At 45.5% G+C, this 143,090-nt stretch overlaps 4 protein-coding genes across 4 annotated transcripts in view; 2 read left to right on the top strand and 2 right to left on the bottom strand.

Annotated features, from left to right (window-relative positions):
• The first annotated feature begins 27,310 nt into the window (after positions 1-27,310).
• Positions 27,311-80,597, top strand: CSNK2A1 (casein kinase 2 alpha 1). Its single transcript, XM_049779289.1, has 13 exons — positions 27,311-27,438; positions 52,987-53,192; positions 54,651-54,762; positions 58,194-58,295; positions 58,802-58,852; positions 63,389-63,448; positions 65,546-65,629; positions 68,009-68,119; positions 68,916-69,017; positions 72,183-72,283; positions 73,244-73,392; positions 74,564-74,650; positions 77,737-80,597. Exons 2-13 carry the CDS (start codon positions 53,092-53,094, stop codon positions 77,850-77,852), a joined length of 1,176 nt encoding a protein of 391 aa, XP_049635246.1. The 5' UTR covers positions 27,311-27,438; positions 52,987-53,091; the 3' UTR covers positions 77,853-80,597.
• Positions 80,598-92,437: 11,840 nt separating this feature from the next.
• On the top strand, positions 92,438-111,752 carry TBC1D20 (TBC1 domain family member 20). Its single transcript, XM_049779284.1, has 8 exons — positions 92,438-92,612; positions 101,579-101,764; positions 104,553-104,633; positions 108,038-108,224; positions 108,404-108,505; positions 109,642-109,783; positions 110,589-110,776; positions 111,042-111,752. The coding sequence occupies exons 1-8, from the start codon at positions 92,540-92,542 to the stop codon at positions 111,295-111,297; spliced, it is 1,215 nt and encodes a 404-aa protein (XP_049635241.1). The 5' UTR covers positions 92,438-92,539; the 3' UTR covers positions 111,298-111,752.
• A 4,146-nt stretch (positions 111,753-115,898) lies between these two features.
• RBCK1 (RANBP2-type and C3HC4-type zinc finger containing 1) lies at positions 115,899-132,061 on the bottom strand. Its single transcript, XM_049779245.1, has 12 exons — positions 131,978-132,061; positions 130,451-130,595; positions 128,332-128,425; positions 128,031-128,229; positions 125,641-125,762; positions 125,397-125,570; positions 124,485-124,645; positions 123,476-123,587; positions 119,145-119,324; positions 117,748-117,846; positions 117,119-117,262; positions 115,899-116,475 (listed from the first exon to the last, which is right to left on the bottom strand). The coding sequence occupies exons 1-12, from the start codon at positions 131,997-131,999 to the stop codon at positions 116,395-116,397; spliced, it is 1,533 nt and encodes a 510-aa protein (XP_049635202.1). The 5' UTR covers positions 132,000-132,061; the 3' UTR covers positions 115,899-116,394.
• A 3,716-nt stretch (positions 132,062-135,777) lies between these two features.
• TRIB3 (tribbles pseudokinase 3) overlaps positions 135,778-143,090 on the bottom strand; it is an 11,367-nt gene continuing 4,054 nt past the window's right edge. The window contains exons 2-4 of the mRNA XM_049779312.1: positions 139,949-140,239; positions 138,391-138,683; positions 135,778-136,431 (exon numbers count right to left, since the gene is read on the bottom strand). Of these exons, the coding sequence (XP_049635269.1) occupies positions 135,942-136,431; positions 138,391-138,683; positions 139,949-140,239 (1,074 nt within the window). The 3' untranslated portion in view covers positions 135,778-135,941. The remainder of the gene's footprint in view (positions 136,432-138,390; positions 138,684-139,948; positions 140,240-143,090) is intronic.

Below are 143,090 nucleotides of genomic sequence, written 5' to 3'. Positions count from 1 at the left end.
GAGTTGGGTGTTGGGGTTTGGACTCTAGTGAAGGGGTACAGTTCATTATACAACCAGGAAGTTCCATCTCCACTGGCTCCCTGACTGATCAGTGAATCCTGTGGAGAGACTGTTAAGTCTTCAGCTTTGTTTATTCAGTAATAATTTCCAGGGAGCCACCTCCTGCCAAGCACCTGAGAGAAGCAGCAGACAGAACAAGCCAGGCACTTTGCTGGAGCCATAGTATAGCGGGTAGGACCTGTGCCTTGCACAACCAACATGTCTTCAATCCTCAGTATCCCATATAGTCTCCAGAGTACTACCAGGATTGATTCCTGAGCACAGAGCCAGGAGTAAGCCCTGAGCACCAGAAAGTTTTCCCAGCCCACACCAAAAAAAGATCTAGCAAGATCCTCAGTCTCCTAAAGTTACGAGACCACCTCCTCCAGGAGGTATTAAAGCCAGAGGGTGGAGAAGTTAGTCACCTGGATGATTTGTTCTTTGAAAGAAGTCACTTTCTTTGCTCTTTGAAAGAAGGTAGATATCTAGTGATGGTGCTGAGTAATTTTCTTCCTGAAAAGTGGTTCATGAATCAAATAAGTTTAAACATGCCTGGTCTAGAATCTAGAAACAACCCAACTAGCCCTGAGAAAAGCTAAATTGCTATGAAAATGCAGGAGCACTGAGAAGGAAAAGAACAGAGCTGAACATAGACAAAGCCCATGCCTTAAAGAAGAGTGCTGAGAGCAGAGCAGAAGTGTCATTCAAGCTGAGACATAAAGAATAAAATGGCGGATTATCTTGAGTAAGCATCCCAGATTGAAGGGACATCCTGGGCAAAGGGAAGAATGGGCTTTAAGAAGGAGAGAAATGGGGGGGGAGCCAGAGAGATAGCATGGGGGTAGGGCATTTGCCTTGCATGCAGAAGGATGGTGGTTGGAATCCCAGCATCCCAGATAGTCCCCTGAGCCTGCCAGGAGTGATATCTGAGTGTAAAACCAGGAGTGACCCCTGAGCGCTGCCGGGTGTGACCCAAAACCCAAAAAAAAAGGAAAGAAAAAAAAGAGGAGAGAAATGATATGGCCTTTATGTGTAGACTGGTGCAAGGTGGGGTGAGGGTGGGGGGAAAGGGAACAGCTCCGTGGTAAGAAGCGTGTTTTGTCCTGGGTTTGATTCCAGCAACTGCCAGAAAAAATTAAGAATGGAAGAGGAGGAGGAAGAGAGTAATGAAAGATGGAAGGAAGAGAGGAAGGGAGACAGGAAAGGAGGAGGAAAGAAGGGAGGGCAGAAAAAAAAGGGAGGAAGATGTAGTGGAGGATGTAGGAGGGAAGTGGATGGGGGATGTGTTGAGACCTCTAGATCTGATTCTAACTGTGAAGGGAAAGAGGGAGTGTTTGAGTCACACACCTCTGCTCCCCGCCCTGTGAAATGACGGAAGCGGTTCTGGCTGTTACCCCAAGACTCCAAAGGAGCTTTCAAAGTGAAGTCCATGGAACCGGTGGTGGTTCAGTGGTAGAGAATTTGCCTTGCAGGTGGGAAGTGTGAGGCCCTGGATTCAATCTCTGACACTCAAAATAAAAGAAGAAAAAGGAAGTGAAAAGGGGGAAATGAACCCTGAACAGGTTGGAAATGCAGTTTCTTGGATCCCAGCGCAGACCTCCTCAGAATGAGACCTAGCAAATTCCTAGAATGAGACCTGTCTCAAAAAAATCCTCCGAAGGATTCTGATGACACACGTTTGGGAAGCCCCATTCTGAAAACAAGTAACCACCAGTTACAAAAATGACCCCGAGTCGTCACCTGGTGGTATTTGCTGGGAACTACAATCTGTCTGCCACTCCCACCTCCAGCGCTTTCACAACAGTGAGAATAGGAAGGAAACTGAATTCCCAGCTATCATATCTACACGTATATACAAACCCAGCCACAAGAAAAAAATGAAATCTGGCTTTGGATTTTCTTTTCTCTGATGACTCCAAGAAGGGAATAGAAGTACAAGCATTATTGTTATTCTTTGGACCACACCCAGGAGTACTCAGAGCTTTATCAAAGATCACTTCTAGAAGTGCTCAGGGAATTATATATGGTTCTGGGGATGGAACTAGGGTCAGCCTCATGCAAATCAAGTACCTTAACCCCAGTACTATCTTTCTGTCACAAAAGCTTGCTTTTTATGACATCCTAGATGGAACAAGGAATGGGATTATGCTAAGTGAAATAAACAAGAAAGAAGGGAATCAGCTCACATCTCTCATCTGTGGGGTGTTAAGAAACAAAGCAAGGGGGCCAAAGAGATAGCACAGTGGTAGGGTGTTTGCCTTGAACAGACCTGAGTTCAATTCCCCAGCCCATAAGGTCCCCCAAGCCTGCCAGGAGCAATTTCTATTTTGGGATTTTTTGGTTGGTTGGTTGGTTGGTTGGTTGGTTGGTTGGTTGGTTGGTTGATTTTGGGCCACACCCAGACTCAGGGATTACTCCTGGCTCTTTACTCAGAAATCGCTCCTGGCAGGCTCAGGGGACCATAAGGGATGCCAGGAATTGAACCTAGGTCTGTCCTGTGTCAGCCATGTGCAAGGCAAATGCCCTACCGCTGTGCTATCGCTCCAGGCCCCAGGAACGATTTCTGAGCACAGAGCCAGGAGTAACCCCTGAGCGCCACTGGGTTTGGCCCAAAACAAACAAACAAAAAAGGCAAGGAACCAGACCAAAGTAATGACAACAGGTCTGTGGACTCATACAGTAGACAGAAAGGCACCAGAGGGCACTGAGGCAAACACAGTGAAAAGGCTCAAGAAAACTGTGATGGAAGGATGTGGCTAGCATGTGGCTCTGGCTGCTGCAACCCTGATCCTGATCCTTCAAGTGTGGCTATTTGTGGCCCAAACAACCTTTTCCACCACCACCACCAAACACAAAAATATATAAATGTATATTTATATTTGGAAGCTGAAATGTGAGCCATGCTTTCATGGCATCATGAGGCTTATCAATCACATGATAAATCAGCAGCACAGTTCCATCATCTGAGAGCAGCGTGCACACAGCTGAAACTCCTAAAAGCCAGGTCTGCATGATAAAGAGCCAAAGTCCCAAGGAGCAGCACCACCAGGACCAATGGGTACTCCCCGGGGTAGGGTGGGGGGTCTTGGGCATACAACAGGAGGGGAGCAGGGATGTAAGTATCTCTGTTCCAAGTTCCCATTTCTACATGGGATTCAAATCTCACTTTGACAATGAGCATAGGCGAAAACTCGGTTCTTAATTATCTGAGTCTAGAAGCAAATTCTACTTTTCATGCAGACAATCTATGGAAAACCTTTTGTGGTTGATGTTTTTAATCTTTAACATTATTTTTTATTAGAGTAATTTTAGGTCTCTGGGGAAAAGAATTGCAGAAGTGACATCAAATGCTCCTACATTCCTTAACATGTAGTTTCTCCCACTGGACACCTGCCTCAGTATAATCTGCTTGTTGTATTTAAAGAACTAAAACTGAACATCAAATGGCCAGAGTGATAGCACAATGGGTAGAGTATTTGCCTTGCATGTGGTAGACCCAGTTTTGTTTTGAGTTTTGTTGTTGTTGTTTGTTTTTTATTTTGGGTCACACCCGGTGGTGCTCAGGAGTTACTCCTGGCTCTGTGCTCAGAACCGAGGTCCGTTCTGTGTTGGCTGCATGCAAAGCAAATGCCTTACCGCTGTGCTATCACTTCAGCCCCTGTAGACCCAATTTTGATCCTAGGGACCTCATATGGACCCCTGAGCACTTCCAAAAGTAATTCCAGAGTGCAGAGTCATGAGTAACCTCTGAGCATCACCGTGTGCGTCCCATCCTGATAAAAACCCTGAACCAAATTTGATTCATGGTGCCCACTGATGTTCACTCTGTGTTGCACCTTCTATTGGAGGCATGGTATGGTCAAAGTAGTCACAGATTCCTTGGCAGAACACAATAGTGTTCCCAGAAAACTGAGACTATCTGCAAGCACAAGTCTCATATCTGCAGTTTAGCAATATTGCCCACATACTGCATAAGTCTCCTTTGAAAGCAGGTGCTAATATTGGCTGACAGATTAATCTTAGAAACTGTGTTTAGTTTCACTGTTTTTTCTGTTCCCATACATAGCTCCTTCCCCTTGGCACAAAACCATCCTTGTCCTAACTCAGTAAATGTCTGGCTCAGGAACAATAGTTTATTCCCAAGAGAGCTGTACCCCAACCGCCAGAGTTACTGAATTTAATGTGTGCTGGGTCACATTGATCAGTGGCAATCTTCTCTGGGTTCTGACAAAAGCAACAGAAGAGCCTGTATCCAACATTACAGAATCATACATTTCTCTGCCCTAGAACTACCCTGATTTCCCTTTTTTCCCCTCCAACGTTGCTGTTCCCACTCCCCACCATCTTTGGGACCACTTGTCCTTTCATTTGCAGCAGAGTGTTTATTTGCTCAGCTTTAAAATATAGTGACTTGCCAGGAAAATGACCTCCCCTTAACAGGGAAGGTCCTGTGTTCAGGGAAGGTCCTGTGTTATGTTTACTTTAGAACTTTATCTGGGGGCCCGGAGAGATAGCACAGCGGTGTTTGCCTTGCAAGCAGCCGATCCAGGACCAAAGGTGGTTGGTTCGAATCCCGGTGTCCCATATGGTCCCCTGTGCCTGCCAGGAGCTATTTCTGAGCAGACAGCCAGGAGTAACCCCTGAGCACCACAGGGTGTGAACCACCCCCCAAAAAAAAAAGAACTTTACCTGGAACCGTGTGCAACTGGGACTACATGCAGAACCTGCCCGCCCTTCGGGGTTTGGTTGTGCTGTTCCAATTGTCAGAGCTCAAGTCTCAGCCTCAGATTCTTTTTTTTCTTTTTTGAGGGGGTGGTCACACCCGGTGACGGTGACACTCAGGGGTTACTCCTGGCTATGCACTCAGAAATCACTCCTGGCTTGGGAAATCATACGGGACCCCGGGAGATCAAACCACTGTCTGTCTTTGGTTAGCACATGCAAGGCAAATGCCCTACCACTTGTGCCACCGAACCGGTCCCCAGCCTCAGATTCTTAATCATTTCTTAATCGTTTCACCCATAACCATTCATCCTCCACCTACTTAGTTCTGTTTTCTCTGTATGGAGTCTGGATGCTTACTTATTAATTGATTCTAAATTACTTTCATTTTATTTTCTTGTATAATACACTTAGAGCATAATTTATGCTTCAAAATTTGTGTGTCCAAAGGTTATTTATGAATTTCATTTTAGAAAAGGAGCATTGCAACTTTTCTAAAGTTGTTCAAAGGAACATTGAGTCCCATGGGTTTTCATGGGCTTTCAGCCCACATTATGCAGTAGTAGTAGTTTCTGATGAAGCACTGGTCCTGCTGAAGACACTGCTAGCTTCAGCCATTTATGTGTGCCAAATATCACATCCATAAAGCTCCCACACCGTGGGTGGTCTTCTATCTCCATTTTGTAGAGGGAGAAACGAAATCACTGATTAAGACTGGAAATGGATTCAATGCCCACATCCTAACCATCAACACCCAGCCTCATGGATTTTCTAGGCCTAATAGAAAGAAGGTGTTTATGAACTAAGCATCCCAGAAACCCTCAAAAAAAGTGAGTGGATGGAGTGGGAAAGACCATTCAGTGAGTAAAATGCTTTCCTTGCACTCCTCACCCATTGCAATCCCAGCACTGAGTATAGCATTGAGCAAAACCTGAAGAGCAACTGAGCACCAGGGGTAATGGCCCAACACACACACACTCACTCACACTCACACACACACACACACACACACACACACACACACACACACACACACACACATGGAAGAGACACTTAGAAATAAACACAGAAAGAGAGATAGCATGGATGTAGGGCATTTGCCTTTCATGCAGAAGGACGGTGGTTCGAATCCAGGCATTCCATACGGTCCCCCGAGCCTGCCAGGAGCAATTTCAGAATATAGAGCCAGGAGTAACCCATGAGCACTGCCGGGTGTGATCCAAAAGCCAAAAGCCAAAAGCCAAAAAAAAAGTGAACACAGAAAGGAGCACAGAGACACTTATACAAATTCTGGTCCAGATTCTAATCTTGACTGAGTCATTCTTATTACGTAGTCCTAGTAGTCACTCATCCTCTCTGAAGTTTAGTAGATTCATCTGAACAATTGGGGCAAGATAACCAAAGTACAATGTCTTTGTGTTGTGATATGTGATAATGATGGCTCATATGGGATAGTGGCCTTTCCAGAATAAAAGGAAAAGTGACAAGACAACCCTTGAAGGACATACTCTTTTTGCCTAGTAAGGTCAAAGTACAATTTGAGACTCACATATTTCTAAGAAAGGTAGAGAGTGTCTTTCCTGACCATACTTTCCTCCAGCCCAACTGCCTATCACTGCATCAGGCAGAAATATCTAAAGACCCTTGATGATAAGAACTTGATAAGAACTGGGAGCTCTCCTTAGAAGCACAGGTCTAGGTTGCACACAGCCAGCCCCAAAACAGTTCTCAAATGGATCCACTACCCTCTATTGCCACTACATCCATTCTAGTCCAGACCATAACATCTTCCTCTCTCACATGGTCCATCCCTTCCTCCTCCTCCTCTCTCTCCCCTCCTTGATTTCTGCTAGCAACCAAGGTCTTGCACAAACATAAAATCATACTGTCACTCCCTAGCTTAAATCTTTCACAGTTCCCTCTTATTCTTTTTTTTGTTTGTTTGTTTTGTTTTGTTTTTTGGGCCACACCCGTTTGACGCTCAGGGGTTACTCCTGGCTATGTGCTCAGAAATCGCCCCTGGCTTGGGGGGACCATATGGGACGCCGGGGGATCGAACCGCGGTCCTTCCTTGGCTAGCGCTTGCAAGGCAGACACCTTACCTCCAGCGCCACCTACCCGGCCCCCAGTTCCCTCTTATTCTAAAGTCAAACTCCTTTACATGAAACACAGAGCCCTGACCATCTCTGATTCATTGGCCACAATTCCCCTTACCTCCCACAAATATGTCGAAGTCATGTTAGCCCTCTCCACATGCCCTTTTTTTTTCCTGTTCCCATTTTAGGATTTGTTTCACCTCCTTGGTCAGCCTATTCATAACCCTGGCCTTGCCTTTCTGGAATATTCTTCTGCCTTCCAATATCATTTTTCCTGCATGCATTCTGGTCTCCTTCCCCCAACCTCTCAGAGCAATAATTTGTGATGACAGATTTGTCTGATTTGATTCTCCTCTTCTCACTTGACAGAGTTCCCCCAGGCCACACACACTGACTTGTTTCTCACTGTACACCGAACATCTAGAAGCATCTGCCAAGTATGTGCTGCGAAAGCCCGCTGAGTGGCAGGCATGAATGAACAGTCACCCAAGGGAGAGGGAGGGCCAATCTCCTCCAGAAAACATAAAGCAAAGGAGAAATCTGGCTGAAAACTGGGAGGACAAGGGAAGTTCGGGCACAACCCAATTCACAAGTCAACATGTGCCACATAGCTTGCCCAGGAGACAACCAGCATCAGCCAAGCTGGTATGAGAACTATGAAGCTCAACTTCATACTCACCTACTGTGCAAATTGGAATGATCACTGGGCCGAAGAGACAGCATGGAGGTAAGGCATTTGCCTTTCATGCAGAAGGTCATCGGTTCGAATCCCGGTGTCCCATATGGTCCCCTGAGCCTGCCAGGAGCAATTTCTGAGCATGGAGCCAGAAGTAACCCCTGAGCACTGCAGGTGTGACCTAAAACACACACACACACACACACACACACACACACACACACACAAAATTGGAATGATCACTAAACCTCTCTGAACCTTGATATCCCTCCCTTCTCAATGGGAGGTGCAAAGAAGTTATTTTGCACAGAAAAACCATAATTAGGGCACTGAGATTCTTGTCAAAGTCCAGGGAAATCAGAGATTCAGTTTGACTAATATTGCTGCATCACTTTAGCATGTGATGGCTGAAAACAACTTTCTTTCCCTTGCTTTTGTTTTAGGCAAAAATTTGGGAATGGTTTGACCAATTATTTCTTTCTTGGCCCATAGTCATCAGATGGTTCTTTTAAGAGAACCAAAACATAATCTTTCTGTCCTGGAAGTTCAAAATAGTCAAATGGTGACACATATCCCCTGACCCCTTCCATTGTAACATGTAAGGGCTAAATTGCAGCTTTTGCTTTGCTTTTTTTCCTTGTACTTTTTGAATAAAGAAATGCCTTATGAGGGGTTGAAGAGATAACACAGCAGTTGGGCATTTGCCTTGCACGCTGCTGACCCAGGACTGATTGTGGTCTATTCCTGGCATCCCATATGGTCCCCTGAGCCTTCCAGGGGTGATTTATAATCACAGAGCCAGGAGTAACCCCTGAGCATTGCCAGATGTGACCCAAAGACCAAAAAAAATTATCGTAATAATATCCAGAGGCAATGGAAACAAGGACAAGGAGGATCAGAACATGATAGGAAAGTTGACACAAATAGCTGGGGAGTGCAGTTAGGGCAGAGAAGGGACCATTGTGACAAATCTAGTTGGAAATGATAACTCTGGACAAGAACTGGGTGCTGAAAGGAGATAAAGTGAAATGCATGATACTGCTTCAGTAACAATATTGCAAGCCACAGTATCTAAAAGGAAAAAAAAAGAAGAGAGAAAGAGAAGAAAATTGTCTATCACAGAGGCAGGCAGGGAAGAGGACAGGAGAAAAACTGGGGACATTGGTGGTGCTGGTGAGGGTATGATATGCTATATGACTGAAACTCAATCATGAACAACTGTATAACTGTGGAAAATAACCAACTGTATTATGAACAACCTTATAAACCACAGTGTTTAAATAAAGTAATTTTTTGTGTGTATGTGTGGTTTTTGGGTCACACCCGGCAGTGCTCAGGAGTTATTTCTGGCTCCAGGCTCAGAAATTGCTCCTGGCAGGCACAGGGGACCATATGGGGCGCCGGGATTCGAACCGATGACCTCCTGCATGAAAGGCAAATGCCTTACCTCCATGCTCTCTCTCCGGCCCCTAAATAAAGTAATTTTTAAAATAAAAAAAGAAATGTTTATCAGCTGGAGCTATAATGCATCAGGTAGGGTATTTGCCTTGCATGTTGCTGATGGGGTTCAATCCCAGCATCCCAAATGGTTCCTCAAGCCCATCAGGAGTTATCCCTCAACACAGAGTCAGAAGTAAACCCTGAGCACCACTAGATGTTACCCCCTATCCCACACCAAAAGCCTTATCTTGGTATATTGTTTACTGGGGGAAAGTAAGAAACATAAGCAGGTAGCTAAGCACAGGTAACCAGGGAGGCAGCCAAAGGTATGAGATCTGAGTGGCCCGTTCTGAAAACTAGGCAGACATGAATAGGATATAAATCATAAAGCTGAGCAGAACAAAAGGACCTAAATTCATCTATGACCAGGCGGGAAGGGGAGTGGGACCACAGAAACAATTAGTAAATTAGCAAATGTCCATACAGAACCCAAAACATATTTGCCAGAGATTCCCAGCAATGAGAACCCCCACTAAGTCCCATGTGGTTTCCCTCCTGCCTCATTGTACCTCAGTGTATTGTCATGAGGCAACTAACCGAGAAACCCCATTCTTTTACTCTCCTCCTCTTTGTCCCTATTTAAAGCTCTCTGTATCTCTGCTCAGGGCCACCATTTCAGATGATTGCCTAGTTGCTGTCTGTAATTTAACTAATTAGATCTCCAGACTTTTTGTATTGTTTTGTTTTTGTTTTGGGGCCACACCTGGTGACACTCAGGGGTTACTCCTGGCTATGCACTCAGAAATCGCTCCTGGCTTGGAGGACCATATGGTATGGGGGGTGGTGTCGAACCATGGTCCTTCCTAGGCTAGCGCGGGCAAGGCTGATGCCTTAGCGCTTGCGCCACTGCTCCGGCCCCAATCTCCAGACTTCTTTACACAAAGGTGTTTTCAGTGAGATTGGTTGAGAGAATTCTTACAAACACCATCACCTCTAGTTCAAGCAGTGAGGCAGGTCATCTCCTATATTTCCAGATTATTTTTTTCAGGATCCCAAGTCCACTGAATCTATTACCTTTCTGCTCATGTCTTCAGGTCACTCCTCACTGTCTCAAATCCATGAGGTATCATTACCATTGGGCCTGCACCCTTCCAAGATCTCCCTGCTCCTCTCTCCTAAACTCTCATCCCAACACCCTGTGGGCTGACCTGACTTGACTTACACCATAGTTAGTCACTTAAAGTCTTCCATAGTATTTCCTGACAGTAACACTACAGGTCCATTTAGTCTCCCCAAGCAATTCCTTCCTATTTTCTCCAATATCTAGCACTGTTTCCTCTTTATTAACTGAAGGCATTTGCTTTATAACCCAAGGGGTAAATTGGAGTAATCAGGAAGTATTCCACAAACTTCTACACAACTACTCAACCATTCACTACTGCCCATTTGCACGTACTCGGACTTTCTGAACAGAACCTCAGCAAAGTCATTTGTGCTTCAAGTCACGGTTAAAACTCCTTTCATGTGTAGGTTCCATTCTCCTCACTCCTTTGGGTTGCCACATGAGTCTCTCTTCTTCCTCTGAAATTATCATCATTTTTCTTTCTCTCTTCTTTCTCTCTTTCTTTCTTTCTTTCTTTCTTTCTTTCTTTCTTTCTTTCTTTCTTCCTTCCTTCCTTCCTTCCTTCCTTCCTTCCTTCCTTCCTTCCTTCCTTCCTTCCTTCCTTCCTTCCTTCCTTCCTTCCTTCCTTCCTTCCTTCCTTCCTTCCTTCCTTCCTTTCTTTCTTTCTTTCTTTCTTTCTTTCTTTCTTTCTTTCTTTCTGTTTTTGGGCTACACCCGATGACGCTCAGAGATTACTTCTGACTACGCACTCAGAAATCGTCCCTGGCTTGGGGGACCATATGGGATGCAGGGGATCGAACTGTGGTCCATCCTATGTTAGCCAAGTGCAAGGCAAATGCCCTACCACTGCACCACTGCTCTGGCCCCATCATCATTTTTCAATCTATGGATCATTCTCATCAACATAAAAACATGTTCACTGGGACTAGAGAGATAGTACATTGGGTAGGACATTTGTCTTACACATAGCTGACCTGAATTTAATTTCTAGCACCCCATGGGATCTTCTAAGCCCTGCCAAGAGTAATTCCTGAGTGAAGAGCAAGGAGTAATCCCTGAGCACCACCAGGTGTGGCATGTGCGCGCACGCGCGCGCGCACACACATACACACACACACACACACACACATGACCTGAGAGTTAATACAGGGGTTAAGTATCTTGCCTTGATTGGAGCTAACTCTGCCTTAATGCTCAGGACTACATATGGTCTCCTTAGCACAGAGCCAGGAGTAGCCTCTGAGCACCACAGGATGTGACCCCAAAACAAGACAAAACTCCTCAAAAAGTTCAGGGGGCACTAGAGCAATAGTACAGCAGAGAGCCAGAAGTAACCCCTGAGTGCCCCTGGGTGTGACCCTAAAACCAAAAAATATTTAAAATCCAATACCTGTCACACAGGTATTACCATCTTGCTTATCCCTGTCACTTTGTCTCATCACTATCCTCTCTCTCTTTCACACTCCTCTTCTCCTGAGCACCTTTACAGTAAATTAAAGAATTAAGTTCCATTATCCTGAGAAACCAGTGTATTTCCCAAGAACAAGGACAGTCTCATACTATAAAGCATAGTAATATGCTCTAACTACATATACTACCCAAATTTCACCAGTGAGACCATTAGTATACTCTTTGGCAAATGAAATCCTGCTTTTGTAGAATATTGTATAGAATGTCCTGGTGTGTTTTGTTTTCATAATCTAGAACTGTTCCTAAATCTCTGTCTTTCAGGACCAAAGTGGTGGCGCAGCAGTACAGCCTTTACCTTACACTCTGCTAACCTAGGATGGACTGTGGTTCGATCCCCCAGCGTCTGGTATGGTCCCCCAAATCAGGAGCGATTTCTGTTTTGTTTTGGGTCACACCCGGCAGTGCTCAGGGGTTACTCCTGGCTCTACACTCAGAAATCGCTCCTGGCAGACTCGGGGGGACCATATGGAATGCCGGGATTCAAACCACCGTCCTTCTGCATGCAAGGCAAATGCACTAACTCCATGCCATCTCTCCGACCCTCAGGAGCTATTTCTGAGCACATAGACAGGAGGAACCCCTGAGTATCATCAGGTGTGGCCCAAAAAGCAAAAAAAAAAAAAAAATCTTTGTTCTTTCGTAATCTGGACACTTTTGAAGAGAACAGATCAGATCAGTCATTCTGTAGGAGTATTCCTCTCTTTGGAACCACCTAAAATTTCTAAAGCTTTTCTTTTTCTTTTTTCTTTTCTTTTTTTTTTTTTTTTTTTTTGGTTTTTTGGGTCACACCTGGCGGCGCTCAGGTGTGACTCCTGGCTGTCTGCTCAGAAATAGCTCCTGGCAGGCACGGGGGACCATATGGGACACCGGGATTCGAACCAACCACCTTTGGTCCTGGGTCGGCTGCTTGCAAGGCAAACACCGCTGTACTATCTCCCGGGCCTTCTTTTTCTTTTTTAATTTTTAAAATATATATGTAATTTTGTGGTGTCAGGGATCACATGCAGTCTGCACATATACCAGGCATGCCCTTTGCCACTGAACCACAATTCTTTCTTCCCATCATGCACTTTGGCTAAATAGATCTACGAAGGGATCTTGTTTCCTCTGCGTTGTTGTGGGAAGTACATGATGCCAAAATGCTGCTGTTGGAAACACTGAGTTAATTTTTTTTTATTAAATCACCATGAGATACAGGTTAAAAAATTGTTAATGGTTGTGTTTCAGTCATATAATGTTCCAACACCCATCCCTTAATCAATGTACATTTCCGGCTACCAGTTTCCCCAGTAAGCCCCTCCCCACTACCCCAATTCATTTCTTCTCTGTCTCTCTTTTCCCCCTATTTTTCCTTATAGGAATCATGAAGGGGGATCATGAATATCACTTTCCTTTTTTTCAACATCCAATTCTTGTCCAGAATGATCATTTCCAACTATTATTATCATAATGGTTCCTTCTCTGTCCTAACTGTACTTCCAACCCATCATTTCTATTATCATTGGGAACTATTCTCATACTATGACTTTTTTTTATATATTCCCTAGATGAGCATGACCCTTCTATGCCTGTCTTTCTCCTTCTGACTTATCTTACTCAATATGATACTCTCCATGTCCAACCATGTATCAACAACTTTTTTGACTTTCTTTTCCTAACAGCTGCATAGTATTCCATTGTGTATACTATGTACCATAGTTTCTTTAACCACTCATCTGATCTCAGGCACTTGGGTTGGAAACACTACCTTTGGTCAATTAGTAGATGTGTATTTTCTGGGTTTCTCCACTGTCAAGTTATTACTTTACCTTGGCAATGACTAAGTAGCTTATGTAAGATGCTTTTAGATTATAAAAATATTCTGCTTCAGGGCAGAGTGGTAGAGGGCACAGGCCAGGGCACAGTGGGTAGAGTGTTTCTGCATTGCATACTGCTGACCTGGGTTCTATATCCGGCATCCCATATGGTTCCCTGAGCCTGCCAAAAATAATTCCTGAGCACAAAGCCAGGAGTGATCCCTGAACACTACTGATGTGATTTCAAAATCAATAGATATAGATATAGATATATGTGTGTATGTATGTATTTATATATATATTCTGCTTCAATTCAAACCTCAATCCATCATCCATTAATGATCCTTTTTCTTTTATTTGTTTAGGAGCCATACTTGTCAGTGTTCAGGGCTTATTACATTTTTGCATTCAGTTATTATGTAGTAGTGCTCAGGAACCTTATGTAGTGCCAGGAACTGAACCCAGGTCAGCAAGACAAGCTCCTTTTTTCAATTAACTATTTCTCTTCATTAATTCTTTCCTAAAGTGGTTACTATGTGGATGTCAAATAATTATTTTCTAATTCTTATTTTTCTTTTTTTTTTTTTCTTTTTTTTTTTTTTTTGGTTTTTGGGCCACACCCGGCGGTGCTCGAGGGTTACTCCTGGCTGTCTGCTCAGAAATCGCTCCTGGCAGGCACGGGGGACCATATGGGACACTGGGATTCGAACCAACCACCTTTGGTTCTGGATCGGCTGCTTGCAAGGCAAACACCGCTGTGCTATCTCTCCGGGACCTAATTCTTATTTTTCTATATTTATTAGTTGATATTCTACCTTAGACAAAAGATATCAAGGGCCAGAGAGATAATACAGTGAGTAGGGCACTTGCCTTGAATGTGGCCAACCCAGGTTCGATCCCCAGCACCCTATATTACTCCCTGAAACTGGCCAAGAATGAACTCTGAACCCCTGCGCACTTCTCGGTGTGGCCTCTCTAAAAATATATTTAAATATATATGAGCATATGCACATGTATATAATTACATATATACTTACTGTAGTCTTACAATAAATTTTACCAATTTTATATATATTTTTTGGTATTACTTAATCTCAAGCTAGGTTTCATGCCCCATCAGTCTGCCTAAATGTTCTTGCTTCCAGGTAAAAATGTCCTTCACTTTGCTAAATCACTTCTCTGTTCTCATATCCCTTAATATCTCAGCAATATTTGCCACAGATCATCAATTTTCCTCTTCAAAATGTTTTTCTTACTTGGTTCACAGGATACACTGCACACATTGTTCCTTCTCAGGCATCTTCATTGGTTGCTTTTTTTTCTTACTGTCCAATTCATCAGGCTTATCCCTTGACCTTCTTCTCTTATCTGTCTCTGCTCCCCAGCTTGGAGATAGCACCCAAGGTCTTGGCTTCAAAGCTTATTTCTAGGGGCTGGAGTGGGTAGGGAACTTGCCTTGCTCACAGCCAACCAGGTTTTATCCTCAGCATCCTATATGGTCCTCTGAGTCCACCAGGAATAATGTTTTTAAGTGCAGAGCCAGGGAATAATGTTTTTAAGTGCAGAGCCAGGAGTAACTCCTAAGCACTGCCAGGTGTGGCCCAAAATAAAAACAAAACAAACAAACAAAAGAAACCTCATTTCTACATTGATGGCTTTCTATTTTTGCTTTTCTGTTCTTTGTTTTTTGGGGGGAGGTTGTTTGTTTTTGTTTGGGGGCACTTAGAAGTTACTCCTGGATCTGCACTCAGAAATTACTCCTGGCAGGCTTGGGGGACCATATGGTAAGCAAAGCAAATGCCCTACCCACTGTGCTATAGCTCCAGACCCAATGGTGACTTTCTTATTAGTCTGTTGGGGCTGCCAACACAAGACACTGGATGACTTAAAGAAAGAGCTTATTTTTATTTCTCACAGTTCTGGAAGCTGGAAGTCCAGCTAAGGGTGCCAACAAAGTTGGTTCCTGGTGAAAACTTTCTTCTCGGCTGTCTGTCTTCTCCCCATGTCCTCACATGGCCTTTCCATTTTGCATTGGTGGAAAGAGTATTTTCTTATATCCTTCCCCCTCTTACAACCCAAACCATGTAGAATTAAAACAGCTCCCACACCCTTCTTAAAACCACATTGAAAAAAATTTGTTTGTGCTTTTGGGTCAGACCCAGTGATTTTCATGGGTTACTCACTACACTCGGGAACTATTTCTGGCCATGCTTGAGGGGAAATATGGGGTTCCAGGAAGCAAACCTAGGTTGGCCACAGGCAAGGCAAGTATCACTCTGTCCCCAACATTGAATCTTTTTTAAATTACCATGATTTATACAGATATAAAGTTGCTCATTGTTGAGTTTCAATCATATACAAACATGGAATCCTAATTACCTCCTTAAAGGCCATTCTCCAAATGCATTCACATAGGAAAATAAGGCTGAAACATCTAAATTTTTAGGACCCTAATTCAGTTCATAACAACTCCATAGAATGACTGGACTTTCTCCCAGGCTCATATTCATACCGGTAGCTTCAAGAGAGGCAGCTCAATTTGAAAGTGTAATAGGGGCCACAAGTGAAATAAATTCAGTCAGAAACTACTAATTCCTCCCTGCTTTCTCTCATCCCAAATTCTCCTCTAATGGCTTTTTTTCAGTTTCATTAATGGCAATTCATTCTTTCACCCCTCTGGTACAAAACTTTGGGATCATCTTCAATGCCTTCCTTTCTCAAATGCCCTATATCATCCTTTACTTTCAAAAAAACAAAAAAAAACAAAAAAAAAACAAAAAAAAACCACCATAGTCTAACTTTGTTTGTAACTATTACCATCTTCCATCTAACTTGTGGCAGTGGCCTCTTTTTAGTCAATCTCCTTGCTTCTGTTTCTTATCTCCGTTCTAATGCTTCTACCCTTAGTAGCTGAAAAGATCCTGTAAAAAAAAAAAAAATTGGAGCTAGAGAGATAGTACAATTGGTTGGGTGCTTGCTTTGCATGTGGTTCACCAGAGTTTGAACCCCAGCAACCCATAAGGTCCACCAAGCACCACCAAGATTAATTTAAGTGCAGAGTCAGAAGGAAGCCTTGAGCATTGCCAGATTTGACTCAAAAGACAAAAAAAATTTTTAATTAAAAAAAAAGAAAGTGGGGCCCGGAGAGATAGCACAGCGGCATTTGCCTTGCAAGCAGCCGATCCAGGACCAAAGGTGGTTGGTTCGAATCCCGGTGTCCCATATGGTCCCCCGTGCCTGCCAGGAGCGATTTCTGAGCAGACAGCCAGGAGTAACCCTCGAGCACCGCCGGGTGTGGCCCAAAAACCAAAAAAAAAAAAAAAAAAAAAAGTGGGGCCGGAGAGATAACATGGAAGTAAGGCATTTGCCTTTCATGCAGAAGGTCGATGGTTTGAATCCTGGCATCCCACATGGTCCTCTGAGCCTGCCAGGAGCGATTTCTGTGCATAGAGCCAGGAGTAACCCCTGAGCAAGGCCGGGTGTGACACAAAAACAAAAACAAAAAACCCAACAACAACAACAACAACCAGAAATTCAGTTGCCATATTCACATAGAACCAGCTCCATAGACTCAGTCTTTTCTTGAAAGAGATATAAACCAAGCCATGAAAAATGATAGGTATACTGTCCAACCAGCAGAATGCTGGCAATCTCGGGAGAAGAGGGCAGGCCCAACCCTTTTCCTGCAAAAGTTACAGCTGCTGCATCCACCATTCAGAATCACCACTTTGCCTATGGCCCTTCCTCATCACCCCTCTATGATTCTCTTCAGAGACACCAATCTGACCAAACTTCAGGTACACCAGTATCTGGGCTGATATCACCAGGGCTTTTTTTTTTTTTTTTTTTTTTTTAGAATGAGTGCAGGCACCTTCCCCCCAGAATTCTTCTTTGGGAGGCCTGTCAGCTGAGAACATGCCCCACAAAAGCTGCAGTATTAGTAATAGTGTTTTGAATGTCTGGACAATTTTATTTGTTTGATGCTGTCATACCTATAGGCACACACCAATATAACAGAATGGACAACTAACAGCAAGAGCTTACTAAATCTTCTGCTATTGTATTAATGACTTCGTTGGAAGTATAATAATTTTCACAAATTTGTTTGTACTTCCTTTATCTTTCTTTCCATATATATTTTGGTTTTTCGGCCACACCCATTTGATGCTCAGGGGTTACTCCTGACTAAGCGCTCAGAAATTGCCCCTGGCTTGGGGGGACCATATGGGACACTGGGGGATCGAACCGTGGCCCTTCCTTGGCTAGCGCTTGCAAGGCAGACACCTTACCTCTAGCGCCACCTCACCGGCCCCACTTTTTTCTTACATTTTTAAATTTTCTTTTGTCTTCCTTTTTCTTTGAAATGCTATGCGCTCAGAAATGGCTCCTGGCTTGGGGGACCATATGGGACTCCGGAAGATCAAACTGCGATCCTGAATCAGCTGAGTGCAATGCAAACGCCCTACCACTGAGCCATTGTTCTGGTCCCGTGATGCATTTTCTTTATAAAGTTTTAAAAAGGAAAAAAAAAAGTGAAGCTGGTCCTGTTCTCCTTCTGGCCCCAAATCTCTAATGTTTCCTACCTCACTCAGTGCAGGTATTTAAAATGGCCCATGAAAATAAATGGCTGATCCCCTGGGGGATCTCTGTGACATCATCTTCCTCCTGTTTATGCAGCCATCTACAGCTGTTTCTCAAGATCATGATGCATGAGTCTACTTTACAGTCTGCTCACCCTATACCCTCTGGGACAATCTTCTCCCATATACTGTTGTGGCACTCTGCATCATCATCTCCTTTAGATGTGCACTTAAGAATAAAATTTGTTTGCCTTGCAAGCAGCCAATCCAGGACCAAAGGTGGTTGGTTCAAATCCCGGTATCCCATATGGTCCCCTGTGCCTGCCAGGAGCTATTTCTGAGCAGACAGCCAGGAATAACCCCTGAGCACCGCCGGGTGTGGCCCAAAAACCAAAAAAAAAAAACAAAAAACAAAAAAGAATAAAATTTGTGATGGGGCTGGAGTGGTGGCGCAAAGGGTAAGGCATCTGCCTTGCCTGCGCTAGCCTAGGATGGACTGCGGTTTTATCCCCAGCATCCCATATGGTTCCCCAAGCCAGAAGTGATTTTTGAGGTGCATAGCCAGAAGTAACCCTTGAGTGTCACCTGGTGTGCCCCCCCTAAAAAAAGAATAAAATTTGTGGGGCCAGAGTGATGCACTGGGAATTTACTTTGCATGCAGCCAACCCAGGACTGACCTGGGTTCGATCCCCAGCATCCTATATATCGTCCCCTGAGCCTGCCACTAGTAATTCCTGAGCCAGAAGTAACCAGTGAGCGCCACCAGGTATGACCCAAAACCAAATAAATAAATAAATATAATTTGTTAGGGCTGGAGTAAGGTTCATAACTTCCTATACAGAACCTGCCTTGCAGACCCAAATTTGATCCCTGGCATCCTATATGGGTCCCTGAGCCCACCAAGAATTATCCCTGAGTGCAGAGCCAGGAGTAGCCTCTGAACACTGTCTGATGTAACCAATAAATAAAAAATAAACTTTATGGGTAAGGTGCTTGCCTTGCATGCTGCCAATCAGGGTTCATTTTCCAGCACCCCATAAGGTTCCTTGAACCTCTCCAGGAGGTAATTAGCATGTATAGAGTCTGAAGTAAGCCCTGAGTACCACTGGGTGTTGTCTCCAAAAAATAACCTACATAGGGGCAGAATGAATAGGGATTAAGGCATTTGCCAGTGCCATATCTGGTCTGCAGAGCACTGCCAGAACACAGAACCAGGAATAATTCTTTAGCACTGTCAAATGTGGCCCAGCACCTCCCATCCCTTGGATTGGGGAGATAATTCCAAGGGTAAGAATGCATGCTTTTCAGGCAGGAGACCAGGTTTGATCTCTAACACATTGTCCCCCACAGAAGACACCTAGAGTAACCCCCAATACAGCTAGTGTGAGCTCAAAGCAAGGAAATAAAAATATCACCTTCCCAGTAAGTTTCATCATCACCTGACATAGCATGAGGTCCATGAAACTATGTCTACTAGGGCCACTGTGGAATCCTGGAGAATAATAGCTCTCTCTGACTATATCCTTGCTATGTGCTTGCATATTTTCAAGAACTTTTCTACAGTCATTCATTTAATTCTGACAAGAACAGTATCAATTAGCTATAATATCAGTGCTGCATAATAAGAAATAATCGCCCGAATCAGTGACTTATAGCAGTAAGTGTTAATTTCTCCTCCCTCACCTGCACTTATTTGTGTTTTGCCTCTAGGAAGATACAGGTCTTCTCTGAGTGTGGTTCCAGGTTAGGTCTACAACCTGCTTGATGATAAGAATTCAGATAAAAGCTATTGCTTCCTTAAATTCTCTTCCTCTTTTATGTGAAAGATACAGTTGAAAACCAAACAGGAGTCAGAGAGAAAACCAATAGGAGTCAGAGAGAAAGCTCGATGTGTTGAGTGAATGTCTTGTGGCAGGCCCTAGTTCAAGTCCCAGTAACATGGTCCTCTGAGTACCACCCAGAGTGATTCCTGAGTAGAGTCAGGATATCCCCCAAACCTCCACATGTGTTCCCCCAAAATTAAAAACAAACCATCAAGGGCTGAAGTGGTAACACAGTGGTAGGGTGTTTGCCTTGCATGCGGCTGACCCAGGACAAACCTGGATTTGATCTTCAGCATCCCATATGCTCCCCTGAGCCTGCCAGGAGCATTTCTGAGTGTACAGACAGGGGTAATTCCTGACCATCACTGGGTGTGACTGAAAATCCAAAACCAAACAAACAAAAAAAACCCAACCATTAACTCTAAACTGCCAATAAAAAAGTAGGGGGGTGGGTTCATTTTCCATGCTAGGAATCAAATCCAGGGCCTTTCATATGTGAGAGATTTACTCTGTTGCTAAGACAGATTCCCTAGCCCCCTAAATATTATTGAGAGGGGGATTTAGGGGAATCATACATGGTGGTATTGAGGGGATATTCCTGGATCAGGAGTAATCTCTGGCAGTGTTCAGGAACTCTGAAATGGTAGGAATGGAATGACCTCCTGTACACTCTCTGTCTCTCCTCCCCAGATATTCTTATTCCCAACTAGACTCTTTTGTGGTTTTATTTTGGGGACACATCCAATGGTGCTCGGTAGTTACTCCTGACTCTGTCAGACTCACAGAAGACTCCTGGTGGACTTGGTGTATAACATGGGGTAGGTAGCAGTAATAGAACTCAGGTAAGCCCCCAAGCAAGGTAAGTGCCCTCTATTCTGTATTAGCCCTCTGGCCCCTCAACTAGACTTTTTTTTTTATAGCTACTTCAATTGACACAATTTCAAAAAGATATAATGGCAGTGTCATCCTTATGCTGGAGACTGAAATTCTGAGAAGAGTGACAGTTGAAAACATGAGATCTGGAGGCTAGAGTGATAGTACAGCAGTAGGGTGTTTGCCTTGCTGTGCAATCAAATGGGTTTCAGATCCCCAGCATCCCATATAGTCTCCTGATTCCACTAGGAGTAATTTCTCAGTGCAGAGTCAGGAATAACTCCTGAGTACTATTGCGTGTGGCCCCCCCAAAAATCAAAAACCATAAAAGGAAAAGGAAATATGAGATCTCTCTTGAGGCATTGGTTGAGAGTTGCACATTAGAGAGAGAGAGAGAGAGAGAGAGAGAGAGAGAGAGAGAGAGAGAGAGAGAGAGAGAGAGAGTTGCACATTATGAGTTTTGTTTCTATTCTCTTGACCAAAGCAATCAAATGGCCAAGGCTTATCCGTAGAGTAGGAAGTAGCAACCACTCTTGACTGGGGGATAATATGATAGTCACTCATAGTAATTTCATTTTACACAAGATTTGTCTTATTGTTTCCTTCTTTCTTTCATTTCTTCTTTCTTTCCTTTTTCTTTCTTTTCTTTCTTTCTTTCTTTCTTTCTTTCTTTCTTTCTTTCTTTCTTTCTTTCTTTCTTTCTTTCTTTCTTCTTTCTTTCTTCTTTCTTTCTTCTTTCTTTCTTTCTTTCTTTCTTTTCTTTCTTTCTTCCTTCCTTCCTTCCTACCTTCCTTTCTTCTTTCTCTTTCCTTTTCTTCCTTCCTTCCTTCCTTTCTCTTTCTTTCTGTCTTTTTCTTTCTTTCTTCTTCCTTCCTTCCTTCCTTCTTTCTTTCTTTCTTTCTTTCTTTCTTTTCTTTCCTTCCTTCCTTCCTTTTTTCTTTCTTTCTTTCTTTCTTTCTTTCTTTCTTTCTTTCTTTCTTTCTTTCTTTCTTTCTGTCCTCTTTTTCTCCTTCCCTTCTCCCTTCTTTATTTTTTTTAGCAGATATAGAAAATAGAAATCAGATAATTAAAATATTTTCTCTATTATACTGCTAACAAATAACAAAACTGAAATCTAACCAAGTTGGAGTGAAATTTATACATACCAGAGCTGAGGAAATTGTTCAAAAAAATAGGGCATTTGCCTTGCATGGCAGTGGAAAGGATCCACTCTCAGCATTCCAAATGGTTCCCCAGCGCTACCTGGAGTGAACCCTGAACAAAGGACAAAGGCCAGGACAAAGCCTGAATCAGGAGTAATCCCTGAGCATCCCTGGGTGTGACCCAAATACCAAAAGGGGCGGGGATGGGAGTAGATGCCTCCTACACCTAGCTAAGGGAGTTGAACCAAAAGGGGCGGGGATGGGAGCAGATGCCTCCTACACCTAGCTAAGGGAGTTGAACTTTCCTTGAAAGCAATGCAACTCCATTAAAAACTCTAGCAAGAAAGGAACTTGGTAGCTAATGAAATCGCCTCAAGTGGCAGCGTACAGGATATGTAGGTGAGAGAGAGAGAGAAAAACATCTTCAAAAGATTGGGCTGGGATAGTCTCATAGGGAGGAAGGTTAATTCAAAAAAAATAAGAAAATAGTAAAAGAGAGATAAAAATCAAATAGAAAAAGACAGGAAAAAAAAAAGGAAATGCTCTATTCTGGAACTGTGAATCAGGGTGTATAATTTCTCATGCTTTTGGGGGGGGCTTGTTTTGGGGGACCACATCTGGTGATACCTAGTGGTACTCAGCAGTTACTCCTGGCTCTTCATTCAGGAATTATTCCTAGCAGGCTTGTAGGACCATATGGGGTGCTGGAAATTGAACCTGGATTGGCTACATGCAAGGTAAATCACCTTACCCTCTGTACTATTGTTTTGGCCCCACTTTTACTTTACTTTAAGGGTATTTTTCTCTCTTCAATTTTATATTTTCTCAATAACATTATGAACTTTTATTTATTTATTTATTTATTTATTTATTTATTTTTGGTTTTTGGGCCACACCCGGTGGTGCCCAGGGCTTACTCCTGGCTGTCTGCTCAGAAATAGCTCCTGGCAGGCACGGGGGACCATATGGGACACAGGGATTCGAACCAACCACCTTAGGTCCTGGATCGGCTGCTTGCAAGGCAAACACTGCTGTGCTATATCTCCAGGCCATGAACTTTTTTTTTAAAGACAGGAAAGAGACAAGTTGAAGGACAATTCAAAACATCTTTTTTATGGAGTGTTAAAATTAAAATTCATTTAAAAAACAAAAAAAATTAAAATTGGTTTAAAAATTGAAACAAAAAAGCTGCACAATGTAGAAATATTAAGTAATAGCACCATCCCATTCCTTTCTACAGAGATATGCTTAGTAGGTTGTAGATCCTTCCTGATCTATATCTTATGTTGTATCACTTAACAGTGAGTCAGAATGAGTTTTCCATATCAGGATATTATAATGTTCTCTCCAAACAACCTCCCTGCTTATTCTTACAGTCCCAGATGGAACCCTGCTCCTCACATGTGCAATATAAGCTCTCTACCATTGAGCCACATGCCTCACCCTTCATTCTTCATGACTTGGCCACTCATTATATGACTTTACATTGTTGTTTAAGGTCTCTAAGACTTAGTGTCTCTGAATAGGGAATAATATTAGAAATGCCACTTTTTATTGAGAGCCACACACAGTGGTGCTCAGTGGCTACTTAATCCTGGCTCTGCACTCAGAAATTATTCCTAAAGTTCTTGGGGACCATAAAGGATGTTAGGGATCAAGCCAGAGTCACTGTTCACAAAGCAAGTGCCCACTGTTCTATAGTTTCTGCCCTAAGTGGCACATTTAATGTAGTTTCTAACCCACACTAAGCACCGAAAAAGATGAGCTCTCTTTGTTGATAATAATTCCATGTTTAGCTGGACCATAATGTATTTATTTCATTTCTCACATATGGTGACTTAAGTTTATGGTGTGTTTACAAATATGTCAAAAAAAAATTCAGCTGCCCCCTGCTCCATGACTCTGGACTGAGTATCACTCTGATATATCCACCATCAAAAGACAGAATCTGTTTCTACTTGACTTGAAAGTCAGTTGGCTACTTAACTAAGTTTGATCAATAAAATACAGCAAAAGTGATGCTTTAGGGGCCAGAGAGATAGCGTGGAGGTATATCATTTGCCTTGCATGCAGAAGGACGGTGGTTCAAATCCCGGCATCCCATACCGTCCCTCGAGCCTGCTTGGAGCGATTTCTAGCATAGAGCCAGGAGTAAGCCCTGAGCACTGCCCGGTGTGACCCAAAAACAAACAAACAAACAAACAAACAAACAAAAGTGATGCTTTAGTTAGTATTTCTGCCTCAAGAAATTGTGCTTCTTTAGCTTTTCCCCCTCTAAGAGACCTTAGGTGAGGAAGCCTAATTGACTGAAGAAGCTACATAGAAAAATTTTTTTTAAAAAATCAGTCAAACCGGGCCTGGAGAGATAGCACAGCGGTGCTTGCCTTGCAAGCAGCCAATCCAGGACCAAAGGTGGTTGGTTCGAATCCCGGTGTCCCATATGGTCCCCCGTGCCTGCCAGGAGCTATTTCTGAGCAGACAGCCAGGAGTAACCCCTGAGCACTGCTGGGTGTGGCCCCAAAACAAAACAAAACAAAACAAACAAAAAAAAATCAGTCAAACCAAAAGTCCAGTCAAGGGCAAGGCACGTGAATGAGGCCACCTAGGGCCTGCCAGATAGCCAACTTGCTAACTGAATGCAAATGTAGGGGAAAGCTCAGCAGGAAAGGAGCCTGGACCATAGAAAAGAGCAATCGCAGTAGAGACAGCTTCAAAGTGTCAATCTACATATAAATAAATGTTGATTTTAGCCTCTTTGTTAAGAAGCAACTGAAAACTGACACATTTGGTGGTTTGGGGGCTGTGTTCAGATTTTGTGTTCACAGACTTCGTGTTCATCGGACTTTTGGCTGTGTTCAGGCTTTACTCCTGGCTCTGCACTCAAGGATCAGTCCCAGGGGTGCAGGGGGTCAAACTCAGGTCTGCCATACCCTTGGTACTCAAGTATCCAACCCTCAGTCTTAACTCTCCGGCCCTACATTTTGATTTTTGGGCAGTCTTACTGTGTCTTAGGCTACAAAGAATGCTAGCTCCATTTCTGGCATGAGACCTTGATTCTCTCCTGTAACTTTTTTCAATAGACAATGGGTTGAATTGGACAGATTTCATCCCAATCTGTCCAATGAGACAGACATGTTTTAACTCACCAGGACAGGCACAGGACAAGGAAGGTCAGCCTTTAACAATGTTTGTTGTAATTGTTGTTGTTTAATGGCATATATTGGAGCAGGTTCAAAATTATACCTTTAAGCACAGTATCTGTTTCATAGCAAGTGATTCATAGCTGTGAACTGAATAAATATGAATAAAGGAGGGAACTGATAAGAAGGCAAAGAGGTTTTTTCCTTTTATTTTTTGGGCCACACTTAGCAGTGCCCAAGTAACACTCAGGTAAAGTGGAACTCAGGGGACCATATGCAGTGTTGAGCACTGAACTTAGGTCGGCTGTATGTTATATATCCTTACCCACGTTACTATTGCTTCAGCCCCAAGAAGACAAAATTCAATGGCTGATGACTAGATTTTTCCTAGATGAAAACTTCACAGGAAAATTCACATCTTTTTGTCTATTTTTAAATTTTATTTACCACACCTACTTTATACTCAGTGGTCACTCCTGGCAATGATCAGGGGGGACATATGGAGTGCTGGGGATTGAACCTTAGTCAGTTGCATGCAAGGTCCTGCCCACAGTACTAACTCCTGGACAAGATCTCTCTATTTTATTACTATTTTTAAATTTTATTGAATCACTCAGATCCAGCCAGATCTTCCTCACCTTCTCAGACAACAGGTGGAGTATTGTACCTTTTCTCTGAATTCCCAACAAGCTGGGCTCGAATGTCAAAATCCCATCTATGAGGCTTAGAGAAAGATCATAGCCACCTGAGGCCACTGTTGTCTGTAGCCACTTCTTCCCTGTCCCCCACCCTCACCCTGTCCATTCCCCCAGAGATGTGTCTTTGCCAGCAGAGGTGCTAGTCAACTGACAAAGTGTGAATGGAAGGTTGTAGAGGGCTGTGGAGGTCAAAGCAACTCCAGAATGATGGCAGAGACCAAAATAATTCAGCTTCCTCACTCTTGTTCCCACCCTCACACTTCTGGTCCCCAAGGTGTGGTTGACACCTGGGTCTCTCTCAGTAACACTTGAGCACACCAGTTTCGTTCAGTCTGCAGGGGCGGAGGTGATGGTCAGACCCTGTTCTGTCCTCTGGCTATGACAGGCCAGACCAGCAAGGAACAACAAGACAGAAGGCCTACAATGGCAGGGGGGTGAGGGCAAGGTACAGGAAGATTCTCAGAAGTCAACAACCCTTAGCCTCTTGTTCATCTGGGACAAAGAGAAGTGGGACAGACAGTTCCTGGAGGTGACAATAGCAAGTAACCTCCAGGCAAAGGTAATGTGGCTCAGTTCCAGGAATAAGCTAGCTGTTTACATGGCTAAGAGTATCAGGAATTTGTTTTGTTTTTCTTAGTTTGGGGGCTACAGCCAAAGGTGCTCGGGGGTTATTCCTGGCTTTGCACTCAGAAAAACTCCGAGTGGGAGTTTTTGGGGCCTGTAGAACCTGGGTGGGCAGCGTGCAAAGCAGCAAGCACCCTACCCTGCTGTACTATCTCTTTGCCCCAGTAATAAAAGAAATTAGAGTGGGTGGAGGGTCAGAATAGAAGAGGGTAGGCCGGTGGGAATCTGTCCAAACAGAATTGGAACCCTAATGACAGGAGCAGAACTAGTGCTATTTTGGCTGTGCCAGGGAGAAGCTCAAGATAATTTTAAATCAAGAAAATGCCCAGATCAGCGGAGCCAGGTAGAAAGTTGCCCCACAATTTCTCTGGAGAGTTCAGACGATGAAGCGTGGAAGAAACCTGAAAAGGAGAAATAAAAAATACTTTATCCTGGGATCTAGCACCAGGACTGCTGTCAGTCAGCCTGCAGCAGGACTTTCAATTTCTAGAGAATTGTAGCAGTTGGATCTCAACTATGTCACCTCAACTTCTACTCTAAACCACTTCCCCGCCTCAATTTCCAGTCTCTATACCCGAACTCAAAGTTTCAGCAGCAGCAAAAAAAAAAGTGCCCCTAGAACCCCTTTAACCCTGGCTGGATTAATCCCAGTAAAGACTTCAACTCCCGAGATGCCTCGCTCTGCTGCTCTGAAGGTCGCGCATGCGCCCTTCCAAGAAGAACAAGGCCGCTTCGGGGCTGCTGGGACTCGCCAGCTTGGAGGGAGGAGGGAGGGGAAACGTAAGAACCGCCATCTTGGTTTGGATCAAACCATTCGGCTACTTGGAAGCCCGTGTTCTCGCTTTGATCAGTTCAATGCAGAAAGTGCGTCAAAAAGAGTTTAATTATTTAACCGTCTCCTTATCATACTCTCTGTGGAGAACGACGTTTCTCTTACTTCAAAGACTGAGCTTCCACAATACACACCCCCCGAGTTAGATAGTACAGCCCAACATGGCCGCCACCCGAGGGGCGGGGGCCAACTGAATCGCCCCGCCCCTTCCGGCCGGGCAAGCACTTCCGCTTCCGGCAGCGGCGGCCGCAGCCTCGCTCTGGTTCCTGCGGAGCCGTGTGTCTCCTCGGCCGCCGCCGCGCCGCCATATTGTCTGTGTGAGGAGACGGGAGAGCGGCCCGCGCCGCCGCCGCCGCCGCCAAAGGTAGCGTCGGCGTCGCCCGGCGGGGTGCTCGGGTGGGGGCACGGCGGCCGGGCGGGGTGCGGCTGCGCCCGCGCGCTTCCAGCCGAGCCCTCGAGCGCCCGTCGCCCTCCCGCCCCCCGTCTTCTCCACACACGTCGCGGGGTCCCCCCGCAGCCCGCCCAGTGCGCGGGGCCGCGGAGCCTCCGTCCAGGGCGCGGGGGGGGGGAGGCTTTGGGGTGCGGGCGGGGGACTGGGCAGCTTGGAGCGAAGAGGGGTTCGCCGTGGGGGAGGGGAGCGGGGTTGGGGGGACCCCGGGAGGGGGTGGGGAGTGTTGGCGAGCGGGGCCACCCCTGTTGCTGCTGCTGCTTCTTCCCCCCCTTTGGGCGAGGCCCAGGCCCCCCGCTAGCGGGCTGGGGTGCGGGGCCAGGCCAGAGGCGAAGTTGGGGGGCCCCCCAGGCCCGAGCTGCGGGGGGACCCGCGGGGCCGAGTGTGCCCGAACTGGTAAGGGGTGACCTTTGGGAGGGGAGAGGAAGGAGGACTCGGGGAGTGATTTTTCCTGGACAAGGCCAAGGGGTGGGGGTGGGGGGAGCCCCGAGTCTCGGGGTGGGAAGTTGCTGCTTGGAGGCGATGGGGGGGGGGAGATCCAGGGAACAACTGGGGAGACCTGGACCCGTTGCCCCACTTCCCCCACTCTTGCTCGCGCCCCAAAGTCTAGGGGCGCGGTTTTGGTAAATTTTGGGGGTGGTGATCCAAGTCTGTCTAGGTGGGAAGTTGCTGCTTGGAGGCGATGCGGGGGGGATCCAGGGGACAACTGGGGAAACCTGGGCCGGTTGCTCTCCTTCCCCCACTCTTGCTCGCGCCCCTAAGTCTAGGGGCGAGGTTTTGGTGTTTTTTTTTTTTCCTTTGGGGTGGTGACAGTGGTGGTGGTTCAAGTCTCAAGGTGGGGACTTGCTGCCCCAAGTCTCAGGATGGGAAGTTGCTGCTTGGAGGCGATGGGTGGTGGGGGGAATCCTGGGAGACAACTGGGGAGACCTGGGCCGGTTGCCCCTGTTCCCCCACTCTTGCTCGCCCCTAAGCTTAGGGGCGCGGTTTTGGTAACTTTTTGGGGGGGCGGGGGTCCAAGTCTCAAGGTGGGAAGTTGCTGTTTGGAGGAGACCTGGGCCGGTTGCCCCCTTCTCCCACCTTCGAGTCTAGGGGCGTGCACAGGCTGGACGCAGCAAGCCTGGGGGGTCGCGAGCGTTGAGGCCCGCGTTCCATGTTCCATCCTCCATCCCCGGGATCCTGGGCCAAGGGCGCGATGGCCCTGGAGTGGTGGGTGTCGCCACCCTTGCAGCGTTCTGCAAAGGGGGCAGAGGGCCAGGACACCCCCCCCCCCAAGTTTATGACCAAATGTAAAGAGCCTTTGTGACGGATATTTGGCCGGGCCCCAGGCCTGGACAGCTGGTAAAGCTTATTTGGGGGGTGGGAGTGGGTTGTCCCTCCCTTCCAGGTAAAAGTTGTAGGCAAGGGTTTGAGGCATCAGGACGAGGTCTCAGCCATTTTTTGGTCATCTGTAGTAATGTCGGTCTAGGGTGTTGGGGTGAGGGGCACTTGGAAAACTAGGGGCTATGCGCATTTCCCTTGAGGTTTCTTTTTCCTAGAGTTTGCTTCTTTCTAGTCGTTGTACTTACTACCTGGGTAGTGTGACTTTGAAATTCTTGACTTTGGTTTGCTGTTGAGGTAGAGCTCGCTGGAGTAGGTAGTAGGCCTTGGAAGAAGAAAGATTTGCTTAGATTCACCTGACCAAGGAAGCGCCAAGTCGGGTCACCTTCAGGCACTTTTGCTGCAAGTCGAACTTGTTTGATTTTCTCACGCTTGCATTCCAGGTGAGCAGCAGTAGGCCACAGTGTAATGGGCCAACTGCGCTACTGTCTGGGAACAAAGCTAACAGCAGCATTGAACCGTGTAACTTTTTGTTTGTTTGTTTGTTTATTTATTTATTTTGCTTTTTTGGGCCACACTCGTTGATGCTCAGGGGTTATTCCTGGCTATGCACTCAGAAATCGCTCCTGGTTTGGGGGAACTAACTATATGGTCCCTGGGGAATTGAACCGTGGTCCGTCCTGGGTCAGTGTGTGCAAGGCAAACACCCAACCGAATGTGCCACTGCTCCAGCCCCACCGTGTAACTTTTGTTGTGCCAGTGCTTACCACCCTTTCCAGGGTGAGTCTGTGCATTGGTTTAGTATGCAGAGATATATCGCACCCTCTTGAAAAGGCAGGTTCTCAGTAGGAAAGGGGTTTTAAGATTTAGAAAGGATTTGGGTTTCTAGTAGGCAGAATGATTCCCATCAAGATGTCTGTGCACTAATCCAGAATCTAAAATGGTAAAAAGGACTTGGCAGATGTAACTAGGGTTAAGAATCTTAAAATAGGAAGATTATTCTGGATTGTGTGGGTAGCCCCAATGAAATCACATGAGACCTTAAGAGAAAGAACTTTCTCCAGCTTAATAGACATGAGGTAGAAGAGGAAGTCAGAAATAAGTATCACTTGGAGCCACTGCTAGGGGCTAGGGGAGGGCCAATAAAAAGATGAGAAAACATTCTGGTAGCCCCTGGGTTGCAAACACTAGGCATACTTGACAGCCTGCAAGGAAATGGCATTCTTACCACAAGAAACCAAATTTGGCCAATTTAAATTAAACTGAGCTTTAAATGGAATCTCTCTCTCTCTCTCTCTCTCTCTCTCTCTCTCTCTCTCTCTCTCTCTCTCTCTCTCTCTCTCTCTCTCTCTCCCCTCTCCCTCACTCTCCTCCCCCTCTCTCTTCCTCCTTCCCTTTCTCTCCCTCTCCCCCCTCTCTCTTTCTCATCTCCCTCCCTCTACCTCTCTCCCTCTCCCTCCATCTCCCTCTCTTTCCCTCTCCCTCCTCTTTTGGTTTTTGAACCACACCCACTGACACTCTGAGGTTATTCCTGGTTCTGCTCAGAAATTGCCCCTGGCAGGCTGGGTGCATAGGGGATGCCAGGGATTGAACCCGAGTTCAATCCTTCCGGGTCCCTCTTCTGGTCAGCCACACTGCAAGGCAAACACCCTACTACTGTGCTGCTGCTCTGGCCCATTAGGTGGATTCTTAGGCTGAATTTCTAGCAAGAAATATATTTTGGTCTTTGGTCTGATGAGATCTAAGCAAAAGACCTGAACAAACCCACTCAATCTCCACCCCACAGAAATAAAGAATATGTTTTAATCCACTATTGTGCTGTAATATATTATGGCAGTGGTAGTGTAGATTTTGATACCATGAATCTCTAAAACAGTTACCTGGAAATAGGGGTGGTGGCCAGATGAATGAGCATGAAAGTAAAGGTTTCAACAAAAGTATGGGTGTTGATGACTACTGGTGAGGCTCAGGTGGAAGTGAGGAATGCAGTGGGAGGAAGGAAAGTGGATCTCACGTACTGGCAAAAAGCTTAAGAGTTGTATGCTGTGATTAAGTGGGAAAGAGCTTAGTTGTTGAACTTGGATATTTTGATGAATATTTCCAGGCAGAGTGTGAAGGTGCAGTTTTTTATTGTGGATGTGTCTTGACAGTTAACCACTGTGAAATTGTGTAAAACTGCATAGACAGTACCAATTGAAAAATAGGAATTTGAAGGGGCCTTTAGAATCACCTAAATTCTACTGTCCCAAAGAAGGCTGGTAGAACTGCCAGAGGTTTTTGGGGGTGGAGCCAAGAGGAGTGGAACTGAAAACCAAAGATTTTGTTGCTGGCTTGGAGAACTGCTTTGGACAGTTTTAAAACTGTCTATCTTTTTTCTTAAATACATTTCCCTGTGAAGTGGAATGCTGTTAACACTTGCACTTTTCCAGTTCCACCTGTGTAGGTTAGAAGCTGATGACTGGTATTATTTTGTTTCTTAGGAGTTATACTTAGTGTGCCATACTTAGAGCTGCATCCTTGCCCAATTTAGATGATGAGATTTGGGGCTTTGTTCTTTTTGCTTGGGTGCTCTAGGGACCAAGTGGTCCTAAGATTGAACCCAGGGTCCAAAGAAATACACTGTGATAGAGCATTTGCCTAGCACGTGGCCGACCTGTCCACGACATCCCAAATGGTCCCCTGAACCTGCCAGGAGTGATTTTTTCTCTTTTTTTTTTTTTTTTGACCGCACCAGACTTTCAGGGCTTACTCCCCGCTCTGCGCTCAGAAGTTACTCCTGGCAGACTTGGGAGACCACATGGGATGCCAGAAATTGAACCCGGGTTGGAGAGATAGCACTGCAGCGTTTGCCTTGCAAGCAGCCGACCCAGGACCAAAGGTGGTTGGTTCGAATCCCGGTGTCCCATATGATTCCCCTGTCCCTGCCAGGAGCTATTTCTTTTTTTTTTTTTTTTAGTTTTTGGGCCACACCCGGTAACGCTCAGGGGTTACTCCTGGCTATGTGCTCAGAAGTTGCTCCTGGCTTGGGGGACCATATGGGACACCGGGGGATCGAACCTCGGTTCGTCCAAGGCTAGCGCAGGCAAGGCAGGCACCTTACCTTTAGCGCCACCGCCCGGCCCCTCAGGAGCTATTTCTGAGCAGACAGCCAGGAGTAACCCCTGAGCACCGCCGGGTGTGGCCCAAAAACCATAAATAAATAAATAAATAAATAAATAAATAAATAAATAAATAAATAAATAAAAAAAAAGAAATTGAACCCGGGTCAGCCAAGTGCAAGGCAAATACCCTACGAGCTGCTAAGAGTGATTTCTGAGTGTAGAGACAGGAGTAACATCCAGGGTTTGCTGTGTGTGATCCAAAAACAAACAAAAATCACAAAATATTGAGCCCACATTAGCAAAGTACCATATTTTCTGGCGTATAAGACGACCCCCTAATTTTGCAGTTAAAACATAGGTTTAGGCCTATATTCACTGTATCAGACAGAACGTTCCTGTGCTGCAACCGTATGTACCACAGTGAGCCAATCACAACAAGCAAAGGTTCAAAGGTTCTACTGGAATAGACTTCCTCTCTGACTCTGGCCAATCTGAGCAGGCTTTTGACAGTGTAGATTCCGGTCCAGAACATTGTCTAATTTGCATGCATCAAAAGCCTGCTTGGATTGGCTGAGTTAGAGAGGCGGTCCGAGCAGCCTTGCAGTGATTGGTCCCTTATCATAGGCACCTTTTCTGGCAATTCCCTGGTGGCAATTTCCCCCACTACATGAACCAAACAACACCCCATCCTCGGACCCTAGCACTGAACCACCAACACGGTTAGCTGGGTTTTTGCCAAAAGTGGCCCCCAGATCTCTTGAGTACTGTTTGGGAGCCCCCAAGAAAGAGATTTGGAAACTCTGCGGCTTGGTTTTTTTGTTTGTTTGTTTGTTTGTTTGTTTCGTTTAGCGGCATATTGAAACATTTTTAGGGATATACTCGGCATATAAGACAACCCCCCGATTTTCGGTTGACTTTTTTTTGTTTCAAAAGTGGCCCAAAAGGGCCAGAGAGATAGCATGGAGGTAAGGCATTTACCTTTCATGCAGAAGGTCATCAGTTCAAATCCCGGTGTCCCATATGGTCCCCCGTGCCTGCCAGGAGCGATTTCTGAGCACAGAGCCAGGAAAAACCCCTGAGCACTGCCGGGTGTGACCCAAAAACCACAAAAAAAAAAAAAAAAAAAAAAGTTGTCTTATACGCCGGAAAATAGGGTATATACTCTCCAGTCCTTTTTGCGCCATTTTCCCAGCCTCTTAAAACTTGGGGAGCCAATGTTTGTTAGCCTCTATATCCAAGAGCCCTTGAGGAGACAAAACACAGGGACCAAACACATGTTAAGTATGTGCTTAACCATTTGAACTGTCTCTGGCACTGAGATTTGGGATTTGTTGTTTTGGGGCCATACCCAGAGGTGCTTTGGGATCACTCCTTGGTGGGGGTTGGGGAACCACATGGTATGCCAGGGATCAAGTCTGTGTCACCTGCTTGCAAAGCAAGTTTCCTATCCACTGTACTATCTCTCTGGACCCAGATTTGGGGCTTTGGATGCAATTTAGCTGAGATTTTGAACTTTGATACTGTGATGGGAAAAAACCTTAAGATTGTGTGATGTGTATCTGTGTGTAGATAGGTAAGTGGATGTATCTTGCATTTAGGGAAATAGAAATCTGTAGAGGCCAGCAGATAGACTCTAGCAATTAGATGGCACTCCCCAAGGTGCCTGTATCCTTGGATTCTGAATGTTAGCATTATGCAACAAAGGGAACTTTATATTTCAGTTTAAGTATCCTAAGAGAGTAAGGATATCCTGGATTTGTTGAATGGATCCAATTGCATAAGCCTTAAAAACAAAGAATTTTCTCTACTTCCCTTGTAAAGGTGGAACTAAAGAAATAATGAATGAGAGGGAGTCAAACTGCCTTCATTGGAGGAGGATACATCAAAATAAAAAAAAAAAGAATGCTGACTGACAGCTGTGACCTATGAAATGGGGTCCTCAGTTCTATAAGATTGACTCCTGCACCTACAAGTATCTAGATGTAGTTTATAGGCTGAATGAGCTTAAAAGTAGATTATAACCAAATCTTCAGTAGAGAATATAAAAACCTTGATTTGGGGCTTTGCCTACCTAAAAACGATCAGCCCAACTTATCTGACTTCCAGCCTATAAAAACTTTGAGATAAATTCTCATTTCCAGGGGCTGAAGCAAGAGCACAGTGGTAGGGTATTTAGCTTGCATGTGGCTGCCCAGGACGGACTTGGGTTCAAACCCTGCATCCCATATGGTCCCCCAAGCCAGGAGCAATTTCTGCGCGCATAGCCAGCAATAACCCCTGAGCATCACTGTGTGTGGCCCAAAACAAAAATCTCATTTCCTGGTCATTGATTGTAGCAATAGTAGGAAATAAATTGAAGGGGTCCAAAGTGATAGTACAGTGGGTAGAGTGCTTGCCTTGCACATGGCTTACCTGAATTCAATCCCTAGTATCCTGTGTAGTTCCCCAAACCCACCAGGAGTAAGCTTTGACCACAACTGGGTGCTCCCCACCCCCCCCCCCCAAAAAAAAGACAAAACTAATAGAAGGGCTTGTTGATTTTGTGTTTTAAGTCTTCTGAGGTTTTGGGAATTGAATGCACCCGTACGGTCCCCTGAGCCCACTAGGTGTAAACCCTGAGCTCTACTGGGTGTGGCAAAAAAATCAAATTGGAACTGGAACCTTAGCACAGCGGGTAGGGCAGGGGTCTCAAACTCGCGGCCCTCGGGCCATTTGCGGCCCTCTGTACAACATTTTGTGGCCCGCAGCCGGCCTTCAAATATCGCGGTATCCCATTTGGCCCCCTCAAGCCTGAGTAATTTCTGAGTGCAGAGCCAGGAGTAATCCCTGACAGCACTCCTGGGTGTGGCCCCCCAAAATATTAATTACTTTTAATCACTTATTTTTACTTAAATAAATTGTATCATAGTCAACCATAATACATTTGTTTCCAGATAAGTGAAAGCAAAGTTATTTAACAAAGAATAGAAAGAAAAAAATGAAAAAGAAAGAAAATCTAAAAATACAGTAGAAAGCACATTTGTGAAAATTATTGCATCTCCAATGAAGTCATTAATACAGTGACAGAAGATTTAGTAAGCTCTTGTTAGTTGTCCATTCTGTTAAATTGGTGTGTTCCTATAGGGATAACAGCATCAAACAGGTATGTATTTTCCTATAGGAATAACAGCATCAAACAAATGAAGTTGTCCAGAAATTCGAAGTACCATATTTTTCGGCATATAAGATGACATTTTAACCTATGAAAAACATTTTTTGTTGCGGGGGGGGGGGGGCACACCCAGTGACGCTCAGGGGTTACTCCTGGCTATGCGCTCAGAAATCACTCCTGGCTTAGGAGACCATATGGGATGCGGGGGTGGTGGTGGTGGTGGTGGATCAAATCGTAGACTGTCCTGAAGAGAATCATAGAGGGCTGGGGGTTGGTGAGGCAGGGCCATAGGCAAAGTAGTGATTCTGGGTGATAGATGCAGCAGACATGTCTTTGTTGGCACAGGGAATTGGAGTTGGCCTGTCCTCTCTTCCTGAGATTGCCAGTTTTCTGCTGTGTGGCCAATGTACCCATAAATTTTTATGGCTTTGTCTGCATCTCTTTCTAGAAAAGGTCTATGGAGCTGGCCCAGTGCTAAAATCTATTTATTGTTTAATTGAATCATCAGTTACAAAGCAGTTCATTATTGTCAGTCATACAATGTTCTAACACTTATCCCTTCACTTGTGCGTATTTCCCACTGTCAGTATCCTCAGCATTTTTTTTTTAGGTGCTGGGAATTAAATCCTATGTTCCATGCATGCAAAGCAAATACTCTACCATTTATCTCTATTCCTAGCCCCAGGCTCATTTAAAGACCAAAAAAAAAAAAAAAGAATCTTGGGTGATTATTTTATAGAAAACAAAAAGTTATAGGAGCATACTGCAAAATAATTCAGTCCTGGAAGACTACGGAGTAATGATCCCTTGGTGTTTAAAATATTCGCTTGTGATTTGTAAAGACTGAATAGATTGATAGCCAGAGAAGATAGTACCCGGGGTAAGGCATTGACTTGCATGTAGCCCTTTAGGGTTTGATCTCTGACCACCACCATGTCCTCCAGTACCACCAGGAGTGAAGTCTGAGTGCAATGCCAGAAGTAATCCCTAGGCACAACTGGTTGTGGCTTAAAATAGCAACAAAAAGTACTTGAAGTACTAGTAAAATGTGGATTCCAAAACTTCTAGGCCATTTTGGTTGGATTTCTATAAATTCATGGTATTTAAACGTTTATAATAAACATCTTTTTTTTTTTTTTTTTTTTTTGGTTTTTGGGCCACACCCGGCATTGCTCAGGGGTGACTCCTGGCTATCCGCTCAGAAATAGCTCCTGGCAGGCACAGGGGACCATATGGGACACCGGGATTTGAACCAACCACCTTTGGTCCTGGATCGGCTGCTTGCGAGGCAAACGCCGCTGTGCTATCTCTCCGGGCCCTATAATAAACATCTTAAACTCTATGGTTTTATTCTTTTTTTTGTTGTTGTTTTGTTTTTAGGCCACACCCGTTTGATGCTCAGGGGTTACTCCTTGCTATGCGCTCAGAAATCGCTCCTGGCTTGGTGGGGAGCATATGGGACACCGGGGAATCTAACCACGGTCTGTCCTACGCTAGGGCTTGCAAGGCAGACACCTTACCTTTAGAACCACCTTCCCGGCCCCTGGTTTTATTAATATTAGAATAAAACAATGCCATTATATTTGACAGCTTTCTTAAAAATTTTTTAAACATATAAAAGACTTTATATTAAATGTCTTTATTTTATACATCGTAGTTACAGAGTTGTTCATAATAGCTTTTTCAGCATTTAATATTCCAACCTCAGTCATACCACCATTATAACAAACCCTCCACCTTTATCATTTTCCCAAACCCCCAGAAGCCTGCCCCACGGCAAGTATGAATAATTTACTTAATATTGCTTGGTACAGCTAAATAGTAATGGAATTGTTGGGGCCGGGGATTCATTAAAAGAAAACTTTGAAAAGTAGTAAAATTATAACTTTGAGTGTCTGTAGTGCTGGGCTGTTGGCCTGGCCCCAGACCATTCCTGGAGATGTAGAGGACTTTTTTTTAACAGATAAAAACGGGTGATATTTTTTTTTTTTGAATAATAGCCACCATATACAGTGGTACATTCTTTTACACTTCTCTCCACTCCAGCTCAAGTTGTGTAAGGTCTTTTCTCTTAAAAGGTATGTTTGGGAATAGTAAATACAGAATAGATCTCAAACTTAAAGGCTTTTTTTGTTCTTAATATCCTATTGATATAAAGTCTCAATTTTAAACGATGTACTTTAGTGAGGGAAACTTCGAAAATGAGAGAAATGAGTTTGATTTAGAGTTGGTTACCTGGGTATAAATTGATGAAAGTGGATAGTCTTTTAATTTAGAGTAAATGAAATTGAACTGCTGGAAGTCCTAACCTGAGGGGCCAGGAGATGGCTTCATAGCTAAAGTGCCTGCCTTGGTAACCAAGCTGGGGGTTGTAGATTCAATCCCCAGTGCTTCCCTGAGTACTGAGCATGATCCCCATTCAGCCCCAACAAATGATTGCTTAGTTTGGCAGCTGAAGGTTGAGATCCCCAGTGAGGACTACAAGTCTTTATGCCAGGGGTGGCGAACAAGTTTGACACAAAGAGCCAAAATTTTAAACTGTGAGAGTCAGACCAGGCAGTGACTTGCCAAAACAGACAAACACTCACACAAAAGCATCTAATTTTAACAATAATCTATTAAACACATATTGCATTTTGCCATTTGGAGTGAGGGTCAAAATCCTGCAGTGATGGTGAGGGTGTGCTGCGTCCTCCACACTAAGAACTAACGGCAAGATGTGACCCAACACGTGACACACGGGTGTCCCGTTCTACCCCCCCACCTCACCCCTGCCCTTGTAGTTGTTTCCCAGGGATGGGAAACAGTCTGGGGGCAGGACTATGCGCTCGCTGAGATCTCTCCTCAGAGGTCCTTCCTCAGAAGCAGCAGAACAAAATCCAGACTTGGCAAAGAGCAGCATTCATTTTGGCCAGGAGCCACATGTGGCTTGAGAGCCGCATGTTCGCCACCCCTGCTTTATGTCTATGCACGAGCACTCCAAAGAGTGTAATCCCTGGCGAGCATCATGGTTGAATGTTTGAATACAGCCAAATGTCTGAAGGCCACAACTAAGCAGAAGTTAAGTGACTAGACTATCCCAGCCTAATGCTATCCTTGGAGTTAGGAGACTTGGAGCTTTTGAATATATTCCTATGCAACATGACCTTGCCTTTTCTAAATTTTACTATGTATAGATTCTGTTAATCAGCTCCTAGTATTAGGAGTTAATTGAGGTAATACTTGTAACAGCATAGCACAGTACATTGAATTGTCAAAATGTCAGCTCTGAGGGGCCTGAGAGATAGCATGGAGGTAAGGTGTTTGTTTGCCTTTCATGCAGAAGGCTGGTGGTTTGAATCCTGGCATCCCATAGGGTCTCCCGAGCCTGCCAGGAGCGATTTCTGAGCATAGAGCCAGGAGTAACCCCTGAGCGCTGCCCGGTGCGACCAAAAAAAAAATGTCAGCAGTGGAAACATTTATTTAAAGTAACTTTTGACTGCATATAGCAACTTTCTCTAAATGTTTATAGCACAATGTGTACAAGTCATGCTGAGAACAGATGGAATTTGGCGTTAGGATAAACATTTTAAGGTAGTTATAATGCTTATGATACTTGATTTAAAGTGAGAAATTATTTGATCCGTGATGTCAGTCACTGTTTATTGAATGACCTGGGCCAAATGTGTTTCACAAAGTATTAGTGTATTCATCTACTTAAATTTCTTTGAACTAAAATATATATATTGGTTTTTGGGCCACACCCGGCAGTGCTCAGGGGTGACTCCTGGCTGTCTGCTCAGAAATAGCTCTTGGCAGGCACGGGGGACCATATGGGACACCGGGATTCGAACCAACCACCTTTGGTCCTGGATTGGCTGCTTGCAGGGCAAACGCCACAGTGCTATCTCTCCGGGCCCGAACTAGAATATATTTTTAAAAAATAGTGTATCACTTATTTCTTACGGAAATGGGTTATAATGGCATGAAATCTAGGCCATCTAGTTTTTCAAAGATATCTTACATTAGATAGAAAATTAATCTTACATTATAGAAAATTTTTTTCCCAAAAAAATATTGGCATGTTCCCTGGGTAGATATTATTAGCATACCTAATCTGGCCAGGTGTCCTTTATTTTTACTTTTTAAGGTTAAGGTGAAATAATTTACAGTACTATGCTAGAAATGGCATTTCACTGATTGGTACACATTTGGGTTTTTCAGCTTTAGACTTAAACTTAGCAACAGTTGCTATAGTGAGCAAACTTTTTTAAGTGATTGTGTGTTCTTGCTTAAAAAATACTGTTATCTGAGGGTGTCAGTGGTAAAAACCAGGATAAAATGAGAACAATTTAGGTGTCACTTTTGTTTGTTTTATTTTTGTGGGCCACACCCGTTTGATGCTCAGGGATTACTCCTGGCTATGAGCTCAGAAATCGCTCCGGGCTTGGGGGTGGGGGGACCATATGGGAAGCCGGGGATCAAACCACCATCAATCCCAGGCTAGTGCTTGCAAGGCAGATACATACCTTACCTCTAGCGCTACCGCTCCAGCCCCAGGTGTTACTTTTTAAGAAATATTTTAGGGATCACTTTCTACAAGATGAAAAAATTCTCTCGCTCTTTTTTTTTTTTTTTTTTTTTGGTTTTTCAGGCCACACCCGTTTGATGCTCGGGGGGTTACTTCTGGCTAAGCGCTCAGAAATTGCCCCTGGCTTGGGGTGGGGAGGATATGGGACGCTGGGGGATCGAATCGAACCTCGGTCCGGATCTTTCCTTTGCTAGCGCTTGCAAGGCAGACACCTCACCTTGCGCCACCTCGCCGGCCCCGAAAAAATTCTCTTGATTTTGTATCTTGAACTTGGTTTCTCTGAAAGATACATAAAATTTTTGGTGGGCAGAGATGGGTTAAGAAATTCTCATTGGGGGGCTGAAGAGATAGCATGGAAGTAAGGCGTTTTCCTTTCATGCAGAAGGTCATCAGTTAGAATCAGGCTTCCCATATGGTTCCCAGTGCCTGCCAAGAGCAATTTCTGAGCATGGAGCCAGGAGTTTCCCCTGAGCACTGTCGGGTGTGACCCAAAAACCACAAAAAAAAAAAAAATTCTCATTGGGAGGGAGGGAGGGGTTGCCGGTGATTGAACCCTTCCACTGCTTAGGGGGTGGGCTGTGGGCACACCCTGTGGTGTTTGGAGACTAGACAGTGCTAGATTGTTGGGCATCACTCTTCATCCCTCATTAAAGCATGTACACTGGCCTTTTCACCTCTCTCCAACCTGAAATTTTCATTGTTAATGAAATCCTTTACTTGAGATTACAAGAAGGGGGAGGTGACAGACCATATGGTTAGAAATAATTCATCTTTAAAGTGAAACAGACTGAGTTTGGGGAAGGTTACTCAATATAGGTATGACTACTATTCAGCAATTATAAACAAAAACATTTAGCATGCACTTCAGTGTTCTTAAAAAATAACTAAGAGGGGCCGGGAAGGTGGCGCTAGAGGTAAGGTGTCTGCCTTACAAGCGCTAGCCAAGGAACGGACCGCGGTTCGATCCCCCGGTGTCCCATATGGTCCCCCCAAGCCAGGGGCGATTTCTGAGCACATAGCCAGGAGTAACCCCTGAGCGTCAAACGGGTGTGGCCCAAAAACCAAAAAAAAAAAAATAACTAAGAACAGAATAGTGGTTGCTGAATAGTAGTCTATTATAAGGATGGACCTCATTTTGTTTATCCATATTTACATACTTTTGGTGATTAACAGGTGTTAATTAGTCAGAGACAGTACAGGGTTACGGCACTTGTTTTGCATGCAGCTGACCCTGGTTCAGTTGCATATGATCTCTTTTTGTTTTTGGATCGCACACAGTAGGGCTCAGGGGTTACTCCTGGCTCTGCTCAGAAATCACTCCTGGCTCTGCTCAGAAATCACTCCTGGCAGGCTCGGGACCATAGGAGATGCCAGGGATTGATCCCTTAGTTGGTCCGCATGCAAGGCAAATGTCCTACCATGGTATTTGTCCAAAGTGGCCACTTTTTTTTTTTTTGGTTTTTGGGCCACACCCAGCGGTGGTCAGGGGTTACTCCTGGCTGTCTGCTCAGAAATAGCTCCTGGCAGGCATGGGGGACCATATGGGACACCGGGATTCGAACCAACCACCTTTGGTCCTGGATCGGCTGCTTGCAAGGCAAACGCCGCTGTGCTATCTCTCTGGGCCCCAAAGTGGCCACTTCTAATGGTCGCTGTCCTGATCTCCCTTCCCCACCCCTCGTGATAAGTTTCTTACTAATTCTACAGATCTCCAGAACTTTGTTTCCCTTTTTTGTCAGCATTAGATAGTCTCCTACTTTGTTTCTTTATATATCTCATATGAGAGGTCATTTTATTTCTGTCCTCCCTCTGACTCATTTTACTCAGCATGGTATTCCTGAGATCCATCCTTGTAGGAGCAAATTTCATAACTTCATCTTTTCTTATGGCCAAATAGTAATTTGGAGTGTGTGTGTACCATAGCTTGCCCTTTTTTTTTGGGGGGGTGGCTTTTGGGTCACACTCAGCAATGTTCAGGGTTTACGACTGGCTCTGCACTCAGATGTTGGTCCTGGCAGGTGCGGGGGACCATATGGGATGCCGGGAACAAACCAGGGTCCATCCCAGGTTGACCGAGTGCAAGTAATGCAAACGTCCTACCACTGTTTGTTTTTTTGTTTTGGAACCACAACCTTCAATGCTTAGGGCTTAGTCCTTGTTCTGTGCTCAGGGATCATACCATATTGCGGTACCAGGAATGGAACCCAGGTTGACCACTTGCAAGGCAAGTGCCTTACTTGCTATTACTATCTTCTCTTGTCCTTCCTTAATTTTTAAAGCTGCTTATTCCTGCAGGTTCTTTTGAAATTTTAATTTCCATTCTGTAACCATTGACCACCTCAGGTTTTCGTTTTAGTTTAGCCTGCTTAGACTAAAAGACTCGTTAGGTCGTTTTGTATTCTGTCAGTTTTTACAATTGTTCCTAAATACTAATTGTCTTTGATTACAAGTAGATACTGTGTTTGAGGTTTTTGTTTTGTTTTTGTTGGGGGCCATACCCTGTGATGCTCTGGTTTACTCTTTGCACTCAGCAATCACTCTGGGTGGTGCAATGATAAGCCACAGTGAATGCTGGGAAATTGACCCAGCTGATCATATGCAAGGCAAACATCCTAACTGCTGTACTATCCTCTGTTCCCTTGAAAAAATATTTATAGAACTAATTTGATGTATAGAGCAAGATGCTTTTCTTAGAGAACTCACTTGGGTATTTCTGCAGGGTAATGTCTCAAGAGATGAACAAAAAAAAATTTTGTGTGTGTGTGTGTGTGCGCGCGCGCGCATGCCTTTCCTGGAAATTACCCTATTTTAGTGAACAAGAAGCACTCAGCCTCCTAGAGTGGGGGACTTTATCACCCACTTTAGAAAAAAAAAAACTTGACTTAAAAATACTTCAGATCTAAATATTTCCTCCATAGGGCCTCCACTCTTTCTTGCATCCTGGCTACCCCATATCTTCCACTAAGCTTCACCAGGAGGGATCTCTGATTTCAGAGCCAGAAGTAAACTCTGAAAACCAGTGGTATAACCCAAACAAAAACAAAAATCCTAAATCTGGAAACTAAATGGGAAGTACTCCTACACCTGTAAAGTCTTCTTGAATGTATTAAGGTCAATTCACATAAACATCAGTCTTTTCTAGGAGAGGTCCTTTAGCTTAAGCTTAGAGCCAGGAGCAAGTTTGAGCACCACCTGGCTTGACCCCAAAACAACTCTGTAAGCCTCTGAAGCCTTATCTTAGCCTTTTATGGAGAAGATCTCCTAGTAAGTACACTTATGAGTGCCAGTTATTTTGGTATTTTCGTGAACATAATTTTTAATTTTCAGCTATCAAAGATCCTTTCGATTTCTTTGTTTTGTCTATTCACTTTTTGTTGTAAGTCTAAGGGATATGCGAGAGGGCTGGGGAAACTGCTGATTAAGGCCCTGAATTTTATGCCCAGTTCTGTATCATCTCCCCTCCTCCTACCCTCAGTAACAGCTCCTCTGGCTAATTATTGCAAGGTGTGGCTCTTGGGGTCTGAGAACCCATAGGGAGCCCCAATATATTTTTTAAAATATGGGTTTAATCTATCCATTCCCTTTAGTTCTCACTCTTCTATTTAGTTCTGACCTAAATAGCTTAGACCATCATTACTGAAAGCAGGAAAACTGCCAACATCCTGATTTCTAGGTCTGGGGAAATAGTTCAAAGCTGGAACATGTATCTGGTGTCAATTCCAGGCACCATATGACCTTCCTAGCACCTTAGAGTATAGCTTTAGTAGATTCCAGCAATATTGTGGAAGGCCTAGAAAAATAAAAAATTTCGTTTCTTAATTTGAAAACTAAGGAGTTCTAAACACTTGAAGGGATCATTCATCTACATCCATTCTCTTGCTGCCCCTTATTGGCATATGCTTTTGTGACATATATTAGAACAGATTTATTTTGTTCTCGGGCTATACCAAGTATGGTTCAGAGGGTGTCTCTCCTCCCCTCCTTCCTGTCTTTCCTCTCTCCTCTCACTCCTGCTGGTGTTTGGGGGCCATGTTGTATCATGGATTGAATTCAGGCCTCCTGCATTCAAAATATAACCTCAGCCCATTGAATTAACTCTCCAGCCAGTAGAGCTACTTTGTATGATGAGAAAAGATAAAATAATAAGCTCTGAATTAGAATGGTTGTGAATTTATTTTTGAAGGGTTACTGAGGTGTGATGGCTGCTTTTAGACCTTTAAGGGGTAGTAATGGGGCTGGAGTGGTATTACAGCGGTAGGGCATTTGCCTTGCACGCTGCCAACCCGGAACTGACCTGGGTTCAATCTCCGGCATCCCATATGGTCCCCTGAGCGTGTGGCCCAAAAACAAACAAACAAACAAACAAAAAATCAAAGTGTGGTCACAAAGGCTGGAGGATAGTGCAGTAAGTTGGGCACTTGTCCTACATGTGGCTAACTTGGGTTCAATCCCTAGCATCCCATATGGCTGCCTAAGCTGCCAGAAGTGAACCCTGAGCACAGAGGAGTACCACCAGTTTCCTTACCTGCTATATTCTTTCTCAAGCCCCTATCCGAAATAAGCCTTAGTTTAGAAACCTTTTGTTTTATTCTCCCATTAATGAAAGGACAACCATTTGAAATTGTTTGGTGTACTTATAGTAAAGTGAAGCACCTCCTAAGTTACTATAAAACATCCTCTCAGTGAAGAAAGAAGTTCACTATTTCATAATAAAGCCCCAGCTGGTACACAAAGCTGCAGAATCAGTCAAATAACTGAGATTCTCTGGAGTTTTATTAGTGACTAGTTTGCTGTGCTCTTTACGGAGATTTATAAAGCCTCATATTCATGGAAAGATTGGGTAAGAAAAGTAATTGGGATTTTTAAATAGGAACTAGGAAATATTTCCCAATGAGCAAGTGATTCTGAGGAAAAGTTTGGTTTCACTTGGTAATGTCATTTCCACACCTTGCTGAATTTTTTATATTTTAAAGAAAAATAAAAATTTGGGTGCCTGAGCAATAATACAATGGATGGGACGTTTGCCTTGCATGCACTGATCCTTGTTTGATCCCTGGGACCCTACCACGAATGATCTTGAGTGTAGAGCTAGGAGTAACACCTAAGCACTGTTGTGGGTGGTCCAAAAACAAAAAAAATTAGAACCATTACCTCATAAAATTTTTGCTTGCTTATTTTTTGTTTGTTTTGGGGCTACTCCTGGCAGAGTCAAGGGTTACTCCTGGCTCTACATTAAGGAATCACTCCTGGCAGGCTCAGAGGATCATATAGGATGACTGGCTCAAATCCTGTTGGTTGGTTGTTTGGTTGGTTTTTTAAAACAAATTCCCTACCCCCTGTGCTACTATTGCACCAAGCCCCATTACCATATATACTCTAGTATAAGCCAGACCCCCCCCCCCCCATTTTACCTTAAAAACTAGGAAAACACAGCTAGCCATAGGACCCCTGGGCTGACCACTTAGTCCAGGGGAACAAGATTCCCCCACACCAGGCGGGTCTTCAGGGCCACGCCTGGTTAATCGGGCCCTGGGGGGAGGGGGTGAGAAATCCTTCCTAGGCATCCAAAAACCACAGAGGCTCGGCTGGGACCAGAACACTCCACATGCCAGGATTTCGTGGGCTTTTGACTGGTATGATGGGGGCTCTGGGCAGGACAGCTAGCCATAGGACCCTGGGCTGACCACTTTGTCCAGGAGAGCATGATTCCCCCCACACCAGGCGGGTCTTCAGGGCCACGCCTGGTTAATCGGGCCTTGGGGGGAGGGGGTGAGAAATTCCTCCCTAGGCATCCAAAAACTGCAGAGCCTTGGCTGGGCCCAGAACACTCCGAATGCCAGGATTTCTTGGTGTGTTTGCCTGGTATGTTGGGGGCTCTGGGCAGGACAGCTAGCCATAGGACCCCTGGGCTGACCACTTAGTCCAGGGGAACAAGATTCCCCCACACCAGGCGGGTCTTCAGGGCCACGCCTGGTTAATCGGGCCCTGGGGGGAGGGGGTGAGAAATCCTTCCTAGGCATCCAAAAACCACAGAGGCTCGGCTGGGACCAGAACACTCCACATGCCAGGATTTCGTGGGCTTTTGACTGGTATGATGGGGGCTCTGGGCAGGACAGCTAGCCATAGGACCCTGGGCTGACCACTTTGTCCAGGAGAGCATGATTCCCCCTACACCAGGCGGGTCTTCAGGGCCACGCCTGGTTAATCGGGCCTTGGGGGGAGGGGGTGAGAAATTCCTCCCTAGGCATCCAAAAACTACAGAACCGCGCGGGGGCTTACGCCCCCGCGCGTACTTCATGTATTTCATGTATTCAGAATATCCCTTATTCTTATGTTATGTTTTCCGTACACAGAATGTTTATTTTGTATTCTCCCCTTTCCCACACCCCTACAAAGCTCTTTTTCACTCCTTAACTCTCTAACCCCTTCTCAAACATCACTAATCTAGTTTTCTCTTTTTAACTTCAGTAGTGTAGAATCGTAATCACAGTCCAAAGCTGTGCATTGTGTATGACAACCCCAAACTGTTTCAAGATACATAAAATGGACACGTATTTCTTTAGAATATTTTGTGTTTTTTCTCTGACAGCTATAATTCTTACTAAATGTTGTCTTATATAGTGATGATTCTAACCACTTTTTATGTTCTCTTTTTGAGCTGTTTAACAAGGAATTTTGGTGGAAGAGTCCCCCAGTTTAATGCTTATGATTGAATCATGTCAATGGAATCATTGTAATTGTTCTTATGGCCCCCATACGCGCCAATAACACCATGTGGCATTGCTTCTTATTTGCATAGGCACATTAAAATGGGAAAATAGTATAAATACAAATAAGATCCTATCTAATAGAGATTAGAACACACAAACCTTGTAGTGCAAAGGGACCTTACACCCTGAACATTGACATAACGACCTGGCACAGACGTCAGAAGAAAGGGCATATTCCATTCTCCCCTGAACCAGGAAAGCCATCCACGAAACATCCAGGCTGGTCTATAACATCACTTGGAAGCAATCCTCTACCATGGAAGACCTACACTGCTCAGACTTCGACCTGCTCAAAAGAGACTTCCCTTAACACTGAGAAGACTTAACAACAACAACGACCGGCTTACAGGACAGGGCTCCCTGCATTGCCCTTTGATTGTGAGGTGAAAGGAGAGGATGCTCCACGTCCTGACTTCAATGTAAGATATGCAGATTCCAGGATCTTTAATACAGAAACATGATACCAACAACAGAGACTGTGTGAAAAATAAAAGTGTGTTGGCACTACAGACAATGTATTGGATTGGACGATCTAGCTTGCTTGGAGCCTAGACTTGGTCTTGTGCCAGGAAACTTCAGGGGTCTGGTCTCTTTGTACTTAGGCCAAGGTTATTTCTTTCCATGTTCCTCATATTTTGGTGAGCCTATGCAAACAACAATTGCCACTCTAACACCATTCTTACTGTGCTCCTTTAACTCTAATCCTTAAAAAGAACTCACTTAAAATTTGAGGTTAACTTAAGCTAATATGCATGTATATGGAAATGTAAGAAAATACTATGCCTGTAATGTTTAAGGAGTTACGTAAGTTTTATGGCTTTAGATTGCCTTGTGTACTGTTAAGAAATATTATAATGTATTACAATCTGGGGACTTGAGGGACAAAGTAATTGTACATGGATTCTGTGTTATTTATCTTAATGTTCTTTGGCTGAAATTTCAAAGTTAATATATCAGCAAGGGGACTTCTGAGAATTATGTTATGGGTGATTGTCCTTCCACTGTAACTTTACCTTGTCCTCTTACTTTGCACCCTTGTTCTCATAATTAAAAATAAAAATTTAAAAAAAAAAAAAAAAAAAAAAAAAAAAAAAAAAAAAAACTAGGAAAACTTAGTGACTCAAGTATAAGCCGAGGTGGAAAATACAGCAGCCACTGGTAAATTTCAAAAGTAAAAATATATACCCAAAAGAATTACAATACTTGAGGAATCAGTAGGTTAGATGTTTTTCGATTTTTATTGCTAAAGCAAAACTGTAAACTAACAACAATAACTTTAAATAAAGTGCAGAAAACTAGCTTAACAGATAATCAAGCTAAATCACAAAGGTTAAAATTCTTCAAAACTGGATTCCCCATCATCATCATGTATGTCCAAATAAAGCTTCAGCTGTATCTGATGTGAGGCTATCAGCATAGGCATTGTCACCATCACTGAGTTTACAGATATCATCACTGTTGTTGGTCTCATACAAAGTGCAGAATATTGTGGGTTAAATAGTTCAGTGGCATCCAGTTCAATTCAGCTGCCTACCTCTTCAGTTGAGACTTGTGGACTGAGCTGAAGCACCGCCCCCTCCAGCAGCCAGCAGAGGCAACTGGAGACTATGACTATGTATGTATGACCTGAGAATATGCTGTACTTGGTGGAGCTAGTGTAGTAATGATCTACCTGTTCTGACATTTTTAAACCTTTCAGTAAGATAATCTCATTTGATTATTTTTTAATCTGAAGTGCCATTAAATATATTTTAATTAAAATTTTAGAAAAATTTTTAAAAAATACTATGTGATCAGGGGACATAGCGATAGCACATCAGTAGTACATTTGCCTTGCATATGGCTGACCCAGGATGGACTTCATTTCGATCCCCAGTATTCCAAATGTTTCCCCAAGCCAGGAGAGTCTGTCTGTCTGTCTGTCTGTCTGTCTCTCTCCCTCCTCCCTCCCCTTCCCTCCCACTCTCTCCATTCCCCCTCCCCTCTCTCTCTCCCCCTCCCTGCTGCTGGCTGTGGGATCGAACCCCAGTCAGTCCTATGACTCAGGGACCATATGGGACGCCAGGGGATAGAACCATGGTTAGTCCTAGGTCAGCTGTATGCAAGGCAAACACCCAACCCCTGAGTCACCAGGTGTGACCCCAAAACCAAAAATTAAAAAAATGATTAATTCATAAAAATAAATTATAAAATTAGTAAATAAATTTGTAATTTTTTAAAAAATACTGTCATTAATTTATAAGAAGCCCACTTGGAGGTCTTTTAGCTACAGTAAGGATTTGAACTCCACTGCTTTTCACTCTTGCATTTAAATTGTTGTTATTAAATTGTGTTAATTTTGCCAACTTCGTTTTTTGCCCATGGGTCACACTTGGCAGTGTTCAGAGGTCATTTCTGGCTCTGCTCAAGAAGCATCCCTCGGGCCAGAGAGATAGCGTGGAGGTGAGGCGTTTGCCTTTCATGCAGAAGGTCATTGGTTCAAATCCCAGCATCCCATAGTGTCCCCCAGCCTGCAAGGAGCGGTTTCTGAGCATGCAGCCAGGAGTAACTCCCGAGGGCTGCCGAGTGTGACCCAACAAAAAACAAAAACAAAAAAATGGAAGTAGTAGTATCCCTGGCATACTCACTATTTTTGTTTTATTTTGGTTTAGTTTGGGGGTCAAACCCAGGTCAACCATATGCAAGGCAAACACCTTAATTGCTGTACTGTCTTTCTGTCCCCTATTTACCAAAATTGTTTTGTTTTTGGGGGGTGGGTGTCACATCCAGAAATATTTAGGAATCATTCCTAGCGGGCTCTGGGAACCATATGAAGTTCCAGGGATGGAACTTGATCAGGCACTTGCTCCAGCCTGTGATTTACTAAGGGGAAGGGTTTGGAGATTCACAGATGAAAATAACCCATAAAATAAAATGCCCATAAAAGAATGTAAAAACTGAAGGGAAAGACACTGTTTTAGCCAGGGAAGATGTAAATAATTTAGAGAGATTTTTAAGGCTTTCTTAATTTTTGCCCACTTTGACCAGAAAGTTTGAGCTGAACAGAAGCAAGGCTTTTATGAATGGAAAAATTATGATTCTGTGGCTCTCTCATGTATTTTAGGATCACTTAAATGTATGTCACACTTATGGAATACAATACCTTCAGTACCAAATTTCCCTTTTTCTATGAAAGCTTTTAGCAGGGGTCTCAAACTCACGGCCTGCGGGCCATTTGGGGCCCTCCGTACAACATTTTGTGGCCCTGCCCTAGAGGAATCTTTTTGTTTTGTTTTGTTTTGTTTTAGTTGTTTGGGTCACACCCCCCAATGTTCAAGGTTTACTACTGACTTTGCACTCAAGGATCACCCCGACTTTTCCTCCTGCGGCCCCCAAGTAAATTGAGTTTGAGACCCCTGTTTTAAGGCAAGAAAGCTGGTGTGGTAAATTAACCATCACTTAAAGACTGTATTGGAAAGAGAAGTACTTTGTAGTATGTCTCTTGCAGCTCTCTTAAGTAACCATAGTTTATTTTATACTTTATATTTATTAACTCAGAATACTCACCAGATATGTGAGGTGAGTGCAGTACCCCTGTTTTGTAGTCTGGTTGGATGTCAGCTTTGTGTCTTTTACTATTTTAACTTTTCTTCAGTTTCCCCATCTGTAAACTGGGAATAGTAAATTGGAATTATGGCAGTGTTTATTTCTTTTTGTGATGATGATTAAGTAGAATAATCCATATAAGAGGAGATAGAAAATGTGCATATCTGGCACATATTATTTGAGATGTCTATAGTTTATGACAACAGGTAGTGCATAATAAGTACATGCCTATTTTGCATGCAGCCCACCTGGATTTTCTGTGTCTCAAAGCAAAAGTCTGAATGCATCCAAATTGGTCATTTTATGTAACCCTTACTATGGTTTTAAGAAATGTATTTCAAAGTAAGATGAATATCGTATATGCATGAAACTTGGGCTCAATCTCCACCTCCACAAATAGACGTGTTTCAACAACAAAAAAGTACAAAAGCCATTAACCTTTTGCCCAGATTTTTGCTTATTGTAGGTCTGAGATTTTTGTTTATTTTTAGGTTTGGCATTTTTTTTTGCCCGTGAGTATGCTTTGTGTCTGTGCATGTTCACATATGCATGGGCACTTGGAGTGGGACCCAGGTCCTTTACATACAACACATGCAGTTGACCACTGAGCACATCTCTGTCCCCATTGTAGAACATTATCCTATTGCTTTATTGTGTGTGTGCTTGTATCTACTAATCTGCCATCTAAATTTCAGTTTTGTCAATTGATCGATATTTTATTTTTTTTGGTTTTTGGGCCACACCTGGCGGTGCTCAGGGGTTACTCCTGCCTGTCTGCTCAGAAATAGCTCCTGGCAGGCACGGGGGACCATATGGGACACCAGGATTCGAACCAACCACCTTAGTTCCTGGATCGGCTTCTTGCAAGGCAAACGCCGCTGTGCTATCTCTCCGGGCCCAATTGATTGATATTTATATTTATCTTATAGCACGTCCTTCCTCCAGCACAGTTTAGGATAGGACATTTAGTTGTAATATGTTTAACCTCTATATGTCCTTTATAATATTGACATTTTTTGAGAGCTCAAGGTATGTTCTATTAAAAGAACATTTTTTTGAAATAGAGATTTCCTGGTTTTCTGTTTATCCAGTGTTTTCTTTTAATGAGGTGAAGGTAGCGTGCATGTGTTGCATCCTCAATTTATGGCTTCTGGACACAGTGCATTTTTTGCTCTATAAGACACACCTGACCATAAGATAAGATGCACATAGATTTTAGACGAGGAAAACAAGGGAAAAAATATTCTAAAGCAAATGGTGCAACGCAAGACACAATTAGGAGACAATGGCTTTAAGCCACTTTGAGACAGCCTTCGAGGCCAAAGTATATTTATAATATGCCGGTCCACAGCTGGTTAAAACACATTTATTTAACTTTTTTTTAAACCAGGAAATTAAAAAATTTTTAAATACTTTTTTTTGTTATATATATTAATAAAGTTGCAGTGACGATCAAATGAAAGTTCTTTATGTGATGGTGTAAGTGTGTTAACCTAATTGCTTGTCCCTATGTGGTATGTTTGTGCAATCAAGGGGCATAACACTGCAGGTGTCAAGTGGTTAGTAGATGCTCTCCTCCCCTGCACTCAGGCTTTAGCTCCGGGCGGCATTCGCTCCATAAGTTGTATAGGCATTTTCCTCCCATCTTGTGGGCAGGGGGAGTATGTGTTCGTCTTAAGGTATGAAAAATACAGTAAAAGCTAAATGAAAGAAATTAAGAAATTCCATGAGAATTTCAGAGAATGGAGATAACTGCATGAGATATAAAGGCTTCTAAGAGTTTGCCTGTTTTTGCTCAGAATTTGTATTACTAATTCAGCTAAGATAAATATTATTGCCAAGATAAATATTACTGCCTTTTTTAAATTTATGAAGCTTTGCTCCTATATTAATGACATTACTTTTTTTTTTTTTTTTGGTTTTTGGTTTTTGGGTCACACCCAGCGGTGCTCAGGGGTTACTCCTGGCTGTCTGCTCAGAAATAGCTCCTGGCAGGGACGGGGGATCATATGGGACACCGGGATTCGAACCAACCACCTTTGGTCCTGGATCGGCTGCTTGCAAGGCAAATGCCGCTGTGCTATCTCTCCGGGCCCGACATTACATTTTTGTTTGGTGTTTGGGCCATACCCAGCTACGCTCAGTGATTACTCCTGGCTCTGCACTCAGAAATCTCTCCTGACAGTCTCGGGGAACCCTATGGGATACCAGGGATTGAACCCCGGTGCATCCCAGGAAGTCCGTGTGCAAGGGAAACGCCCTACCACTGTGCTATCGCTCTGGCCTCTAAACATGTTTTTCTAAATGGTCACAAATGGCGTTTTATTCTTTTTTGAGTCACACCCTGTGATGCTCAAGGAGTACTCCTGGGTATACACTCAGGAATTACTCCTCCTGCTTATGGGATGCCAGGGATTAATCTCCACTTGCTATCTCTTAATCTATTTACTACCACTTCAGCCCCTAAATGGTAATCAAGGGTTTTGATTTTTACATAACATTACCCAAATGATTTTGGATTTTTATGAAATGACATTGGACTTTGTTATACAATAATGTCTTTATTTCCTTTTTTATTTTATCCAAGTTTAGTCAAGCTGACCATTTGTACTAAGATTTGCCACCATTCTAAAACTTTTCAGCACTTCTGAGTTTGGAGAGAGACTGATAGAAAAGTGTTGCTCTTGCTTGCCAATCATCTTTCACAAAAGGATAATTTGATGGGTTTGTCTCAAGTGCCCAAACTTTTCATGATGAAGCAACAAACTACTGTGCCAAATAACATTTAAAGCCAGTATCAGTTTGCTTTTTTTTCCCCTTTTATGGGAAACACCTATGTGGTTGACACTATTGATAGATTTCATTAACAAGAGATTGAGAGGTAGAGTTAAGGCCATTATTATGACTTTTTGTTTCTTCTCACATACTTTAAAAAATAATTCCTGGCCTTTCTGAATTTTGTTTTTATAGTTTGAAGAAAACACCTGAAACAAAGTCTAACCCAGCTGCCTCTCAACACGGTGACTGCCAGATCTCCAAACATCAAGTTTAGCTTTGTCCGCCAACCTGTCTGATATGTCGGGACCCGTGCCAAGCAGGGCCAGAGTTTACACAGATGTTAATACACACAGACCTCGAGAATACTGGGATTACGAGTCTCATGTGGTGGAATGGGGGTAATTGTTTCTGATTGTTTCACTATGCTTGCTTCACCCAAAGGGCAATGACAATTATGGGTTTGTTGAGTAATCTTTTCAGAAACCTTCCAGACTGCAATGCATGTAAATATAACGCATACAATACTTATAAAGCATTACTAGTTGGCATATTAGCATTTTTATTGGGTTTACAGTGTCTTTTCTCTGGTTATATATACTTAATTTACAAAATTGGTGAAAAGTTATCAGCTTTGCAGTTAGGTGAGAATTGATAACTTGAGAGACTTAAATCACTAAATTCTTACATAAATTTGGGGGGGTTATTTGGGCCATTTACTACTGACTCTGCTCAGAAATCGCTCCTGGCAGGCTCGGGGGACCATATGGGATGATGGGAATCGAACCCAAGTCCATCCTGGGTCAGCCGAATACAAGGCAAATACCTTACTGCTGTGCTATCTCCCCAGCCCCCTACATAAAGTTTTTGAGGTCAAGAGAATAGAAGAGAGTAATATTGTCCCCTGATACTGAAGGATGAAATAGTTTTTCAGAAAGTTGGTCTCTTTATGATGAGAAGAAAATTAAACCCTTAAAAATGGGAATTTAGCCCATATTCTTATCCTAGGCAAACAGTTTGCCTGTTGGCTCCCTAATTCTCTGCTGTCTTATTTGGATCTTTAAATTTTTTTTCCTCAGTGGTAATAAATTGATCACAAATCATATTCTTTTTTTTTTTTTTTTGGGCCACACCCTGTGATGCTCAGGGGTTACTTCTGGCTATGCGCTCAGAAGTTGCTCCTGGCTTCTTGGGGGACCATATGGGACGCCCGGGGATCGAACTGCGGTCCGTCCTAGGCTAGTGCAGGCAAGGCAGGCACCTTACCTCCAGCGCCACCGCCCGGCCCCCAACAAATCATATTCTTAAGATAAAAGCATTTGGGGCCGGAGAGATAGCATGGAGGTAAGGCGTTTGCCTTTCATGCAGGAGGTCATTAGTTCGAATCCCGGTGCCCCATATGGTCCCCGTGTCTGCCAGGAGCAATTTCTGAGCCTGGAGCCAGGAATAACCCCTGAGCACTGCTGGGTGTGACCCAAAAACCACACAAAAAAAAAAAAGATAAAAGCATTTGATAATCAAATCTGGGGCCAGAGAGATAACATAGCGGGGTAGGGAGTTTACGTCACACATTGCTGACCTGGGTTTGATCCCCTGCAGATTGTCTTTGCACGTGACTCACCCCAGGTTTGTTGCCTGACACCCTGTGTGGTCCCTTGAACCCAGCGAGGAGTAATCACTGAGTACACAGCCCAAGAGTAAGACCTGAGTGTCACCCAAAAACAAAACAAAAAATTTCTGTGAAACTAATATGGAAATTAGAATTCCTCTTTTATTCCTATTGATAGTAAAGTTTGGTAAACTGAACTAAAGTACTTAATAAACTCAAGTTTTTAAGTCATTGTAACTTTTGTTGACAGAAATCAAGATGACTACCAGCTGGTCCGAAAGTTAGGCCGGGGTAAATACAGTGAAGTATTTGAAGCCATCAACATTACAAATAATGAAAAAGTTGTTGTTAAAATTCTCAAGGTAAGAGATATTTTATTTAAAGTAATACTTGAAGGATATTTGAAGTGCTTTGTTTTACTATATCCTCTGAAAGTGAAGATATTATTTTTATATTTGACAGATAAGGAAACTGAAACGAGAAATCAAATGACTCGACATAGCTAAATAGTGGCAGAAGAAGAGAGTAAATATTCAGTCTCCTTTCTTGTTCTTGCCTAATATTGATTTCTGTTATTTAGTTATTCCATGCTTTTATTTTTCTTTTTTTTTGGGGGGAGCAAAATTTAATAGAAGACACTGTCTAATTTTTAGGAAAGAGCATACACAGCAGCTGCCCTGAGCTCAGCAAGCTTCTCCTGGCCTTGCCAGAATGGTTGCAACCCTGGGGCCAGAGTGATAATAGCACAGCAGGTAGAGTGTTCCTCTTGCATCTAGCCAACCAGGGACCAAACCGGATTTGATCTCCAGCATTCTGAGCCTGCCAGGAGCAATTTCTGAGTGCAGAGCCAGGAGTAACCTCTGAGCGCCGTGGGGTGTGGCCCAAACCCCACCCTCCCCACAACAAAATAACCGAAGAGCTGCCACCAGAGCCAAACACTAAGATGCTGTGGTCACGAGCCCGCGATTCCTTTCACATGCCATCATCATGGGTGGCAGGAGGGACAGTGCTGTCTTCCCAACCCTCCTGGCCTTGAGAGGGGCCAGGGGGTGCCCAGACCCCCAGCTCACTTTTAAGTTCACAGAACTGGTTCCAAATCCCGGAGAGGTTCAGACAAACTAGCAACAAGAGCTGGGTTCATCACAGCCCTATTTTCAAAGAATTGTTAATCTCTACATATGAGAATCAATCGTGGCCCAGAGAAATTGCTTTTGCATGCAGGAATCTGGCTGTTAATCTTTAGCACCATGTGTCCTCCTGAGCAACTCAGGGAGCAACCTTTGAGTATCACTGGGTATGGCAAAAAAAAAAAAAAAAAAAAAAACCAAAAATATAAACAAGCAAAAATACTCAGAGGAGTTACAAACAAACCTTGTTGAGGATGTCAGAATAAGTGTCATATAAATTGCCTTGATTAAAGAACGAGTAATAACTTGCCACAATGTTCTGACTTTCTCTGATTCTTGACTTACTTTGTTTGTTTGAATTTGGTTTTGGGACCACACCTGTTTGCTCCTGCTCCAGGTAGGAAATGCTTGAGGGACTACAGGAATGCTGGGGATCGAACCCAGGTCAGCCACATGCAAGGCAAATGCCCTACTCACTACTATCTCTCCAGTCCCATCCTCTAATTCTTCACTGCAAGTCCAGTAGTGCTTGATACAGTTTTACAAAGAGAAACCAGAAAATGTATGTAGAGTTTAATTTACTTTTTCTTGACATTTATTATAAAATATTAAAAAAAATATGTGATTTTTAGTTTAGGGATCATACCCAGCAGTCAGTGCTCAGGTCCTATTCCTGGTTTTGTGCTCCTGAGTGACCCTTTGTGATCTCTTCCTTGGTTTTAGATAGTCATGGGTGTGCTGGGAGTTTAACCTCAGTGGGTCAGCTGAGTGCAAGGCAAGCATTCTACTTACTGTACTTGCTGTACTTTACTTGCTGTTCCAATTAAAAAAAGTTTTATAAGACAAACAGTGTTTTGTTTTGGGGGGACCACACTTGGTGATGCAGTTACTCCTGGTTCTCTGTTTAGGGATTATTCCTGGTGGTGCTCAGCGAGCCATATAGGGTGTCAGGATCATTCGGGTACAAGGCAAGTTAGTGCTTTACCTGCTATACTGTGGCTTCATTTGTGTGGAGGTTCACTGCTCCCCAGTAAATATTTTTGGTTGATTTCTTTTGGGAGAGGGATCCACACCCAACAGTGCTCAAGGATTTACTGTTGGCTGTGCTTATTGGTGGTGCTCAGGGAATTCCAGGAATCAAACCCAGGTCACATGTTCAAGGCAAGTACTACTCGATGTACTATCTGACTTTTTAGTAAATATTTAAGGTCAAAACTATTTAAGACCTTTTTATTAGAAGGAATACTGTAGATGAAGATAGAGTTAGAAAGTTGTCTTTTTATAATGAAGAGATTAAATTACAGGAATAATCCTCTTTTCATTCTGTTCTTAAACTGTTATATTTTTATTTTAATCATTGTACCTTATAATTTTCTTTTTCTTTTTTCTTTCTTTTTTTTTGTTTTTTGTTTTATTGTTGTTTTTGGTTTTTGGGTCACATCCGGCAGTGCTCAGAGGTTACTCCTGAGCTCAGAAATCGCTCCTGGCAAGCATGGGGGACCATATGAGATGCTGGGATTCAAACCACCGTCCTTATGCATGAAAGGCAAACACCCTACCACCATGCTATCTCTCAGGCCCCTGTACCTTATAATTTTACAGTGATGTCAGTGGTAGGGTTTCTTGGATACCACATTCCAATATACATCCCCCACTAGGGTGTCCTTTCCTTCTACCATTATCCCAAGAATCCCTCTGCGTTTAGTCATAATAAAAGATTTGGAGAAATTGCTGTTTTCATTGCCCAAAGGTATACATGGAGTGGTAGTGAGATGATGTGGGCTGCCTCCCAAGACCCACCTTGAATCCATTGAGTTATGCTATGTAGAGAGGGAGAGAGAACCAGTTTGCTTCTCTTTGCTGTTGGTACTCATTTCCTTATCTCTTGTGGGGGAGAGTTGGGTCATACCTGGTAGTTCTCAGGGGTTACTCCTGGCTCTGCTCAGAAATTGCTCCTGGCAGGCTTGGGGTACCACATGGGATGCCAGGAATTGAACCAGGGTTCCATCCAGGGTTGGACATGTGCAAGGCAAACGCCCTACAGCTGTGCTATATCACTCCAGCCCCACATTTCCTATTTTTTTAGGGTATTTTATGAATTTAGAATAAGAAATGGTGGGACCGGAGAGATACATGGAGATAGTGTGTTTGCCTTGCGTGGAAGGACAGTGGTTCGAATCCTGGCATCCCATATGATCCCCTGAGTCTGCCAGGAGTAACCCCTGAGCGCTGCTGGGTGTGACCCAGAAACCAAAAATAAATAAATAAATAAATAAATAAGAAATGGTAAGAGCCCATGTTTCATTTAAATGGTGAAAGGATTTTACAAGATAAGCCTCATGTTCTGTCTAGTTTTTAAAAATTAATTGAGTATTGGAGTTAGAGCTAATTATACAACTTTAGTATATATGCTGCTGAAGCGAGCACTAGAGCTAATTATACAGAAGTTTTTCCCCCCCTTTGGAATGGTGTTTTTATTATTGTTATTTTTTCAATTCAGTATTTTCTAAGAACCTGCACAGTGCCTGGAGCTAGGAGAGGGGGTTCAGAAAGGACTCTTAACGTATTTCCTTCCTTCAAGGAGCTCATAAGTAAGACATGTATTACATTCCTTGTTAGAGTACTCTGAAATAGTTTGGTTTACTACTGTATATTTTCTCTTTCAGCCAGTGAAAAAGAAGAAAATCAAGCGTGAGATAAAGATCTTGGAAAATTTGCGAGGTGGCCCCAACATCATTACATTGGCAGACATTGTAAAAGACCCTGTGGTGAGTATAGTAGATGCTAGCAAGGCCCACCAGGGCTGAGCTTTGACTCGAGCACAACTACCCTCTCTATTTCTTCCTCCACTGTCAAGTCCTGCTCTGAAAGTGCTTTATCAGTTTGACTTTGAACTAGATTGGGTCTTTCTTTCAAAGAGACCTCCACCCACAGACTATTTCTTATTCTTCTAGGCTAAGAGACTGATAGCACTGGAAACTGAAATGTGTTAATCCATTTTGCAAACTCAGGTCCGATGCCGATGGGCGATGGGCGCATTGTCGGGCTGCCTAGAGCCTGGTGAGACTTCAGCTCCATGTCTTCTGTTTGAAATCCATCCCCCCAAAATGACCTAAGTGTGGTGATGACTAGCGTGGGGAGGGCTTGTAGCAATAGAGGGCTTCCTACTACTGAGGCAAGGACTGCCCCATGCACCATATCACATCTATACACATTGTGCCCACAAGGCTACAAGGTCTATTGCTAATGTGTGTTTTCTTTTTCTTTTCCCTAGTCACGAACCCCTGCCTTGGTTTTTGAACACGTAAACAACACAGACTTCAAGGTATGTCTGTCTGTCACTAATCATTTCAAGCTATTTGAAGCCTTAACTTAGTTTCTATAGAAACAGTGACCACTGTCACACCTAGTTATTTAGCCCTTTTGTTGAATGCTCTTTTTAATAAGGAGTACACTTCTCACCGTATTTAACATTCATTTGATTTTCTGCTGAAGTCATACCTAATAAAAGTAGCAGTATACATGTTGAGTTAGGATCTGGCTTCAGGACATTTTGCTTTTATAAGACAGCTGGGGCCGGAGCGAGCGATAGCACAGAAGGTAGGGTATTTGCCTTGCACACAGCCAACTAGGGTTTGATCCTCGTTATCCCATATGGTCCACCGACCTACCAGGAGTAATTTCTGAACACAGAGCTAAGAGCGCCTAACACCTGAGTGCCGCCGGGTGTTACCCCAATCTCGCCTCAAAAAAAAAAAAGAAAAGAAAAGAAAAGCAATGACAACAGCTATATTCTGTTTGTGAAAACTAAGATACCTTAGTATTCCTCAGGAAATCTGATCCCTAGATTTTAAAGGAGGTGAATTGGAAAGGATAATATAAAATGTAATAGTCTTCACAACTGATATCTCTGACATCCTGCCCATAGAGTGGTCTACTTCATACAATTCTCAGGCCTAGTACAACAGAAGAATATGAGCACTATTGAGTTACACATTGCAAAGGTATTTGACTTGCCTTTGTATTTGTCCAATACTAGAAAGGTATCAATAAATAGGTGAATTCTTTTGCTGGAAGAACTATTTTAAAGGGGTCAGGAGAAATAGTATAGTGGGTAGAGTGCTTTCCTGCACATGACTGATCCAAGTTTGATTCCTGTCACCCTAAACACCACCAGAAATAATTCCTGGGTACAGAGCTCAGAGTAATCCCTGATGTCACTAGAAGTGTGCCTCTAGTCCTCTCCCTCCAAAAAGTACTTTAAATTCATAGCTTTTTTGTTTGTTTTTTTGTTTGTTTGTTTGTTTGTTTTGGGGCCACACCCAGCGGTGCTCAGGGGTTGCTCCTGGCAGGCACGGGGGACCATATGGGACCCCGGGATTCGAACCAACCATCTTAGGTCCTGGATCGGCTGCTTGCAAGGCAAACGCACTGTGCTATCTCTCTAGCCCCAATTCATAACTAACTTTTAAGGCCAGAGCAATACTAGAGCAGATAAGGCACTATCTTTGCATGTAGCCAAACAGGTTTGATCCCAGCATCACATGTGTTCTCCTGAGCCCTTCCTGGAATGAGCTTAGTGTCAGTTCTGAGTACCTGGGTGCAATCCCAAAATAGAAATAGTACTGCAGGTAGGGCACTTACTTTGCACATGGCCTACCTGGGTTTGATCCCTAGCATTCCATATGGTCCCCTGAGCACTATTGGGTGTGACCCAAGACAAAAAAATAACTGGTGACTTTGAAAGGACATTGATAACCACTTAATGCTATGATCTTGTTGATGGACATGCTTCTTTTCAAATCACCAGCATCTCTTTGGAAAGGGTACATAAAGGTTATTCAGTGTTTTCTTTCTTTTTTTTTTTTTTTTTTTTTTTTTGGTTTTTGGGCCACACCCGTTTGACGCTCAGGGGTTACTCCTGGCTATGTGCTCAGAAATCGCCCCTGGCTTGGGGGGACCATATGGGACGCCGGGGGATCGAACCGCGGTCCGTTCCTTGGCTAGCGCTTGTAAGGCAGACACCTTAGCTCTAGCGCCACCTTCCCGGCCCCCAGTGTTTTCTTTCTAATTAGAATAAATATTAAAATTGACTATACTGGGGCTAGAGCACTAAGTAGTACAACAGCGAGTATAAAGTGCTTTCTTTGCATGTGGCTACCTGAGTTCAATCCCAAGCATCCCATATTGTATGGTCCCACAACCACTGTCAAGAGTAATTCCTGAGTCAGGAGTATCACTTAAGCACTGCCTGGTGTGGCTCAATAACAACAACAAAATGTGACTATACCCATGATGGCGAAACTGGCACGCAAAGGCCTTGCAGCTGGCATGCGAGAAGGTTCGAAATTAAGATATGCAGCACGTGCCGCTTCGTTTTTAGATACTAAAATCTTGTCTTTAAGATTTAATTGACGTGCTGGCACTTTTGAGGAAATTCTTTGGTTTTGTGCGGCAGTTTGGGCACTCGGGCTCAAAAAGTTAGCTATCGCTGCTCTATACCAAGAAAAACTGATTTGGGAGTCATAATACAATCATTTGTTGACTATCACAGTGACTAAATTGTGATTTTGATTTCCACTCATAAATGGGCTCTTTATAATTTCATTATTTATTTACTTTTGTTTTGGGGGCCACACCCAGCAGTGCTCAGAGGTTATTCTAGCTCTCTACATTCAGAAATCACTCCTGGCAGGCTCAAGGGACTATATGGGATGCCAGGAATTGAGGTCTGTCCAGGTTGGCTACGTGTAAGGCAAACGCCCTACCACTATACTATCGCTCTGGCCTCTCATAAACGGACTATGCAAAAGCACCTTTTAAGGGGCTGGAGCGATAGATAGCACAGTGAAAGGGTATGTGCCTTGCCAGCGGCCAGCCCAGAATGGACCCACATTCAATCCCTGGCATCCCATATTGTGGCCCAAAAAAATAAGCACCTTTTATAGTACGGAAATACAAGTGGTGGCTTAGGAGAATGTTGTCAAAGGACTGCTTAAAGGCAGGAATCGTTTTATGGGCTTCTAAACATTTACTTGGGAGTCAGCCTCAGACTGCAGGAAACAGCTACAAAGTGCAGAGAAAAAATGTCTGGGCTCCAGAATCCTCAGAAATATGAAAGAAATATAAACATTTTTAGTCAAAACTGCTGACTATAGTAGCCTTATGAAGAGAGCATCAGATAAATAAACTTGGGAACTTCATATAATTTAATATTGGAATACTATTTATAGGGTAATTCTGTCTGAGCTTTTTATTTGTTGGTTTGCTTCTAAATCAAGGACTAAATTCTTTCTAAGCTTAGACATGAGAGAATTGTTTAAGAACAGCTAAATGTTAAGATGAACTTCTTGTTGTTGGGGTCCTGGCTATGCACTCAGAAATAGTTCCTAGCTTGGGAACCATATGGGATGCCGGGTATCGAACCCAGGTCCGTCCTGGGTTGGCCACATACAAGGCAAACGCCCTACCACTGTGTTATCTTTCCGGCCCTAAAATGAACTTTTTTTTTTCTTTTTTTGGTTTTTGGGCCACACCCGGTGGTGCTCAGGGGTTACTCCTGGCTGTCTGCTCAGAAATAGCTCCTGGCAGGCACGGGGGATCATATGGGACACCGGGATTCGAACCAACCACCTTTGGTCCTGGACCAGCTGCTTGCAAGGCAAACGCCGCTGTGCTATCTCTCCGGGCCCCTAAAATGAACTTTTGAAGGAAAAATATGCTAAAAATTCAAGTCATTATGAACCAAAAAAATTTATAGATTTGTTTTGTTTTTGGTTTTTGTGCCACACCTGGTAAGCTCAGCGGTTACTCCTGGCTATGCGCTCAGAAATCTCTCCTGGCTTGGGGGACTATAAGAGACACCGGGAGATCAAATTGCAATCCATCCTAGATCAGCCGTGTGCAAGGCAAACGTCCTACTGCTACACCACCGCTCCAGCCCCAAGTTTATAAATTTGACAACAACCCATTTGCCTTTTTTCTGGTGATCAGCAAAACCTGCAACGTAAGCCAAAGATGATTTAGTTCCCTACCGGAAACTGCTAAAAATGCTATTATAAAGTCTGGAGGTATTTGAAGAACAAAAGGAAGGGTGGGGCTGCTGGAGAAATAGTACAGCTTGCTTGAATTTTTTTTTTTTTTTTTTTGGTTTTTGGGCCACACCCTGTGACGCTCAGGGGTTACTCCTGGCTATGCGCTCAGAAGTTGCTCCTGGCTTCTTGGGGGACCATATGGGACGCCGGGGGATCGAACCACAGTTCATCCTAGGCTAGGGCAGGCAAGGCAGGCACCTTACCTCCAGCGACACCGCCCGGCCCCACTTGCTTGAAATTTAAACGCAGTGAACATGGGGCCTAAGTGCTGTTGCAATCGGCAGGGCGTTTGCCTTCTATGCAACTGACCCAGTTCAATCCCCAGCATCTTATAATCTCTCTCTCTATAGTTATCACCTCAGCACAAAGCTGGGAATAAACTGAGCATGGGATCGGAGAGATAGATGGAGATAGGGCGTTTGCCTTGCATGCAGAAGGACGGTGGTTTGAATCCCGGCATTCCATATAGTCCCTCTAGCCCACCAGGAGCAATTTCTGAGCATAGAGCCAGGAGAAACCCCTGAGTACTGCTGGGTGTGACCCAAAAACAAAACAAAATAAAAAAACTGAACACCACTGTGAGGAAAGCAATCAATGAATGAATCAGTAAAATGGATGTTATGTTGGAAAAATAGAGACCAATGAAGAGACACATCTTGGAACAAGGGAAAATGAGCCAGGTCTTAATTTGAATTGCTATCAGTGAGGATGAGAAATTGCCTTTTATCAGTATTTTATGGCTTAAATGTTATATATTTCTTTAACAGCAATTGTACCAGACATTAACAGACTACGATATTCGATTTTATATGTATGAGATTCTGAAGGTAAGAGAAGAAAGCTCTAGCTTGATCTTCCCTCTATTAAAATCGCTTTATTGGCTGTCAAAAGGCCAGTGTGTTAAAAGAAGGGGCCTCCTTATATTAAGTTTTTTAAGTCAAGTCAGTAGCATCAGAATCCTTGTGCTATTTATTGTACATGTTTCTTTAGACATTATAAAAACTTTAAAAAATTAACTCATGTGCTGGCTTCTGATAAACCTTTTCATTTAAAATTAAACAAATAAAACTGTCAAAATAGCTCAGCCCTCAAACAGGCTGATAAGTATTTAAGTCTGCTTAAACATTGCTGATTTAGCTAGAACTTAGATTTCTAAAGTGGGATTATAAAATATTTTGCTTCTCGTCATAAGATCCGTTTTATAGATTAGAATATTGCTTAGAGTTGGCTAAAGGTTGGAAAGCCTGCCTTTGAACCTTAGAAATACCCTAGAGACTGCTAACATAACGGAAATATTTGACGTTTACTTTGGCTCGTGTTGTCTTGTGGCCAGTATGTAATCACTATGGGACTATGCTAACCCTGCAAACCTTAAAGACCTAGATTGCTTCTCAGCAAGAACAAGTACCTGGCCAGTGACATAAATTCATTTAAAGTATAGGATTAATTAGTAGGCCCAAAGGTTATGACACAGTTCACTGTAGCGTGATAATGCAAATAGGTTTCAAATTGAATTTGATACTATAAATCACAAGTTAGCAAACTTTTATAGGGTCAAACATAAAATGCTTTCACCTTCTGGGCCATAGTATCTTACTTAATCTGTTAAGAAACAGAGACAACCCTTGTGGACTCAGCACACAAATATTATTTGCAGAAAATAATCAGCAAGCCATATTCAGGCACATCTTTTTATATAGAATCTTCTGCAGAAAATAATAGGAATAAAACTAAGGAGACATAGCTCACTAGGCTGTCGCACGAAACCCCAAGTGTGACACCCGACACTGCATGTTTCCGCCTTCAGTACTACTGGGCATTGCCTTTGTGACCCAACATTACTAAGAGCAATGGTTTATACCTAAGATAAGCAATAGATGCCTAAGAGTGGCTGTTTGGTCCCCAACAATAATTCAGGGATAGAGTGATAGTACAGCACAGCAGGTAGGGTGCTTGCCTTGCACACAGCCTACCCAAGTTTAATCCCAAGCATCCCATATAGATTCCTCGAGACCGCCAGGAGTAATTCCTGAGCACTGCCAAGTGTGTGTGTGTGTGTGGGGGGGGTGTCAATGGTGTAGGTGATTTTTTTTTTTTTTTTTGAGGGACCTATTGGAACAGGTTTAAGTTTTGGATAAGAAGGAGATATCAGGGGCCAGAGAGATAGCATGGAGGTAAGGTAAGGCATTTGCCTTACATGGAGAAGGATGATGGTTCGAATCCCAGCGTCCCATATGGTCCCCTGTGCCTGCCAGGGACGATTTCTGAGATTAGAGCCAGGAGTAACCCCTGAGCGCTGCTGTTGTGACCCCACCCCCCAAAATAAAACAAAAACAGGGCTGGAGAGATAGCACAGCGGTGTTTGCCTTGCAAGCAGCCAATCCAGGACCTAAGGTAGTTGGTTCGAATCCCAGCATCCCATATGGTCCCCCATGCCTGCCAGGGCCGATTTCTGAGCGTAGAGCCAGGAGGAACCCCTGAGCACTGCCGGGTGTGACCCAAAAACCAAAACAGACAAAAAGATATCAGAAGTGATGCATGTTGTGTTTTCTAACAGAAAAGATGTTGAAGCATTGTAAGGAAGAACAGAACTTTTTTGTTGTTGCTTTGGTTTTTTTGTGTCACACCCGGCGTTACTCCTGCTCAGAAATGGCTCCTGGCAGGCACAGGGGACCATACCGGACGCCGGGATTCAAAGCAACCACTTTAGGTCCTGGGTTGGCTCTCTGGCCCCAGAACAGAACTTTTTTAACTGGTATCTTGAATAAGTCTCTGAAGAATAATTGTGTGAATCATTGTACTAACCCTGACTCAAAACAGTGTTATGAGGTAGAAAAAAATGCTAGGGAGTAAAAGAATAGAGCTGTACTGTAAAAATAACTTGTTGAAGTTAACTCCTTATTTCTTACCTCATTTTACCATAGGCCTTGGATTATTGTCACAGCATGGGAATTATGCACAGAGATGTGAAACCCCATAATGTAATGATTGATCATGAACACAGAAAGGTAAAAGCTATACCGCATATCTCATTTCAACATGGATTTAAACCAGGCTCTTCAGCACTACCTAGAAATGAATATTTCACAATCCTTAACGCACATTAGGCACTTGGCAAATACATGGTGAATGAATTAGTTAACAGATCACCTTGTTAAGGGTGAGAATGTTAAAGAGATAGTACAGCAGGTAGTTCACTTGCTTTATATGCACCCAAATTGGGTTCATTTTTGTATTTTCCCTGATCCCTCCTATAGAGCCAGGGGTGAGTCTTGAGCACCCTTGAGTGTAACCCAAAAGCAGAAAATAACAAACTATCCTATTTTTAAGTCATTTATTCATATTCCTAAGAATTCTAGCAAAAATGCTATAATGAGGGGCCGGAGGGATATAGTACAGTAAGCAGGTAAATCATGTGTGCTCCCATAATTTTGTCACGGGTGGCCAAGGAAACAAACATTGCTATGAAGAAGCAAAAGGATTTGTCTTTACCAGGGAACCTGACTTTTAGATTGATTTATTTAGTAATTAGTTTCTCAAGAAACTCTTCTTATTTGGGGCCACACCTGGTGGTGCCCAGGGGTTACTCCTGTGTAATCAGAAATTACTCATGGCAGGCTCATGGACCACATAGAATGTCGAGGATTGAATCTGGGTCTAGGCAAATGCCCTGCCTACAATACAGCCCTATGACTTTTAAACTTTTATTTATTAACGCAAAAGCTACAGTAATAGTTAGCTGGTATGCTGTGAAATTACCATGAATATCTACAGTTATGTGGGTAAAAAATTCAGAAAATGCTCCTACTTAATAGCATATGAAATGAGGTCCCTGAGCAGTAATTGGAGCAGTAAGCTTTTAGGGGAGTTCTGCTGACCACATACATAACATTTCAGTTTTCCAACCCCACTGTAGTAAAAATGGTGGTTACTTATTACATAATTTGGGGGCATGGCGATTATACATTCAACTTTTTTTTTTTCTTTATACTGCCAGTGATTGAACCCAAAGCTTCCCATGCCATTTCCACCACTGGGTCATATCCTTGGTCTTGTAGTTGTAATATCATTTTGTAATAACTAGTTTAGTGGATGCCTTATAGGCATGAGATAACTGGATATGTTCCTGTCAATTGTTCGTGTTTGTGGGAGCTTAAAGTAAGTTAAAAGTGAAATTAATTCAACAATCAAGAGTTTTCAAACAAGACCGAAGGGGTCATTGGGAAGGTGACATTTTAGAAAGTACTTGAAGGGTACTATCTATCCATGTGATCTTAGTGAGAAGTGTTTCATAGATGCAGAAACCCTGAGATAAGAATATTTCTGGCAAGTTGGGACAGTAGCAAGAATACAGCTGGGATCAAAGGAAGGGGAGATGAAAATGAGGTCACAGACATAAGAATAACCTGATCATGCAAAACTTTAAAGATGATTATCAGGCCTTTTCCCTAAAGCTACAAGTCTTCTCTTGGGTTTCAGCATATTTTTACTTGGTTTTTTGTGGGTGTTTTGTTTTGTTTTGTTTTTACTTCTGGCTCTGTGCTCAGCAATCGCTCCTGGCAGGCTCAGGGAGCCATATTGGATGCCAGGGATTGAACCCAGGTCTGTCTTGGGTCAGCTGCATGCAAAGCAAACTCTACCACTCCAGCTTAAATTTTTCAGTTTTTTATTTCACGTTATTAGAAAAAGCTATCTTAAAAAGTAGTGGTCCAGGGGTGGAGCAATAGCACAGCAAATACGGTGTTTGCCTTACACACAGCTGGCTCAGTTTCTTTTTCTTTTTTTTTTTTTGGCTCAGTTTCTAATACAGGTATCCCATATGTCCTCCAAGCCTGCCAGGAGTAATCTCTGAGCACAGACAGGGCCAAGAGTAACTTCTGAGTATCACTGAATCTGACCTAAAAATAAACAGAAAATATAGTGGGTTAGAGAGAGAGATAGTACAGCAGGTAAGATAAGATGTTTGTTCTGCGTGTGGCTAACCCTGGTTCAATCCCCAGCATACCTTTTGGTCCTCTAAGCCTTCGAGGAGTGATCTCTAGCTCCCCATCTGGTCTCCTGAGTGCACAAGGAGTGATCACTGAATGCAGAGCCAGGTATAAAACCTGAGCACTAATAAGTGTGGCCTTAGAAAAAAAAAAAAACTTGTTGAGGGCCGGAGAGATAGCACAGCAGTAGGGCGTTTCCCTTTCATGCAGCTGATCCAGTACAAATGGTGGGTCAAATCCCGGCGTCCCATATGGTCCCCAGTGCACAGAATGAAATTGTATAGTTTGTAAGAACTTTGTCTCACTGGCGTACAGCAGTCTGATCATGTTTTATACACAATGAAGAATTTGAAAGATAAAACTTTGTGATTTATTCTTTTTCTTTCCCATATCCCTTAGCTACGACTAATAGACTGGGGTTTGGCTGAATTTTACCATCCTGGCCAAGAATACAATGTTCGTGTTGCTTCCCGATACTTCAAAGGTCCTGAACTTCTTGTAGACTATCAGGTAAGTACAGAACTATCTCAGCCTACTGATGTGACTTGCAGTAGCATACTTTCTTACTTGTGGGAACTCCTAGGTTTGATTCCCAACACCACCAAAAATATTAGTAATCCTATTTATTTTATATAGTTTGTGTAAAATAACCATTTAAGTGGTTTTTAAATGTTGTTTATGTATCTTTCAATGAATATAAAAAATTAATCACCTTAGTTCATCGACTATAACTTGTGATAATATACTGGACTCGAGTGATAACACAGCGGATAGGGTGTTTGCCTTGCACACGGCTGACCTGGGTTCAATCCCTGGCATTTCATGTGGTCCCGAGTGCAGAGTGCACTTGAGCACCGACAGGTGTGGCACATAGGAACCCCTTCCTCCCCCCTACATTTGGTTGTAACTAAAGGGAAAGTAAAAATATCCTTTCTAATTGAAATTAGGAGTATTGACACACCCCCGTGCCCCCCCCACCCAAAAGGGGCTGGAGAGATAGCATGGAGGTAAGGCATTTGCCTTGCATGCAGAAGGTTGGTGGTTCGAATCTCAGCATCCCATATGGTCCCCCGAGCCTGCCAGGAGCAATTTCTGAGCATAGAGCCAGGAGTAATCCCTGAGCACTGCTGGTGTGGCCCCACCCCCCCCTCCAAAAAAAAGAAGTATTGAAATACTATATCAGGATATAACGTTGATGACTCACCAAACATGACAAACAAAATATACTAATATTTGAATAGAAAGTCAATTTTGTGTTTCAAAATAGCTATTTTGTGTATAGTAACTGACATTTTCTTTAATGCAGATGTATGATTATAGTTTGGATATGTGGAGCTTGGGTTGTATGCTGGCCAGTATGATCTTTCGGAAGGAGCCTTTTTTCCATGGACATGATAATTATGATCAGGTGATATATGTTGTTCACGTGAGGAAATGTTTTAGGCTGACCTAATAATAGCTAGGTCTGTCTCATTAGAAACTGCAGTAGGTCTGGTTAAGAGGTTCCCATGGGTTGAAGAGATAATACAGCAGGTAGGGCATTTAAAAACAGCCAGGCTGGGTTAGATTCCCGGCATCTTATACGATCCCTCTAACATACCAGACTAATTCCTGAATGCAGAGCTAGGAGTAATCCCTGAACATCATCAGGTGTGTGACAGACACCCACCCACATATATTCTCTCTCTCTCTCTCTCTCTCTCTCTCTCTCTCTCTCTCTCTCTCTCTCTCTCTCTCTCTCTCTCTCTCTTTCTCTCTCTCTCTCTCTCTCTCTCTCTCTCTCTCTCTCTCTCTCTCTCTCCTCTCTCTCTCTCTCTCTCTCCTCTCACCCCTCTCACTCCCTCTCCCCTCCCCCTCTTTCCCCCTTTCCTCCCTCTTTCTCCCCCTCTCTCTCCTCTCACACACATATCACCTGGTTTGTGTGCCTCGTTGTATTTGCCCCCATTTTGTTTCTTCAAAATAAGATACATGCAGTGTTCATAGGAATTCGTTCATAGTGTTTGTTTTTAATATAGTCCGGCCCTCCAACGCTCTAGGAACAGTGACTGGCCCCCTATTAAAAAATAGTTTGAGGACCACTACTCTAGAGTAAATAAATTCAGTTTGTTCGGCCAACCTGAGGTTAATCCTCAGACTGGATTTTATGAGCTGCCCTTTTATTGGCATTTATTGTTTCATAATGGGTCTTTGCCATGGTTTTTATTTTGTTTATATCTGATATATATATATATATATATGTCTGTATAAATTGAGTTGAATTATACTGTTAGATTTGGCATTAGTCTTCTTTCTTGAAGATCAAAATCTTGTCCTACATTACCCAGCAGCAGACCAGCACCAGCCATAAAAGGGGTTCATCCCTTTAAGACCTTAAACAACTTTTATTGGCCTGCTAGAGCTACAACACCACTACCACCCTCCACTCCCAGAGAGTCCCAGGGTGGAGTTGTTACTGCAGATTGAGGACGCAGTTTGAGAAGCAATCTGACCAAACTATTTCTACTCCTGGCTTTTCCCCCTGATTTTGAAAGACCTTCAGCTTTATCTTTCTGGACTGCTTATCCTTTACTTTGTATACTTCATTCTTTTTACCTGGCTCTCAATCTGACCTTGCCCTCTTCCCAAACCCAGCTCTTTCCCTCTTTCTCCCTCCCAACCAAGATGTTTGAGGTAAGGCCCCTGGCTTCTCTATTTAAAAAATTAAAAAAGGCTTAAAGTATCTTGTCAGAGTCCTGTCCCTTGGCCTCCAACAATCTGAAGGGCCCCCTCCAAACCCTGTGGACTCTGGCATCAGAGAATATTTTAATCAAGAGAACCTAGATCATTTCCAATACTTTGTGTTATTGTTGCCATTAATAGATATTGAAGGTATAAAACACTGCCTAGATTCAGTAAAAATCAGCAATTATGGAGCTGGAGAGGTAATAGGTAAGGCTCTTGCTTTCCTTGGAGCTGGAGAGGTAATAGGTAAGGCTCTTGCTTTCCTTGCATCCAACCCAGGTTTGATCCTTGAACCACATACAATCTCCTGAGTCCCAACAGCTCAGAACCAGGAGTAAACCCTGAGTCAGGTGTGTCCCAGAAATGGAAAAAAAAAATAATAATCAACTCTACATTAGGATTTCTCATGATTGAGAAATAAAGAATAGTCATTTCTCAAATACTTTACAGCAATGGTTGGCAACCTGCGGCTCACGAGCCACATGTGGCTCTTCTCTGTGCCGGGCAGCCGCTCCAGGAGTCAGGACTCTGCTCCTAGCCTCAATCAGTGCGCACCCTATATGGCTCTCAAAATAAATTTCAATCGTGGGACCGGCAAGGTGGCGCTAGGGGTAAAGTGTCTGCCTTGCAAGTGCTAGCCAAGGAAGGACTGCAATTCGATCCCATGACATCCCATATGGTCACCCCAAGCCAGGGACAATTTCTGAGTGCTTAGCCAGGAGTAACTCCTGAGCATCAAATGGGTGTGACCAGAAAAAAAAATTTCAATCATGGTTTTGGCGAGATTTGGGTCAGTTAAAAAAAAAAGGTTGCCGACCACTGCCTTAGAGATTATTTAGTAAGGGAATTAAACACATAAAAGTGTAGGCTTAGGGCTGGAGAGATAGCACAGTAGTAAGTCATTTGCCTTGCATGTGGCCGACCCAGGAAGGACCTGGTTTGATTCTGAGCATCCCATATGGTCCCCCGAGCTTGCCAGGAGCCATTTCTGAGTGCAGAACCAGTAGTAACCTCTGAGCATCACTGGCTATGGCCTAAAAACCAATCATTAAATAAATAAATAAACAAACTTGAAAAGTGTAGGGGCCGGAGAGATAGCATGGAGGTAGAGCATTTGCCTTGCATGCAGAAGGATGGTGGTTCAAATCCCAGCATCCCATATGGTCCCCTATGCCTGCCAGGGGCAATTTCTGAGCGTAGAGCCAGGAGGAACCCCTAAGCACTGCTGGGTGTGAACCCCCCCAAAAAAGAAGAAAGAAGAGTGTAGGCACCAGGCAGTTGTGAGAATGGCCTTCCCAGAAGAAGTGACATCTTTCCTTGTTATGTGAGGGGGGAGAAAAAAGACTTCACGAGGGGGAAGAAATGAAGTTGAAGGCAAGTTTTCTTGGGACTGGAGGGATACTTAAACATGTAGGATTGATCCCTGAGTGCAAAGCCAGAAGTAAGTCCTCAGGTGTGGATCCAAAATAAAAAGGCAAAGTTTCCTTTTTCTGGTGCCTCCACATCAAGTTGTAATAGAAGGGGTTTTACTATCCTGCTGGGGCCGGAGCAGTGGTGTAGCAGTAGGACTTTTTGTCTTGCACGCAGCTGATCTAGGATGGACTGTGGTTTGATCCCCCTCATCCCATATGGTCTCCCAAGCCAGGAGCAATTTCTGAGCCCATAGCCAGAAGTACCCCTGAGCATCACCAAGTGTGCGCCACCCCCACCCCCCCAAAAAAAAGCTTTCTGTTGTGCACACACTTTTGAAGTAAATTGAGACTTAAATCGTGAATATCCCTGTTCCTCTGTCTTGGCTATTGATTTAATCATGTAATGTGCTTGTGGTGTGGGTTTTTGTCTTTAATCCTAGTTGGTGAGGATAGCCAAAGTTCTGGGGACAGAAGATTTATATGACTATATTGACAAATACAACATTGAATTAGATCCACGTTTCAATGATATTTTGGGCAGGTAAGTCATAAACAAAATCTACACGTCTGTGCCTTAAGCACTTATTCTTGTAAATGATACTTTGCTCAAAATATGTATCTTCAATTTTTGAACACTGCTGAACTATCATTAGTCCTGTGCCATAAGATCTTCACGGGCAGGTCTGTAGTAGCACCTTTGGATTGAAGGGCGATTATAGTTAGAAATCCTCTATAACAATTAATATGTAGGGCCGGAGAGATAGCACAGTGGTAGGGCGTTTGCCTTGCACACAGGTGGTTTGAATCCCGGCATCCCATATGGTCCCCCAAGCCTACCAGGGGGTATTTCTGAGTGCAGAGCCAGGAGTAACCCCTGAACACTGCCAGTTATGACCTAAAAACAAAACAAAAAACAATTAACATGTAGACTCTATTATATGGGTTGCAATTTTGTCAGAATAAATGAACAGGGACAAAAAAAATAGTACATTGGATAATTTGCGTTGGATTGTGTTCCGTTTTTTCAGCATCCATGTGGTCCCTCAAGCCCATCAAGAGTGGTTTCTGAATACAGAGCCAGGAGTAAGCCCTAAGCACTTCCTGGTGTGTCAGAAAAGGAAAGAACCTGACAGTTTTATATGCATACAACTGGACTCTGAAAATAATGACAACCTAGAGTATTCATTTACTACTTACCAGAAAAAGATGAATTTTTCTAGTGAAAATCGTTGGACAGTTGGCAAAAGAGCCATGCATTTCCTTCCTTGCTACATAGAAATTTTCAACCGTGTAGAAAATATCCCAAATGATGTTTTATAACATTGAGAACACAGATTTCTCTTCTGTTGCATTCTTATTCCATTGAATATCTTTAGAGTGGTACATGACGTCTGAAGTTTTGGTCCTTTGCTATTTACTTGCCTCCTATCCACTAAAGAAATGCAGAAGTGAAATGTTAGGCATCTCTAGCACTGTCTGATCCCTCCTTTTAACTCTGCAGGCACTCTCGTAAGCGATGGGAGCGTTTTGTCCACAGTGAAAACCAGCATCTTGTCAGCCCAGAGGCCTTGGATTTCCTGGATAAGCTGCTACGATATGACCATCAGTCACGGCTCACTGCAAGAGAGGCCATGGAGCACCCCTATTTCTGTGAGTCCAGCTGTTTACAGCAGAGCCGGTTGAAGCCTACGCAGTAGAGTGTGTAACACAGAATGGATATATACTGTGAGAAAGGCTCTAGACCTAGAGTCCCACAGAAGAGATTTGAATCCAGTTGTTACTTTTATAGCTTACATCATCTATGAATGTTTTCTTTTTTTTCCACATTGGATTAGTTCTGGCACCTGTCCTATAAAGTTGGAAACATTCATGTCTCATAGAGGACCTGACACATTATAACTTTTATAGAAGCTACTTTTTTTACAGTACGGGTAATACTTGGTCAGTGGCCAGTTTAGAGTGGTAATATTAGAACAAATGTTTTATTTCTGTCCTGTCTTCAACATTTTGGAGAGAACCATTAGGTTTTGAAGCTGTGTGAACGTTTTGACCTAGGTTTGTGCAAATTAGGCTTCCCTGGAAAAAGCAAGTGCAGTGTCACTTGGATGCACCCCAATCTCACTGTGATGTTGGCTTCAACATCGAGTTACTCTTTTGGAGTGAAAGAGTAGATTTGTTGTAAATCAGTTCTCTTGTTTACTTTCATCTACCTTTAGCAGACTGAAAGAGTAAAGTCTGGCCTTAGCACTAACATGTACAAACTAGCTACTGTGCTTGACTGACTGAGTTTTGAACAGCAGTAAAACCAATTTGCTGATAATCTAATCTATTTGACCAAATTGAATTATATTGCCTCTTCTATCCTAATGGAATTTTTTTCTTTTAACTGGTATGCATAATTACCTTCTCATTTTACCATTTGGTTTAGGAGTTGATCTTTGTCACTGTTTGAAAGGAAAAATGGTTCTACTTTTTGTTACATTCATGGTGAATCTATTTAATATCTTAAGTTCTTCTGGAAATAATAATAGACTCTAGGGGCCAAAGAGATGATAGTACAATGAGTACGCCACTTGCCCTGCAGACTGCCACCTGGGCGCAATCCCTGCCATCCTAATATAATTTCAAGAGTCTACTAGGAGTGAATCCCAAGTGCAGAGTCTGCAAAGAGCAAATCCTGAGTGCTGCAAGTTGCAGTACAAATGTGTATGCACGCATACACAAGTAAAAAGCAACGTATGGGGATTGCTTAAAGGTCTCAGCACTTGTTTAATACTTGAAGCATATTAAATAAAACTTTATCCTTTTGCCTCCTTTCTAGACACTGTCGTGAAGGATCAGGCTCGAATGGGTTCATCTAGCATGGCAGGGGGCAGTACACCAGTCAGCAGCGCCAATATGATGTCAGGTCAGTATATTGATGAAAACAATTTAATATAGAAATCCGTTATTAATTTAGTTCTCTTTGTGTGATCTGATTCTTTGGATCTTCTATGTCTTAACACATTATACCCCATACTAGCAGTGATTCTGATTCATACAAAATTATCATATTGACAGGCAACCACCAGGCATGTATTATAGTCTATTAAATTTGTTTGATGAACATAAAACCTGTCATATTTTGTTGTTTTTGGGCCATACCTGTTGGTGTTCTGGTTACTCCTGCCTCTGTACTCAGAAATCACTCCTGTAGGGCACAGATTACCATATGGGGTGCCAGGGATTGAACCTGGGTCAGCTGCGTGTAAGGCAAACGCTTTCCCCATTGTGCTATTGCTCAACCCAAACCTGCCATATTTGTTAGAAGTTAATTTACGGGCCTGGAGAGATAGCACAGCGGTGTTTGCCTTGCAAGCAGCCGATTCAGGACCAAAGGTTGTTGGTTCGAATCCCAGTGTCCCATATGGCTCCCCGTGCCTGCCAGGAGAAGCTATTTCTGAGCAGACAGCCAGGAGTAATCCCTGAGCAATGCCGGGTGTAGCCCAAAAACCCAAAAAAAAAGTTAATTTACTTTGGGCCAGAGAGAGAGCACAGCGGTAGGGCGTTTGCCTTGCATGCAGAAGGATGGTGGTTTGAATCTTGGCATCCCATATGGTCCCCTGCTGATGGCAATTTCTAAGTGTAGAGCAAGGAGTAGCCACTGAGCACTGCTGGATGTGACCCCAAAACCAAAAAAAAAAAAAAAGGAAGTTAATTTACTTAGTAATAATTTTGATGGTTTTTTTGTTTTGTTTTGTTTTGTTTTTTTGTTTTTTTTTTTTTTTTTTTTGGTTTTTGGGTCATACCCGGCGGTGCTCAGGGGTTACTCCTGCCTGTCTGCTCAGAAATAGCTCCTGGCAGGCACGGGGGACCATATGGGACACTGGGATTTGAACCGACCACCTTTGGTCCTGGATCAGCTGCTTGCAAGGCAAACGCCCGCCGTGCTATCTTTCTGGGCCCATAATTTTGAATTTCTAATGGTCTCTTCTAGCTAATATCCCAAAATTTTTCACTGGGAGATTTACAAGTCCAAATTAGTCAGGAAGAATAAAAAAGAAAGATTGTTTTTCTCTGTCACTTTCGAATAACACTAGGTTCCTGATCAGTCTTTTTTTTTTTTTTGGTTGGTCAAACCCAACAGGGCTCAGGGCTAATTCCTGGGCCCTTAACTCAGGGGCCCTTTGTGTTACGGAGGATCAAATATGGGTCAATGGTTTGCAGGGCAACCTAGTTACAATTCCTGACACTACTGGTCCTCTGTGTACAGCTAGATAAGGTCCAAATCTGCCTTATTCCCCCCCCCCCCAATAGACAGGGGGGTCATAGAGAGATGGCACAGCAATAGGCCGTTTGCCTTGTACAAAGCCAATACAGGACAAATGGTGGTTTGAATCCTGGTAATTCTATATGATCCCCCAAGCCTGCCAGAAGCGATTTCTGAGTATAGAGCCAGGAGTAACTCCTGAGTGCTGCTGCGTGTGGCTCAAAAACAAAAAAGGGGGGGGGGGAGGGGAATGAGGGCAATAAGGTAGGATTTGTATAGGGTACTTTAAAAAAAAAAAGTACACATATTGGCAGCCTCCATCTGGGTACACTTAATGGTAGTGATGCCATTTATTTACCCAGACACTCAAAGAATTTTTTTTGTTTTGTTTTGGTTTGGTTTTTGTGTCACACCCGGCAGTACTCAAGGGTTACTCCTGGCTCTGCCCAGAAATCACCCCCGGCAGGCATGGGGGACTATATGGGATGCCGGGATTCAAATCACTGTTTGTCCTGGATCGGCTCCATGCAAGGCAAACGCCCTACCACTGTGCTATCTCTCTGGCCCCAGACACTCAAAGAATTGAATGAACTAATTATTGATAGATGATCTAATGGACATGAACTTACTAGGCTATTATACAGCCAGAGAATATGGGTTCATTTTCTTTTACTAGCTTCAATTCCAAGATAATGTAAAGTTTAAAAAGCAAGATGCAGAGCCATGTCTGAGATCACAAATATTATTCTTATGTGCATATCCTTTTAAAAACTATACTTAAATGTATGCATAAAATATTTTCAAAAGGGCATTCTCCTAAAATGGTGCCATGAATTAGCCAAGCCACAGAACAAGGCACATTTTTTTCAATGAACATACTTCAGAACTTTTGGTAATTTGAACCTGTGACTATATTATTGCCTGTTTGAAAAAAAATACATGTAATAGTTGAAAATTAGGACCAGAAAGAGACAGTACAGCAGGTAAGACCCTTACTTTGTACACAGCAGGTGTAGTCAATCCTCAGCACCTCAAAAGGTCCTCTTGAGTCCACCAGCAGCGGTCCCTGAACACCGTGGGCTCTGCCCAAAGGCAAAATATAAACTAGACTGGGACCAGGAGAATATGGTGGGCAGGGCAGGGCACTTGCCTTGCATACCACTGACCCTTCATCCATTACTACTGTGGTCCCCTGGTATTAACAGAAGTGAGCACAGATTGCTGTAGTCCACAAAGAGACTGATCTTGGACAATCTTAACAGATGATAGAAGAAAATAAAGGAGTAGGCTCTCAAGCATTATTTTCATTTATAAATGCGAAGTGTTCTTGTCCACTGTTAATGGCTTTTAGTGTAATGCATCCCCCTTACATGCAATTTTACTTTCCTTGGTTTCTATTCCACATAATCAGTTGCAATACAAAAGTGTTAGGTGGGCCCGGAGAGATAGCACAGCGGCGTTTGCCTTGCAAGCAGCCGACCCAGGACCAAAGGTGGTTGGTTCGAATTCCGGTGTCCCATATGGTCCCCCATGCCTGCCGGGAGCTATTTCTGAGCAGATAGCCAGGAGTAACACCTGAACACCGCCGGTTGTGTTCCCCCCCCCCAAAAAAAAGTGTTAGGTATACAAGTGTGTTGAAAGAGAAACCACTATTGTGTCACTTTTTGAGATTTAATTTATGAAAAATTAATGACTGAAATTTTCATAGTGGATGTCTTTGGCTCACTGTGAATTCTTTTTTTCAGGGATTTCTTCAGTGCCAACCCCTTCACCCCTTGGACCTCTGGCAGGCTCACCAGTGATTGCTGCTGCCAACCCCCTTGGGATGCCTGTTCCAGCTGCCGCTGGCGCTCAGCAGTAATGGCCCCTTCTTATCTCCTGATGCCTGAGCAGAGGTGGGAGGGAGTCCACTCTCTCCCTGATGCAGCTTGCGCCTGGTGGAGAGGGGTGAAACACTTCAGAAGCACCGTGTCTGAACCGTTGCTTGTGGATTTATAGTAGTTCAGTCATAAAAAATTATAATAGGCTAATTATCTTTTTCCCCTTTTTTTTAAACTCAAACTTTTCATAACTCAGGGGAATTCCCTGAAAAATTAACTTGCAAGTGGAATATTTCATGAACAGTTATTTTTTTTCCCTCCCTTTCTAAATTGAGTTCCTTATCACTAAAAACAAAGATGAGGCAGCTTCATTCCTGGCTGTGGTGTTTGGGTGGAGACTCTTTCCCAGGCCCACCATTGCTCCCCCATCCATTCCACATTCAGAGGGTTTGTTGCTCACGCTCTTCTCCAGAGATGACAGAACTGGAGCTTCTCGAGAAAGGTGGGAGGGAGAAAAGAAGCAAGGACCCAATCTCTCAGAGCAGTAAACTGTTAATTACTTATCACTGTACTCCAGAAGTGCTTCTGTGGGCTTACCCTGACAAACCTAGTGGGAATCTGCGTTAGTTACATTGCAGTGCTGAAAAGCTACCGAAAGGGGTTCTGGAAACGTGTTTAGGTATGAATCATGTTTTATTGACCTTAGCCCTTACTCCTACTACTCACTGTTGACTTTAGTTTCCATTTAAAAGTTTGGAATACTTTTCCTCCCAGGCTTCTTGCTGTGGTCTTCCCCCTCTGATATTTCAACATGCTCTGTAGCTGATGGGAGGATGGAAAGAAAAAAATCTTGTTTTTGACTTGGCCATTTTGAATTCATTTAGTTACTAGGTATAACTTATTGCTTTTTCCAAAAGACACAAATCTACTGTTTGTAAAGAAAGATCTCATTCTAGCAACTCTTCTAGGAGACCTAATGGAGGTGTGGCCACCTTGATTTCATTTGCGCTTTCTGCATATTTTTCTTCCTGCCTTTCCCTTCCCTCACATGCCATTCAGTGAGAAGGCCTGCCCCCTCGGTCCAATCAGTGTATCTGAGAGGTGGAAGCAGATCCACTATCTCCAGTGAGTCTGAAATGGTAGACCTGTAATTGTGGGGAAATGATCAACTCTCTTGTTACAATCCTGCCGCTCTTGCTGTGTGTATATATATAATACTTTGTTCTTCATATGTGAAAGACCCAGTGTTGGAATTCTTTGGTGTAAATAAACGTTTGGTTTTATTTATCAAGGTTAGATTTAAGTTCCCTCTGTAAAGGTCTCGCTGGGTGGGTTTCTCATGTTCACATCTGAGGGCCCTACAGCCCTGTACCGTGAGGCTTCCTAAGGCCCCAATTTTTATACACCCCCTCGTTCAACCCATGGTACTTGGCAGGGTAGAGAGGCCTTAAAAGCACCACAAGCCAAAGCGTCTCTGGGGTTTAAGGATCCTTTGCCATAAAACTCATTTTGTGTCTCAGCAGTGCAGGGATTGGGGGGTGGGGAAAGTCGCCAGTTTTGTGTGTTTGTGTGTATGTCAAGTGGTTTTCCACTGTAATCTAACCACCTAAGTTTATCAGGTGCTTCACTGAGGAAGCCTAGTTTTTTAAGCACAATAGCAAAACCATCAGCTCTGTATTTTCTCCTGTTATTTCATTGCAGTAGCTGCTTAGGGGGACTAGAAAAAAATTCTTCCAATATATTTTGAAATCTAACACCTTAGTTCCCCATTCTAACTTTATAGATTCACCTGGCGTCATAAAAATAATTGAGGAGTAGAACTTAATGATCTGTAACTTCGTAATCTATCTTGGCTTTGGTAATAACTTGTAAGGTCATGGCTTTCATGAATATAATGGCAAACTTACGAGGAAGCCTCCTTTAGGGAAAACACTCGGACTTTGTGGCAGAGTGATTCTTTTTCTTTGTGGCCACTGCTAGTTGGTATTTATTATTATTAACCCTTTTATGCTGTGAGGGTTATGTTGAATTTGTGCAAAAACTCAAAGCACCGACGTGCCAGAGGTGCAATTTGTGATTACATTTGCACTGGACTGATTTGAACAAGACACTTACAATTAACTAATTATTTCTTTTAAGGTGGGGAGGAGGGTTTAACTTAACGCTTCCGATCCCACCATTGTAGCTCGGAGAATCTAAGTGGAGCTGGACTGTTGTGGGGAAACACTGCAGACCTTGCAAGAAACTGCAGGTGAATGCAGAGGACTCTGAAATGTCACCCAAGAGCCTTTTAAAATAAATGGAAAAATTTTAAATGCTACTTAAGGAGTCACTGCAGAAGCATGATAAAGCAAAAAATAAAATAAAATAAAATAAAGGAAGAGGGTGGGGACAACCCATGGGGGGCAAGGGTTTACAGAATTAACAACTTCTGTGTTGTAAATTACCTCATCTGTATACCTTGTATCGGGACACTATTTCTCAGCACTACTTGTGTCTGCATTGATTAGATGTCAGGAATGGGAATTGTCACTACAAGACAGTTGTATTGGCAACGACTCAAGATTTTTAAAGTACTTTTTAACTTTGTTTTAAGTGGGGCACGTCACTTTTTCCCCCCCAAGTTTTAAGTCAGACATCCTCCCTTCTCTCCACCCCACCTCCCTGATTTATTGGTTGTAATTGTATTGTAACTGGTATAACTAAAACGTTTAACTGTGCTGGGAAGAAGTTGTGCCATGAAGGTCTTTAATTTTTTTTTAATAAAAACATTTAAACAAATAAAATGTCCCTGCAGCGTGAGCAGTATGCTTCTCCAACCGACACCGTGTGTGATGGATGGCTTAGTTCTAATGTGCTTTGAATTTAATATTTGGTTGATAGAAATGTGAAGGGGGTGGAGTAAGATTAGCCGTGGAAAATAAACCTGGAAGGTTTTGACAGTGAGCTACAATAAAAGCATGATGTTGGTAAACAGGACTGTTTTCATTCCTGACCTTGTTGCATACATGGCTTACTAGCAAGTTTTATTTTAAAATCATTTGTAAAATGGCACCACTGTTTCTATGGGATTGGATAGGAGTAAATGTAAGGAGTTTAGCACCTATTATACTCTTGATAAATTTAACTCCCTTGCCTCTCAGGTATGGAAGATTAGTCCTTGATACTGGCTTTTATAAGATGTTCACAATATGATCTCTAGCAAAGGCCCCTCTTAAACTGATTACTCTGTTTTCAGTCAGGAGACCAATCCAGCTATCTTCTATGTTATTTTATAGCGCTGACACTGATTTTAGAAGCTTAGATGCCTACGTAAAGTGGTCTGTGGATAAAACTTGTTCGTTAGCAGAAATGGTCTAGAATAGTAATAAGCCCTATGATGGCGCAGCCAGCTTTGAGACTTAGAAGAAAGATGTATGCTGGTCAGTTATAGGAATTTGACAGCTTAGAGACTATCAAAAGAGTTATGACTCTTAAAAAAATTGTTTACTGGTGCCAAATGAGGCGATTTTACTTCTGTACCTACTTAAATGCCTTTTCCCCCCCCTTTTCATTTAATCACATTGCTTGTTTTGAGCACTAGCAGTTCATGATCCTGGCTCTACACTCAGGAATCACTCCTGATAGGATTCAGGGTTCTGTATGGGGTAGAACCCAGGTCAGACATGTACAAAGTTAAAAGCACCTTACCCCCTGTACTATTTCTAGTCCTTAACTACATCTTTCAATTAAAAATTGAAATCAGAGCCAGCCAGTATGCAGTCAACTCAGATTCTATTCTTGGCAGTTCCCAGAGTGCGGAGTCAGGAATGATCCTGAGCACTGCCAGGTGTGGTCCAAAGGCAAGAAAAAAGGAAAGAAAGCTGAAGTTAGGGACCGGAGCCATAGCACAGCAGTAGGACATCTTGCCTTGCATGCGGCCAACACAGGAAGGAATTTGGTTCGATTCCTGGCATCCCATATGGTCCCCTCGAGCCTATTAGGAGTGATTTCTGAGTGCAGAGCCAGGACTAAACCCTGAGTGCTGCCGGGTGTGACACCCCCCCCCCAAAAAAAAAGAAAGTTGAAATCAGAGAATAAGATTATGTCAAATTTCTTGTATCTTTAAATTTTTTCCTTGTGCATCCTTTTATGACATCTACATGTGTTAATATTGGTAGGTGAAGAGTGTGGTTTAGATAAGCCATTGGAATTTTTTTTGCATGTGAAATATTTGCCTATTTAATGAACTTTAGTTTCTAACATTCCCACTTCATTGTATGAGACAAATAGGAAAATTAAATTGTTACAAGAGGCCTCTTAGAGACATACCTTGTAAAATAAGACTTTCAGTAAATAGTGTAGTTGCTTCTAGTGCTAAAATTCTAGAGAAAATTGAAGATTTGTTAAGACATTAAGGTTTTCATTTTCTCTGGTCTTTACCTGTTGTCAAGTATGATTATAAATGGAACTGATGACTTTTATTTCCTTCAGTCTTTACCTGTTTTCAAGTGTGACTATACATAGAACTGATCACTTGGGCACCTCAAAGTCATTTTCACCACTTCCTACAGATAATCACTAGCATAGACCACACCCTGTTCTGATCTATGAAGATCAGTGTGAGTTGTAGTCAGTTCATCACTGCTGGTAATTTATTCTTCAGCTGTGTCTTAGCTCTAGGTATTTTGTCTAATTATTGGTGGCTTGTGCTAGAGAGGTTTCCTTAGGGCCTTTTTCTGTTTGAGGTTTTTCAGTAAATCTGTCCTTTGTCCCCTCAAAAAGATCTAAAAATTATCTCAGCTTAAATTATCTCAGTTTATGCTCTCCACCCTATCTAAGGTCACTGCTTCCTGCTTTCCTCCCAAACATCATTATTTCTTTGCCCATTATCCTCATAAGACCTGAACTTTGGGGCCGGGAAGGTGGCGCTAGAGGTAAGATATCTGCCTTGCAAGCGCTAGCGTAGGACGGACCTCAGTTCGATCCCCCGGCGTCCCATATGGTCCCCCCAAGCCAGGAGCGACTTATGAGCTCATAGCCAGGAGTAGCCCCTGAGCATCAAATGGGTGTGGCCCAAAAACCAAAAAGAAAGAAAAAGACCTGAACTTTGTTGTTTGTGTGTTACTGCCTCACCCCACCTGCATGGAGAGTCCCTATATCTTAGAAATTTTTAAAAGAGTGACCCAGTAGTCTTCAGGGCTGAAGGGGCTTAAAGAATTATATGAACTGTTATAGGTATTATTTCTTATAAAGCATTGTAAGAAAGTTTCATACCTGGTTTATAATATATGCTCGATAAATGATAATTTTATTTACACTCCCACTTCTGCCTCTTCCTTCCCCAAGTACCATGTTAATAGTATTGCTACAGGAGTATCTCACCTTGCCCTTTGCTTTGCAGCTGTATTTATAAACCACAGGCTAGCTGAGTTACCAAAGACATGTTTGTTTATAAATCCTTAAATCTTAAATGGCTGAATGTTAAGCAATGATCCTCACCAATTTAGTAAACATGCTAAAATATTATTGCTTTTCACTACTTTGGTAGTGAAACCTGGCTGTGCTCCGAGGATTCTCCTGACAGGCTTACAGGACTATATGGGATGCCAGGAATTGAATTCAGGTCTGCCACATACATAGTAAGCACTACCTGCTGTGCTATCACTCTAGTTCCTCAAACTTATTCTTTTTTTTTTTTTTTTTTTTTTTGTGGTTTTTGGGTCACACCCGGCAGTGCTCAGGGGTTATTCCTGGCTTCACGCTCAGAAATTGCTCCTGGCAGGCACGGGGGACCATATGGGACACCGGGATTCGAACTGATGACCTCCTGCATGAAAGGCAAACACCTTACCTCCATGCCATCTCTCCGGCCCCAAACTTATTCTTAATACCCCAGTAGATTAATAATTTAGAGGTTATCAAGAATTTGGCTGGTTTGTAGTCATTCATTATTCTAGACGAATTACTAAATTTTGTCACTTAGGAGAAGTAATAGGTAGAACTACAAATTTCTGTTCCATATCTAGCGTTATCTCTAGATACATAGTTTGAATTAGTTACATCTCTGAATCTTCCACGATTCACTTGTTAGTGTGAAATTTTTAGACATTGTACTAAGTTGGAAGTATGTTTATTGATTTGGGGGTCTTGTTTGGGGACCACTGTTGGCAGTTATCAAGGATTGCTTCCTGGCTATTGCCCTGGGGTTGCTCCCAGCTTTTGTAGGTAGGTGCTCAGGGACCATGTTCTGCCTGGATCAAGTGTAAAGTGCGCTTATTTGCCCTTTTAAGTTGTCTCCCCAGTCCAAGCCCTCGTTTCGTTATTAGGGTTACTCTAGTCTAGATGATGCAGGGAATCAAACCTAGGCCTCCTGCATACAGAGGTTGCACATTCAGCCTTGTTTATGTTCCCACACATGTTAAACGTTTTGTGGTTGGATTTCAGGGGTTTCATTTTTTTTTTTTTAATTTTTTGGCCACACCCAGTAGTGCTCAGAGCTTAATCTTGGTTCTGCCCAGGTATCAAATCGTGTTAGCAGCATGCAAGGATGGTGCCCTACTCATTGTACTATCTACTGATTTTTAAGCTATGACATGATGAATTTACCATCTAAATAGGGGTCCTCAAACTTTTTAAACAGGGGTATAAGTACGAGTTTTGCAGGATGATTATACAGATTGAATAATAAGTAGAAACTGCACTGAATCCAGCATATAATAGAATTGGGCTAATGTTAGTTTGCTTTGTGGATTGTGTAGCTGTGCACTGTGCAGGGAACACGTCAAATCCATAGGAATACTTGAGATTTGTGTATTTCTGCAGTTTTATAATATTTTTTGTCATAGCAAAAAGACACCCATTTTATACACACAACACGCGCACACATACACACACACACACACACACACACACACACACACACACACGGCAGATTTTCAGCAGATGAGTTTCTTATTGCAAGATGGGGACAGGTTGCCCCAGAGATTGAACCCAAGATTGCATCCATCCAAGGCAAGCGTTCTAACACTTGAGTCACATTCTCAGCCCCTGAGCTTTAAGTATCTACTGACAGCCAAATATTTTTTTGTACTGAAGCAAATTAATAGATTTGTCTCTACCCACGAATTCTTTGTATCCTGGATTTTTTAAAAAGGGGCCTCAAGGAGCCAGAGCAGTGGCGCAAGCGATAAGGCATCTGTCTGCCTTGCACACCGACCACTGTTCAATCCCCGGTGTCCCATATGGTTCCCTAAGCCAGGAACGATTTTGAGCGCATAGCCAGGAGTAACCCCTGAGCGTCACCAAGTGTGACCAAAAAAAGAAAAAAGGGAGGTCTCAATAAAAGGGGCATCCCCAAGTATCTCATTTGTAATTACCGGTTGGCCAGTAAGTTTCTTAAGAGTAGATTCTAAATGAGTTGACTTTTTGTATCACCTGTTTTGAGTTTTCTTGGTTCTCATGAGAAAAAGGTGGTGCTGGTGATTTCCTGTGAATCCAACACTGAACTCAGTTCCATTTGTAGAACTACCTAAAAAGTTTTGCTTCTGAATAGCTAATAGAAACACCTATGATGAAATCGTAACACACGTCATCTGTCCCTGAGACAGTCTCATCCCTCCCAGAATTCCTAATGCCTCACTTTGCATCCAGAATTTGGGTTGTTAACTATATAAGAAGTTTGTTAACATTTGATAGTGTCTGAGCCAAGCCTGTACTAAACACAGTGGTAGGTAAAAGATCAGATTGCTAGACAGCCTGTTTGATGGGGCTCCCTGATAGAAGGTACCTGTCTCTTGCCACAGAATGATGAGGGTAGTGATTAAAACAGGTTTTCTTTCAAGGAAATGGGTTCTTTCCAAAAAGTGGAAATTCTCTGGTAGCAGAAGGAAGACCTTAAGTTCATACTGAAGGTAAGTGGATATGGATATAGAGAGATGGATATCCCTATGACTTCTGTGGCTCCAAAGTTGAGTGGATTCTTGAGTTGCTTCCTGTTAGTCCTGTGTCCCCATCTGTTCAGCTCACAGAGCATGATCTCATTGTCTTGTGTTGGACACAAGAACATTCCAAGTATCTGCTTTGCTTGTGTCAAAGCACTTACCACAGGGAAGTGAATAAATCAGTCATTCAGTCACCCATACTGAGTAGGCAGAAAGGCACATAGATGTGTTTAAAGAATTGTACCAGCTGATAAAATTGTGGGTAATTAGATTTTGGGTCACACAGCCGTACTCAGGATATAGTACTGGCTCTGTTCAAAGATCATTCTTGGCAGATTCGAGGAACAATATGTGGTGCCAGAAATCAAACCTAGGTCAGTCTTAGGCAAATCAAGCACCTTACCTGCTGCATTATTGCTCCATCCCTGTGTTATTTTATTGGAAAAATGTCTTTGACCTGCACATCAAACTCTTAAGAAGCTACTATCAATGTGCTATTTATCTTGGTGATTAAATGAATGCTTGTTCTGTAATAATTTGCTAAACAGCCATTTTGGAAGATAATATGGACATTCCTCAAAAAATAGAATTGAGAGGCATACTAGGAATTGAGCTTTCATATGACCCAGCCATTCCACTTCTGGGATTATACCTAAAGGGCCCAAAAACAATGTAGAAAAGCCCTCTGCGACTACTGTTCACTGCAGCACTGTTTACAATAGCCAGAATCTAGAAACAAACCAAGTGCCCAAGAACAGTCATGGATAAAGATTAGCTGTGGGGGCCGGGCGGTAGCGCTGGAGGTAAGGTGCCTGCCTTGCCTGCGCTAGCCTAGGACGGACCGCGGTTCAATTCCCCCGGCATCCCATATGGTCCCCCAAGAAGCCAGGAGCAACTTCTGAGCTCATAGCCAGGAGTAACCCCTGAGCGTCACAGGGTGTGGCCCAAAAAAACCAAAAAAAAAAAAAAAAGATTAGCTGTGGTAGGACTGGAGTACAATAGCATAGCGGATAGGGCATTTGCCTTGCTCGTGGCCTATCTGGCTTTGTCCCCAGCATCCCATATGGTTGAGTGCAAACTAAAGTGACCCCTGAGCGATACCAGGTGTGGCCCCAAAACCAGTAAATAAATATAGTAGCTGTGGTTCAAGTACTCAGTAAATCACTACACAGCTCTGTTAGAAAAGATGATATAGAGGGATGGAGTGCTAGCACAGCGGGTAAGGCATTTGCCTTGCATGCTATTGAACCAGGTTTGATCCTTGCCATCCCGTGTCATCCCCTGATGTTGCCAGGAGGAGTAACCCCTCCCTGAGCGTCGCCAGGTGTGACCCCCTCCCTCCAAAAAAAAAGGTGATGTCATGAAATTTGCTGATAAAAGGATAGGTCTGGAAAGTTTCATGCCAAGTGTAATTGATCTCATTTTGGGGATATAAAGAAATGGGACCCAAAGACAATAGACAAAAAGAGCAGGATAAGGACCTCAGTAGGAAGTTTGCCACTGTGGGGGGGAAGGGTGTGGGTCAGGGAAGGGGCAACTGGTAATGATGGAAGTGGTCACTCTGGATGAGGACTGGGCGCTAAAAATAGGAAAACGCATTGATGGCCTATTAGTAACTACTGTAAACCACAATGACTAAGTTAAAAGAAGTTTTGGTCCGTAGAGATAGCATGGAGGTAAGGCTTTTTGCCTTGCATGCAGAAGGACGGTGGTTCGAATCCTGGCATCCCATATGGTCCCGTTCACTCCCCCCCCCCCAGCCTGTCGGGGGTGATTTATGAGCGTAGAGCCAGGAGTATAATCCCTGAGCGCTGCCAGGTGTGACCCAAAAAACAAACATCTGCCTTGCTTTGGCTAGTCCCAGTTCCTGTATCTTGATTACTTAATCAGCCTATACCTTGCTGCCAGAGAACATTTTTAGAAATGTTCCCATTTTTGTTTTAAAGTTTTGATCATAGGGGTCAGAGTGATAGTTGGTAGGGTGTTGTCTTTCATGAGGCCAACAGATTCAGCCCCACCACCACCACCAATGAATGATCCCTGAGCACCACTGGGTGCCCACACCCCAAAAAAGTTTGATCACAAAGTTGTCTCATCAGACATTGTTCCCTATCCTTACTGGTAAGGAAGCCAGTTCAAAACAGGTGGAACTGGGGAGGTGGTGGTGAGGGGGTGGGCATGATCCACTGTGCTGCTCTACTTGACTTGGAAATTCTGACCAGCCCTAGCTCCAAAACCATTCAATTGGTCCCATATGAAAGATGGGCAAAAAAAAAAAAGTGGTAGAAATGAAACATGAGGGCCGGAGAGATAGCATGGAGGTAAGACGTTTGCCTTGCATGCAGAAGGATGGTGATTCGAATCCCAGCATCCCATTTGGGTCCCCCAAGCCTCCCGGAGCGATTTCTGAGTGTAGAACCAGGAGTAACCCCTGAGTGCTGCCCGGTGTGACCCAAAAACCAAAAAAAATAAATAAATGAAACATGAGCACTTGTTCACCTGTTACCTGAAATAGATGTGGACGTTGAATGGGCAGATAAGCTGTAAGTATCTTCATATTCCAGTTTGTCTCCCACTGGGAGCTCAGCCTACAGAATGGTCAAATTTAATGCTTCTGGAAAAAGAACAGCTGGAAGCATCCACTATATGCTTCACAAACCTTGCCCCACAAACCTTAATGCTTCACAAACCTTGCCCCAGCTCCCCCACTGGACAAAAGCCTTATCTGAAGGGAAGGGCAGCTCACAACACATTGGTGACACTGGTAAGATTCACTTGCAGGGCCCGGAGAGATAGCACAGCAGCGTTTGCGTTGCAAGCAGCCGATCCAGGACCAAAGGCGGTTGGTTCGAGTCCCGGTGTCCCATATGGTCCCCCGTGCCTGCCAGGAGCTATTTATGAGCAGACAGCCAGGAGTAACACCCTGAGCACTGCCGGGTGTGCCCCCCACCCCCAAAAAAAAAAAAAGATTCACTTGCAGAGGACTGGAGTGATAGTACAGTGAGTTACTTGCATGCGCCAGCACCACTTTTGGTTCTCCAAGTACTGTCAGGAGTGATACTTGAGTACCCAAGCCAGGAGCTTGAGCATCGCTGAGTGTGGGTCAAAGATGAAAATTCCTTTGCATCAGGGTGGGCAGAACAGGCAGTGAGACTATGCCTGGGTAGGGACTGGGATATAGGTGAGGCCCAGAAGTACAACTACAGTTAGGAGAGTAAGGAGCCCATAACATCCCCATCCCAAAGACCCAGGAACATAGCTCCTGCAGACAAAATTTCTTATCTACAAAGATAACAGTGAATAAATACAACCTTGCTGCTAGGGGAGGGCAAGAACAAAGAAACCAAGACTCAACTTAAAGTGAAGACCTATTCTGGGCAAAACAGCCTGGACCCTAAATTCAAGATAGAGCAGTTTCAAACTCAGGAATTAGTACTAACCATGGTGACAGTAAAATTCAAGCCCAGCCTCGTTTTCACTTAACTATTAGGTTAACTCTGACCTTCACTGCAAGGGTTTCAGAAGAGGTTTGCTCATTACACACTAAAACCCTTTATCCCAACCTCTACTTTCCTACACAAGATATTGAACATGTACCAAAACTTTCAAAGCATCAAAACAAAAGAAATTTTGAAAATCAGACTTGCAGGCCCCATGCTGGAGGCCCTCTCCCTTGCCTGAGGAGTGTTGGGAGGCTTGGCAGGCCCCCAGTCGTCCTTTTCTTTTTCCCCTGACTCCAGGCCTTCCCTGGGTGCCAGTCCAGGTGGGCTCTATAGGGGTCATCAGGCTTTCCCCCTACCTCTCCTTACAGTAATGAGGATGCGCTTTGGGAGGAGGGCAGGTCGTTCTAGCACTGATTTATGTTGGGACAGTCACTGGAGATTTTTTCTCCTTGGTCTATTTATAGCATTGTATGCATATAGTTTATATATGCATAATATCCATCTTGTATTATGACCTTGATACGGCCCTTACAAAGCTCATTTCTAATCTTTTACTGCCTCAGTCCCAACCCTTATTTCCCCCCCATCTTCCCATGTAGGTGCAACTCATGACATGAAGCTCACCACATAGAGTGATGAGTGCAGTTAGAGAAATAACTACACTGAAAACTATCATAACAATGTGAATGAATGAGGGAAATAGAAAGCCTGTCTTGAGTACAGGTGTAGGTGGGGTGGGGAGGAGGGAGATCTGGGAAATTGGTGGTGGGAATCTTGCACTGGTAAAGGGGGGTGTTCTTTATATGACTTATCATACAACTACAATCATTTGTAATCACGGTGTTTAAATAAAGATAATTTAAAAAATCAGACTTGCCTATAACAGCTGTTGGAACTACACAATGAGGAATGAAAAATAACTATGACTATGAAATAGCTCAAGCAGTAGTCTATGTGTCTGGCATGAAAAACCAGCATACTATGTGTGGGTCCCTACTAAAATAAAAAGATAAAGGCTCATGAGATTTATTTATTTGCTTTTTGGGCCACACCCTGTGATGCTCAGGGGTTACTCCTGGCTATGCGCTCCTGGCTTGGGGGAATCATATGGGATGCTGGGAGATTGAACTGTTTGTCCTAGGCTAGCACATGCCTTACCACTTGAGCCACCGCTCCAGCCCCATGAGAAATTTTTAACAGGGCGGAGAGATAGTACAGTGAATAAGGCATTAGCATATGTTGACCCAGATTCAACCCTGGGCACTCCATATGGTCCCCTGAGGTCCATCTAAAGTGATGTCTGAGCACAGAGTCAGGAGTAAGCCCTAAGCACTGCCAGATGTTCCCCCAGCCCCCGCCCCAAAAATGTAAGCATCCAAAGTCAGATGTCTAATTAAGCACAAAGATGAGAATAAAGTTGGAATGATAGTACACTAGGTTAGGTACTTGAGTGGCATGTAGCTGACCGGGATTTGCTTTCTGGCATCACATGTACCCCAAGTCCTGCCAGGAGTAAGGCCTGAGCAGAGCTAGCTGTGGCCCAAAAACAAAACAGCAGGGGCCAGAGCCATAGTTCAAAGAGTAGAGAGTCTTGCATGCAGCTGGCCCAGGTTCAATCCCCAGTGCCTTATCTGATAACCTGTGCCCTGCCAGAAGAGATCTCTGAGTGCAGAGCCAGGAGTAAGCCTTAGGTCCTGCTTTGTGTCCAAAACAAAACCCAGAAATATGGGGATATCAGGGGGGCCACCTAGGGCAATTATGTGGGGTTTTTTCTTAGCACAATAGGGGGCTTGACTTGCTTGAATGGGTGTCATCTGGGAAAAAAGAACTCACAAGGATATGAGGAAGATCAAACACTTGACCAACTCTCACTCTAGATGAGCGGCCAACTTAGATTCAGAGAGCTCAGGCCAATTTCATGACAGTATGAATGGCTCCCCCATTCATGTAAGGTGTAAAAGTTCTGCTGATCCCTGAAATCAAGTAGGACAAGAGTACCTGTAAGCATGTAAGACAGGAGGTTAAAAAAAATAAAATTCAAGTGAGCAATAGGGTGACAATAGGCCTCTGGGTAGGGTGTATGCCTTGCACACAGCTGGGTATCACCAGGTACTACCGTATTTGCCGGCGTATAAGGCGACTGGGTGTATAAGACGAACCCCTAATTTTGCAGTTAAAACATAGGTTTAGGCCTATATTCGCTGTATCAGACAGAACGTTCCTGTGCTGCAGCTGTATGTACCACAGTGAGCCAATCACAACAAGCAAAGGTCCAAAGGTTATACTGGAATATACGTCCTCTCTGACTCTGGCCGATCTGAGCAGGCTTTTGACAGTGTAGATTCGAGTTCAGAACGTTGTCTCATTTGCATGCATCAAAAGCCTGCTTGGATTGGCTGAGTTAGAGAGGCGGCCTGAGCAGCCTTGCAGTGATTGGTGCAGAACATTGTCTCATTTGCATGCATAAAAGCCTGCTTGGATTGGCTGAGTCAGAGAGGCGGTCCGAGCAGCCTGCCAGTGATTGGTGCAGGATCGAGTTGGAAAATTCGTTTTGTGGCAATATTCAGACAATTTTCGTTTAGCGGCATATTGAAACATTTTTCGGGATATACTCGGCGTATAAGACGACCCCTGGATTTTCGGTTGACTTTTTGCTTCAAAAGTATTCTTATACGCCGGAAAATATGGTAAGTACCACCAAGCTCAAAGTACCACCAGCTGTGGCTCCATAAAAACAAACAAAAAAAAAACCTTGCCTTTATATGACTGAAACCCAACTACAATCATGTTTGTAATCAAATTACATAAAGATATTTACAAAAGAAAAGAAACAGAAACTTCCATGAAACAAAGAGAGAGAGAGAGAGAGAGAGAGAGAGAGAGAGAGAGAGAGAGAGAGAGAGAGAGAGAGAGAGAGAGAGAGAGAGAGAGAGAGAGAGAGGGAGAGGGGGGGAGAGAGAGGGAGAGAGAGAACGCGCGCACCGCGCATGCGCACGCGCACGCGCACAAGAACACGCATGCGCATATCCCTCGTCCGGAACGCTCCGCCCACAGTCTGTCCCACCGCAGCGCCGGGCGCACCTTCCGCTCCAGAACGCGTTCATCCGGTCCTCGACCCGGAACCTGCGCGCTGGCGCCGGCGCCTGGCCCCGCCCCCGGCGGGTCACGTGAGCGCGGGGGCGGGGCGGGGCCGCGGGAAGGGGGCGTCCGCGCCTGCGCGCCGCGAGCTGCCAACCCGAGCGCACTCCGCCGGGCCTCCAGTGCAAGTGCCGGCCGGGCCCGGGCCCGCCGCCGCCGCCGCCGGCCTCGTCGACCCCACGGCAGCCGGGGCTCGGGCTCGAGGGCGGGCCCGGGCCCCCGGGCATGGCCCTCCGGAGCGCTCAGGGCGACGCCCCCGCCGCCTCGAGTCGCTGGAGCGGCGGCCCCGAGAAGCCGGGTAGGAAGCCAGGGAAGAAGGAAGGAGGGAGGCCGGCGGGAGGCCTGCGGGGTGCTAGGGCCCGGGAGCGCACCCCGAAACCCGGGGAAAGGGGGACAGGCGGAGGAACCCCTCGCCCCTTGGCTCCCCATTCGAATGTCAAACCGCGATTCTGTTTGCTGCTGCTGCTGCTGTTGCTGCTGCTGTCGCTGCTGTTGTCGCTGCTGTTGCTGTTGCTGCTGCTGCTGCTGCTGCTGTTGCATTTCCTCTTTCAGGCTAAGCCAAAGTGGGGGACAGAGGGGCTGACCCCCACTTTCAGGGAGCGCACAGGTCGGACTTCATGAAGCTCTCCAGCCATTCGTGGGATCTGTCGGCTTGTGTGTCCCGATTCTGTTCCATCACCTCCGAGTTCTGTGTGCAACTAGATCCAGCTCAGTCTGTTTTTGGGGGTGCGGGTAGCACCCGGCTTTGCTCAGGGGTTCCTCCTGGCTCTGCGCTCAGAAATCGCTCCTGGCAGGCTCTAGGGGGGACCCTAAGGGATTCGAACCACTGTCCTTCTGCATGCAAGGCAAAGGCCTTACCTCTATGCTAATCTCTTTGGCCCCCTACTGAATTCTTGTTTCTGGGGGTTATTTTTTGGGGGTCACTCCTGGCTGTACACTCAGAAATCACTCCTGATAGGCTCTAGGGGGGACCCTCTGGGATGCCATATGAGATTCGAACCACCAGACTTCTGCATGCCAGGCATAGGCCCTGCCTCCGTGCTGTCGCTCAGGCCCCTGGGGACTTTGACATGGTTCTTATGTGACATCTTTCCTCCAGTTTGTGTGACATCTGCCCCCCATGGCATAATAGTCCGGCCCCTCCCAGGAGTGGAGGGTCTTATGACCTAATGTGCTGTGCAATCATGTCTAGGTTGGCAGACTGACACCCCTTCTTCCTCCTTCCTAGTTTTCCTAGTTTTGCTTCTCAGGATGAATGGGAGAGATTTAGCAATGAGAGTTTTAGGGTTGTTTTTGTGTTTCTGTGGGGTTTTTTTGAGGGGTGGCTTTGCTTTTGTTCCTGTCTTTAATCCATTTTGAAGAATGACTGATCACATTTATAACGCTCCTCTGTCAACTTTCTCATCAGCCTGGTTTGCTCTTTTAGAAAAATTTCCTCCATGGGCTGGAGCGATAGCACAGAGGTAGGGTGTTTGCCTGGCATGCAGAAGGACAGTGGTTCGAATCCCAGCATCACATATGGTCCTCCGAGCCTGCCAGGAGCGATTTCTGAGCATAGAGCCAGGAGGAACCCCTGAGCAACGCCAAATAAAAAAAAAAGTTTTTTTCTCCAGGGTTTCAGAAAAGACTCATTTCACAATGTGTTTGTGTTTCAAGTAGTTACTGAATTTCTGATAATTCCGGTGCTGAAACTAGCCATGGCCATCCAAAACATAGGTTACTTTGTTTTATTTCAGAATAAGGTAAAGTTTTTCCTCTTCCATTAGCTTTGGCTGGTACTTCATTATCAGACAATGAAGTTAGGTTTAGTTTAACACAAATTTTCAATGTTACAATCAGTTCAGTGGATGAGGTAAGGGAATACGTCTTGAAGAAATATATATCTGTCTCTCTTTTTCTTTTTTTTTCTTTTTTTTTTGGGGGGGTGGGGATTTTGGATCACACCCTGAGGTGCTCAGAGGTTACTCCCGGCTCTGCCCTCTCCTAGCTCTGCATTCAGAAATCGCTCCTGACAGGCTCAGGGAACCATATGGGATGCTGGGATTCAAACCACCTTTCGTTCTGGGTCAGCAGCATGCAAGGCAAATGCCCTACTGCTCTGCTATCTCTGGCCCAATGTCTTCTTTTCTCCATGTCTCCTTCTCTGACCTGCTCTTCCACTGTTTGTTTTTTGGTGTTTGATCTACATTCAACAGTGCTCAGAACTTAATACTGGCGAGTCTTGGGGGACCAACTAGGATGCCAGGGCCATGAAAGGCAAGACCTTCCATACCAGTTGTGTTATCTCTGACCTCTCTTTCATTGTTTCTAATTTAGGCTAGCAATGCTTAGTCTGAGTTAAACTTATATTTACTATCAAAGTAGTAGTTTGATTTGGTTTTTTGTTTGTATTGTTTTGTTCTGGGGTCTGGGGGCATACCCAATAGTGCTCAGGGTTTACTCGTGGTTATGCACTAGGGCATCAGTCGTGGCAGAGCTCAGGGGACCATATAGGGTGCCAGGGATCAAATCCCGGTTGCAAGGCAAGCGCCCTATTTGCTGTGCCCCTTTCAAAGTTTTACTCTCCAGCAACCCATATGATCCGTCAAGCCCTCTAGGAGTGATTTCTGAATCCAGAGCCAAGAGCTGAGCGTGCAGCTAGGTGTGTTCCCCACACATATACAAAAATATTTTGTGATTATGTATATTTAAATCATTTCCTAGATGTAAAGTAATATTTATTGTATGGATATAGAAAAAACTTTTAGAAAAACTAACTTGTGCTCATTTTTGGTATTCAGTCATCCTTGAATATTAAATTCCCCAAATCCAGCTGCTTTTGGAGACACCTGTTGCTCTGAGGTGAAAACCTTCACCTGGTTTTCAGTCAGAGATGGGAAAGGTTAGAGAGAAAGAACTCAGCCATCTTTTTTTGTTTTGGGGTCGCACTCAGCAGTGCTCAGGGCTTACTCCTGAGTGTGGGCTCTGATATTATTCCTGTCTGGTTCTGGAGACCTGATGGGGTGCCTAGGATTGAACTCAGGTGGAATCAAGCACCCTACCCACTGTACTCTCTCAAACCCCTCAGCCATCTTTATCTGAAGTGTTAAAAGTACTTCTGTGTCCTGTATTGTATTCTTCTTCCTCCTCTTTTCTTTTTCTTTCTCCCTCCTTCCTCTCTTCCTGGGATTAAGCCCATATTCTATGCATATTTGTTTTGTTATTGAGCTACATTCTCAACCTTTATTGTTCCATAGTAAGATGATTATTTTAATAGAGAGCAGACCAGTAAGTGCCCATATTAATTTCCTTTGTTGAATGAATTTCTTTTCAGGCACCAGCGATTTATTTATAGCAGTGTTCTATATTTTACAGCCAGCTGCAGGTAGGATAGTTATTTCATTATGTGGTGGTTATGAAATCCAAGACTTCTGTGCTATAAAAGAATTTGGAAACTATCAGCTTTGAAATACGTAGCAGGTCTTGCTTATGCGTGGACAGGAAAGAAATCAAAGAATAAGTTCAGGTGGGTTTGTTTGGGGAATTTTTTTGGGGGGGGAGAAGAATTTAAGGCCACACCCATGGTGCTCAGAGGCTATTCCTGGCTCTGTTTAGGAATCATTCCTGGCAGTAGTCGGGGACCATATGTTGTGCTGGGAATCAAACCAAGGTCAGATAGAATGCAAGGCAAGAGCCTTACCCTACTCCCATTACTATCTTTCTAACCCTGCTTTGGGGATTTGATTGTCATCTATGCTACTTTGAGATGAAAAGTGAACTTTGTCCTGAGACCATATGTAGCATTCTCAAGGCAGGAAATGTGTACTTTATCTCCACAATCCACTAAAAACTCTTTAGATGAAATATAGTGTATATTAATTTTAATCTTAAGTATCCAAAAAAACAGTTTTTCCTTCTTTCCAGGATAAAGAGGAAACATATAAATCAATTGTTGAGCTAAAACTGCTGACTTTTTCTCCCTTGTTTTTGTTGTCTGTTATTTAACCTTGTTTCCCTGTAATTTATACATCCTGAGCTCACTTGAGTTTTATCTTCACCCCCTTTTTGGTTTGTTTTGAGGCCACACCCAGCAATGCCCAGGGTTTACTCCTGGCTCTGCATCCAGGAATTACTCATGGTGGACTCTGGGACCACGTGGGGTGCTGGGGATCAAACCTGGATCAGCCATGTACCAACAACGTACTGTCTTTTCAGCTCCTCACTCCAGTTGTTTGTTTCCTAAAAGGCCATTGAGAAACTACAATAAGCATTTTTTTTTTTTTGGTTTTTGGACCACACCCAGCGGTGCTCAGGGGTTACTCCTGGCTATCTGTTCAGAAATAGCTCCTGGCAGGCACGGGGACCATATGGGACACTGGGATTCGAACCAACCACCTTTGGTCCTGGATCGGCTGCTTGCAAGGCAAACGCCGCTGTGCTATCTCTCCAGGCCCAATAAGCATATTCTTACAGTAGAATAGTAACGATAGTGGAGTTTTCTATATAGACCCGCATTTTAGAGGAACAGTAGCTAATTAATTTTTTTGTTTGTTTGTTTTTGGGTCACACCTGGCAGCTCTCAGGGTTTACTCCAGGCTCTGTGCTCAGAAATCGTTCCTGGCAGGTTCAGGGAACCCTATAGGATGCCAGGATTCGAACCACCAACCTTCTGCATGCAAGGCATGCCTTACCTCCTTATCTCTCTGGCCCCAGTAACTAATTAATTTTGCACCTATTTATACCCACAAAGCGCCAAGAAGAAGATGGTGGTACATTTTGAAATCTTGGATTTAAAATGGAACCAGAACACAATAATAAGAGAAGTATTGAAACTGTGATGTGGAGCCAGAGCAATAGCACAGCCAGGAAGGGCATTTGCCTTGCATGCGTCTGGCCAGGGTTCAATCCCCTGCCTCCCATATGGTCCTTCTAACCTGCCAGGAATAACTTCTGCGCACAGAGCCTGGAGTAATCCCTGAACACTGCCGGGTGTGGCCACAAAACAAAACAAAACAAAACAAAAAAACTGTGGTATGGGTTAACAATGAGGTAAAATTCTCCAGTTATTGGCTAATACCTAATGGAAAATCAGCTGATTGCAAACATTTTTCTCCCAGGACACAGCAACACTTTTTCCCCTAGATTTCTGAGTAACTTACTTGGACAGAGAAGCAGATGAGAACACACACACACACACACACACACACACACACACACACACACACACACACACACACGTTTTCTTGGACAGAGAAGCAGATGAGAACACACACACACACACACACACACACACACACACACACACACACACACACACACACACGTTTTCTCTTAGCAAAAAATCCTAACAAGATTTCTAAATATCTGAGTAACTTACTTGGACAGAGAAGCAGATGAACACACACACACACACACACACACACACAAGTTTTCTCTTAGCAAAAAATCCTAACAAGATTTCTAAATATCAGCTTATCTGAGGTAATAGTATTAACAAACCATTGTAAGTACTCTTGCTTTGTGATGAGTGGGAGGCATCCTGAGCTAAAAAAAATTATAGCTATATATAATTATAATTTTATATATATACATAGCTATAGTACAGCTATTGGAGGGCTGTAGTACAGGGCTTTGCAGCATGCTGGTTCAGTCCCTATTCCTGACACTGCAAGGACCTGGAGCAAGCTAGAAGAGATTCCCTAAACCACAAACTAGTAGTAACCCTGTGCACCTCCAGGCATTACTCAAAAACAAACAAAAAGGGGCCGGTGAGGTGGCGCTAGAGGTAAGGTGTCTGCCTTGCAAGCGCTAGCCAAGGTAGGGCCGAGGTTCGATCCCCCGGCGTCCCATATGGTCCCCCCAAGCCAGGGGTAATTTCTGAGCATTTAGCTAGGAGTAACCCCTGAGCATCAAACGAGTGTGGCTCGAAAAACCAAAAAAAAAAAAAAAAAATTCAAAATATCAGAGATTGGTGGGGGTTTTTGGGTGTTGTTTTGTTTTGTTTTGTTGTTTTTAGGTCACACCTGTTTCCTTTAAGAAATATCAGAAGATGGCCTTGGTAGAGCTGTTCTCTTTTCTTTTTTTTGGTTTTGGGATCACACCCAGCAGTGCTCAGGGGTTACTCCTGCTCTATGCTCAGAAATCGCTCCTGGCAGGCTCAGGGGACCATATGGGATGCCAGGATTCAAACCACCGACCTTCTGCATGCTAGGCAAACACACTACCTCCTTGCTATCTCTCCGGCCCCGGTAGAGCTGTTCTTGATTGCCTCAGACATGCTTCTTTCTTCTGGATTTTTGATCATTTTTCATTTCATGGCTGTTCTATAATAATAGTAGTCCTCTTCTCAAGGACTAGAAGGAGATCTAATCATCTAATATAGTGTGAAGTACTAATAGATGCATGTTAAAGATGGGCTGATCAATGAAGTATAGACTTAGAATATAAGGAGGGATGCCCCACCACTGCCACCACCACTAGAGCTTGAAGAACTTTGTAAACATTTGCCTAAGATGCTAGGCTGATGTGGACTGAATTGGCACTTGATTTTTCATGATTCTAGATGGAGGCCTCACTAATTTAGCATCTATACTGGGGTGTTGTTGAGTGCAGGCAGCAGGAGAGGTCTGCCTGATGTGCCCAGTTGTGTCAGGCCTCAGGCCCATTGGTGATGGTCACCCTCAGAACTTACCATCTGAGGGGAAGGAACATCTAGTCAGGAGAACAAGTGTGTTATAAGTCACCTGTGTTCCATCGCCCCTGCAGTGCCAGATGCATTCCCCTGGAAGGCACTTGGTGCATCTGCTCATGCAGTTTTCATGGTCCTATCTTTTTTTTTTTTTTTTTTTTTGACTTGAAGCTCTCCAGGCATTGGTGGTGTGGTCTTGTGTGTCCTGATTCTTTTTTTTTTTTTTTTTTTTTTGGTTTTGGGTCACACCCAGAAGCTCTCAGGGGACCCTATGGGATGCCAGGATTCGAACCAACATCCTTCTGCATGCAAGGCAAACGCCTTACCTCCATGCTAACTTTCTGGCCCAGCATGTTAGTTCTTTGTAGATTTTTCATCTTCTTCGATCCTTTCTTGACCCACATTCACTGTCAGCTTCTGCTTTACACTTAGAATATGCTTCTTTCTTTTCTTAAATGAGTCTGCTTGATTTGCAGCAGTCTCTATGCTTGCTATAAGTGCTGCTCAGATGTTTTTATTTTCTTTTGAAAATTATTTGTGCAGTGCTTTGTGACATCTCTTTGGTGTTGTCTCATTTTAACTTTTCCCATGTTTACCTTTTCTGGTTAGACATTCTGCATGAAATTCTAAGAGGATTAGAGTTGCCTGCCTTGCATGCAGCCAAACTTTTTTAATCCCTGGCACCATATAAGGTCCCTGAACCCCACCAGGAGAGATCCATAAGCATCGAACCTAGAGTAAGCTCTGAGCATTGCCAGACGTGACCCAAACTCAATCCAAAAAAGAAAAGAAAAGTCTAAGAGACCTTTATCCCAATATAGTGGAATTCAAAAATTTTTTTTTTTTTTTTTTTTTTTTTTTTTTGTGGTTTTTGGGTCACACCCGGCAGTGCTCAGGGATTATTCCTGGCTCCAGGCTCAGAAATTGTTCCTGGCAGGCACGGGGGACCATATGGGATGCCGGGATTCGAACCGATGACCTCCTGCATGAAAGGCAAACGCCTTACCTCCATGCTATCTCTCCGGCCCCGGAATTCAAAAATTTTATAACATTGAGGGTCCAGACTCGATAGCACAGGAGATAAGGTGTTTGCCTTGCCTGTGGCCGACCTAGATTCAATTCACAGCATCCCATATGGTCCCCTGAGCATATGTGGCACCATATATATAAACATGATCTACAACAAATGTTGAACCCATCTTCTCAAAAGTCCATTCAACGAAGGGAGCTAGCTCTCAAAGCAGAGCAGCTCCTTGGTAGGTGTGGAGGCTCTGCTTGGGCTGCGAGCACTGCAGGTCCAAACATGGCCCCACTTTCCCAGTTTGGTCTAAGCTGTGCCACTCCTTGGGATCCCCGGCCACATCTCAGCCATATGTGTGTGTATACGCTGTAGTAAGTATGTACAACTCACTGCCCAGTGTGTCTTAACAATAGAGGGAATGGGAGGGGGGAAATTGGACCATGCGCACCACTGTAAGTTGTGTCTAACTAAACTGTAAGGAGCTGAAAAACCATGGCTTTGTGTGTAGTATCTTTCCTCTCTTAGCTCTGCCACTCCAGCGACTCAGCTTGACTTAGACATTGTGCTTTTGATTTTGTTTTTGGGCTTTTTTGTGTTTGGTTTGGTTTGGTTTGGTTTGGTTTGGTGAGCGGGGGACACCCTGTGGTGCTCAATTCTTATTTCTGGCTCTGTGTCAGGGAGCTCTACTGTTCAGAGGATTGTGTGGTGCCAGGGATCTTGGGTTGATCACTTATTTGCAAGGCTTTACTCGCTGTACTGTCTCCCCGACCCAACATTCTGCTTTTGAAAATGACTGTGAGGGCATCAGCAAGAGGTCAATGAGCTGAGTGCATGCTTTGCATTCAGGAAGCCCCAGGTTTAATTTCTAGCCCTGCATGGTTCTCTGAGCACTACTGGGAGTGATCCAAGGGAAAATGTAGCTCAATGATTGTTATTTTATTAGCATGTCTCTGGAGACTTCTTCCAAACATTATTTTGTTTTAAAATATAGTACTGAATTTTGCTGAAGTATATATTTTTCCTCTAAAATAAACAACAGGTAGAATTTAAAAGATAGTTATGTTCTATAGCAGTATCAGTAACAAACAGAGAGTAAGCCCTGGATGTACTAAAGGAACCATGTATGGTTCTAAAGGAATCAACCTTTGGCCATACCACTACCACTATATTAATCTCTTTGGCCCATTTGCTTATTTCTCAAACTGTTTATCTCCTTTTGATTTGTACATTGTCTTTTAACGAAATATTTGTAAGTTAACTTTAGACATACTTATTCAGGGCTAGAAGTAGTGGGTAATGAGTTTTCCTTGCACATAGCAGATGTGGGTTAAATTCCCAACCACCACATATGGTCTCCCAAGAACCGCCAGGAATTATTTCCTGAGCACAGAACCAAGAGTAAGGTCTGAGCAAAACCAGATGCAGACCCTACTTCCCAAAAAGCATGGAGAAGGAAAAGAAAAGAAAGAAACACTCATCTATATACCCAAAACCTACTGGGGGACCAAGTTCTGGATAGAAAACGCACATTGGCGGAATATGTCCTTAATGATGCTCTTTCCCATTTGTTTTGCAGACTTTAGTGCCAAAAGGAAAAAGAAAATAGCAGAGATCCAGCAGGCCCTGAACAGTGACCCCACGGACATAGCTGCACTCAGGCGCATGGCAATCAGTGAGGGGGGGCTCCTGACCGACGAGATCCGGCGCAAAGTGTGGCCCAAGCTTCTTAATATCAGCACCAGTGACCCTCCGCTTACATCAGGTGAGGGAGGGTAGGCATGGCCTGGGAGGGCCACTTAGGAGACAACAAAAACTAGTTTTAGAAGCTTTTCTTTTTTGTGCTCTATTTTATTTATTGCTGGGGGTACACCTTGTCTCTCTGCATGCTTCTCTGTGGTAGCTGCTAAGGACCATATGCAGTATTGGGAATTTGAATCAGGCTTACTGAATGACAAACCTAATCCACTGAGCTCTATCTCTGACTTTCTATGCCTTTTTGTTCATTGGTTTGGTTTGGTTTTGGTTTCTGTATACCCACTGCTGTACCCAACAGTGCTCAGGGATTATTCCTGGCTTTGTGCTCAGGGATAACTCTTGGCAGTACTCTGGAGACAAAATAGGGTGCTGGAGATTGAACTCAGGTCAGCACTGTGCAAGGCAGTCATCCTACCCATTGTACTATCTCTCCAGCCCCTGTGCTTATTTTAAGTCAAAAATAGAGGAATTAATCAAAAGCATTTCAGGTTATGGTTGAGCCTACTCCGAAAATAAAATCAAATTGATAATTAGAATGGAGGGGGGCTAATACCTGCTGGTGCTCAGGGCTTACTCCTTGTTCTGTGCTCTGGGATAACTCTTGATGGTGCTCAAAGAACCATGTAGGTTGCTAGAGATTAAACCCAGGTCAATCCCATACAAGATCTACCTGCTCTGCTATCTCTAAGCCTGATAAATAGAATTTTATTCAGAATAGAAGTGGCCTTTTATTAGAGGTAGTTTTTACTGATGAAGTAAGGGAGCATATTAAAGATGCATTTTCTGGGGACCGGAGAGATAGTACAGTGGGTAAGGAGTTTGTTTTGCATCCAGACCTTCCATTTGTGAGACTTGGGCTTAATCCCCAGAACTGGGGTTATGGGGGGACAGCATATTCCAGTCTACAATTGCTTAGAAATGGATTATGGAAATGTCTTTTAACAAGTATTCTAGATGATTATGATTCAGGTGGACTGTATTTTGAGAAACATTAGCTAGAGGGAGTGTTTTTTTCTTTTTTGGTTTTTGGGCCACACCTGGCGGTGCTCAGGGGTTACTCCTGGCTGTCTGCTCAGAAATAGCTCCTGGCAGGCACGGGGGACCATATGGGACACCGGGATTCAAACCAACCACCTTTGGTCCTGGATCGGCTGCTTGCAAGGCAAACACCGCTGTGCTATCTCTCCAGGCCCCTTTTTTTCAATTTTTAAAAGAGAAATACTTAGATACTTTTGAATCCCAAAGTTCTCTAATTTTGTGGAGAAAACTTAACTGATTTGTAAGGCCTCTGTAGTAAAAGGAGTTCCTTGGAATATACTATAAACTAAAAGATGTTTTTAAATTACTGCAGAGCAAGGAATCCACTTTGTCATTCATTCATTCATCAGACAGTGCTTTCTCAGTATGGGTGGCACACATCCAGGCACTGGAGACTTTTCTGTCCATTTGGCAGATATTGGCTGTGCTCTTTGTGCCAGATGAGAACAGAACAGTGTCATGGGGGAGCCAAGTAGGTGTTAAGTTGCCACTTGTGTTTATCTCTGGCACCTGTGGCCACAGAGCAGTCATTTTTTTTTTTTTTTTCTGGGGCGGAAGAGGTATTACCATACTTGCATTCTAAGTCTGTTCTCCTGGACCTCCACTTTCCTATATCTCTGCAGAATGACATGGTGTGTCTGGGGGAGGGGTGGGCGTGTGTGCTGTGCAGGTTTTCCTGGTAGTATGGTGTTAGTGCCCAGGAGGAGATGTACATTTGTTATGTAACACTTGGCCTGGGTTAGGGGAAACGTGCACCTGCTATATATGTGTAACAGAGAGTCAGCCTCCTTTCTTGCGTGTCGCTTTAGGCTTAGCTGAATATAGATATTTCCTATATGCGTGGTGCCTTTGTTTTAGAATTTCAGGGCCCTGAAAGATTTGTTTCTTGTTGTGAGTTGATCTTAATACACCCCAAGCTCAGTTAGTGGTCCCTAGTTACAATTACAAGTGTAATTACAAGTGTAATTCTTGGGGCCGGGCGGTGGCGCTGGAGGTAAGGTGCCTGCCTTGCCTGCGCTAGCCTAGGACGGACCTCGGTTCGATCCCCCGGTGTCCCATATGGTCCCCCAAGAAGCCAGGAGCAACTTCTGAGTGCATAGCCAGAAGTAACTCCTGAGCATCACAGGGTGTGGCCCAAAAACAAAAAAAAAACAAACAAACAAAAAAAAACAACAAGTGTAATTCTTTCCTTTTAAAAGTTTCAACATTCAGGATTTGTTTGGAGTTTGTTTGTTTTTTGTTTGTTTGGGGGCCCTATACTGGCTGTGCTCAGGGATGTCTCCTGACTGCACTCAGAGATCACTCCTGACAGGACTCAGGAAACCATATGGGATGGAAAGAATTGAATCCAGATCATCCATGTGCAAGACAAATGCTCTGTCTGTTGGTCTGTCACTTCAGCTCCTCAAAATTCTGCATCTTTTCTGATCCTTTCATTAGCCTGGCAGTAGTCCCTGAAAAGAACTATCCAGTGTTAATGATATAGATCCTGAAATTCCAAGTAGCTCCTAGGGCCTCCTTACTCCTTTGCTCAATTCCCTTACACTGTTGCCTCCTGACAGTTCGTTCCCTCCTTTTACAATGAACATCGGGCTTTGAGGAGGCAGCGTTTGGAACTTAATTAGTTTCTTGGGTGTCTTGAGTCATATCTCTTTAGGAAAAAACTAGACCTTGTCTTTCAGGCCCTTGCTGGAGTATCTTGCTCCTGATTCCACCTCTGTCAACCCTTGGCTAACATGTTTCCTTTCATCCCATAGGGAAGGACCTACGAAAGATGAGCAAGGACTACCAACAAGTGCTTCTGGATGTCAGGCGGTCTTTACGTCGCTTCCCTCCTGGTGAGACACTTTCTTGGTCTTACTGCACCAGAGTTCCTGTCCTGGTCACACTTGCTTTCTTGTTGGTGCCTGCTAGTCCCAGGGTGCTTCCACCCCAATACACAGTGCAGTGCAACCTAACAGGCTCCTTAGGACACTGCTCTCCTCCTCTGTTGCTGAGTTGTCCTTTTGTGGACTTAGTGATCAATGCTCAGGTTCCCACTGCCGAAGCCTAGAGTGGAACTGCTTTCTCTTGTCCAAGAAAGAGTGTGTGGATGAGCAAAAAGGGGTCCACTCCAAGTTCCCCTTCAGAGGTATAGAACGGACTTCAGAGGACTCACTAAAGCCATCAGTCTAGCTTTACTTATTATTTTTGTTTGGTGTCATGCCTGGTGGTGCTCAGGGTCTACTACTCCTAGCTCTGTTTAATACTAGGGGACCATACAGTGCTAGGGATCGAGCCTGGACCTACATGCCAGGCGAGTGCTCAGCCTAGCTCTCTGGTCTGTCAGTATGGCTTTAAAGATTGATTTAGGGGGCTAAAGAGATAGCATGGAGGTGGGGCATTTGCCTTGCATGCAGAAGAACAGTGGTTCGAATCCCAGTATCCCATATGGTCCCCTGAGCCTGCCGGGAGTGATTCCTGAGCATAGAGCCAGGAGTAATCCCTGAGCGCTGCCGGGTGTGACCCAAAAAAAAAAAAAAAAAAAAAAAAGATTGATTTAGGGGCTGGAGCAATAGCACAGTGGTAGGGTGTTTGCCTTGCACGCAGCCAATCCAGGATGGATGGTGGTTCGAATCCTGACATCCCATATGGTCTCCCAAGCCAGGAGTGACTTCTGAGCACATAGGCAGAAGTAACCCCTGAGCGTCACCAGTGTAGCCCAAAAACATAAAATTAAAAATAAATAAATAGATAAACAAAATAAAAATAGATTTGGAGGGGCCAGAGTGATAGTACAGAAGGAAGGGCATTCATCTTGCACACTGCCAACCTGAGTCCAGTTCCCCAAGCCCCACCAGGTGTGATCCCTGAGCACAGAACCTGGAGTAAGTTCTGAGAACTACCAGGGATGACTCAAAATATCCCGTAGCTAACTAATAATAAAATAAAGTTTATTTGCACATTGCCTCACCTTTTCCAGGAAATGTCAGCAACATGACTACTTGTCTTTGTTTCTCTTCCTTTGAGCCAACCTTGTTGTGCTAGGTCCATAGGGAAGGAGATTACAGGAATAGGACTCTTGAATCCGTAACTCTCTTCTGAAACCCTATTTGGGTCAGTTAAAGGGCCCTCTTTTCTGCTTCACTTCATTTCCTGGAAAGGCTCTCGTGATTGGTCACCTGCCCCTTGCTTTGCTTAAAGCAGTTACTGGTCCTGTCCCCCTTTACTGACCTGCTGGCTCTTAGATGAGGCCTTACAGGGCAAATATTTTTTTGTTATTTTTTGGTGGTGTCACATTCAAAACAAAATAAAACAAAACCCCTGAGTGGTACTCAGGGGTTCCTCCTTGCTCTTCACTCAGAAATTGCCCCTGGCAGGCTGGGGGACCATTATGGGATGCCTGGAATCAAACCACCATCTCCTGTGTTAGCTGCATGCAAGGCAAACGACCTACCTCTGTGCTATCTCTCCAACCCCGTCACAGGACAAGTTTTATGCCATTTTATTCCTTATATTGTTTTCCCTCAGATCATTTTCTTTCTTAATGTGTTTTCTCTTCCTTCCTTCCTTCCTTCCTTCCTTCCTTCCTTCCTTCCTTCCTTCCTTCCTTCCTTCCTTCCTTCCTTCCTTCCTTCCTTCCTTCCTTCCTTTTTGTATGTTTCTTCATCTTCCTGCAAGCCTGACATTTCATGTGATTTCATACTCTGTATTTAACATTTTCTCAACTTAGCTGACTCCTCACTGGGAATTCAGTTTGTTTTCTCATGACTTGCATAACCTACCCTGCCTTAGAACTTCATTTATTCCATTTTTCCTTGCCTCCCCCCACTGCATACCTTACTCCTTTTTTTCTTTAGGAATGTTTTTTAGGAAAAGGAAAGTATGGGCAAGGGATTAATTTTGTTCTCACCTTAAGCTCTGTGACTTTAGAATGGGACTTTACATTAGCTGCTTGCTTTCACAATATATTTTGTTATTTTTGGTTTTTTGGGTTTTGTTTTATTTTGTTTTGTTTTGGATTCATGAGTGAATTGCTACCTAAATTTATTATCTATTAACATTTTACCATATTTGCTTTACATCTTTTTCTGTCCTCTATAGACAAACAGTTTTGTTTTGTTTTTGAGCCACACCCGGCAATGTGCAGCTGCAGGTCTGGAGACTATATGGGTTGCCGGGTATTGAACCTGGATAGGACACATGCCAGGCATATATCTTACCTGCCGTACTACCACTCCAGCACCCACATAAAAGTTTTCTGGGGGCTGGAGCAGTGGCGCAGGCGGTAGGGCATTTGCCTTTCCCACTCTAACCTAGGATGGACCACAGTTGGATCCCCCGGCGTCCCGTATGGTTCCCCCAAGCAAGGAGCAATTTCTGAGCTCATAGGTAGGAGTAAACCCTGAGTATCACCAGGTGTGTCTCAAAAACTGAAAAGAAAAAATTCTGAACTACTTAAGACTTCATGTATGTTGCTTGTTTACCTCTAATTATTTCAGGATGTTTCTTAAAAACAAGACTCTTGCATAATCACAACTATTCTTACCAAATCAGTTACAACACTGGAGAATACTATTACCTAATCTGATTTCACTTATATTTCACCATTTATTCTAATGAAGCCTACAGGAAAAGGGCATGCAAAACTGTATTTCCCACTTAGCTGCATTTCATTAGCCTGCTTTATTTTGGGGCCACAACTGGCAGTGCTCAGGGCTTACTCCTGGCTCTGTGCTCAAGGATCACTCCCAGTAGGGATCTAGGAACATAAAATTGAACCAGGTTGGCTTGTGTACAAGGAAGGTGCCCTACCAGCTATATTATCTCTTCCACCCTCGTCAGCCTTCTTGAACCCGAAATCACTCCTTGAAAGCGTATTTTTGCCTGTTACTGTCCAAAATTGCCCTAGATTTGGATCTGTCTGATACTGTCTAGTTCGTTGTTTGTTTCAGGTTCATTAATTCCACAGTGGCTGTGCCAAATGTCCACAGTTTGCATCTCATCAGTCACAGGCTATCCAGTGGACATGGTACCCATGTGTGTGTGGTCTGCAGTAAATTGGTTTCGAGCACACGTGTATGCCCCACCTCCACCCCCTGTCAGCAGCTCTTCCCACTATTCCAGGTGATATCAACGGCATGTCTTACTTCGATAGGGATTTCCAGATTGTGAATCGCTTTCTGTGACTAAACACTTGTTCTGGAAGGAGCCTTGGCCTCTGCTCCTAGACCACATGTTTTGTTCCCGTGCTACCCCCTAGGTATGCCGGAAGAGCAGAGGGAAGGGCTGCAGGAGGAGCTCATCGACATCATCCTTATCATCTTGGAGCGCAACCCACAGCTGCATTACTACCAGGGCTACCACGACATTGTAGTCACCTTTTTGCTGGTGGTAGGAGAGAGTCTGACCACAGCCCTGGTAGAAAAATTGTCAACCCATCACCTCAGGTATTAGTGCAGAGGGATTCAGCTTGGGGGGTGGGGGGGGCTGGGGGGGTGGGGGTGTCACCTCTGGGGTTAAACTGGCCACTTTATGACCAGTTTTTCTAATGCTTTGAGCCCTACACCCAGCCCCACCCCTGATCTAATTCTTGGTCTCACCAGACTCACTGTTTTTCTCCCACTAGGGATTTCATGGATCCAACCATGGACAACACTAAGCACATATTAAACTATCTGATGCCCATCATAGACCAGGTGAATCCAGAACTCCACGACTTCATGCAGAGGTTTGTATGTGTGGACATGCAAACACCACACCACACCACACCACATACCTTCTCCAGTTTTCCTCTGGTCTTTATCTCTTTCTTGCTCACAGTCATTCGTGACATAGTTTCATCCCCTTCCTAGGTTGCTTAGTGTTAGGTTCTGAGTTGTCCTTTTCCACCCACTGACAACCTGGTACTTCAGTCTACACAAAGTCTTGGAGCATTTGTTTGGTGCTTTGCTCATTTGGGGGCATGAAAAATGCGACAACCCATGTCCTTGGTGGTTCACTCCTAATGGGAGAGTGGATAAGGGAGGCAGATCAAGATAGGTTTTGAGATTACTGCCAAATGAAAGAAAGGTATTGAAACTTGCAGGACCCAGAACACAAATCCCAGACTTATTGAGCCTGTGCCTCCCTTTCAGAAAAACAAAAAAGCATTCAGCTCCCTCCAGAAAGTCTATTTTCTTGAAGGTAAGAAACCAAAAGCATCTCCCAATGAATGACATACCTGAGGCTACTACTGTGTCCTACCCATATGGTTTCAGTTCGCCTCCCCCTCACCAGTGTTGTCCTCTTAGAAGGGAAAACACTGAATGCTAGAGGCAAGGAAGACAGAGTAGGTGGTTTGTCGCCAAGTGCAAAGAAGTATTATTTCATGAAAGTTTTCAGATGTATTTTCAAGCCTGAGGTTATGTGGTTATGCCCCCTCAAAAGGCCTGGAAACAGCTTTTTTTGGGGGTGGGGGGGAGTGTCTGTGTATGTGTGTGTGACTGACCACACCCAGTAGTGCTCAGAACTTCTGATGCTGACCAAACTCTGGGATCACTCCTGGCGGAACCTGAGAGACCATTTGTGATGCCGGGGATCAGTCAGCCACATGCAAGGCAAACACCTCACCCGTGTACTGTATCTCCATTCCCAACATCCTGTTTTTCCTTGTTCCTGCATTAGACTTTGGTGCCTCTAGGAGAACAGCCAGTGAGAGAATCAACGAGAATCCTCTTTCTGTATTAGGATTTTGTGCTTTGTGAAGATTAGCTATTGAATTCCTCCGGCTGACTTTTCAGAGAGGACGTTTACCAGTTGCTTCCTCTGCAGAACTGAAAGGGTGACGAGGTGGGAAACCTAACATCTGCCTTTCCTTGCTCCTAGTGCTGAAGTGGGGACCATCTTTGCCCTCAGCTGGCTCATCACGTGGTTTGGGCACGTCCTGTCTGACTTTAGGCACATCGTGCGGTTATACGACTTCTTCCTGGCCTGCCATCCTCTGATGCCCATTTATTTTGCAGCTGTGGTAGGTATAGACCATGAGCCAGCAAGTAGGCTTGCCATTACCCTTTCTAGCCCGATCATATCCCCTGACTTTGGGTTATGGAAAGTCATGAAAGATGGCACTTTCATTCCTGAACATGATTCAGTGTTCTGTTTGTTAATGGGTGGCCTAGGAGTGGGGAGGAGAAACTTTGGGTAAATGTTAATTCTGGAAATCCCAGTTAGCCAAAATTAAGCAGATTTATTTGTCAACTTGATTCTGTCCAGCCCTTCTAAAATGCTTTTGTGACTTATGAGTGTGCCTATTGATTGATAGCTCCTGGCTTATGCAAACTGCCAATATCAGGTTTACAAAAACAAGTGGCATGGTGTTTGTTGGAAAATGGAGGTGGCTGTTGTTAGGTGGGATGCTGACAGTATAAGGGTCTGGATCACTAGGATGGGAGGTAGAGTTGGGGCTTTGGAGCTCTTCATTGCTCTTCCCAGGGAACAAGGCCTTTCTTCAGACTGGGACCATTTTTTCAGTGCTGGTGCTCCAGAGAGCTCCTACTAATTCCCTCTCCTTCCCTTCCTCCTGAAAGAATCTCCATCATCAGCTTTTAATACCGTGGGAGGAAAATTGGCCTTTAGCAGAAAGGGCCTGGCCAGTTGGATAGCGCTCAGATAAATACGTTCTGACTTCCTAGGTGGATGGATGCAGGGGTTTGTGGGATGTTGGGGGTGAGCCCTGAATGGTACTAGTTTAAGCTTGTCTCTAAATACAATGCAGTGCAAATGGTGAAGGCCCTGCATGTTCTGGTCTCTGATATCAGGCCTTGCTCCCATAGATTGTGTTGTATCGAGAACAGGAAGTCCTGGATTGTGACTGCGACATGGCCTCAGTCCACCACCTGTTGTCCAAGATCCCTCAGGACCTGCCCTACGAAACGCTGATCAGTAGAGCAGGAGACCTCTTTGTTCAGTTTCCCCCATCTGAACTCGCTCGGGAGGCAGCTGCCCAGCAGCAAACAGAGCAGTGAGTGAGGGGAAGGCATTGGTCGAGCGGGGGGGTGAGTGGAAACGAGCAGTAGTGAGGAAGGCTGTGTGGCGGGGCTAGGATGAGGGATGTTCCGGAAGTCTGACCTGTGCTGACGGAATCCTTGTAGACACCAGGGACCATACGTACTCAAGAAACACTTTTGGAGTGATGGGTGGCTCCGCTCTCAGTCTGGTCTTTGTAGCTTTTCTTTCTCTTCCTCTTTCCTACCATTTCCTTTTGTCTGTCTCCTTCCCATCTACAGAACAGCAGCTTCTACCTTCAAAGACTTTGAGCTGGCGTCTGCCCAGCAGAAGCCCGACATGGTGCTGCGGCAGCGGTTCCGAGGACTTCTGCGGCCTGAAGACCGGACAGAAGACGTCCTGACCAAGCCGAGGACCAGCCGCTTTGTGAAACTGGCAGTGATGGGACTGACCGTAGCACTGGGAGCAGCTGCTCTGGCCGTCGTGAAGAGTGCCCTAGAGTGGGCCCCGAAGTTTCAACTGCAGCTCTTTCCCTAGATCAGAGCAGACACTTCTCTGACCTAGGACACGGTCTCACTCTTCCACAGAGGGCCTCTATTAAAAGGGTCCCTGTCCAGGGTCTTCTCTTGCTGCCCCTCTTCCCTCATGGTCCATGGTTTGCTTGTCAGGCCAGCAGCAGAGCCTGCCACGTGGTGGCCAGCCATGAAACTGGGAGTCACTGAGTAAGCTCTTGGCTGTCTCCCTGTGTGCTGGCACTGCCGGGTTGTTGAGCTCTCAGCTATCTTTGGTACCTCCTGGTTGCTGGGAACTCCTCGCCTGTCCAGTGGTGAGGAAGACAGACCACCATCTCCTCCTCACAGCTCTTCCTGTTCTCTTTGTATCACCCAGACAAGGGGCGAGGGGAGCTTTGCCAAAGAAGCGGGACCTTGGAAGAAGGAAAGGGGCAGGGGATGCTAACCTGGATCCAGAGAGGCCCCTCTCAGGAGCTGCCCCCATTGTCAAGTCAGTCACTAGGTAAATCCTGACCTGTTTGCAGCCTAGAACGCATTGGGGATTTCCAGTCCAAAGGAAGGAATGTTAATTTTAGAACTCATAGTTTTGCCTGCTGCTTTTTTCCTTTTTATTATTTCCTACTAGCCACATGACACTGCTAAAAATGTACCTTTATCACTGTTTTTATATTAACATACACTTAAGACGTAAGTACCTTCATTTTAAAGAATTTCTTTACAACTCATAAGAAGCATAAGGTTTTGAGGGCGTTTTTGTTTTTGTTTTTGGGTCACCCACCTGACAATGCTCGGGTTACTCCTGGCTTTGCACACAGGAATTATTCCTGGCTGTGTTCAGGGGACCATATGGGAAGCCAGGGATCAACTCACGTAGCTGCATACAAGGCAATCGCCCCACTCTGAGGTTTTCTTTCCTCTTTTTTATTTAATGTTTTTGAGCCAAACATGGCGGTTCTCAGGGTTTACTCCTGGCTCTGCACTGAGGAATTATTCCTGGTAGTGCTCAGGGGACCAGATGAGATGCCGGGGATCAAACCCTCATTAGCCGTGAGCAAGGCAACACACTCCCCACTATACTATCATTCTGGCCCCATTCTGAGGTTTTCTTTCTGTTCAGTTCTTTCAACGTTAGACAGAGTTGATATTTGTAAAACAGCCCTAAGTGTCCACTTCGTTCAGTTTTCCTTCCTTCCTTCCTTCCTTCCTTCCTTCCTTCCTTCCTTCCTTCCTTCCTTCCTTCCTTCCTTCCTTCCTTCCTTCCTTCCTTCCTTCTTTCCTTCTTCCCTCCCTCTCTCTCTCCCTCCCTTCCTTCCTTCCTTCCTACCTTCTTTCCTTCTTTCCTTCCTTCCTATTCCTACAAATCATTCTTTCTGCTCCCACTCACTGCCTTGGCTGCTTTTGTGGTTTGATTATCTCCTTAATGACTGGTCTCACCCTCTTGGTTGGAAATGTCAATGGGAACACCCAGAAGGGACACACCGCAGCCCAAACTGCTGCTAGGAGCTCCCCGGGACTTAGGGAACAAGAGAGATCACTCATTCCTTCCGGGACACTTGTTCCTGTAGCGAACAGGTTTGTTTCACATGAACTCTGACTTGAGAAAACAAAAAAGAAAAAGTGCCTTCCGCTGCTTTAAAGAATTGAGGCCGACAGTAATGAAGCAGCCGTATTCTTTTCTTTTCCTTGTCTTTCTGGTCACTGTTCTCTTGGCAGGTTCTTACTTGCAGTGAAGCCACCAGAAGCACTCCACTACCATCCCGGGAAGGAGACCCCCAACATGTCCACAGCGTCCAATGGGGCCCTCACTGGCGGCAAGCTGGCCAGTATGGAGAGGTCAGGAGGGGTGTCTGCACGGACGCCTGTTGAAGCACTTTAGAACCTAGCTTACTCAGAGTGATGGTTCATTCTCTCCCTGTGGGAAGTGTGAGGCAATTGGGTGGAGGACAGATTCTTCTGGGATCGGGAGCTGCTGCTACTGCTGCTGCAGTCCACACCCGCACCACCTATCTGCCCTCCTGTCCTGTTGCCGTTACAAATGGACACGGCCATCCCCTCCACCTCCGGCCATGGGCCCAGGCATGCATCTACATACTGAAGGAAGTGACGGAAGGAAGAGGCAGGAGGTGCATGTGCTTGGGATCCCAAGCCAGTCCCAGATGCCACTCAGGCTGCCAGTGGCATTTGCTTCTGTGGCCAGAGATCGTTCATTTGTCTTAGAGCTTTGCTGACATTGGGTTTCTTCCCTGCCAATGAGAAGAGAGTGTTATCTTTTTTTCCTTCGGCTGGTTTACTCTTCTGTAAAGAATATGTGTAAATATTTTGTACAGAGCCCTATATGAAATAAACAGCCATATGTGGTTACTAAGCCTCGTGTCCTTGTCCCCCACTGTTTGGAAACGGCTGACCTGCCAGCCCCCCTGCCTTGTCTGCCCCAGAACCCATGCCCTGACCTGGCTAGTCTATTTCTAACTCACCCCCGAAGTGTGGCTCTAGCTGCTGTTTGTGCTCACAGGGAGGTAGCAGAAGGGATGTGCTCCTTAATCTAGGGTGAATTTGACACCATTTCACATGTTCTGGCCATGCCTGCCTGTAGCTACAGCTACAGTGAGCTGACAGTCTGCAACTTGCATCATCTCTATCCATGCCATCTGCCCCTCTGCACTGTTGGGAGATCAGCATAGGCCCAAGTGCCTGTGGCCTTCAACTTGGAAGGGCCCCATGCTGGAGAAAACTGCCTTGCCAGGGCTGAGTGTTCTTCCTAGGTCTGAGGGTAGATGTACAGGGAGGAAGCCACCTTCTGCAGCTCTGAGGCTGCATTTTATACATGATGGTGAATAGTTTTAGTACTTGGAACAGTGTGGTATATTGACTTTTTTGTTGGGGGGGGAGACTAGGAGGTCACACTCCACAGTGCAGTTACTCCTGGCTCTGTACTTAGTCACTCAAGAGTTCCATACGTGGTGCCTAGGATGAAACACTGATTTGCTGCATGTAAGGCAAGTGCCCTACATCCTGTACTCTTCTCTGCCCTCCTTTGGTTTCTAGTTTCCTGAGATTTGTCTTGTTCTAGGGCCACACCTGGTTGTGTTCAGTTTACTGTGTTGGGGTACCATATGGTGTTGGAGCTCAAACCTCAGCCTCCTGCATGTAAAGCCTGTGTTCAGCCTGTTAAGCTGTCCCTGGCTCTCCCTTGGACAGATGGCAGCACTCAAGAAGGACTCTGAGTCGAAGATGCAAACTTTCAAGTTACCTACTTGAAATTTCTCGCAAAGAGGTGCAGAAGCTGGAGTTGCTCTCTGGGTCTTCAGGGGATTGCAGGTCTTCTGGATTACAAAATACTTGAGGTGCTGGGACAGGGTCCACTACAGGGGAGTTGAGAGTAATGATATGCACCCCTAAACACTTCACCTTATCCATTGCTCCCACTTGGCTCTTTTGAGTTGAATCCTCTATAATAATATCCTCTCCCAGAGTACTGTGAGCCCTTCAAGCAAATAACTAAGGTGACTCCTAAGGCACTGCAGCTCATGGCTGATGTGAAGATCCAGCATTCTTTTTTTTTTTTTTTTTTGGTTTTTGGGCCACACCCGGCGGTGCTCAGGGGTTACTCCTGGCTATCTGCTCAGAAATAGCTCCTGGCAGGCATGGGGGACCATATGGGACACCGGGATTCGAACCAACCACCTTTGGTCCTGGATCGGCTGCTTGCAAAGCAAACGCCGCTGTGCTATCTCTCCGGGCCCAAGATCCAGCATTCTTTTAACTTGTGGGCAGTTGACTTGTCACCTTCATCTGCTGTGGGATGGACAATCAGGGAGGTGTTGTGAGGACTACAATGAGTTGAGCAGCAAATGCTAAACCACCTATCCAAGGAGAACTTTACATAGCAGAGAAAATTCAGGGACACTGAATAAATGAAGTGTCATGTAAGTAGAAGGAAGATTGGGGTTCAGACTGGATAGAGGTAGTTTGGGGGTGAGGATGGGCCATGACAAAACAAATACCTCAAACCATGCTTTATTCACTTATTTTGTTTCTGGCCACACCTGGCAATGCACAGGGTTTACTCCTGGGGCTTATTCATGTGCCACGGATCAAACTGAAATCTGCCACATAGAAAGCAAGCACCTTCAACCCTATGCTGTCTCTCCATCCTCCATGCTTTAATGAGCACATTGGAATTAACATTGCAGAGCTAATCTGGGGAAGATGATAGGTGATTTTGGGATCACCTCTAACTGGGATCTGCCATATGTAACAAACACCTTGGCACCTGTGCTCTCTCTCTCCAGCCCGCCATGCTTTGTGCTTTAGGTGGGCCCAGGGTGGTCTAATGCCAGGATTTCAGTCACACCCTTCTCCCCCTGAAAGAGGAAGGTGGGTCTAGCATACTTCAGAGTGTCTGCCTCACACATAGCCTTGCAAGGGTAAGGTGGTGAGGTCCAATTCCTGGTGTCCCACGGGCACTGAGCATCATCCTGGCAGCTGCCATCTGTGAGTCCTTCCATCCCCCATACCTGTTTGTGATCTCATACCAGAAACATACCTTCCAGTAGCAAGCCCCAGGGAGTTAGGGGTCCTGTCCTGCCCCAGCCCACCCTGCCTCACAGAGACCACACTCATCCCTTCCGTGGAAACCTTTTAGTCAGTTTACAATGCTGAAAGGAAAAAACAGACTGGACGAAGGGCTGTTTTGAAAACCACTAGGTCTCCTCCTGCCTCTGAAAAGACTTAGCGATTTTAAGAGGCCAGGCCTCCAACAGCAAAGGCAGAGAAGTTTCCCAAAAGGAGAATGGCGGCTCAGGAACCTATGTTCTGCAGACAGAAGGTGAGCAGGAGTGCAGAGCCACACAGTTCTGTGCTAGAGGCTGAAGCAGATTGGGAAAGGGGAAAGTTACAGAGAGGAGATGGAGGGGCCGGCCAGCCAGGCCCAGGAGGGAAGGAGGGGCCAAGGCAGATCTGGCTTCTGTCCCTACCCAACTCTGACAGCGGCCCCTTACAGAAGCCCTCTGCAACAGCACACGGATCATCCAGGTGGTCTCTTCTCAGTCAAGCACAGCAGCAGCCGGAAGGTCAGAGAAGAGGTCAGAGCTCTGGCCCACCCCCACGAGTAGGCCTCAGCTCAGTGGCAGTTCTGACAGCTGGGGTGGCAGGGAATCCCATTCACACGGCAGCGACAGCCCCCACTGGTGTCTCCTGGGCCCTAGAAGGTGGGAAGAGAAGGTCAGAGCGATACAGACAGTGCAGCAGGAGTAGGGCAGCCCCTTGGGCCTGCTGGGGAACCCCTGTTCCCAGTGGCCATTTAGCAGCAAGGATCTCCGTGACCTCTCCAAATATAAAGGTCAGAGAGGTGAGCAGCAGTGGTGTGGACAATGCTGACTAGCTCCACTGTCTCCACGGAGCTCTGCCAGTGGCTGGTCAGCTCTTCATGGCGGAACAGGGCAGGGCAGGGGGGGCAGGCAACCATAGATGCTTTGCCCGTGCAGTGCCAACGCAGTCATAGACAATACAGGACAGGAGTCCTCTGATGCTCCCAAATTACCTTACTTAGGGCCACTACAATCTGGATCTCCAACACTGCCAGGAGTGATCCCTGAGCACTACCCAGTGGGGCCCCAAAACCCCAACACCAAAAAAAATTTTTTTTTAATTGAACTGGGAGCTGATTCAAAGGGCTGCATTCAGGCTTTGCAGCCAAGAAGCTGGGGGTCAGTCCCTAGCACTACATGGCCCCCAACCAAACAAACGTGATGGCTCTGACCTCATGAGTGAGTGGTGAGGCTGGCACTACTCCGGGAGTCATTTTCTTCCCTTCTGCTGCCCGGCCCTCTGCTCCCCGCACTCACCTCAGGGCCCCAGCGCCGGCCCTTGGTGACCCAACAGATCTCCGTGTGACAGACGGTGCAGCGGATCCAGTCGCAGCCATCCTTCTTCTGCACCACGATCTGGCACTGTGGGCAGTGCATGGCCTCACCCTGCTGCAGCATGGTCTGGAGTGGAGCAGACATTGACCTTGGCATGGCAGCTCAGTGCCCTGGGTACCAGGAGTCCCTCCCCAGGGCAAAGGGCTGCTGGCTGCCCCTTAGGAGTTAAGGAACTGCTCTACCAGTCAGCCAACCTGCCAGCCTACTATGTAGTCTTTCTACAGCTCACCAACTCTTGTTCCATACCCCATCCCTGGCCAGGTGAGACAGATATAATGAAGTCAGATCTCCAGAAAGGTAGAGATCTTTTCTTTTTTTGGCTTTTGGGCCACACCCAGCAGCACTCAGGTGTTACTCCTGGCTCTGTATTCAGAAATCATTCCTGGCATGCTCAAGGGAAAATATGGGACACTGGGGGCTGAACCCTGGGTTGACTGTGTGCAAAGCAAATGCTGTACCTGCTGTGCTATTGTTCCAGCCCAGGGACCATGACACTTTTCAGTAGCCCTCACACCCCAGTTAACTCGCAGAACCCCGCGCTCTGGCCTCACCTTCAGCATCTCTGTAGTCTGCCGAGCAGCCACATCATTCTGAGCGCGCAGGGCCAGGTCATCCTGGTACTCCTTGCAGTTCATCTGTTCATGGATGGCCTGCAGGAATGGGGGGAGAGGGGACTTGAGATGAGGAGGTTTCCCAAGGGGTGAAGAAGCCAGGAGTTGAAAGGGGCACACACTAAGCATGAATAGATATTCAATTTTAGGGAGGCCACACCCAGTGGCGCTCAGGGGTTACTCCTGACTCTGTGCTCAGAAGTTTCTCCTGGCAGGCACAGTGAACCAAATGCCAGGAAATGAAACTAGGTTGGCCGTATGCAAAGCAAAAGTCTTACCCACTCGCTTGGGTCTCAGATGTTCATTTTTTCAAGAAAGAAACTTAGGGCTGGAGCAACAACACATGCAAGGGCCTTCCATGTAGCCAACTGGATTTGGTCCCCCGAGTCTGCCAGGAGTAACTTCTGAGTACAGTGCTAAGAGAAATCCCTGAGCACGCTGCTGGATATGGCTAAAACACCACCACCCCCCCCAAAAAAACAAAAGAAAGAAAAAGAAAAGAAATTTACTTAGAAAACTGTGGGGGAAGAAAAGAGAGTAATACATGTTCAAGAGAGAATGGGCTTCTCTAGAAGAGAAAAGAGCCTAAATGTCACCTCTGTGACACATAAACCCTTTTTACAGAAGAAGTCACTGAGGTCAAGGAAGAGAAGCCAGGACTATCACACAATAATACTTTATCTTTTTTTTTGGGGGGGGGGAGCTGCTCCCAATAAGGTCCAGGGGCAGCCTAGTACTAGGGGCCTGATCCAAGTGGTACTAGGGAAGACACATGGTATCCGGGGGTTGAAACTGGACTTTCTGCGTGTAGAAAGTGCTTGGCCCACTGAGCCCACTGAGCTCTCGATGGCCCTGATAGGTCTGTCTTTACTGGTGGGCAGGGAAATTCCTTCCCTTGTCTCTCCAGGCAGGTCCTTGAGGGGGTCAAGTCCATGCATGGAGACTAAGCTGGCTGAGGCTTCAACAGGCTCAGACATGGACTGCTAGAGAGGCTCGAAAGGGAACAAGGTAAGATGGTGAGGGTAGGAGATGGCCTAGATATAAGTTCATTTTGAAGTATGGGTGGCCATCTGGGACCAACACAGGGACAAAATTAAACAGCGAGGGCAGGGTTTGGGCCAGGGTGAAAGCCCAGAGTGGGGCCAAGGCTGATTTGAGGCCAGACGTGCCAGCTGGGACAGATCTGGGACTGTGGCCAGGTTCAGTGCAGGTTCAGGTTCACCCTTACACACAGCTAAGTCTTGGCAACATGGCAAGGGCTTCCCTCTCTCTTCCCAGGGGAACAAGGCCCAGAGTGCAGCCAGCTAGGGGAGTAGGCAGTGGGTCTCCATGCCCACCTGACAGAGCAGGCAGTTGGTGTGGTAGCACACAGGGCAGGTGAACTCGTTGACATCGTCCTCAAAGATGCACCAGCCCTTGCAGTCAGGGGTCTTGCAGTGGTAGCTGCAGGAGCTGCGCTTCTCGGCGATGGAGATACTCTGGTCCAGGAACCGCTGGTAGTCCTCGGGGCTCAGCAGCTGAAGCAACATGGCTGTGAGCACTGGGAGTCCATGAACATTCTCCCTGCCACCAAAACCGAATCACACTGGCCCATAAATCCCAACCAAGTGCCAGCCTCTTGCCTTCCTTTTTTCTGAGAAGGGCTCACCCCAGCAATACTCAGACCTGGTGGTGCTCAGGCTCCTTCAAGGCTATACCTGGCAATGTTCAGGACTCCTCAACCCCCAAAAAGCCAGGGATAAAACCCAGGGCCTCACACTGTGTGCTTACCACTTGATCACATCACATCACATCACTAGCCCTGAAAGACTCCATTTAAAGAGGACAAGGGTGGTGCAGTGGTGGGGTTCACTCACACCTTGCAGGAATCAGACCAGGAGATCTGACCCCAGCAGAGCCCCAAGCATCAGGTCTAAGTCTGACTCTTATTTTATTTTGTTTTCTTTCTGGTGTTTTTTTGTTTGTTTGTTTTTGGTTTTTTTTTTTTTTTGAGGAGGAGGGGGTGGCTTTTGGGCCACATCCGGCAGCACTCGGGAATTACTCCTATTTGTGCACTCAGGAAACATTTCTGCCAGGCTCAGGGGACCATATGAAATAATGCCAGGGATCAAACCCAGCCAGCCTACCTACAATCCTACCCCTTGAGCTATTACTCCAGCCCCTATGTCTGACCTTAATGAACCCCTAGCAGTGCAACAAGCCATGTAGTCCCCACATAATGCCATGAGCAAATTCCATGACCAAGTCATCTATCTACACAACCAACGAAAAGAAAGGGGTAAAACAAAAACAAAAATAAATAAGAGGTAGGGTCAGAGTGATAGCAAAGCAGTAGGGAGTTTGCCTTGCACACAGTCAACCCAGGACGGACCCCATTTGATTCCTGGCATCCATGTGTCTGCCAAGCCTGCCAGGAGCGATTTGTGAGCCCAGAGCCAGGAGTAACCCGAGTACCACCAGGTGTGACCCAAAAACCATAAAAAAAAAAAAAGTAAGAGGATGGGCCAAAGTGACAATAGAGTGGGTAGGGTGATTGCCTTGCATTTAGCAGCACCAGGTTCAATCCCTGGCACCCCATATGGGTGATCCCTGAGCACAATAAGCTCAGAGCCAGGATTAAGTCCTGAGTGTTGGAATAACCAGTCTTCATTCTATTCAGGATAATCGTTGCCAGTGCTTATCACTCATTGCAATGAAGCACCTTTGTATTAAAGCACCTTTTGGATTGGTCCTTTACCCTACCTGTTCTCTACCTACATGGTGTGGTCTTCTGCTTCCCAATAAAGACCCCAGTCTCAGGGAGAAAATGCTTGCAGTTTTGGTTTTCCACAACTGAGTTATCTGCCTCCTGGCTGTCATGTTAGGATCAGAAAGCTTGTGGTAAAATTTTCCTGGACCTGTACCATCTCCTTCAAATTTGTGTGGAATATTTCCTGTGCTGTCATTTGCTCCCAAACCCGCATCTCCCCCTCCCTTGGTCTTGATTGGGCCATGAGGCTTCCGCTTCACCTGGTGTCCAGATCAGGGACCCTATCTACAACTGTGATTTCACGGTTACTCAAGTGGATAATTCTGCCATGTTTTTTGCAGTTAACTTCTATTTGGTTTAAAGTTATGACAATGACTTGGTTTTTGGTCAAGGAACCTGGCCTCTCCTCACGTACTACCTTCTTTATGCCAACAGTCAAGATAAAACATACAGGTGTAGTGATTTACATATTAGTTATTCTGGTAGTGATTCTTGTCTGCATAATAATCTAAATGTATTGTGAAATGTGAAAAGCTCAGGCCAAGAATTCTGAAACTGCTCCAACTGTTTCTGAAACACTTTCAACTGTTTTGAAGTCTCCAACTTCAGAAAACAAAAGCACTTTCCACTTAGTGATGTGTGCTCAAGCCAAAAGTCCTGCTGAGGATGGTCCAAAAATACAAATAAATACATATGATGAAGAAAAATAGCTCTCAGGGACCAGAGAGATAGCATGGAGATAAGGCGTTTGCCTTTCATGCAGAAGGATGGTGATTCGAATCCCGACATCCCACTCGGTCCCCTGTGCCTGCCAGGGGCGATTTCTGAGCGAAGAGCCAGGGGTAACCCCTGAGTGCTCCCGGGTGTGACCCAAACACCAAAAAAAAAAAAAAGACTATCTTCATTTAAAAAAGGGGGGGGGGTGGAGAGATAGCATGGAGGTAAGGCATTTGCCTTTCATGCAGAAGGACAGTGGTTCGAATCCCATATGGTCCCCCGTGACTGCCAGGGGCGATTTCTGAGCATAGAGCCAGGCGTAACCCCTGAGCGCTGCCAGGTGTGACCCAAAAAAACAAAAAACGAAAAAAAAGGAAAAAGAAAAATAGCTCTATAAATTTCAATCTCCATCTCTATAGAGATTGAAGGTGGTAAAGTTGGTAAAGGTGCACCAGTGTGAGTGTATTTAATATCCTCTTAAAAGTGCTAAAAACGGGCTGGAGAGATAGCATGGAGGTAAAGCGTTTGCCTTTCATGCAAGAGGTCATCGGTTCGAATCCCAGCGTCCCATATGGTCCCCTGTGCCTGCCAGGAGCAATTTCTGAGCATGGAGCCAGGAGTAACCCCTGAGCACTGCCGGGTGTGACCCAAAAACCACAAAAAAAAAAAAAAAAAGTGCTAAAAACAAAACAAAAAACAAAACAAAACAAAAAAGTGCTAAAAACAGGGACCAGGGAGATGGAACACAGGCTTTGTATGCTGAAGGCCCAGGTTCGGTCCCACATTGTCTCCAGCATCTCAAGGAGACACCCCAATCCCCCACCCTCAAACTCTGTGCTTGAGCTGAGGCTCAAACAAGACTGAGCTGCAAGCAAGCCCAGCCACATTCCCCTTGTATTCTCTCAGCAGCCCCAGACAGCCCATCTGACCCCGAGCACCCCATTGTTTTTTAAGTTTTTTATTGAACATCTGATTGTTTTTATTTATTTTGGTTTTGGGTCACACCCAGTGACGCTCAAGGGTTATTCCTGACTCTGTGCATAAAAATCACTCTTGGCTTGGGGGACCATATGGGAGGCTGGGGATCAAATCCAGGTCTGTCCTAGGTCAGCTGCATGCAAGGCAAACGCCCTAATGCTGTGCTATCAATCCGGCCCCAAGGACCCCATTTTTTGCTTTTTGTTCTGGGGCACATCCAGCAATGATCAGGGATCATTTCCTGAAGTAGCTTAAGGGACCATATGTGGTGCTGGGGGTCAAACTATATTGGCTGTATGTAAGGAAAGGGCCCTATTGGTGTACTATCTCTTTGGCCTCAGAAACCTCAGTCTTGTTTGGTTTGGATTGGTTTGGTTTGTTTTTGGGGGCCACATCCAGTGATGCTCAGGGGTTACTCCTGGCTATGCACTCAGAAATCACTCCTGGCTATGGCGACCATATGGGATGCAGGGGATCGAACCAGGTCTGTCCTAGATCTGCTGCATGCGAGGCAAACGTTTGCCCTACCACTGCACTATCGTGCTGGCCCCAGAATTCCTGTGTGTGTGTGTGTGTGTGTGTGTGTGTGTGTGTGTGTGTGTGTGTGTGGTTTTTGGGTCACACCCGGCAGTGCTCAGGGGTTTTTCCTGGCTCTGTGCTCAGAAATTGCTCCTGGCAGGCACGGGGGACCATATGGGACATCAGCATTCGAACCGATGACATTCTGCATGAAAGGTAAACACCTTACCTCCATGCAATCTCTCCAGCCCCAGAATCCCTCTTTTAAGTACTTTGCTATCATACCTTTTTTTTTTTTTTGGGGGGGGGGTTTGGGTCTTATCCAGTGATGCTCCTGGATATGCACCCAGAAATCACTCGGGGAACCATAGGGGACACCGGGGTAGAACCCAGGTCTGTCCTGGGCAGCCGCGTGCAAGGCAAATGCCCTACCACTGTGATATCACTCTGGTTATCATACCTTTTTCTAGTTTTTTCTTTTTTCTTCTTCTTTTATTTTTCTGGTTTTTGGTGGTGGTGGTGGGTGGTGGAAGTTAGTGGTAGGTGGTGGTGGGGTTGTGGTGGTGGTGATCATACCTTTTTAAGTGTAGCTTCTTCACAAGCTACTTCCCCAAAATCTGCTCACTGCCTAGACCCCAATCTCCCACCCAGAAAAGGCTCTGAACAGATGCTGCCTCCCGACATGCCCCCACAGCTCAGCCTTACCGCACGGATCTCTCTGTCCAGCAGCTTCCCCGGGCAGGAGTAGGTGTCGTCAATGAAGGGACAGGCGACCTCTGCCTCCTGGCAGTTGCGGATGGTGCCCTGCAGACACTCCCTGGGGAACAGTGGGGTGGGGTGGGGTGAAGGTTAGTCCCTATGAACCCAATGCCCTAGGTTGACGAGACCCATACCCCTTTACCTGGTATGAACTGGCCTCGGGTGCTTCTCAAAACCACCTCTTCCAGCCCCTTCCTCAACCCATCTCACCAGTCTCTACTTCCGGACACCCCAGCACTCCAGAACACAAGGACTCAGGAGGGCTGGAGTCAACTCCCAGGCTCCCTGTGTCACTTGTGTAACCATGCAGTCACCATGTCCTTCCCCATGACCTCCCATCCCATGTCCAGTAGATGCCTGAACCGCGCCTGAGGAACTGAAGTGACAACCCCACCCCAGACTTGCCCATCCATCCCTTCCTTTGCTCCCAGACAGGCTGCACACTCCACACCAGCCCCAGTCAGCTTAGCAGCCATTTTCCTCAAAGTTGCCCAGCAACCCAGAGCATGGACAATGGCCATTAGCACCTGCCTCATAGCTCATTGGGGCGCCACCTTCCTAGGCACCAGCAATCAGCCCACCTGTTCACTCCCACTGCAGGCCTTGAAGACCCAGGGGCTGCTCCGCCCAGTTCTGCTGTGGGGAGGGGGGCATGAGCTCAGGGAGGGGGCTCCCTGGGCCAGACACAAGCTCAGGCTCGAAGGGGGCTCCAGGGCTGACCAGAGCACCATGGAGAGCAGCGTGGACAGGCTCAGAGGAGGTGGTGAGAGCACAGGCAACTCTGAAGCTCAACCACTGAGCCCAAGGCCTTGCACCCGGTGCCCGAGACAGCACCTCCCCATCTCCTTTGCTCAAGGGGAGAGGCTCAGCTGGAGGGTGGCTGTAGGGCAAGGCCCGGACTACCCTGCAGCCCCGTCCCCAGGGGTGCACTGTGACCCAAGCTCACAGAGCGCACCTGCAGAAGGCATGCAGACACTCCCGCAGCACCACTGCCTCGCCAGGCCCTAGTGCTGTGTAGCACACGGGGCACTCGGTGGGCTCCATGTGCAGCACCAAGCTCCGCTGGTCCAGTTGTACGTGCTGCAGGTAGTTCCCCTCCTGTTGCTGTTGCTTCCGCTGGGAGACGGGGTGGGTCGCAGGTGGGTCAGGGTCTCAGGGTAGGCAGTAGTGGGCAGGACCCCAGGGAGCAGGGCCAGGCTGAGCAGGGGGGACTGGAGAGTCAGGGCCCCTGAGTGGAGTGGGGCTCGGGCAATGAGAAGGAGTGGGAGACTGTGGGAGGAATGGGGTTGTGGGGAGACACAGGGTGGTGGCTGCCAGACAACAGGGTGGGGGTATATCCTGGGGGTCAGGAAGGAAGGAACACAGAGCAAGGTGATGATTGTGGGGGTTTGGGGCAGGGGAGGGATTCAGGTTGACAGAGAGGCCAGGGAGGTACAGGGGACCAGGAGTGAGAGCCTGGCCAGGATGATAGAGAAAATGGACCACTTCCTGTGGAGCAGTGACGGGTGGGAGCCCCAGGATCGTATTGAGTCCAGGTTGGGCCACAGCCAAGGAGGGGCATGGGTGAAGGGAGAGGAGAGTCTAGACTAAGAGCAGGGCCAGCCAGGAGCAGCAGAAACCAGGCCACAGACAGAGGCATTAGTGTGAGGTCCTATCCAGGCACTGGGGTCACACAGTGGCTAGGACAACAAAGGGGTAAAGTCACAGCCAAGCAGGAGCAGGGTCCCAGTCACAGGAGGAGGGCGAGTCACAGTCAAGCGAGGTCACTGCTGGCCCAGTGGTCAAGAACACAAGCAGCGGCGGCACAGCTGGCAGGGCCTCCCTTTCTGGCTTAGGCCTCCTCCCCAGGCCAGTCCGAGGCGCCCACCTGCTGGTACTGGCGCAGTGCCTCCTCCTCGCCTGCCAGGCGCAGCCGCTCCTCCTCGTCTGGCTGGTGAGAGGCCGGGACCTGGTAGGCTTCAGGCCGGGCCCGACAGCACATGGCACAGCCTGGCCTCGTGGGCTTGTTGATGAAGGTGCAGCCAGGGCACTGCCAACCCACCTGGGGGCAGAGGGTGGGGTGAGCCGAGAGGAAGAGGGCAGTGGGCCCAGGTCGCACAAGGGTGGCTTACCGGGACCGGGTCAGGCACTGGGTCTGGCTGCCCTCGGGCAGGCTCTTGTGGGACCCCGGGCTTCGGGGGAGCTGCCTCCAGGGGACCCCGAGACTGCAGCATGAGGTCCTTGATGCCCAGATCTGAGGCAAGGAGTGAAACGAAGGTGGTGTCCATGCAGTCTGGGGAGTCTCCACTGTGGAGTTCCCCCCAGTGTTCCCTCCTGCCTCACTGGGTCTCTCTCTCCACTGGGTGTTGCCAATGGCCCCAGCCTGGCTGAATCCTGGCTCCCAGAGTCAGGCTGCAGACTCCCTCCATGCTGGCTCCTGCTTCTATGCCAAAGACATAGCTCAAACGGCTGAGTGCATGGCAGTGAATCTGACCCCTTGTCTACATGTCACTCTGAAAGGGCAGTGATCTAGAAATCCAGACACCAAAACACCTGCCTTAAAAAAGGATCCCAAGACCTAGAGGGCATAGGAAGAATTTTAATCCATTCACAGGAAATATCTGGCCAAAAAAGAAACAAAAAAGGGAAAAGGAACCAAAGTATCTCAAGTACCAGGAGAGGCAGAGAAGGCTGAGCCCAAAGGCAGAAAGAGTCTGAGCTCAGTGGCCTCATGAGGGCTGGTAAACCTGAACAAGATCCAATCATAGCAGGAAGGGAGTGCTAGACCAGACCCAGTGGTGCTCAGGGGACCATATGCAGATCTATTTCATATGCATATAAAGTTTATAATTGCATGGGTATATAATTAATTTATATATGCAAGTATCAAATTATAAATCATTTTATAAGCTCATAAATATGATTTATTTTCTATGCATATAGCCTACGTATGCTTTTATATGCCTGTAAAAAATTTTATAGGTGGCACTCAGGGGCCATTGACGCTCAGGGCGTTACTCCTGGCTCTGCACTCAGAAATTACTTCTGGCAGGCTCATCCCATATGGATACCGGGGATTGAATCCAAGTCGGCCGCATGCAAGGCAAATGTCCTACACTCTCTGCTATCGCTATTTTATTATATTACTGTATACAATTATCACATTTAGGAAATTAAAACTATTAGATCTTGGTTCAGGATAGATACTAATAGTACATTGGATTAAAATGCTTGACTTGCGGCCCGGAGAGATAGCACAGCGGCGTTTGCCTTGCAAGCAGCCGATCCAGGACCAAAGGTGGTTGGTTCGAATCCCGGTGTCCCGTATGGTCCCCCGTGCCTGCCAGGAGCTATTTCTGAGCAGACAGCCAGGAGTAACCCCTGAGCACCGCCGGGTGTGGCCCAAAAACCAAAAAAAAAAAAAAAAAATGCTTGACTTGCATGCAATTAACCCAGTCAAGTCCAATCACTGGCACCTCAGGTGCCCAAATATCACCAGGTTTGATCCCTGAGCAGAGCCAAGGGTGGTGCCTGAGCTCCACTGGGTGTGGTCTAAAATCACTTTAAAAAAAAAGTTTAAATTTTGGGCCCGGAGAGATAGCACAGCGGCGTTTGCCTTGCAAGCAGCCGATCCAGGACCAAAGGTGGTGGTTTCGAATCCCAGTATCCCATATGGTCCCCCGTGCCTGCCAGGAGCTATTTCTGAGCAGACAGCCAGGAGTAACCCCTGAGCACCGCAGGGTGTGGCCCAAAAACCAAAAAAAAAAAAAAAAAAAAGTTTAAATTTTAAGACAAATTCTATCTATCTCAATGTTACCTAAAATGTGTCCAACCTAGGGGTACTGGAAGGGTCGGGAGGGGGGCTATAGCAGCCTTGGGTACAATTGTTGGGGAACTTTTAGCTTTAAAGAAGGCAGATTTTCAGAGGGGCACCAAAGAGTCTGGAGAATGTTTTTTCCAAAGGCAGCCCAGTGTGAAACCCTCTGTTCTCACTGCTAGGATCAGTTGATTCAAATCACAGATTTGAAAGACTGAGGAGCAGAGACAGAAAGACCTTGCCCTAAATTGTGCTGGTGCAGCGGTGTTTGCCTTGCAAGCAGCCGATCTAGGACCAAAGGTGGTTGGTTTGAATCCCGGTGTCCCATATGGTCCCCCGTGCCTGCCAGGAGCTATTTCTGAGCAGACAGCCAGGAGTAACCCCTGAGCACCGCCGGGTGTGGCCCAAAAACCAAAAAATAAATAAATAAATAAATAAATAAATAAATAAATAAATAAATAAATAAATAAATAAATAAATAAATAAATTGTGCTGGTGACAAGCACCAGAGCCAGACTAAACCCGGCTCCTGAGTCCGGCTGTTCTGCAAAGGCTTCCCTAAAGCACTTCCTTCCTCCCCGAAAAGTGCCTTTTGCAGGAGTCCCAGAGGGCTGGCTTTGGGATTTGATCTGCTCCTCCCGCAATGCACCCTGGCTGTGTGGAGCCCACTCAGCCACTCACTGTAGTCTGGGAGCAGATACGCACCTGCCAGCATCCGCAACTGCCGCTCGCGCTGCAGTTCCTGAGGGTTGAGCGAGGTGTTGCGGGCGGACAGCAGGTAGAGGTAGGCGCTGTCCCCATTCTGCCGCACCCCGTGGAACTGCAGGGTCTCCTGGTCTCGAGCCAGCCGCTGCCCAAAAACCCACTGTTGCAGGGTAGATGGGAAGCCGTAGTCCAGGAATACCTGGCGGGGACACGGAGAGCAGGAACGGGGAGAAGGGGTGTGGGAAGAGGAGAGCCATTGCAGAGAGGTGAGGGGGTGGCCAAGAGGAAGGGCCTTACTCACCATGTCCTTGAGTGAGGCCACAGTCATGTCCGGGTGCACCGTGAGCCAGATGGTGACCGTGTGCAGCTGCGAGTCCTCCACGCTCACCCACAACCTGGCGGAAGGTTAGGGGTTTATGCCGCCCATGGCCAGCCATCGCTGGGGAAGTGGACGTGCATTGCGCATGTGCACACATGGCTGCCCCACCCCACCCCAAGTCAAGGTGAGGGGCTTCTCCCAGATTCCTACACCCCCCTCTCCTTCCATTCAGAACTCACTGTCCAAGTCTGCAGGGGTGCGTCCTCCACCCCTATAAAGCCCAAACTCTGGGAGACACACCAGGTTTCTCCTACCTCCTCCCCCCTCTGCCAAGCATCATCATCTATCTATCCGTATTCCACCTCCATGGTTAGAAACTAACCCCATCGCCACCACCCAGGCATGTTTCCCTGCTTTCCCTCTGAGTAGGGAAAAGCCTGAGATCATGTTTAACAACTGTGAGAAGCAGGAATGTTTTTTTTTTAATTCTATAATTGAATCACCTTGAGCTACACAGTTACAACGTTGTTCATGACTGAGTTTCAGTCATACAATGTCCAACAACCCTTCACCAGAACACCTCTCTCTTCCCTCTCTCTTCTCTTTTCTGCCCCCCTCTTTCTTTCTCACTCCCCCTCAACCTTCCCCCTCGTGGTGTATAGGTATTGGTTTCATAAAGAAAGAAGCAGTTCTGGCTCTTGGTTTGGGCAGAGAGCTCAAGGCAAAAAGCCACGGACACCATGATTCTCTCCTGACTGGCTTGGCTTAATAATCTTTAGCGGTTACCCTGCTTTTTCAGACTTATCTGCGTGGGGGTTAGAGATATGGTGGATGGAGTGATCTCACAAACTGTGGGGTTTTATTTTACAAGGCAGGGGCATCAGATATGTCAAAGAGATATTCCAGAAACGTGCAGTGATTCCTGGCTTCTTTACTTTCTTTAGCAATAACTACAAGCTCCTGAGAGAAATAAATAATACCTGAGAGGCAATTGATAAACCCAGACTGAGAGGTAAGTATGGGGTGTAATCCTGGGAATCAAAGGTCAAGCTTCTTTTTTTTTTGTTGGTTTTTGGGTCACACCTGGCAGTGCTCAGGGGTTACTCCTGGTTCTATGCTCAGAAATCGCTCCTGGCAGGCCCGGGGGACCATATGGGATGCCGGGATTCGAACCACAGTCCTTCTGCATGCAAGGCAAATGCCTTACCTCCATGCTATCTCTCCGGCCCCAAAGGTCAAGTTTCTTAAAAAAAAAAGAGAGACACTGGACCAGTCTTAGATAACAATAAGATCAGGGGCCAGAGAGATAGCATTGCAGGTAGAGCATTTGCCTTGCACATAGCCGATCTAGGTTTGAACCCCAGCATTCCCTGTGATTAGCTGAGCCTGCCTGGAGTAAGCCCTGAGCACCACTGGTTGTGGGCCAAAAACCAAACCAAACCAAAACAACAAAAACAAACAAATAAACAAGCAATATGGCTTGCAATGGCTAGGACTCTGAAATCTCTAGTACCATATATGATCCCCTGAACCCCAAAGGAGACACTCCTGAGCAAACAGCCAGGATTGCCTCTGAGCACTGCAGGATGTGGAGGGAAGGGAAGAAAGGAAAGAGTAAGGGAGGGGCGGGGAGAAGGGAAAGAATGAGAGGATGGAAGGGGAGGGAAGAAGAAGAGAGGGGAGGAGACAAGAGAAGAGAAAAGCCCAAATAAAGTCGTTGTCCCCTCCCCCCAAAATAAATTAATTCAAAACAACAACCAGGGCCAAAACAACAGTACAGTGGGAGGGTATTTGCCAGACCCAGATTTGATCCCTGGCACCCCACAAGGACCCAGAAGCAGCCAGAAGTAATCCTGAGCACAAAGCCAGGAGTAACCCCTGAGCTCTGACAGGTGTGGTACAAAGTCCCTGAAATAAAGAATAACCATTCTCAGGCTAGAAATTCAGGTAAGTGAAAGAACACATACTCTGCATGTATATGATCTTGGGTCACATCCCCTGTACCTCAAAGAGCAATTCGCTAAGAACCTCTGTGGACAGGTAAGAATCCATTGGGCCTTTCGGTTTTGGGGGTGTTCTTGGGTTCCTGGGCCAGCCTCACCTGATATCCTTCGTCGGGATGACTTCTGGCTTCAGTTGCACAGTTAGAGGCACCCGCTGCTCAGCCAGCCACATAGCACATTCCACGGCCACCTTTTCATCCCCTCCAGCTACTGCTCGAGTGAGTCTCAGGGCCATCTCCTCGGCTGAAATGCAGCACAACAGAAGCCCACTATGAATACAGGGTACATTTTTCAGAACCTGGAGTGGAGGGGGCGAGGGAAGAGTGATCCTTTATACAAGCTGCTTCCTTTCAGATACCCTACGGATCTCCTACATATCCTTCAGCATCCAGTTCAAAAGTTCCTTCCTTGGGCAGGAGAGATAGCATGGAGGTTGCACATTTTCTGAATGTAGAGCCAGGAGGAACCCCTGAGTGCTGCCAGGTGTGACCCCAAAACCAAAAAATAAATAAATAAATAAATAAAAGTCCTTTCTTTTTGTTTTCATTTTGTTTTGGGGCCACACCAGCTCTGCACTCAGAAATCGCTCCTGGCAGGCTAGAGGGACTATATGGGATGTCGGGATTAAACCCAGGTCTGTTCTTGGTTGGCCATGTGCAAGGTAAATGCTCTATATCTGTGCTATCGCTCAGGCCCCTAAAAATTCCTTTCTGGGCAAGGCACTTATTTGCCTTGCACAAAACCAACCTGGGTTCAATCCCCGGCATCTCATATAGTCCCCAGAGCCCCACCAGGACTAATTCCTGAAAGCAGAACTAGGAGTAACCCTTGAGCATCACTGAGTATAGCCCCAAAACAAACAAAATAGGAGGGAGGGAAGGAGAGAGGGAGAGGGAATGAGAGAGGAAGAGGGAGGGAGGGAAGAAGAGGAAAGAAAGAAGCAGTGAGCTGTGGAGAGAACTGTAGGGTGAGTAGGGCCTTGCCAGCCACCCAGGAGCCCTGGTCTTGGTTCTAAGAACTCAGGGGCACACAGTGTCCCGCAGCGCTGACATGACCTCAGCAGGTTCCACAAAGCTCTTGGGTTTGTTTCTTGTTTTGTTTTGTTTTGTTTCGTTTGTTTTTTATTTTTGGGTCCACCCAGCAGCGCTAAGGGGTTCCTCCTGGCTCTACGCTCAGATATCGCTTCTGGCAGGCTCTGGGGTGGGGGTGGGGGAACCCTATGGGATGCCAGGCTTCGAACCACCATCCTTCTGCATGCAAGGCAACAGAGGGGAGCAACTGAGATTCAACTCCAGCCAGCCTGGGGTGAGGCTTCCTCTTCCAGCTCTTCCCCCATCACCGCCCAAATGAGGCCCTAAGAGGCCTCTGGATAGGGAACAAGGTACCCTTCAGGTCTGTCACTTGTCCAAATACGTTTTGGGGTACAAATATATTCTTTGGGGGGAATCGCACCCAGAGGCACTTAAGGGCTACTCCCCCTCTGTGCTCGGGAGTCATTCCCAACGGTGCCAATGAAAGCCCAGATACCTCAGAACTTGGGGTACGCGCCCCCCAAGAGGTAAGAGGGGGCCAAGGCACCCCACCAGCAGGCCCCAGTGTCCAGGTCGCCTCCGGGGAGCACGCACCTCTCTTGATCTTCTCCTCCATCGGGCCGGGCCGCAGCTCGGAGAGAGGCTCCTTCGGGCTTACCTGCGAGAGGGCGGGCGGGCGGGCGCCCAGAAAGCGAAAGTAGGGTCCCGGAAGTGGGGCCGGAGACGGGGCCCCCCGGCCCCCAGAATCCCTCTGCTCGGCCCGGCCCCGAGTCGCAGCGCAGCGGCAAAGGCTGACTCGCCCCCCAAGGCCGGGGCCCCAGCGAGAGGACCTGGACGCCCCGAGGACACCCCGCCGCTCCGGCCCCCCAGCCACGCAGCGGGACGTCAGAGGGACGTGGGCGGGGTTTGGTACGCGTTGGGGCTGGGCGAGGTCTAGGATTGGTTCGCGTAGGGAGGAGTGGGAGTCCCCGTTGGGGCGGGAAAAAGTTTAGGATTGGTTCGCTTTGGGCGGACTGGGCGAGGATTGGTCCGCGTTGGGAAGAGTGGGCGGGGATTGGTCCGCATTGGGGCGGGGGAGGTCGACGATTGGTCCTCGTTGGGAGGAGTGGGCGGGGATTGGTGCTCGTTGGGCTGGAAGTGGTCGAGGATTGGTTCGCCTTGGGGCGTTAGAGAAATGGGCGGGGATTAGTCCGCTTTGGGGCGGGAAGAGGTCCAGGATTGGTTCGCTTTGGGCGGACTGGGCGAGGATTGGTCCGCGTTGGGAAGAGTGGGCGGGTATTGGTCCGCGTTGGAGAAATGGGCGGGAATTTTGGAAGAGGTCCAGGATTGGTTCAGCTTGGAAGGAGTGGGCGGGGATTGGTCCTAATGGGGCGGGGATAGGCCGACGATTGGCCCGGGTTGGAAGGAGTGGGCGGAAATTGGTCCGCGTTGGGATGAATGGGCGGGGATTGGTTCGCGTTGGGGCGGGAAGAGGTCGAGGATTGGTCCGCGCTGGGAGAAGTGGGCGGGGATTGGCTGCTTTGGGGCGGGAAGAGGTCGAGGATTGGTTCACCCTGAGAGGAGTGGGCAAAGATTGGCCCGCGTTGGGGCCTGGCGTGGCCCTGGATTGGTCGACATTGGGAGGCGTGGGCGGGGACTGGCCCGTGCTGCGGGGCGGGGCGTGAGCGGGGCCCGGGACTGGGCTGCGTTCGAAAGGGAACTTGCATGCGTCGCTGTTTGCTAATTGAGCGTGTAGTTTGGGGAAGGCCGCTCTGTCGATGACCCGCCCAGGCCTCTCTGGCCGATTTGAACCCCTGAGCCAGGTCGCTTTACTGTCCTAACTCTCTGCCGCCCTCTTGGTGGTGGACTTCCATGCAGGCACTCCAATCCATTGAGCTATCCTTCTGGCCCCCTATTAGTTTTTTAAATCTATTGCCACTTAATATAAATTACTACACTCTGGCTATATTTTCAGGGTTTTTTTTTTTTTTGTTTGTTTGTTTGCTTGGTTGGTGTTTCGCTTTGTTTGGGGGGGGGCACACCTGGCAATGCTCACAGACAACTCCTTGGAGCTCGGCTCAAGAATCACACCTGGGGGCCGGAGAGATAGCATGGAGGTTTGGTGAACCATATGGCATGCTGGAGATGGAGCCCCGGTTGGCCACATGCAAGCCCTACCTGCTATACCCTCTTGCCCTCAAATTTTTACTTTAAGCACAATAAACCTTTTGTTTTGTTTCTGAAAACAATGCTATCTGAACTTTCTGTTTCTGCTGGCCTTTACTTAATGTATTGCCTTTTCTCATGATGGTCTTCCAGTTTATGATTCATCACCTTCCCTTCAGGTCTGTCACTTGCACACGTTTTTGGGAACAAAAATAGTCTTTGGGGTCGTCACACCCAGAGGTACTTGAGGGTTACTCCCTTTTTGTACTCAGGAGTCATTCCCAAAAGTGCCAGTGATCGAACTTGGGACTACTGTGTGCAAATCACACACTCAGCTCATCAAGCTATCTCTCTGACACACACACACACACACACACACCGCAGATTAATTCTTTCTGATATTCTGGTCCTAGCTTTGACTCTTCCAGGGCAGACCAAGCATTTTCCTTGGATGTCTCTCAGACCAGTGAGTAAAGTATGTAGTCATTTCAGCCTGGGTTTTAGCGAGACAGTTCATTATTGGTGTGGACCTGGCCACGAGACTCCCTCTCTGGACCTCAGCTTCCCTGTCTATACAGCAGTGCATATGGTGGTCCCCCTTCAGAGGAAAGTGGTGAGGATATATATATACAGATTACCACGAAACTTTAGGACTTATAGCAGTGAAGATAGTAAAGGGATAAGACATTTGCTTTGCTCATGGAGGGAGGGAGGGAGGGAGGGAGGGAGGGAGGAAGGAAGGAAGGAAGGAAGGAAGGAAGGAAGGAAGGAAGGAAGGAAGGAAGGAAGGAAGGAAGGAAGGAAGGAAGGAAGGAAGGAAGGAAGGAAGGAAGGAAAGAGGGAGGGAGGGAGGGAGGGAGGGAGGAGAGGGGAGGGGAGGGAGGAAGGGAGGGACCTAGCAAGGAATAGCTTGTGAGTGCAGCACCAGGATTCTGTTCTAGACAGCTACAGAGCTGAGTCCCAAGTCAGATTTCTCAGCATTTAAGTGCACGCTCCTGCTTCCTCTGTTGCAACCTTCTCAACTGACTACAATGACTATATTTTTTGAGGGGGGGCACAACTGGTGATGCTCAGGGGTTACTTCTGGCTATGCGCTCAGAAATCGCTCCTGGCTTGGGGGACCATATGGAATACCAGGGGATTGAACCACGGTCTGTCCTAGGTTAGCGCTTGCAAGGCAAACGCCCTACTACCTATGCCACCGCTCCAGCCCCTACAATGACTATTATATCTGGCACTAGTTGCCATGAACAGTAGGAAAAGAAATGCTTGATCCTGGAGGTACAGTTCTTGCTGATCTACAACCTGGAAGCCCCAAAACTGGTTTGGGATCAAAGAAAACTAGTAAGAGGTGGAGAGGATAGAATGCAAGAAATATCCAGGACAATGGAAAGTATTTTGTTAGTCCTTTATTAGGCACAAAGTAAAAAACATGTACTTATTGTTTCCAAAAATCTACTACGTGGCATCTTGGACCCTAATTATCCCCATAACAAGGCTTTGGACTTTCCAGAGAGCATAGGGAGAGCAAACCCTGTAAAATCCTGACCTCCAAATTCTGGTGGTCAGGTCAGCTATTATGAAGATAAACAAACCAGAATCCCTCCCTTATGAACCCACTTTATGAGCTACATGTGAGGACCAGCCTCAGAGTTTTCAGGGTTTTTCCCAGCCCAAATCTTTGACTCTGTCAGGCCTGGATGGAGAATCCTTGACCAAGAGGGCAGAGCTGCCCAATTCCCAGCATGCCCTGGGCTCTGAAGTAAGTTGCAGGGGAGAGTTGATGGCACATTTGGCACAGCAATGCTTCCCTTTCTCAGAAAAGGCACAAGATATAAAGGAAAGGTTCTTCTATGTGAGAGGAACTGTTCAGTGGCAGAGGCGACCAGTATAAGCAGATGTCGACACCTGTATTCAGTGTAGACACTGGCTTACAAGTATGGAAAAGTTTTGTCAGCCAGGATGCCAACTTGGGGATGGAACAATAATAGTACAGTGAATAAGGCACTTGCCTTGCACGCGGCTAACCTGGGTTCAATTCCCAGCATCCCCACAGTCCCCTGAGCCCCACCAGGAGTGATTCCTGAGCACTGGTGGATATGGCCCAAAGACAAAACAAAAATTAAAAAGAATGCCAGCTTGGTGTTTGGACAATTTTGTCTCTTTCACTTGCCGTTGCATTCCCAGACTCTAAAGGCTTAGCCTGGGAGCTGCCAAATGTGAAACACAAACACACACACACACACACACACACACACACACACACACTGCACAGGTGTGAGAACAGCACAGGTGCTCCATTCTTTCTCCCAGAAGGCACAGAAGGTTCGGCTCAGTTTAAACAGGCAGGAGAAAGCTCAAAGACACTCCAAACTCAACCCACTGTTGGGATCTGAGAGTCCAATTGGTGGGCCTAAGCATAGAGACCCACTTCTCTTTCTTCCACTTCTTCGGCCTCCTCCAGTCCCAACCCCTGGGGGACTACCTGGTCGGTCTCCCAGAGCCGGGCTCGAGATGGGACTGAGGAAATGGGGTCCTCCCGCAGCCAGGGATGTAGTAGAATGCCCGAGGCACTCAGCCTCTCAGCTGGCTCCTTCCGAAGGAGGCAGCAGACCAGGCAGCGGGCAGAGGCTGAGAGGCCCTCAGGCAGGGCGAAGGACCCTCTTCGGATCTTGCCAAAGAGCAGGGCTGGCTCTGTGTCCTGGAAAGGGTAGTGACCTGCCAGCATGGTGAAGAGCGCCACGCCTAGGCTCCAGACATCCGCTGCCTTGCCCGAGTATGATGCCCGGGAGCTGAGGATCTCAGGACCCACATAGGCGGGGCATGCGTGCTTGTCCCACAGAGAGTCATCCGGCCCGCTCAGCACGCAGGTGTCTTCCAGGTTTTCCAACACCAGCTTTGTCCTGAGGCAGGGGAGAATATACGGAGGTATTAGTTCTATTGGAACCCTTCACCCCACTGCCACATCCCCACTATCACACCCTTCATCACACCTACTTCCCAAGTGACTACTGGCATTTGGCAGACAGAAGCCAGCCCTGGGAGACTAGATGATGGGTCCCTTTCACAGAACAGGCTCAGAGAGTCTGGATGTGTACTACAATGCTAATGGAAGCACACTTTCCGACAGACCCTCTGCAGGAGATACGGAGAGCAGACTTAGGGTCTCCTAAGCCAGGCAGGCAATAAAATAAGATAGATATAGGAAATAGCCCAGCAGAAACCCTGCCTTAAAAGATTACCAATGGGGTCGGAGAGCTAGTACAGTGAGCAGGGTGTTTGCATTACATGTGGCTGATCCAGGTTCAATTCCCAGTACCACATATTGTCTTCTGAGCACGGCCAAAAGTGATCCCTGAGTGCAGAGCCAGGAGTCACCTTTGAGCCTGCCATACCTGCCAGGTGTGGCCCCAAAACAAAAAAAGTTTACCACTGGGGCCATAGTGATAGTCCAGAGGATAGGCCACTCGCCTTGTACAATTTGCCTTGCACAACCTACATGGTACCCTGAATCCCTTCTGGAGTGACCCTTGAATGCAGAGCCAGAAGTAAACTCTGAGCATCATCAGCTATGCCCCTCCCCCCCGAAACAAATCAATAAAAGTTTGCCACAAATAACAGTACAGTCAGTTTAATGGAGCAGTCACCAAGACCTGCTACCTGACACACTATTTTGTTGTTGATTTTCTTGGGGTCACACCTGGAATTGCTCAGAGACCACACCTGATTCAATGCTCTCAGGGGTTGCATGTAGTACTGGTCCAGGAATCATGCAGGCCTAGGGATCAAGTCTGAGCTTCCTGAAAGCAAAACATGCACTCTGGCTGGAGCTGTTGCTTGGGTCCACCTGGCCTATCTTATCATCCTCACACAGCTGGAGGAAGACACCATTTTTCAGCCACCATGTGTAAGGTGGGAGCCTCAATCTGATACTAGCTCTCCACCCCCCAACTCATGGGTTGTTATTTTTGCTAAAAATGTATTTCAAAATAGAGAGTGTGTGTGTTGTGTGTTGTGTGTAATATAATGGATTCATCTTTTCTCTTTCCCATTAGGATTAGGGCACACAGCTGGTACACACAGCTGTGTTCAGGGGACCATGAAGTGCTAGGGGTTAAACCAGGACTACTGCATGTAGATCATGTACTCCAGCCCCCCATTTTTTGCTATACCACACAAAGAGGTGTTTAGGGGTTACGCTTGGTTCTGTGCTCAGAGGTCATTCCAGGCAGTAGTGCTAGGGGGACCATATGGGATCCTGGGGATCAAACCCAGGTCAGCTATATACAGAACATCTCATACTCCACCCCACACCCAAATTTGGAAATAAAATCATGCTCGCTCCTTGTGACTATCCAGGTGTTTCTTGTGGTTCAGTACCTTCCAGCTACAACCTTCATAGATCCAGAAGTTCTAGCTCAGTGACAGGAAGACAGATTTCTTTCTGTCCCCACCCTCCTCCAGAACCCTTTGAACGTCTTGCAGAAAAATTCTGTAAAGGCCAGGGATGGGAGAGGAAAAGCACCCCCATCTATTGTGTCAGTTGCCCAAGGCCCTGAAATTCTGGAAACGGTGTGACAGTCCGGTCCTTCTCTGAACCAGTGAGGGGGGAAACTGAGACCCAAAGACTCCAGATCCCCTTGAGCCTGGGCAGCATCTCTCAAGCTCCGAGAAATAGGAGCCAGGTTCTGGGGTGACTTTAGGCTACAACCTAAATGCCGGGTCCACACCTGCCTGCTCCAGGTAAGTGTCAGGGCCTGGAAAGCTCCATTCACTGGGGGTGCCGGGCTCCCCACGCCTGAACCCCAAGATCTAGCCCAGGCCTCCCCGTACCTGGGGGTCCCCAGGCGCCACTCACTCACCGCTCTCGGTCGGTGAAGACGAAGCGGCGGAGCTTGAGGTCGCGCAGGACCAGCCCGTGCAGGTGACAGTGCGCCAGGGTGGCGGCCATCTGGCGGAAGAGCGCGGCGGCCTCGGGTTCGGGCAGGCGGCGGCGTTGGCGTACCAGGGTGTGCAGGTCGCCGTGGGGCCGCGGGAAGAAGGCGTAGAGGCTCTGGGCCCCCGCCACCACCTCGGCCGGCCGTGCCACATGCCCGTCCGGGGGCAGCCGCGAGTAGGGCTCCAGCACCGCCGGGGCATCGCGGAGCGGGTACACCTGCAGGTGGAGGCCAGAGCGTGAGCGCACTGAGGTCCTGGGGACTGGCCTCTGCTGGGTGCCAGTTGGGCAGCCTCCCCACTGGCGAGGCCTGCCTTCCCCCAGCGAGCACCTCCACCCGGTGGGGGTTCAGCAAGGGATTCAGAAGGATCCCAGGGGTTAGCTGGAGCGACAGCACCACAGGTAGGGCGTTTGTTTTGCACCATGCTGGCTGACCTGGGTTGCATCCCTAGCATCCCATATGGTACCATAGTGATAGTATAGAGGGGAGGCCACTTGCCTTGTACAATTTGCCTTGCACGACCTACATGGTACCCCATTTGTTTTTTTATTTATTTATTTGGGGGTTGGGTTACACCCGGCAGCGCTCAGGGGACCATATGGGATGCCAGATTCAAACCTCCGTCCTTCTGCATGCAAGGCAAACGCCTTACCTCCATGCTATCTCTCTGGCCCCCACCCCATGTGATTTCTGAGCATAGAGGCAGGAGTCACCCCTGAGCGCCGCCACCAAGTGTGGTCCAAAAACAAAACAAGCAAAACAAACAAACAAAAAAAAAAAACTATTCCAGCTCTTGCTTACTTCATCATCTCCTCCTCCTCCTCTTTGCTTTTTTAATTTTTTTTCTTTTTTAATTTTTTTTTTGGCTTTTGGGCCGCACCCAGTGACACTCGAGGTTACTCCTGACTATGTACTCAAAAATCGCTCCTGGCATGGGGGATCATATGGGACGCTGGGTGGTGGTGGGGAGGGATGGAACCCTGGTCCCTCCTAGGCTAGCGCATGCAAAGGCAAACGCCTTACCACTATGCACCGCTGCTCCTGTCCTTCCTCTTTGCTTTTTGAGTTTTTTGTTTTTGTTTTCTGGCCACACCCAGCTGTGCTCAGGGCATACTCCTGGCACTGTGTTCGGGGATCAGTCCTGCCAGGACCACATAGGGTGCTGGGGTCCAACCCTTATGGGCAAAATAAAAGGCAAGCACCCTACGCGCTGTACCACCCAGGGCAGAATTCATTTTTTGTCCGTGTTTTGTTTCTGTTGTTGTTTAGGGGGGCCCCTACTCGTGGGAGCTGAGGTTTGAACCTTCATCAGTCGCATGAAAGGCAAATGCCTTTCCCACTATGCTGCCTCTCTGGCCCCTCTTCTCTGATCTTAACTGTACTTTGTTAGGCCTGGCACTTCAGAAAGTTGAAAACCTGGGGACCCCTGAACCACCAAGATTTTTGGCTCCTGAGCAGCAGGAGAACACCCCTGAGAACCTACTTTGCAGGTGTACTCTGTGCCAGTGGGGCAGTGTAGGGATCGGAAGGCCCGGCCACTGTCCTCGGGCTCCAGGAGGACATAGGATCCAAGCTGGGAGGCAGCAGTCACTGTTGGGGCACCGGCTGGGGGAGAAGGTGAGCTGAGAGTCGGTGGGTTGGCAGGTAGCATGGGCTGGGACCCATTTCGAGCTTGTTTCCGGCGGGGACATTCTGTATCAAGGCCATCTTCCAACTCCAACCGCTTCTTCCTGGAGGGGACACCCACAGGAGCAGCCAGGGGAATGGCTTGCATCTAGAAAGAAGGGGAAAAGCGCTGTGGTAAGCTGTGTGTAAGTGCTATTGGGGCCACTCTCTTCCCCTGCTGAGGGTAAACTTTGCAGGTTCAGAGAGAGCAATTCAGCAGCAGGTGTTAAAATCAAAAAGGTGGGACCGGAGAGATAGCATGGAGGTAAGGCGTTTGCCTTGCATGCAGAAGAACAGTGGTCCAAATCCCGGCATACCATATGGTCCCCTGAGCCTGCCAGGAGTGATTTCTGAGCATGGAGCCAGGAGTAACCCTTGAGTGCTGCTGGGTGTGACCCAAAAACCAGAAAAAAAAAATCGAAAAGGTGTTGAGACTGGAGTGAAAGTACAGTGGGTAAGGTGTTTGTCTTGCATGTGATTGACCTGGTCCCCTGAGTCTGCTTCGAGTGATCTCTGAGCTCAGAACAAGTAGTAAGCCCTGGGCATAGCCAGGTACTGAAAGCAAAGAAAAACAAAAATCACAAAGGTAGGAACTGGGAAAATGCACAAATGTCTGAGAGATACTTGGTAGACAAAGACCTGGCCTCAACCCCTGCTCCAAATGGTTCCCCAAGCACAGGAGGGATACCCCACTCCCACCAAATACCAAGCTGGGACTAGCCTCAAGCACCATGGGTATGGCCTTAAAGCCAAATTAATTGATTCATGAAAAATAAAATCAAACAGGGCTCTAGAGATAGTACAGCAGGTAGGGTGCTTGTCTTGTATGTGGCAGACTGGGTTGATACTTGGCCCTTTATATGTTTCCCCAAGCCTGCCCGAAGTCATTCCTAAAAGCAGAGCCAGGAGTACTGAGCACTGCCTGGTGTGGCCCAAAGCCCAAATAAAATTAAATAAAAGGTCATAAAATAAAATTAAGGGGCCGGGAAGGTGGCGCTAGAGGTAAGGTGTCTGCCTTGCAAGCGCTAGTGTAAGACGGACCGCGGTTCGATCCCCTGGCGTCCCATATGATCCCCCCAAGCCAGGAGCAATTTCTGAGCGTATAGCCAGGAGTAACCCCTGAGCGTCAAACGAGTGTGGCCCAAAAACCAAAAAATAAATAAATAAATAAATAGAATTAAAACCTTTGATGTTTCACTTTGAGGACGGTATCCTTCAATAAAAATGATCACCATAAAATTAAATAATTGTGTGGGGCTGGAGAGATAGCATGAAGGTAGGACATTTGCCTTGCATGGTGGTTCGAATCCCATAAGGCATTACATAGGGTCCCCTGAGCCTGCCAGAAGCGATTTCTGAGTGTAGAGCCGGGAGAAACTCCTGAGCGCTGCTAGGTGTAACCCAACCTCCCCACCCCCCCAAAAAAAAGTGAACAATTACTCTTCTGTCTAACAAAAACAGCCAGAAATTTCCTCTTGTGTCCAGCATTAAAGGGTTGGTTCAAGCATCATGGTACTAGGCACGGTTCAGCAACAGAGCATATACCTTGCATGTCTGAGGCACAGAGTTCCATTTCCAGCAGACTGCAATATTTTTTAATTAAAAAGTAATACTGGGCTCCAGAGAGATAGCACAGCGGTATTTGCCTTGCAAGCAGCCGATCCAGGACCTAAGGTGGTTGGTTCGAATCCCGGTGTCCCATATGGTCCCCTGTGCCTGCCAGGAGCTATTTCTGAGCAGACAGCCAGGAGTAACCCCTGAGCAATGCTGGGTGTGGCCCCCCCCAAAAAAAAGTAATACTGGAGGGGCCGGAGAGATAGCACAGCAGTAGGACATTTGCATGCAGAAGGATGGTGGTTCAAATCCCGGCATCCCATATGGTCCCCGAGCCTGCCAGGAGTGATTTCTGAGTGCAGAGCCAGGAGTAACCCCTAAGCACTGCCAGGTGTGACCCCAAAACCAACAAACAAAAAGTATTTATTAGAATCATATAGTGGTATATCATAGCTTTAAGAAAGCAGCACTCTACATGGTGATGTTGACTAATGAATTAAGAGGAAGAAGCAAAATCAGTTATGTGGATGCAAAGCAATTGCATTTGTGTGTATATATATGTATATATATGCATATACAAAGGCAGGGATATGGCTCAATAGGCTGCAGCTCATTTTGCATGTAGGATTCCTACACACGATCCCTGGCACTTCATAGTCCTCCGAGAATCACCAGAAATAAAACTTGAGCACAAAATCAGGAATAACTGAGCATCATGGGTGTAGCCCTGAAACAACTCCCCAAAAAGTATTTAATTTTCTTTTCAAATGTAAACTCTATGCGTTGTTGCCAATGGCCCAGAAGCTACCAGAATCATTGGGCAGACAGCTAAGCTTCCCCACAAGTGAGACAAGGCAGGAAGGCTGGATTGTTCAAGGGCCAGAAAATCGATTCATTCTGCTATGAAGGAATCTCACCTGCATAGTCATGTGGTGTGGATTTGGCAGGTGGAGGAGAGGAGGGCAATGGCATGTCAGGACAGAAGACAGGGTTTCTCTAGAACCTATATGCTCCACACCCCCATTTAACCACTAGGAGAGAGTTAGAGACCTTCTCAACAGGGGCTAGGAATGTGATTCTAAGGGAAAGTGGGTGCTCTGCATGCAGGAAACAGAACTGAGATTGATCCATGGTACTGAGTGAGAGAGAGAGAGAGAGAGAGAGAGAGAGAGAGAGAGAGAGAGAGAGAGAGAGAGAGAGAGAGAGAGCCTATGGGCATCACTCTTAGCATCACTCAGACTGGGGTATCTCCTCCAATCACGCTGCTCTCTCATGCACTGGCTGCCTGGGAGGGCAGGAATTTCTTCCCCATGCAATAAAAAAAAATATATCACGTCCTCCTAGAACATGGCTGAGGGCAGCTGAAGAGAAAGTTCTGGCTTCTAATTTTTGCTTTTGCTTGATTT

Source organism: Suncus etruscus, chromosome 9 (genome assembly GCF_024139225.1).
Source record: "Suncus etruscus isolate mSunEtr1 chromosome 9, mSunEtr1.pri.cur, whole genome shotgun sequence".
Taxonomy (NCBI): Eukaryota; Metazoa; Chordata; class Mammalia; order Eulipotyphla; family Soricidae; genus Suncus; species Suncus etruscus.
Note: the sequence above shows the minus strand (reverse complement) of the source record. Positions and strands in the feature narration are given on the sequence as shown.

Coding starts and splice junctions, on each gene's coding strand:
- CSNK2A1 (XM_049779289.1), top strand. CDS start 53,092: ATGTCGGGACCCGTGCCAAGCAGGGCCAGAGTTTACACAGATGTTAAT. Junction 58,296..58,801: donor ACATTGTAAAAGACCCTGTG/GTGAGTATAGTA, acceptor TCTTTTCCCTAG/TCACGAACCCCTGCCTTGGT. Junction 69,018..72,182: donor GACATGATAATTATGATCAG/GTGATATATGTT, acceptor CTTTAATCCTAG/TTGGTGAGGATAGCCAAAGT.
- TBC1D20 (XM_049779284.1), top strand. CDS start 92,540: ATGGCCCTCCGGAGCGCTCAGGGCGACGCCCCCGCCGCCTCGAGTCGC. Junction 104,634..108,037: donor TTTACGTCGCTTCCCTCCTG/GTGAGACACTTT, acceptor GCTACCCCCTAG/GTATGCCGGAAGAGCAGAGG. Junction 109,784..110,588: donor CCATTTATTTTGCAGCTGTG/GTAGGTATAGAC, acceptor TTGCTCCCATAG/ATTGTGTTGTATCGAGAACA.
- RBCK1 (XM_049779245.1), bottom strand. CDS start 131,999: ATGGAGGAGAAGATCAAGAGAG. Junction 130,596..131,977: donor GGAGGAGAAGATCAAGAGAG/GTGCGTGCTCCC, acceptor GCTGCATTTCAG/CCGAGGAGATGGCCCTGAGA. Junction 125,571..125,640: donor CAGTGCCTGACCCGGTCCCG/GTAAGCCACCCT, acceptor CTCTGCCCCCAG/GTGGGTTGGCAGTGCCCTGG.